Source organism: Panthera leo, chromosome A1, assembly GCF_018350215.1.
Source record: "Panthera leo isolate Ple1 chromosome A1, P.leo_Ple1_pat1.1, whole genome shotgun sequence".
NCBI lineage: Eukaryota > Metazoa > Chordata > Mammalia > Carnivora > Felidae > Panthera > Panthera leo.
In genome coordinates, this window is record NC_056679.1 from 31,270,991 (window position 1) to 31,415,169 (window position 144,179).

Here is a 144,179-nt window from a genome sequence, read left to right on the forward strand (position 1 = left end):
CAGAACATGGAGAAGTCTCGTGTGGCTTATTCAACTCTGTTTCCTGAAGAGTTTCAGAGACACAGCCAAGTTGAAGAGCTTTGGTTAAGTTTAAACATTAGGCCTAGAGATATCAATTTAGGAGTTACCATAGAGGTAAAGTTTGAAGCAGAGATTGTTAATACTGCCTACTTGCGTAGGGCAGAGGAGAGAAAAGCCAAGGAATAAACTCTGGTAAATATGTATATTTAGGTGATAGAAGAAATAAGGTCCTTAAAAAAATAGATACATAAACTCCTGGATCTAGTATCTTGAAGACCCCTTCCTACATGAAGACACTGTGTTCAGGAGAGACTAAGGATTTTGATTGATGGATGTGATGACAGAATTTGAACTCCAAATGAAGAAGAAAAAGGGAGCAACTGGAAATTTAGGAAGAGAATCAGAATATTGCAATAAAAAAAGGGTGAATGAGGAGCAGAAAAAATAAACACATACCTCTTTGTAGACATTTAATGATAAAGGAAGACAGATTATTCCAAGGCTTTTTTTTAAATATCCTGTTTAATTGTGAAATAGCAATAATTCCTATTTTTCTTTGATTGATAACATGAAATATCCTTAAAAGAAATTGAAAAAAATAAATGTTTTAATTATAAAACAATGCATTTAAAGTCAAATACTACCTCTGCATACTGCCTCCTACCTTGATGTTCAATATTTCAGTTAGTCAAACCATTATAACTAAATCAATGAGTAGGCTTCAGGAATTATTGATTGAAAAAAGAAGCTAGTAGAAAATGTAGTTACAAGTAAAAAGGCTATCAAGAATATATCTTAACTTTGACATATGTTCTATTATAAAATTATATAATTAGAGGAGTTTTCAAGGTAAATTTCAGAAAGTGTTTCAAAAATAATTCTGGAGGTTCCGGAAGATGGCGGCATAGGAGGATGCGGGGTTCACAGCGCGTCCTGCCGATCACTTAGATTCCACCTACACCTGCCTAAAGAACCCAGAAAACCGCCAGAGGATTAGCAGAAGGGAGTCTCCGGAGCCAAGCGCAGACTAGAGGCCCACGGAAGAGGGTAGGAAGGGCGGCGAGGCGGTGCGCGCTCCACGGACTGGCGGGAGGGAGCCGGGGCGGAGGGGCGGCTCGCCGGCCAAGCAGAGCCCCCGAGTCTGGCTGGCAAAAGCGGAGGGGCCGGACAGACTGTGTTCCGACAGCAAGCGCGACTTAGCGTCTGGGAGGTCATAAGTTAACAGCTCTGCTCGGAAAGCGGGAAGGCTGGAGGACAAAGGGAGGGAGAGCTGCTGAGCCCCCGACGGCAGAGCTCAGCTTGGCGGGGAACAAAGGCGCCAGCGCCATCTCCCCCGCCCATCCCCCAGCCAAAATCCCAAAGGGAACCAGTTCCTGCCAGGGAACTTGCTCGCTCCGCGCAAACACCCAACTCTGTGCTTCTGCGGAGCCAAACCTCCGGCAGCGGATCTGACTCCCTCCCGCTGCCACAGGGCTCCTCCTGAAGTGGATCACCTAAGGAGAAGCGAGCTAAGCCTGCCCCTCCAGCCCCCGTGCACCTTGCCTACCCACCCCAGCTAATACGCCAGATCCCCAGCAACACAAGCCTGGCAGTGTGCAAGTAGCCCAGACGGGACACGCCACCCCACAGTGAATCCCGCCCCTAGGAGAGGGGAAGAGAAGGCACACACCAGTCTGACTGTGGCCCCAGCAGTGGGCTGGGGGCAGACATCGGGTCGGACTGCGGCCCCGCCCACTAACTCCAGTTATACACCACAGCACAGGGGAAGTGCCCTGCAGGTCCTCACCACGCAAGGGACTCTCCAAAATGACCAAACGGAAGAATTCCCCTCAGAAGAATCTCCAGGAAATAACAATAGCTAATGAACTGATCAAAAAGGATTTAAATAATATAACAGAAAGTGAATTTAGAATAATAGTCATAAAATTAATCGCTGGGCTTGAAAACAGTATACAGGACAGCAGAGAATCTCTTGCCACAAAGATCGAGGGACTAAGGAACAGTCACGAGGAGCTGAAAAACGCTTTAAACGAAATGCAAAACAAAATGGAAACCACGATGGCTCGGCTTGAAGAGGCAGAGGAGAGAATAGGTGAACTAGAAGATAAAGTTATGGAGAAAGAGGAAGCTGAAAGAAAGAGAGATAAAAAAATCCAGGAGTATGAGGGGAAAATTAGAGAACTAAGTGATACACTAAAAAAAAATAATATACGCATAATTGGTATCCCAGAGGAGGAAGAGAGAGGGAAGGGTGCTGAAGGGGTACTTGAACAAATTATAGCTGAGAACTTCCCTGAACTGGGGAAGGAAAAAGGCATTGAAATCCAAGAGGCACAGAGAACTCCCTTCAGACGTAACTTGAATCGATCTTCTGCACGACATATCATAGTGAAACTGGCAAAATACAAGGATAAAGAGAAAATTCTGAAAGCAGCAAGGGATAAACGTGCCCTCACATATAAAGGGAGACCTATAAGACTCGTGACTGATCTCTCCTTTGAAACTTGGCAGGCCAGAAAGGCTTGGCACGATATCTACAGTGTGCTAAACAGAAAAAATATGCAGCCGAGAATCCTTTATCCAGCAAGTCTGTCATTTAGAATAGAAGGAGAGATAAAGGTCTTCCCAAACAAACAAAAACTGAAGGAATTTGTCACCACGAAACCAGCCCTACAAGAGATCCTAAGGGGGATCCTGTGAGACAAAGTACCAGAGACATCACTACAAGCATAAAACATACAGACATCACAATGACTCTACACCCATATCTTTCTATAATAACACTGAATGTAAATGGATTAAATGCGCCAACTAAAAGACATAGGGTATCAGAATGGATAAAAAAACAAGACCCATCTATTTGCTGTCTACAAGAGACTCATTTTAGATCTGAGGACACCTTTAGATTGAGAGTGAGGGGATGGAGAACTATTTATCATGCTCCTGGAAGCCAAAAGAAAGCTGGAGTAGCCATACTTATATCAGACAAACTAGACTTTAAATTAAAGGCTGTAACAAGAGATGAAGAGGGCATTATATAATAATCACAGGGTCTATCCACCAGGAAGAGCTATTATAAATGTCTGTGCGCCAAATACCCGAGCCCCCAGATATATAAAACAATTACTCATAAACATAAGCAACCTTATTGATAAGAATGTGGTCATTGCAGGGGACTTTAACACCCCACTTACAGAAATGGATAGATCATCTAGACACACAGTCAATAAAGAAACAAGGGCCCTGAATGATACATTGGATCAGATGGACTTGACAGATATATTTAGAACTCTGCATCCCAAAGCAACAGAATATACTTTCTTCTCGAGTGCACATGGAACATTCTCCAAGATAGATCATATACTGGGTCACAAAACAGCCCTTCATAAGTTTACAAGAATTGAAATTATACCATGCATACTTTCAGACCACAATGCTATGAAGCTTGAAATCAACCACAGGAAAAAGTCTGGAAAACCTCCAAAAGCATGGAGGTTAAAGAACACCCTACTAACGAATGAGTGGGTCAACCAGGCAATTAGAGAAGAAATTAAAATATATATGGAAACAAACGAAAATGAAAATACAACAATCCAAACGCTTTGGGATGCAGCGAAGGCAGTCCTGAGAGGAAAATACATTGCAATCCAGGCCTATCTCAAGAAACAAGAAAAATCCCAAATACAAAATCTAACAGCACACCTAAAGGAAATAGAAGCAGAACAGCAAAGGCAGCCTAAACCCAGCAGAAGAAGAGAAATAATAAAGATCAGAGCAGAAATAAACAATATAGAATCTAAAAAAACTGTAGAGCAGATCAACGAAACCAAGAGTTGGTTTTTTGAAAAAATAAACAAAATTGACAAACCTCTAGCCAGGCTTCTCAAAAAGAAAAGGGAGATGACCCAAATAGATAAAATCATGAATGACAATGGAATGATTACAACCAATCCCTCAGAGATACAAACAATTATCAGGGAATACTATGAAAAATTATATGCCAGCAAATTGGACAACCTGGAAGAAATGGACAAATTTCTAAACACCCACACTCTTCCAAAACTCAATCAGGAGGAAATAGAAAGCTTGAACAGACCCATAGCCAGCGAAGAAATTGAATCGGTTATCAAAAATCTCCCAACAAATAAGAGTCCAGGACCAGATGGCTTCCCAGGGGAGTTCTACCAGACATTTAAAGCAGAGATAATACCTATCCTTCTCAAGCTATTCCAAGAAATAGAAAGGGAAGGAAAACTTCCAGACTCATTCTATGAAGCCAGTATTACTTTGATTCCTAAACCAGACAGAGACCCAGTAAAAAAAGAGAACTACAGGCCAATATCCCTGATGAATATGGATGCAAAAATTCTTAATAAGATACTAGCAAATCGAATTCAACAGCATATAAAAAGAATTATTCACCATGATCAAGTGGGATTCATTCCTGGGATGCAGGGTTGGTTCAACATTCGCAAATCGATCAACGTGATACATCACATTAACAAAAAAAAAGAGAAGAACCATATGATCCTGTCAATCGATGCAGAAAAGGCCTTTGACAAAATCCAGCACGCTTTCTTAATAAAAACCCTTGAGAAAGTCGGGATAGAAGGAACATACTTAAAGATCATAAAGGCCATTTATGAAAAGCCCACAGCTAACATCATCCTCAACGGGGAAAAACTGAGAGCTTTTTCCCTGAGATCAGGAACACGACAGGGATGCCCACTGTCACTGCTGTTGTTTAATATAGTGCTGGAAGTTCTAGCATCAGCAATCAGACAACAAAAGGAAATCAAAGGCATCAAAATTGGCAAAGATGAAGTCAAGCTTTCGCTTTTTGCAGATGACATGATATTATACATGGAAAATCCGATAGACTCCACCAAAAGTCTGCTAGAACTGATACATGAATTCAGCAAAGTTGCAGGATACAAAATCAATGTGCAGAAATCAGTTGCATTCTTATACACTAACAATGAAGCAACAGAAAGACAAATGAAGAAACTGATCCCATTCACAATTGCACCAAGAAGCATAAAATACCTAGGAATAAATCTAACCAAAGATGTAAAAGATCTGTATGCTGAAAACTATAGAAAGCTTATGCAGGTAATTGAAGAAGATATAAAGAAATGGAAAGACATTCCCTGCTCATGGATTGGAAGAATAAATATTGTCAAAATGTCAATACTACCCAAAGCTATCTACACTTTCAATGCAATCCCAATCAAAATTGCACCAGCATTCTTCTCGAAACTAGAACAAGCAATCCTAAAATTCATATGGAACCACAAAAGGCCCCGAATAGCCAAAGTAATTTTGAAGAAGAAGACCAAAGCAGGAGGCATCACAATCCCAGACTTTAGCCTCTACTACAAAGCTGTCATCATCAAGACAGCATGGTATTGGCATAAAAACAGACACATAGACCAATGGAATAGAATAGAAACCCCAGAACTAGACCCACAAACGTATGGCCAACTCATCTTTGACAAAGCAGGAAAGAACATCCAATGGAAAAAAGACAGTCTCTTTAACAAATGGTGCTGGGAGAACTGGACAGCAACATGCAGAAGGTTGAAACTAGACCACTTTCTCACACCATTCACAAAAATAAACTCAAAATGGATAAAGGACCTGAATGTGAGACAGGAAACCATCAAAACCTTAGAGGAGAAAGCAGGAAAAGACCTCTCTGACCTCAGCCGTAGCAATCTCTTACTCGGCACATCCCCAAAGGCAAGGGAATTAAAAGCAAAAGTGAATTACTGGGACCTTATGAAGATAAAAAGCTTCTGCACAGCAAAGGAAACAACCAACAAAACTAAAAGGCAACCAACGGAATGGGAAAAGATATTTGCAAATGACACATCGGACAAAGGGCTAGTATCCAAAATCTATAAAGAGCTCATCAAACTCCACACCCGAAAAACAAATAACCCAGTGAAGAAATGGGCAGAAAACATGAATAGACACTTCTCTAAAGAAGACATCCGGATGGCCAACAGGCACATGAAAAGATGTTCAACGTCGCTCCTTATCAGGGAAATACAAATCAAAACCACACTCAGATACCACCTCACGCCAGTCAGAGTGGCCAAAATGAAGAAATCAGGAGACTATAGATGCTGGAGAGGATGTGGAGCAACGGGAACCCTCTTGCACTGTTGGTGGGAATGCAAATTGGTGCAGCCGCTCTGGAAAGCAGTGTGGAGGTTCCTCAGAAAATTAAAAATAGACCTACCCTATGACCCAGCAATAGCACTGCTAGGAATTTATCCAAGGGATACAGGAGTACTGATGCATAGGGGCACCTGTACCCCAATGTTTATAGCGGCACTCTCAACAATAGCCAAATTATGGAAAGAGCCTAAATGTCCATCAACTGATGAATGGATAAAGAAATTGTGGTTTATATACACAATGGAATACTACGTGGCAATGAGAAAAAATGAAATATGGCCTTTTGTAGCAACATGGATGGAACTGGAGAGTGTGATGCTAAGTGAAATAAGCCATACAGAGAAAGACAGATACCATATGGTTTCACTCTTATGTGGATCCTGAGAAACATAACAGAAACCCATGGGGGAGGGGAAGGAAAAAAAAAAAAAAAAAAAAAGAGGTTAGAGTGGGAGAGAGCCAAAGCATAAGAGACTGTTAAAAACTGAGAACAAACTGAGGGTTGATGGGGGGTGGGAGGGAGGGCAGGGTGGGAGGGAGGGCAGGGTGGGTGATGGGTATTGAGGAGGGCACCTTTTGGGATGAGCACTGGGTGTTGTATGGAAACCAATTTGACAGTAAATTTCATATATTAAAAAATAATAAAAAAAAAAAACAAAAAACTGTCTGGATAAAAAAGTAAATATTATTAATTTAAAAAAAAAATAAATAAAAATAATTCTGTAAGATATAACAAAGCATTTTCTAAATGCTTTAATAAGAATGATATTATTTTATAATATTTATGGAGATTATTCAAGTATTACATACTCTTCAAAAAAGTCCAATGTGCTCCCTCTCAAAGATAAGTGAAAAAAAAAAAACCTTGGATTTTATAATCCACACCAGGATGGAGTTTCTAATGATGTCCAGAATCTTTAGAATATGTACTGTATATTCATTACATACTAGACATGGTGCTGGGGGATTTCACAAGTATAGTCTTATTAAAGCTTCATAACAACCCAGTGACAAGTATTTGTATTTTCTGTGTGAGAAAGCCCCATTTAAATATTTGAGGTAGGACATAACCAGCAAGTGACCAAAAGGTTCAATCAGGGATGATGTCTCATAATTGACATCTTGTCTCATTCACTAACACATGCAAGTATTTGTTTATTTGTTTGATCCTCATTCAATAAATCATATACCATTCAATAAATGCTTATTAAGCATCAATTGTGTGCCAGTAGGCACTGTCATGTTAGGTTATGAAATATATTTTGGTAATTCTTTAAGCTGATCAATGTGCACCTCCTGATTCTACAACTTTACATGATTACTTTTCTTGGCTAGGAAGTACTGATCAAGATTAAGCATTGTACCCAAGGATGGCACTGTTCCTTTCAATTCAGCTTGACAAATAACTATGTGTCAAGCAGATTTTTTTAGGTGCAATGCTTATAGAGGTGAGAGAATGTAACATTGTCTCTGTTCTTTTGTGATTAAAGTCTAGTGGGGAACACGGATGATAAATAAGTAACTACTAGTGTGATGAGTGTTATGAAGGAAGAATTACAATGTGCAGTGGGAGAATCCGATCAGCCTCAAATGCTTTCCTACAGGAAACTTGACAACAAGAGGACAATGGGAAGAAAATTTTTATAGAGATAACTGGTTTCATTTTCAGGAGCAATATCTCTTGATTACTCTTTTAGGACATTAAATAGAAAAGCAATATTTTGCTATAGTTGTCACAACTGCTAAAATTTATTCCTCCAGTAATTCTACTTGTAACAAAATGCTGAGAACACAGAACACAGAATAGTCTCAAAAGAATATTCATTTCAGGTTAAGAAATTATCTATATGAGCTTACATGGCATCTAGTAGCTCACAGTGTAACTTCTAAATTATAATACTAAAATACAGTTTTAAAAAGGATTAGAAAAGCTAAAAGTAATCACAAAAACAAATACGAAACATACAAAATATGTTGATATAAATATATTTATATATATGTATAAATATAAAATCTATTGACATGTCTGGGAAGAATTGAAATTAACTTCAAGACCTATGGAGAGGTAGATATTACAGCCATGTTGGGATTGACAGTCAGGCCTGGGTATGCAAAGATAACAAGGGACTTGGTATGTAAACTTATAGAGTTTAGAATTTATGGGTGAGAGAGACATTAATATAAACCACTGTACTAATGAATGAAAAATTACAATCCCAAAAACACAATTATGTGGCCAAATTTGTGTTAAAATGTGCTGTGTGCATATTATAAATCTACACAAAATGAAATGAAAAAAATGCACAAAACTATTATGAAATGCATTTATGTAAAATTTGTGTAATTAGGAAATAAACGCACAAAAGTAGCACATAATACATAGTATAAAATTTTGGTTTTCTTTTTATGTACACATAGGCATATCACAAAGAATGAAAGCTAAAAAAGAACACATATACTATTTATGAGCGGCAGAATTATGATGATTTCTAGGTTCTTCTTTCTTTTCTGCATACTCCAAAATACCTGCCATAAGGATGCATTACACTTATTCCAAATTTAACAGAAACATTAAAGTAATATATATTAGTGAATTTGGGGGAAGAAGTTTTGCATGCAAAATGTTAAGGCATGATGGTTTAATTTGTTAACATGAAGGGCTTCTTTTTGTTGGCTGCTATTATGCAAGGCTATTGCAGTGCTGTCAATTTCTTTCTAATCTCTAGTTTTGGTATGCCTTTTTTATATTTCAATAAGGGTATTGTTAGTACATTATAAATGAAATAATACATTTAAGATGGCGAGCACGGGGGTGCCTGGGTGGCTCAGTCGGTTGAGCGTCCGACTTCGGCTCAGGTCATGATCTCACTGTTCGTGAGTTCCAGCCCTGCATCGGGCTCTGTGCTGACTGCTCAGAGCCTGGAGCCTGTTTCAGATTCTGTGTCTCCCTCTCTCTCTGACCCTCCTCCGTTCATGCTCTGTCTCTCCCTGTCTCAAAAATAAATAAAACGTTAAAAAAAAAAAAATTTAAGATGGCGAGCACAATTCTTGATGCACTGTAGTAGTAGGTAAATTTCTCTTCCATCTACTTTCATTTTATTTATTTGGTTATTTGAAAAGAAATTTTTGGGGTGCCTGGGTGGCTCAGTCAGTTGAGTGTCCAGCTCTTGATTTTAGCTCAGGTCATGATCTCAGAGTTGTGGGATCCAGCCCCTTGTCAGACTCTGCACTGGGCATAGAGCCTGCTTGAGATTCTCTGTCCCTCTCCCTCTACCACTCCCCCACTTGCACTCTTACACTCTAAAATGAAAAAATAATAATAATAATAATATAAATAAATAAAAACATAAATTTCCATTTTGGAATTAATTTTAGATTTATAGAAAAGTTGCAAAAATAGTACACAATTTCCAGTTTCCCAAATTTTTTAACTTTTTAAAAAATATTTATTTATTTATTTTGGGCGAAGAGTGCAAGTGGAGGAGGGGCAGAGTGATGGGGACAAAAGATCCAAAGTGGGATCTTCGTTGACAGACTTGACTGCTGGAGCGTAATACAGGGCTTCAACTCATGAACCGCATGTGAGATCATGACGTGAGCTGAAGTCGGATGCTCAATTGACTGAACCACCCGGGTGCCCTGCAGTTTCCCCATTATTAACATCAGGATATCATCTACCTTGGAGATAGCATGGCTCAGTTGGTTAAGCATCCAACTCTTGATTTTGGTTCAGGTCATGTTCTCACAGTTTGTGGGATCGAGCCCCCATAGGGCTCTGCACTGACAGAGCAGGGACTTCTTGGGATTCTGTCTCTCCCTGTCTCTCTACTCTCCCCACCCCAAATAAGTAAGTAAACTTAAAAAAAAAAAAAAGATATCAGCTACCTTCACTTTACTTATTCAATCCCTACAAACCCTTGTTATCTTCAAAGAAATATCTTCTTACAAATATTTGAAATTCTTGCATATGAAAACTAATCCTGGTAACATTTTTCAAAATGTAAAGAAATATGATTTTAAAGTGGAATGATAGGGGCACCTGGGTAGCTCAGTCAGTTAAGCATCTGACTTTGGCTGAGGGCATGATTTCACTGTTCATGAGTTCAAGCCCCACATCAGGCTTTCAGCTATCAGTGTAGAGCCAGCTTGGGGTCCTCTGTCTCCCTCTCTCTCTGTCCCTCCCCATTTGTAGTCTTTCTCTCAAAAGTAAAATAAACATTAAAACAAACAAAAAAACTCTTTCAAGTGGAATGATAAACTTTATATATGATTCAATCTATATAATGAAAATGAATAATTTCATATTGTGAAATGTTATATTTCAAAGAACAGGGAAAATTATATTGCTCATTTTCAACTAATGGCACTGAGACTCCTATCCTCTTTGCCAAATCCCACATACTATATGTTTGCCACTGTCTATATCATACCTTTCAGTAACAAGCTCAACACATATTGGATAGGAGCTTCTAAGATCCTGAGTTTTATCTCTGTGCATAGCTTATAATTCAAATATATAGTAATATATATATTTGCTACATATATATGTATATTTGTTACATATATATCTGTTACATTTCTAGAGGATAGATATTATACCATGCAGTATTTCTGACACATTTTTAAACCCAGGAAGATGCTGGATGAAGCTAATAGAAAGTTCTGATTTAAGCATGTGTAAAGAGATCTTAAATTTTATGTTGACTCATTTGTTAGTAACAACATTAAAATGTACAGAATGAAAGTCAATAGTTTAAAATTAGTCAATAAGCTATTTTTGCCTTAGTTTAGAAAAGTCTAGGAAAAAAGTTATCACAGTTGCAACCATTGCATGTGTTTTGCTTGTTAAAGAACTAAACAAAGTAAAGTTGTATTCATTCAAGCTTTCACTGGAATTTTTAGGCTTTGTAATCATTCTACAATGCAGAAAGCAGTCCTGATGGCATTGAATTAAGAATCCAATTTTGTTATTTTTGTTTGGGTATTTGTTTACAGATAATAGTATAATTATGGTCATAGAATTACATATCTGTAATGAATCATACAAACTATTCCAAGTCTTCACTTGAGAGAGACATAGAGTTGGGGGTGTTAAATGTTATGTAAGACCCTACTGTATACTCACATTTCATGCTCCACAACAGAATATCAGTAGAGCAGGCTTTTCACTAAATAGTATGTATATTTAAAATGCATGGAATCTGTATAATATCAAATTTATTGGAACAAAAAAGTAATCCATTTTCCTCCCTGTTCCTATTTTTCACTGAGCCAAAAACAAATGTAATCAGATTTTACTTTTTATACTTTTGTCAAATATTCTAAATACAGAATAGCATTTTTAAAACTTATAAATGCCATCAACAGTGGTTTTTCGATGGATTTTCTTCCTTCTCAATTCAAATGATTTAATTTTGTATATGCAACTTTATTTTCTGTCCAAATTCATTTTGAGTTGTTTCTTCATAGGCCCTCGTCTCCTCTGATCTGTTCATTTTAATTGGCCAAATAATCGCATCTCATTCAGCTTAGGTAATTTGTGGCTGGCCAATTACTAATATTTTACTTAAAATAATTTGAGTATTTTCAATATATTTGAGGTTTTAACTGAAACTGTATTCAATAAAAATGAACATTTTCTACAAAGTACTCATACCCTAGATAGTCCAAATTAATGACAGACTATTTCTAATTCTTGGGAAAAGTAACTGAAGTGAAAGCAAAGAATTGGTTTGTGGCCTAAGCATAAATTGTTCAGCTGAAACCTGGGTTGCTTTAGCATACTGTAAGTTGAGTTCACGGTGGATTGGGTTAAGCTGCCTTAAGTCTGGTCCTACTTTTTAAATTTGACTTAACATAATAAGAAGTAAATGTTTTCTGCTTTGTGCTTTTAACTTTGTAAGGATTGGAAAATATCAGTGAACTTGTAGGGGAAAGACTCACCAAGCATAGCAGATCCAGGCCTCTAGACAGAGAGGCTGGAGACATCTGTAATCTGCCTGGAGACTAAACAGAAGGAAAAATATTGTCCTTCCTCTGCTCATATAGGCCCTCACTGAAGGTTGAAGGAGCATCTCCTGTGCGCACTTGTATTTAACAGGCCTTGCCCTCGTACGGTCTGTTGCCAGGAATAACAATAAACAGTAGCTCATTACACAAGGTGCCATCTCATTACATGAGGAGCTACTCTGGCGTATTAAAAACAAAATACTGAAAGCCTAAAAGAAAACATGACTGAAACTAAATGCAAACAACTGTGCCTTTTATTTTAGATATATTGATCCTCTACAAAAGAGTGGCATACTTAATGAATATCCTTAATGATTTTACAGTGGGGCAAATTATCTATGAAAGGAACATGATTTAAAAAGACAGTATGATCTGGCACCCAATGAAATCCAATATTCTTGCAAGCAACACCAAGGTACTATGTTATAATTCTCAGGGAGCAAGAAAGCTACAAAATCAGGAAGGGAAATAAAATTACTTTGTTTTAGCCATAGTTTCAAAGTCGACTAAAATGCTTACAGGGTGCCATGAAAGTATTTCCCAAACCAGCCTAATCCTGTTCTTAGTAATTACTTCCTCCCTTTCAGGCAAAATACAGTTGACAGAAAACAGCAAACTATTTTTAGGGGATTTAACAGGAATGAAGTATCATATGCAAAGAAAATTTTCATTACTTTAAATCATAACCTTTTGACATTTTATTTTCTGGAACCTTTTTCAAATACTTAAGATATGATTGGGCTATAAAAGGTTAAGTTAGAAGGAAGACAAATCACTCAAATTCTTGAGATTGGGGTTCTGTGAATAGTCTACAGAGACTCAAAGAATTTGAAAGTGAGCAAAAAAAAATGAAAGTGAGCAGAGGGGCGCCTGGGTGGCTCAGTCGGTTAGGCGTCCAACTTCAGCTCAGGTCATGATCTCGCGGTTCGTGAGTTCAAGCCCCGCGTCGGGCTCTGTGCTGACAGCTCAGAGCCTGGAGCCTGTTTCAGATTCTTTGTCTCCTTCTCTCTCTCTGACCCTCCCCCGTTCATGCTCTGTCTCAAAAATAAATAAACGTTAAAAAAAAATTTAAAAATAAATAAATAAATAAATAAATAAATAAAAAGAAAGTGAGCAGAGCAGAAAAAAAGTCATGAATATATAGAAATGCTTGATACACATTAAAGAAAAAGACATTAAGTTTGGATAAAACAAAGTAAGGTTTTGGGTTTTACAAATAAAAATGTAGGAATTTCTGTTATGTAACAAAAGTTTAGTGTATTTCTGGACACAAGAGATCATGTGATTTGTATCCTTCCAGAGATGCAACTGGCCAAATAATTTTCTGCAGAGAAAAAATAAAAGACTATCACATACTTCTCTTGAAAGTCCTAATCTCTATTTTGACATTGTCTAGATTCTGCAAGAACACAGATTTAGACCACTTGCTATGGTCAAAGGACTTTCTAGCAGACCTCTATCAATCCCAGTGGAGGTATCAACCCTTCTTCCTATAGAATTACTGAATTATTCCTATTATAGAATTATTCCTGTAGAAATGTGAAGATGAAAGAAATTTTAGTATGAATGCAGTTCAGCCATTTCAGTTTACAATATAAGAAAACTAATACTCGGAAGAAAAAGAAACATTTCAATAGTGGAACTTATTTAACCTTTAAAGGAACATTATGGAATTTATATTATTACCCTATTGTCAAAAATATAATGTTCAAAGTGTTTAAAAAATTTTCCATGGGTCTCTCAGCCAGATGTCAATGCATTTCAAATTCAAACATTATAATGGATCATTTCATTCTCAATACCACAGCAATATGAGAAAATGTAGTGGGTGCAAGGTTAAACTCTCCTGATACATTTTCAGTAATTTTCAGAGCCTGTACAGGGGGATGTTTATTGCAGTAGATTAAAAAATATAATAGAAATAAATGATATATATTTATATATATCATAAAAGAAAAGAAAATAATGTATTTTGTTTGAATTTTCCTCCTATCCCTACCTCATCTCATACTCTTACCTTAGTGCAGAGATAGGGAAAAAAATTGCAAAAAGTTACCTCAGTCATAAAGAGTAAGATGTATTGTAATGGGATGTTTTTGATTACAAAGAACATCTGAGAGAGTTTTTAATTAAAATTCATTGTAATGACTAACGGAGCCATGGGAACAAGAGAGATTGTGAAGACAGGCAGTAAATTGGAGAAGGTGGTGTGGTTTACAAGAGAACTGTGCTCCTATTCAAGTTTTCCCTTTAACTTGCTCTATGACCCTAAATAGTTATGGAGGACCAACCCAATGCAATAACTAAGGATTTTTAGCTCTTGCATTTATGTCTTTGGGTAATCCTCTGCCTTTGGGGCCAGGCTGGGGGGGGGGGGGGGGGGAATCTGTGACTTGCTTCTAACTAACAGTATTTGCCAAAGGTGATGGGATGGATTTACACTGTATAAGACTTGGTTTTAACAGACTGAAACAAGAGACTCTTCTTGTGGCTCAGTAAACTAAGTGGCCATGTTGGAGAATCACATGTGGCAGAGAACCATGGACAGCCTCTAAGAACAGGGGAAAAAAAAAAGAAAAATAAAACAAAACAAAACAGTGTCCTAGAAATATAGCTATGAGGAAATGAATTCTATCAACAACTTGAATGAGCTTGGAAGGAGAATCTACTCCAGTATAGCTTCTTAAGGAGAAGGCAGGCTGTGACACCCTGAGCAGAACACCCAGCTATGCTATGCCTATAGTCCTGACCTATGAAGACTGTGATATACAAAACACATTCACGGTCATTTGTTATGCAGCAACAGAAAACTAACACAGGGGTTTACCCTAATTTCTTTAGGACTGAGTGGAAATACTGCATGCATTTTTAATACTTATTTTTTCTAAAATGTGTCTTGGTTGTAGGAGTCTAGAATTTAAAGGTTGTACTCTGAGAAGTCAATGCTCTCATTTAAGCAAGAAGATTGTGAGTCTGAAATAGAAATCCATGAAGGCATGTATGGTACAAGAACCAAAAAAGAAAGGGCTGAAGTTTAACTCTGTGTCACCTCCTATATGGGGTTCCTGATTTAATGACCTCTTTAAAGTAGTCTGAATATGGAGTTCCTGGGTGGTTCAGTTAGTTGAGCACCCAACTTCAGCTCAGGTCATGATCTTGCAGTCCGTGAGTTCAAGCCCCACGTCAGGCTCTGTGCTGACGGCTCAGAGCCTGGAGACTGCTTCAGATTCTGTATCTCCCTCTCTCTCTGACCCTTCCTTGCTCATACTCTGTCATTCTCACTCTCAAAAATGAATAAATGTTAACAAAAATTTTTAAAGTAGTCTGAACAGTTTCTCTTCTAGCCAATAGGCCGATTTCCTAAGCAGACACAACTATCCATTATCCCTGAACTTTGGGAAAGTGTCCCAGAGACCTCAGGGAGGTATGTCTGATTGCTCTGGTAGATGATCCTCCTAAAACTGACAGAATACTGCATCCTTAAATACAGAGTTAAATGCATTTAACCTTCCTCCACCAACATTAGATTCAATCTTCAAATTCTAGGATAACTAGCAGTGCTTGTAGATTTGTTCAGGTCTCCTTAATGCTATAAACCAAACACAACAATCACTGTACATCCGAAACCATAAGAGGAGACTGTATTCTGCTTTTACAAGGACTTCCTCCTACAAAGTACACAAAGCTGAAGTACATTTTTTTTTTTTTTAGGTCATAGAACAAAACCAGAACGTGCAGTTTTAATTAATTTAAAGAATTCTCGCTCTACGCTTACTATTTGGTCTATTGTTTAAAAAGATTGGAATAGGATGTGTTTTCCTACAATTAGGAATGATTCTTTTTCAAAAGCAAGGACTCATGAAATACCAGTTTGCTGCTTTATGGCTACCATTTTATATTTTTATTATTATATTTTAATAACATATATATCTTATTTGTATTTTTAATCTGGCACACTTATGATGCCTCAGCATCTCCCATGAAGAAAGTTGAGAAAACCAAACATTTTGTTGTTGAGAAACGTGAGCTACTATATACAATTTTCTGTTAAACTAACATGAGTGGGGCACCTCGGTGGCTTGGTCAGTTTAGTGCCTGAGTCTTGATCTCAGCTCAGGTCTTGATCTCAGTGTCATGACTTCAATCACCATGTTGGGCTCTGCACTGAGTGTGAGGTCTACTTAAAAACCACAATAGCAACATGAGTGAAACATAAGCACCTACTCGTTAGGAATTTCTTTACTTTCAAGTAAGTATGCTAATTTAATAAAGACCTCTCACTAGGTCATTAAATGTTATCTAAATATCTTCTCTGCTTTCTTGCCTTTTCTGTTCTGCCCTCTTTAATCTTGCCATTCTGCCTCCAAACATGCTGGGCCTGAGTTCTTATAAAATGCATGTAATTTAAACTTTGCTTCTCTTTAATAATCTCTGGGGATGTTGGAAAAAGCAAAGTTTTATACATATTAAAACTAAAATGTGAACTGCCAGTTTGGAATGTTGACAAGAGTTGGTAAAGTTATGTGAGGGTAGGAAATGGGTTTCCTTCCTGAAAGTTTAATTTGGTGGTATTTTCTGGAAGGTGCCTGGAGCACTTGTTAACATTCATAACATGCTAACAAGATTTATTTTCATAGAGAATATAAATTGGGCAGGAGAAAGCTTAGTGAATGAACAACAGACTGGTATGGAGAAACGCAGGAATGTGGTTCTACCTACTGCCCTTCCTTTTTCAAACATGCATGGACACCTTCATGCCTGAGCCCTTCATTTTCTCTCTTTCCTCTTTAGTTCTCTATTTCCCTTCCAGCCTCCATTTGTATTCCTTTTTCCCAAAGCCTTTTAGTGTATACTTCAACACTATCCAACACTGTACATTTCTGTCTATCCTAACAACACTAGTATCTTTTTTATTATTATTATTAATTCAACACATTTAAAATGATCATCATATACTATAGTTCCTTAACACTTAAAAATTCAGTGTCTTTATCAATCTGAATTATACTTTAAGCACAAATATTTCATCAAAATATATTTGTCATTTTATTTTTAGATATTTATTATATGAAGCATATGTGTATGGGTGTGTGGTAAGATTAAAAACAATCAGATCACCATTACTGGATATTTCATTTATAACTTTCACTTAATTGCAAAGTTAATATTGTAAACATGTCTAATATTTGTGTGCCATTTATTATTTTTACGTCATTGTGTTTTTATGAACGTTTCACCGGCTTTGTTCTTTGAGTTCAGAGTATTTGCAGAGCACTGGGTCACTGATCATTTCTGATCAAGTCAACAAGTATCCTCATCTTCTGAAATAGTCTCAAGAGCTGAGCAGTGAATTCAGATCTAAATCTCACTTTTATTTCCAGTTTTACCTTGTTGCTAGGAGTATTCAGCTTCATTTTCAGAAATTATATAAAAGAAAGCCAATTTCATGGAGAACTTTGCAGAACCATGACTATAACTCAAACATGAATTACAGATTTTATATATTTCTTATGGTCTCAGGAACACATTCACTTGTTCCTGAAATTCCTGTTTTATAGGGAGTTTTTAGGGGACACGGTTTATTTTCAGCTGCTTAAGAAACTAACACTGAAGATGCAGATACTTTATAATTGAGATACTTCTTGAGATTTGCACTTCAAAACATAGCCACACAAAATAAAGCACATTTTATAATCATTAACCACTTTTGAAATTGAGAATTCATTTTCTGGCAAGAGCTGTGTAATTTTTAAAAATCTATTATTTCTTCAAACCCAGGGCAGTTCAGCAAAGAGAAATAAGAATAGTTTTACAGTGCCATCTGTTTAATACACATGTTCAGTTTGAATCTAAATATCTGGCTTTCTGTAAACAATTGAACAAAGTTTCTTTTTATTCTTTGGAAAAAATTTTGTTCGTATCAATGTTGATATTTTCCATTCAATTTCAAAATAATACATCTTAACTGAAGAAACCATGACTTTTGTAACAGTAAAAAGAGCAAAATAATATTTATATTAATTCCCATTTCACAGAGGCCAGATCATGGACCCAGAGCCAGACTGCCTGGATTATAATCTCAACTCCACCCCTAGCCTCAGTTTGCTCATCAATAAAATGGAGTTGGTAACAGTGCATAAATAACAATGTTATTTTGAGAATGAGTACTGCACTCCCTGACATACCATAAAACCCAGCGAGTGTTACTAATACCATTATTATTAAAATCAAATTACTTTTTAATTGCATAACGTTTTGTGATAATTTTATGATGTCATTTTAATTTTTTTCACATGGAAGTGAAAAAAATACACTACATTATTTAGGCTTATTGATAAATATGGTAGTAATTAAAAATCTACAGATATACATCTAAGTTAAAGCAAAGTCAGTAAGTATTGGGGCACCTGGGTTGCTCAGTTGGTGACAGCTCAGAGTCTGAAGACTGTTTCCCATTCTGTGTCTCCCTCTCTCTCTGCCCCTCCTCTGCTTGTGGTCTCTCTCAAAAATAAACATTAAAAAAAATCAGTAAGTATCAGAATTTCCCATTTTTCCTTACACATATAAATACTTGTAGAGAACTTAAAGGTCCAGGCCTGTGTATCCCATAATGAAACAAGAGGCATTTATAACTCACTTTTTCTCCCACTAACAAAAGCAAATAAATACACATAAATGTGCATATCAACACAAATGTAAGTACAGATATTTCTCAGTCTGCACTGTATTTTAGTTTATTTTTCCTCCGCTGTCTTTTTCAGTATCCTTCATAAAGAGTATCTATTACAGCACACCCATTAGTTTATTTGTGCTAGCATTTATATGGGCTAGCATACTCAAGAGACTCTCAGAGTATCTTCAAAGGGTAAATGACAAGTATTTACTGGCTGTATTTATATGTCAATAAATGAATATCAGCCGTTAAATAATTTAAAAGAGGAAATTAGGAAAAAAGAATGTGGAAGAGAAGGTAACTATCATTCAAGGGTATGCTTTAGAAGTAAGGAATTATCTAGGGAATACAATGTTATTTATAACTTAAAGCACATGGGGCAATCATTTAAAAAACCAATATCTGAAAGGCATTAATCTATAATCATGCTAATACTTTACCATTCTTTGTTAAGAAATTACTGCAATGCTCCCCATATATGGTGATATCTAATGAGTCACTTCATACTTTACAATTATGAAAACACTTAATTTTAGTTTTAAATAGACTAAAGTACAAAAAGAAATATCATTGTATTAAATTTTGTATGTAAACTGTAACCTAGATTCTTGGAGCAAACAAAAAGATCTATGCTTTCGTCACTTAGTCTCTGTGCCTTAGTTTCATTATGTATAAAGAATCATATAAAATCATATTTAATGCCCTTTCCATTGCCAAACTTCCAGTTCTACATGTTATTTTAAAATAAGCAAGAATTATATATTTTTTATGATACCTAATATGTTCTTTTTGAAATTTAATGAAGAGATACTGGCTTTTTTTCCTACTACCGAGAGAGGGGTCCACACCCTCTTGTTCTGAGTTTCCCTCATAGCTTTCAGGGAAACTTTGACAATGTCCAGAGCCCTTGATGTCCTACAGATGAAGGAGGAGGAAGTCCTGAAATTTCTTGCAGCTGGAACCCTCTTAGATGGCACCAACCCTGACTTCCAAACACATCAGTACATCTACAAAAGGGCCGAGGCTTCTGGTGTTTACTGCTCCCAGCAGTGACCAATCAGCCTCTCCAGAGGCATCTTGGGCCTACCATCGCTCCGTATAACATACTCTACCCCACCCGTGTGGACCCAGCCATCCAGAGCAAACACAGGGAGCTCACCGGGCGAGCCTGAGGAGGCCGTGGCGGCCAGGAAGTTCTGCGCATGTGCAGGTCCTGGCTCCCGTGAAAGCTTACGGGAAGTCTCGCGTGATCTCTACCTCCAAAGAAATCCTGAAGAGCCTGACGAGGAAGAGCAGGTCGTTGCTGGAGAGGGTGTGAGCAAGCGGGAATTTCAGGCTGAATGCACAACCCCAGCTGCAGCGATCGCTATGACTCAGCGGGAGGTGGCGGTGGGGTCTGAAGGTGCACGTGGTGCCCGCAGCCAGCCGGCAGTTCCATGCTGAGGCCTGGTCTGTAGCTTCCACTACCAGGCCGGAGTTGGGGGCGAACTACTGACCGGTCTGAAGCTCTTCTTCCACAGACTCTAAACGCAAAGTGGACATAAGGTCGACGGAAAATAAACAGCTTGATAGAAAAGGAAAAAAAAATCTAGAATCTTCGCTCTAAAGAAGAGAAAATAGACGGTAATTCTCTGGATATAGGCTCTGTAGGGTATGCTGTCAGATTTTAAATTCTTATCTTCATAATCATGATTGTGAACAGCCTAAAGAAAGCGTGCAATACAGAATTCATTATTAATTGTAATATCTTGTAGAATATAATTAATCTAAATTGATCTGTGATGAAGTCCTGAAATATATTGAGGGGTGAAATCAAGTTTGTTTCTTTCAAAATTAATAAGACCTTATTGGATGGGAGAGCTTTGGAATAATTCTTTAAGAATACATTTGGGAAAGACTTCATCAAATTTCCCTGATTAAATTAGATTTGGACTTTAAAATCATGATTTGAAATCAGGAGCTTTCTGATGGATTTGAAAGAATTAAGATTAATGTATCTATGAAAAATGGAATAGTCCTGAAGACTCTGGAGGGAAGCAGGCTATTTAAGTATTTTTTCTGCTTTGTTGGAGTCCTCAAAATAAATATGGAAAAAAGCCAAACAATAAGAGGTGGAGGAGTTTCATTAGGATTAGGCACTGAAAGTTGTCAGCAGAGTCTGAAGTATCAGAATCTGTCCTTGCCAGAAAAATAATGACAAGAGCAGTTTAGACCTCTAAATAATCTACATATTTTGTGAAAAGAGAAGGGAATTAATATTAAAGTGAGTGTTTTGTGAGATTGTAGGGAAGATTCTGTAGCAAGTTAAAAATGAATTTGTCATAGGTAATAGGAAAGAGAAAAGAGATTTTGCGAAAGAAGGGGAAATAAAGGGTAAAGATATAACAAAAAAGTAAAGAAGATGTCAGGTGAGACATGCAAATATAGATAGAGGAAGCAATAAATTGACATAGAGTTTAAAAGAGAATCCACGGAAACAGAAGAGTGAAAAAATAAACCCCCATTATTTCAATGAAGGGCCAGAAAGTGGGCAAATAAAGGTGCTAAACTCTTGAACACATTAAAATAAATTTCCACCTTGTTTCTTATGGTAGTTTTGAGAATAATTTTCACTAGTTGTTCCTTAATCCCAGGCAGTAATTTCTAAATTCTGGCAGGTAAATGTTTAACAATCCAGTAAAGTCTCTGATATCAGATGGAGTTCTTAGCAAAATTGCAGGGTATGCTAAATGAGGATAATTAACAATTTACACTGAATTATAAGTAATCCTTTTGCTGACTGAAGGTGTTTGAGGAGACCAAGAACTGAAGACGTTTAACAAAGTAATGGGTGACTTCACCCAAGGCTCTGGCACAAATTCAAATTAAAGGAAACAAATAATACTCATGCCTGAGGTAGCTGAGCTTATGCTAAACTGTCAGCATATGTCTGCAAAAAACAAAATGGGAATGTAAATAAATAGATAACAAAATTTTGACATTAGACATTCACTTAATTTTTGATCAAAAAGAGTTTGTGAGTTCACTCTAATATACAACTTTGAACCCATGATATCAATTTTGTCACTAAAATGAGAGTTTTACTAAGTGAAATCTGTCTCCCTAAAAATATGCACTATTAAATTATTAGAAATATAAGCTTAATAGGATAATGAAAATTTCTCAGGTTTGTAGCATTTCTACTGTGTTCCATTTGGTGTTTATATCAGGAATAAAAATAAGCACTAGTATGTATTTTCAAGAAGGAAAATCCAAAATTATAACTAATAAAAATCATTAGTTGAATCAAATAGGAAATCAGTATTATATATGTATCAAATATGTTTTTATGTCTTAATGTCACTTTTTCAAAGATTTTATTTTTTAAGTAATCTCTACACCCAATGTAGGGCTCGACCTCATGACCTCGAGGTCAAGAGTCATAGGCTTCATCGACTGAGCGAGCCAGGCACCCTATATATCTTAATATTATATGAAGACTTTCTATTGATTAGGAAAGAATGCCTAGGCCAACATTTCAGTGATGATTTAGCATCATAATGTAGAAAGGCAAATACATGGTTTGGAATAAGACAGAGCTGGGTTCGAATGCCAATTCTATTAGTTACTTTCTAGGTTAAGTTTGAAAAATTATTTCCTTCCTCCGAGATAGGGTTCCCTGTTTCTAAAATGTTGTCAAATGCCTAATCATAAGAGTGTTTTGAAGATTGTATTAAATTAGGTAGTGAATGTAACAATCTAGTATCCCACTATGCATGGAATAACCATTAAAATGAAAAGTATGATCATTATGATTTCATGAATGAGTAACGCCAGCCGCATTCCAGTGTAATCTCACAACCTTCTTAGCCCCTCTTTTAAATATCCCAACAAGGAGGAAACATTTTCTTAGTGATCCTCAGGTCCCCCACTTGCACCCAGGCTCCACCAAAGTCTCTTGATGTCTGCCATTGCCTGAGGAACCCATGAAGTTCATCTCCAAAAACTTAGTCACACTTTGTATTGGTGATATTCATTTATTTGGCCAATTCTTGCAACTTCAAGGTTTCAGAAACCTACCCAATGTTGTCAGCTGCATCCCTTAATCTTTGCTTTCCATTTAGCACTTCTCTTTTCTGAGATACTGTTGTTTTATAGGAGGAAAGTAAGCCATAAACTCTGTCAAGTAAAAAGGAAGGGTTAGAAGGATTCTCACCCAGCACCCATATCAGTTACCCTTCTTCCATTATCTGACTAAAAGTAGTTTTATCTCTTATCCTCATTTTGGTTCATTTCATGAAAATCTGAATTGCTATAAAATTTGTTTTTGTGTGTGTGATAAATATGATTTGACACATATAATTCTTTATATCAAATTAACTATGCAAGTTACAGATAACCAAAGGAAATGGGAAAGATAAGAAGTTTGTGATGGCATTACAAAATCTGTATGAAATAAATGCAAATGTTGACAAAGTTAGACTTCCATGTACAATATTTGCTTTATCATGTTTCTCTTTAAGGTGTGTACCATCTTACTGTGTTCTGTTTTGTTGTACTCCTCTCTTCCACAGTGTCTGATAAAGTGAAGAGGTTTGTGTTTTATTGGAGCATGTGATTCTGCATACTTGTACTGAAGATGGCAGTGAATTTGTGGAAGCATATTGCAGATTACATGAGATTAACTACTTATTTCAACACACAGTGTCAGAATCCAACCTGTAACACATACAATACGAGTTAAATTCCAGAGGGAGATCAATGATGAAAGGTAAAAGCATTTTGGAATCATTAAGCAGACCAATTCTACAAGAGTGTTCCTAGAAGGGGTTGGGGAATATTTATTTTTATAAAGTTTCTACTTTTTAAAAGTTATTTTCTTATGCCTGATTAGGCACAATTATCTTGTCCTTTCCTAAACTCCAAAAACATTCCTATGTGTACAGTGTCATTAGCTGTTGATCATATGCTCTCCTGTGCTGGCACTTTACTCTCCTCTCACAATGTTAATTAACTTTTCAAGTTAGATTTAAAATTTTCTTAAGGCAGGGGCAATGTATTATATTAATTTATTCAATAAATAATCTTGATAAAGGAATAACTAGGGAATATTCAAATGATACTGAAGTAAAAGCACACAAAAATAAGGAAGTTCATCAAAAATCAAAACAAAAAAGCCATTAATACTGTTCTTTCAACTTATGCTCTATGAAGGTATCATGTTAAAGAATTTGAGCAAAGGGGAAGGTAGAAAGAGCATGATAATGGAGGCAGATATGACTCCACAAACCCTGGTTTTGTTGCTTGCTGATTGTGTAATAATAGGGTAATTACTCTTTTGGGTAATTATTAATTCTCTTACTGGTATGATATATAGACTACTAGCATAGTCTCATTTTTCCCCCCCACTGGGAACTTGGTAACAAAAATATGAATTAAATTTCTCTCTCAAAACCCATTGACTGTGTGTGAGCATATAGTAGATGGTAAATAAAAGCAAGTATTTTTTTCTACATGTTTACTTACTGCTCTGTAAGTCCTCATCATGGGGATGACTTAATGGGAAGAAATGATGCTTAAACAGATTTGGAACCTAGTAAAAATAAGAATTTCTGGATTAATTTGTTCATTTCCATAATAATGAGATATTAACTAAATCTATTTATTCAACCTAACTCACATTTTACTTATCAAGATGATGTTTGGTGTTTTAAGTGGTACAGGTAATTTTTGATTAACTAGAATCATTAAAGTCTACTGATTTTGAGTTTCACAACTCATTGACAGTATAGTTCATTAACTGCTTGTTCCATAGAAGATCTATAGTCAATGAAGCATAATCTCCTACACACATACTTAGAAAATTGTACCCACCAGGAAGTGAGTTCCAGAGGTCCCATCAGTATCATCCATTCAGGATTGGTCTTCTAATAGTCAGATCAAGAGAATTAATAGATTAAGCCATGGATCCTTGAAAATTCCATTAGCTAAGCAAACTTATTTTTAAATTGCTGCTGACAGTTTGAAAAAAAAAAATAATTGAATTTTAAACACGAAGATGAGTAAAATTGAGGAAATAATTATTATTTTAATTAATTATCTAATTGTGCATTATGAAAATGATGGTGTTGCTCTGTATAATTCTGTCATCTTTGTTATAATTCTATTTGAGGTATCCAATGTGTCTAAGTTGGATTACATCAGTTATGTGCAAACATCTTTTACCATTATTAAAGTTTATTTATTTATCTTGAGAGAGAGAGAGAGAGAGAGAGAGACAGCACAGGTGTGGGAGGGGCAGAGAGAGGGAGAGAGAGAGAGAATCCCAAGCAGGCTCTGCACTTTCAGCATGGAACCCAACGTAGGGCTTGAACTCACAAACCATGAGATCATGACCTGAACTGAAATCAAGAGTCAGATGCTTAACTGACTGAGCCACCTGGGCATCCCAACATCTTTTACCTTCATTAACACTTTCTTCTATTCAGCATCGTTTACTTCACCTCAGAGGAATGCCCCATTTCCTTTAGTAACTGTTCAAACAAATTCACTTTACTTTTAAGGTACTGAGAGTCTGACCTCAGCTCACCTCTTCAAGCTTCTCTCCTGACCTCATCTCTGAGTGCCAGTTCCCACAAGCCTTAAAAAATTCCTTCATTTCTTTACATGTGCTCTGTTATCTCTCTCCTTCAGGTTTTTCCATACTTCTGCTATGACATTCTTTCCCTCCAAAATTAACCTGGCTAACTTGTACTCATCACTCAAATGTCAGCTTAGACATAATTTTCTACACTAGGTGCTAACCCTTGCTTGACCCCATAATTCTGAGACAGATGTTGTTCTTATGAGCTCCCATAAAACACTGTTCTATGTCCACACTAGTGTGTCATTGCCTGTTTAATTGTCTGTACCCCACACCAGATGGTAGAACACCTTGTTCACCCTTGAATCCCCAGTTAACAGCACAATGCCTAGCACAATAGTAAAAAAAAAAAAAAAAAAAAAAAAAAAAAAAAAAAAATTGTCATAGAATGGATGAGTAAACTCACATAATTTTGGTTTGCTTATTTTACAGGGAGAGGAAAACCCTTGAATGGGAATGTGATTTTTAATTTTTAGTTCTACAAGACAATCTAAGAGCAAATAAGTATCACTTTATTGATTACACTTCTTACAAATGACTCAACTGTCCTTGTTTATATTGAACATCATTCCTAGGCTCAAAAATCATTCACAAGTAATAAAATAAGCAGAGACATAATTACAGCATAATGCTCAAATCTGATGAAGCTAGGAGATATTGGTAATTTAGACCTATGTGAAGTGCAAAAGCAGATTAGTGAGGCCTGCAGAGGATAACACAGATGAGAAACAAATTGTTTCACATTGTAGAAATTAAAATCTTAGAAATTGGAAGGGACAACTTTGGTGAAAGACAAGGGGGAGGTGGAGGGAGATGCTGAAAAGAGGAGGATTGTTTGAATGCTTTTTAATGGAGTGGATTGGGGGCCAGGTCCCCAATGACCCTTAATGTGACCTGGATACTCGCCCTTCATCTGCCACCAGTCTTAGGCAATGGGTTTGAGAACCTGAACCCGAAAAGTTTCAGAGCAGAGGTAAATAATTGGACAAGATAGAAGAACTGAAATCACAATGAATTATGTGGCCGCAACTCTCACAAGTACCCAAAATGCATGTAGGGTTCTTTCCTGCTCTCCTTATTTTCTTGCTTTTCTCCACACTCCCTCAACCTTGTCACAACAGAGTAGAGGATCCCTCTCTGGGGAAAGAGAATGGCTTTAAAAGATTGTCTTGCAGAAACTACAGTGTGGGGAGTGAGCCCCAAGGTAAAAACAGACAGTACAAATGATTTCACCACTTGACAAACTTGGTCCACCCATGGGGAATATTTGCAGGCAGTTTTTCAGGTATTTAATCTTACATATGACTTTCTTTAAACAACCTTCTAAAATAAAGGGGGAATAAAGCAAAAGAAGCCATGAGAGGCATTCAGCAGAGATAAATTTCAAAGAAAATTTGATCACCTATCAGAGAGATAAGACACTGCAATGTGAAACAAGGATATGCTATTAAAAGAAATAAAATAAGAAATTTCAATTGGTAATTATAATTATGGAAGCTGCAATTTTACAAAAATTCATTAGAGAGATTAGAAGTTAAAGTTGATCTTTCAAAGGATAAAAGAAAAGAAAAAGTTGAGAAATAAGGAGGGAAAGTTAGAAGATTGAAGAAAAAATGGCTACATCTGATTAATGAGTTCCAAAGAGCCCAGAAGGGAGGAGATTTCTAGTGAAATAGTATGAGGACCTTTATTAGAACTCAAGAGTATAAAATTCTGGATGGAAATGGCCTACCAAGTCCAAATACAATGGACTGAAAAGTAGATGCATCATTAACATAATTTTGAAATTTTAGATCACCAACATTCGATAGTCAATTCTAGAATTTTGCAGGGTAAAAATAAGGTCATGGTAAATATTCAAACATAGCATTAAATTACTCAAAAACATTGGGAATCAAGTTTGGAGCACTGGCTTCAAAAGTCTAAGATGAAATCATTTCTATCTTAAAACATTCAAATTACAAAAATCATAAGCCAAGGAAAAGAGTAAAATAAAAGTAATTTCAGACAACAAAACATCAAAATTTTATTCCTCACTCTCCCTTTCTTGGGAAGCTATTAGAAGATGTGCTTGACCAAAGCATGGAGACAAACCAGTAAATAGAAATGCAAGGGAGTTCCAAAATAACACAAAAGAGTGTAAAACTATAATAATAAATCAACAGATAATATAAAATATTATGAATGTTTATCAGCACATTGAAAATATTAATAAATAGGGAAATAAAAGCCAGCCCCTCTCCAAATAGTTTTTGTAAGAGTTGAAAACAGTAGGCTCACAGGACAAAACTAATTTTTGTGTGTATATGGAACAAGAGAAATGGATAGCTGGGCTAATGCTGTGTTGTGTTATAAATTTGTGCTTATAATATGTGCAAGTATTAATAAATATAAAGTAAAATATAAAAATTAATTATAAACAAAATATCCTTGTTATTTTCCATTGTGTTTTCAAAGGAGGCAGAAGTGATTGAATGATAGAATGTCTTCTAAGAAAACCACAAATCTATGCATGTAATTGGAGTCCCAAGTACTCCATGCCTTGAAAAAACAGCATATTAACAAATAATAAAAATTAAATTTGCCAGAATGCTTTTAACTGTGATGTAGTTATTGGCTGGTAAAGTTTATAAGCCTTCTTTAACTTACTAATAAAATCTCCTTTGAATCGAATAATGTACTTTTGATACAGAGATTCCCTTGAATTCTGGAAGATTTAAATCTGATTCAAATTTGAAAACACGTATTGAATGGATTTTAAACATAGCCAAACTAAATCTTGAATTTTCATCTGTTAATGGTACATAAAAATCTGAAGCTTTCACACTAATTCTAATGACTTAAGACAGGCTTATATTCAGAAGTCTCATTTTTACATAACTTATCTTGGTTAAAATTCTGGGATATTTCTGTTAATCCAGAGCAGAGTACAATGGAGAGAATTTAAAGATGTAAACAACACTTTAAACTAGGAAAACCAGTTATGTGTTCTAAACCAAGGCAAATTATATAAAATTTACCTCTTTGTCCTCTTCAGCTCCTTGAAGGGCATTTGTGCATTTGTAGTAAGGCACAAGGATCCCTTCTTTCACAGAAAATAACCATCCTATGATAGAATTATACCACATACATTTCAGGATGATTCCGTGTTTGAAATTGGAATGTAACAAAATCTAATAGGTTAAGGCAAATTCACTCAAACCAAAGGTATTTTGGACTTCCTCCATTGCATTAATTTGTATTATCAAAGAACAAGTTGAACCTATGTACTCTGTCCTGATTGAACCCTCCAACCCATTACTCTTTGCTCACTGAGTGAAGTATTTAATACTATAATAAGTGGCTTCTTGTATCTCAACATTACTTTAGAATGATGGCTGGTTTATTCAAGTGTGTGACAGAGACAAAAGATAGTTCTGAATGGCAATTGCTTTAATAAATAACTCAGATAAATAGATTTCATAGAAGCCACCCTACCTAGGACAATGGTTTTTGCTATTTTTTTTTCTCCAGCATAATACTTCTATAAACTCAGCTAGAGTAATTTCCATTTAATTAGCAATTATTACCAGTTAAGACACTTATATTTTAGGATTGTATGTGGACTTTAGAGAACTGCAAGTTGTTGTTGTTACTGAGTTGTTATTATAGCAGAAGAAACAGACAAATTAATGACAATTCATAATGTATGGTAATGGTAATAATGATTTTATTATATCAAATATATGACAAACTCACCCTCCCAGCTTCATTATTTGAAAAGAATGTCCATGAAGATGTTGGTATACCATGCTAAGGAGTTTGTATCTTATCCTTTCGTCTTGTCAGGAGCAAGTGCAATGGAAAGGGTTAGGATTTGAGTTTATGCTCTAATTGTCTCTCAACTATCTGTTTTCCCCTTATTTCCTTTATTAATAGAATTTCCCTGTCCTTTTATCTGGGCTAACAGCTGAAAAGACTATAGAGGACAATATTTCCTTCTTCCTTCACACAGATATACCTCTAAAATTAAATTCTTGACAATGGAATATGAGCAAAAAAGTGACGTGTGCAAGTTCTAAATCATGGCCTAAAAAAACCAGTTGTTAACCTCTACTCCCTTTCTTCCTTCCTGAGGACCTGAATGTTACTCTGGTCATGATCAGCCAGCTATAATCGTGTATGAGGGCTACACATGAGAGAAAAGTAGAGCAAGAAGACAGAGGGACTCTGCATCTGTGGAAAATTTTTGGAGAAGCAGCCTAATTCTTTCTGAACCATTCACCAACCCCTGAACTGTTATGGTGAGAAAGATCTTAATATATTTTTTCTTTAAATTACTGTATTTGGTAGTCTATTAGTTGTAGAAATTTAGTTTCCATCCTGTGCAATAGGAAGAAAAATGGTACCTGGTAATTAGGTGATTTTATAATAAAATCCTAAAGTATATGGCATCAGTTTAATAATCTTAAGCTGAACAGCAAGGATATAGATGCCACAGTCTAGAAGGTTTTAATTCTGGTTAGTAGTGAAAAACACTAAAGCATTCTATAACAATTTGGAAAGCAGATCATATTTCTATATAATCTACAGCTCTGGAAGTGGTTAGAAAATGTTAAAATATTCTTGGGTTTTTTGTTTGTTTTGTTTTGTTTTAGTCTTATAATGATTAGCAAGATATCATCATAAAATAATCAGACTAAAGCAGAAATGGCAATGGATATAGTTCTTCAATGGAAGATTCTGCCATGGCCTGCACTGTAAAGTGACTGGGAGTTTAATCATTAGAGGTTTTGTGGTGTTGGGATGATCAACTACTTTTCAACTGCAAACACCGGGGTTTATCAATGTGACCTCAAGCTTGTCTCACATCTTCTATTTAAGTGTCCCTTGCTACGCAATAGGAATTAACTCTGTAGTAAATATAAGATTCAGGAAGTTCCAGTTTTACAGAGCATCTTGTTTCAAGGGGCATCAAGGGAATCCTAAATAGCCTGAAAGAGAGTGGGATGTTCTGAACACAGAGGTATAAAGCTTAGGAAATATGTGTAGATGAAGTATTTGGCTAAGGGCACTTGCATATAGAACTAACTGGAAGCATACATCTAGAAGCCTAAAAGATGGAAGTATGTTGCCAAAGAAACTATAATTCTGGCCTGAAAAAGTCTATGTCTTTTCAACCCCTCCCACCCAAAAAAAGTTGGGGACACCAAATCTGTACCAGGACAAAGTTGGGCAGGCCTGGGCAGGGCATATTCTCCAATGGCAACTATAGAGATGGAGTGACAACTCACTGTCCAAGCAGCGACAACTCAGGTTGCAGATGGTCTTAGGAGCTGCCAGAGAATGATTCCTCACAATGTCTGCCAAGCAGAATTTGATAACTACTAGAGAACAGTGACTGTTATGTGTTCCTCATTCTTTCAGTTTTCTGAGTAAAGGATTTAATGCAATTACTCTGCTCATACTCCACCATTGTAAATTAGGCATAATAGGAAGTAGATAAACCCATTTGTTGAAGTAAAGGATGCCATAATTTTAAGGAGCCACATCTAGGCCTGATGGAGTGGACTATTCCTCATCTAGAGATCGTGGATGGACCTTGAGCTGAATGGCAAACATGGATAGGATGTTGGGATGTCTTCCTGGAATGTGTGTGTATGTGTATGTGTGTGTGTTTGTTGAGGATATGCTTAATATATGAGAAGAAAGGTGCTTTTATGTTTATAGGAATTGACTGAGGGAGAATTTTCCTTTTGAAATAAAATACTCGTCAACTAGAGATTACATTCCGGTGTGGACATGTGAGTACATTCTGGTCAATGGCAGGTGAAGGGAAGGTATGTGTACCCACTATAGGTCATGTCTGAAAAGGAAGCTGCTAACTCTTATTCTCTTTTTCTCCCTTCCTGAAATCAGAAATATACACAGTGGTGTGAATGAAATGACCTTCTAATGGATGGTGAACATCACATAGAAAGGTCCTGACTGGCTAGATTACTCTGTACTACCCTGTTTCTTGAGAGAACAGTGAATTTTTATCTTATCCAAATTGCTGTGATTTCAGATCTTCTTAACAGTAGCCTCTTTTACTAATCCCAGAGATGATAAATATGAGATTTACAGTTTAAGATGCTACCGCTGGCTGTGGACTGGATGACAGACTGGAAAGAGATAGAGAATCCAATTAGATGTCTAGAAATAGCCCTTGTGAGAAATGATGGTATAAAAATATAACACAATGACAACAGCAATGAAGATGAAGAGAGTGCTTTGACAGATATTGGAGAAGTAAAAGTGACCAGACATTTTTAACTAATTAAAGATGGAAGTTGAGAGATTAGAGTAAGTTTTAGATGAGTTCAAAAATTTTCAGTAAATGCCTACCATATGCCAGACACTTGGTTATTTTCTGTGTGCAAAAATAAATAAATAAATAAATAATAAAAAAATAAAAATAAATGTAAAAAGCTTCATTGAAGACATTCATAATTTTGTTTACAAGATAAGAACAAACACATATACACATGAAAAAAATTAAGGCAGTATCTGTTTAATTACAAGAGTCAAAGATAGTCTAGAAAGGTTATAAGCTTTCAGCAGAGAAACTCATTATAGGAGGAGAATTCATAAAGAATGTTCAACTTAAGCTATTCCTAAAATGATGAATCATATTAATATAGAAAAGAGAATAGATGGGAAAGAGAGGCTAGCTGTGTTATTAGTGGTTAATATTAGCTATTCCAAAAGTTCCAATTTGAAAATTTATATTTAATTTGTCATAGATAATTGCCCATTTTTTAATCCATCAGCTTTTGTTTTGAATAGTTTGATAAAGTTAAAGAAAATACTGTTATTCTAATTAATACATACACACATTCCATCTCTAAGTATCCAGATTTCCATATTTTATCAAGTGTATAGGTTAAAAAGTAAATTATTTAATAGATGTGATGGGTTTAGGTTTAAGATTTAGCATGATATTTACCATCATCAAAGATTTCTAAAGGCAAAACTGTTATGTTTCCTTTATTCTAATTTAATCAGGATCTTGAAATCTTAATTACATTGTATTTTAAACACGTGATAATGTATACCATTTACTGAATGCTTATTATGTTGCAGGTCCTGTTTAAATGACTTCATGTGTATTCACTCACTTAATGGAGAAACATAGAAGGAAGGAAAGTAGGAAGGAAGGAGGAAAGGGAGGAAAGGAAGGAGGGAGGAATGGAGGGAGGGAGATCAGTAAAAGTGTATTTCATAACACTAAGTGTTTTTTTTTTCAATTTTGTAAAAGTTGAGGATGACTGTTATTCTTTGTATTCTATAAGCAATTACACAATTGACATTGCTGAAATGTACATTCTGAGATGCTGCTAAGAGAGGAACATATTTATTGTGTTCAGTAACATTTTTTAATCACCTTTCCCATTGCTGACTGCTTCCTCTTAAGTTCCTCCTACAGTTTGCAGATGATCTGTCTCTTGGTCTCTTTATAATCCCCCTCCCGAACTCTACAGCTCCATCTGTAATTTTTTTTTTTTAATTTTTTTTAAGTTTATTTATTTTTGAGACAGAGAGAGACAGAGCATGAACGGGGGAGGGTCAGAGAGAGAGGGAGACACAGAATCGGAAGCAGGCTCCAGGCTCTGAGCCATCAGCCCAGAGCCTGATGCAGGGCTTGAACTCACGGACCGCAAGATCGTGACTTGAGCTGAAGTCGGACGCCCAACTGACTGAGCCACCCAGGCGCCCCCTCCATCTGTAATTTATCTGTATTCACCTTCTACTTCTCCCTCTGTCTACTTTTCTATTTTTCTCTCTCCTGCCAGTTATGCTCTGCCCATACAAATATAAAATCTTTCTATATCTCCACTTCTCTAATTCAACCATTTCCCCCTTGGTGCTACCCCTCCCCCGGCCTATAATTTACTATACCAAATGCCAGGGTAAGCATCGGAAAGCAAATCTGACAGTGTTAGCATATACTTCAGAGGATTTGCAGAAAGGAAAAAAAGGCCAGTGAACATTTAGGAGTTAAATTTTGCATTTATTCCTCTCACAATTATAAGAGTGCTATGCAAAACTTCTGGAAATAAAACTCTTTTTATACCTTGAGGATTCAGTGTCCAGGGCATTCATAACATTAAAATAGTCTGACTATAGAAAGTTGTTAATAAATCCCTGAAGGTATATTCCATATTCTGGGAAACTGAGCACATACAATAGCAAGCAGTGTAATTCTATCTGGTTCCAGTAATTGCACCAATTTGTTTGAAAGATAGAAATGTGCCCTTTACTTTAAGAAAAACGAAATTGAACATCCATATCCAGTGCCTGTAGCCAATTGACTTTGTTCATGAGAAATTCTTTGCAAAATGTGATATTGCCCAAAGTATCAGCACTGTCCACTTTGCTTTTGTAAATGCTCATTTTTTAAGTTTTTTTTCAGTTGAATTCCTTCCTCATTTGTTAATTTAGCAGACAGACATTTATGGCACCCCAAGATGTCCTATGCACTTTATCTGTTTCTAGGAATACAATAAGAATTAGCAATGGCTCTTACATCAGTGAATTTACAGTCTACATGTATGTAAATATATAAGGATCACAACATGTAACAGAAGCCTTAGTAGAAATATACATACCTAAAGAAGATCCATTTTAGGAATAAGTATAGAGAACAGGGCATCTGGATGGCTCAGTGAGTTGAGTGTCTGACTCTTTATTTTGCTTCAGGTCATGATCTCAGCATTGCAGTTTCACACTGAGTGTGGATCTTGTTTAAGATTCTCTTTCTCCATATCTTTGCCTCCCCCTCAAAAAAATTTTTTTAAAGGAGTAAGTATAGGGGACCCAATGGAGAATTCCATGACCTGCTCTGTAACAATTCTAGCTCAAGAAAAGCTAAGACTCAAAGGCAGTTTCTTAAATTACTTCATTTGGCAAAGTTGAACCCAAAAAAATCTTTGATACAATCCATATAAATTTTTAATACTGAAATAGAAAGTAGTTTTAAAAGGCAAGGGAAGAATTAAGCCAAAAATGTAGAAGAAAAGTATTCAAAAGTTTAAGTAAGAGACATCTCATCTCTTTTTTAAAGTTTTTTTTTTTAACTTACTTATTTTGAGAGAGAGAGAGAGAGAGAGAGAGAGAGAAAGAGCACAAGTGGGGGAGGGGCATAAAGAGGGAGAGAGAGAGAATCCCAAGCAGACCCTGAACTGTCAGCAAAGAGCCTGATGTGGGGCTTGAAGTAATGAACCATGAGATCATGACCTGAGCCGAAATCAAGTGTTGGATGCTTAACCAACTGAAACACCAGGCACCCCAAGATGTCTCATCTCTTATCACCAAACAAAAAGGTGTCCTCAAATTCTGCAGTCTTTTCCAACCTTTGACTTTGTGAAGCCTTTCCTCCAAACTGTAAAAATGTTGCCTTTTCCTAGATAACTCTTCTTGAAATGCCTGTTCTATCATTCACTTTCTTTGTTGGCTCTTGCTGAGACTACTTTTCCATGCCTGTCATTAAATATAGTATCATAGTCTGATGATAGTATCTATACCCATCCTTTTAAATACTATCTTTATGACTTTGGAATCTACCAGTTGCTTCCTACCTCCTACCTGGGAAATAGACCAACCCCTTACTTTTTTTTTTTTTTTTTTTTTTTTTTTTTAAGAGAGGAAAGAGAGTGTGCTCATACATGAGCATGTGTGCATGCATATACCATACACACATGCACATGAGCAAGTGAGGGGTAGAGGGAGAGGGAGAGAGAATCTGAAGCAGGCTCCACACCCAGCATGGAGACCAACGTGGGGTGCATGGGGCTCCATCCCACCACTGTGAAATCATGACCTGAGCCAAAATCAAGAGTCAGATGTCTTAATCTACTGAACCACCCAGGCACCGCCCCCCAGCCCTTACTTTTAAACATTTTACGTATGTCTCCAATAGGATATTCATAAGGCATGTCCCTATCAACCTGTTAAAAAAGAAATCCAATTTCTCCTTGCTTCTATATGTTTCATAAAGGGTTTCTTTAATAAATCTTTGATAACAACCAAATTTGTTTCCCCTCACTACAGTATATTGCATATTCCTCTGTCTTCCTTTCTCCCTAACACCAGCATTGTATAATCCAACATTGCCCTGCCTCTAATGTACTCCTTTCCTCTTGTGTGCACTCTGGTCTTAGCCTATCAATTTGTCCATGATCACTTATCCTCCAGATCCTCCCAGATGGTATTGTTAGACTGGTCTTACCACGCCACAATGCAGATTGCATGACTCTCATATTTAAAAGAATTTAAAGACTCCTCATAGACTGTAAAATTAAATTAAATTTATTCCTATAAGTGTTGTGTTTAAACATCTTTTTCATGATGCATATTGAAACACTTTTCTTTTTTTGAGTCCTGTGATGCCACATATTCTTGTTTTTTTCTACTGAATGTGTACACATTCTCTTTTTATTTTCTTCACACACTCTCTCCAGATTATCCCCATTATTCTCATGACATTTAAGTTATCCATATGCTAAGAGTTCCAAATGTATATCTCTAGCCTGATTCCTCTAGAAAGCACACATTTAACTGCCTACTTGTTATTTTTATTTCAATGTCTTACCAACATTTCAGAACTAACTTCTCCAAAGAGAGCATTTTTTTTTACCTCTGAAATCTGTGTTCCTCCCCAGGTATTTCTTATCATAATAAATAACACCACTTTCCCACTTGCTGACATCAGAAATCCATATTTATTATTTGTTTTATTCTTCGATTTCATCCCCAAATGCAACTCATCAGCAGATTTATATTCGTATCTTCTGTCATCAATTCACTTTAGATCATCACCTGTTCTTGCTTGAAATATGACATCCTTCTAACTCTATGTTTTCATTCTTGTCACCTTCCACATTCTTCACAAGGCATCCAGAGGAATCATATTTGGATAGTGTCAACCTCTATTTATAATCCATTAATAGCTTCTATTGTGCATGGAGTAAAAATCAAATTTCTCAACATAATTTTTAGCCCTGCGTGATCTCGGTCCTGCTTACCTCTTTGGCCTCATCTCATGCTGTTCTCACCTACTGTCCTAATCCCCTCTTTCACCAGATCCCAGATCTGGCGAAACATTTGCATATATTTGCCTGTGCATGGTGTTCCATTTTACCCATTCTAAAATAAGGCCTTCTCTTCGTTCAGCTCTTATCATAAATATCTCATTATCAGAGAAATCTTTCCTGAAAAGGTAAATAAGATAGTCAACCTTTTCTTAGTATCTATTTTAGATGCCAGTTGGTTCCCTTGGCACCCTTTATCACAGTTTATAATTATTTAATATATTTATGTATTTATTTGCTTTTCTATTTCCCTACTCCATGTAAGCTCCCTGAGAACATATAGTTGGTCATCCTGGAAGTCTAGGCCTGGAAGCTAACATGGTACATGGCACAACATGGTACATATTCAGAAACACCTGAATAAATAGATGAAAAACTCTATGTATCATCTCCCTTGTCTACTTGATATTTTTCATCATATCTAAACATATTTTACTTCTAGTTTATTGGTTTTACTCTTCCTGTTTCCTTTGAAGTCCCATTATACTTTCAAAGCACCAAACTAATGGGGCTTTCTTGAAATGCCACTGTCCTTTCCCTAAAGCGCCAATTAACCAATTGTTTATAAAAGGAAATCTTTCAACAAATGGAATATAATTTATTTCTCTGTGAAATCTCATAACACTTGAGGAAAGGGATCTTTTCGTAAGGAATTCTCATAATACATTACTATGGGTATAGGAATTGTGTCTGACAAATGTTATATCCTTTTATCCCATATCAGAATGCTATATTGTTCAACACTTGCTGAAGAGGAGTTTCTGGTATATATATGAAAACATTTGTATTTTAAAAGTCTAGCTTATAATAGGTAACTATTAACCTGTTAACGTGTTATGTTGACTTTGGGTTAGGCTTAGGGCACATTTGAGACACTTAAGCTTTAATATTCTTGGTTTTATTTAGAAGTATCAAAAGAAAACATGAATAATTATTTCTTACATTTTTTATGAGTATGTATAAAACTTCTTAAGTTTTTTTATGAGTATGTATAAAAACATAATTTATAGTTATTAGAGAATCTAAACCAAAAAAAACCTGCTCCTGCAAGATTCCTGGGGTTAAAACCATGTTAATTTCAAGTGCCATTGAGTATCTATAGAGCAGTGTTATGTTTGTGTGGATTGTATCTTTTTAAGGGACTGGAATTAGAAATGAATCCAGAATACATAGCCATCAATAAGTAACTCCTCAGTTGCTTCCTTCATTTACTGCAATCCAGTATAACACAAACCTTGAAAGTGGTAAGGATCCTAATTTGAGGTTAACTTAAACATTTTTATTTTTTTAAACATAGGCATTATTAGAATTGGTTTTCCTGGAATTTTTTCTGTGATGTAAACATGCTTATATTGTCTTCTAAAAAGCGAGGCAATCCTAAAACCTTCAAATACAGAGATTGGGTGGATTTAATTTATGAAATAGTGTAGTGCTTCATAACCCAGATCTAGTTACAACACTTTCTTCTATACATGAAAATCTGTTTTGGGGTGCCTTGGTGGCTCAGTTGGTTAAGCATTCAACTTCGGCTCAGGTCATGATCTCACGGTCCATAGGTTCAAGCCCCGCCTTGGGCTCTATGCTGACAGCTCGGAGCCTGGAGCCTGCTTCAGATTCTGTGTCTCCCTCCCTCTCTGCCCCTCCCCATTCATGCTCTGTCTCTCTGTCTCTCTCAAAGATAACAAATAAACGTTAACAATTTTTTTTAAAAATCTGTTTTGGAAATAGAGCTAAGAAATCTTTGCAATATAAATCATTTTTTAACTCAGATCTACATGTGTCATTAGTTGGAGGGAACATATTTTTAGCTCTTTGTACATAAAAAACATTATAGGCAACTATCATGGTTAAACTAAAATTTTTAGTTTGCCATAAGTCAAAGAAGAGTGACCATTTTTTTATGAGCTAATATTTGGCAATGTTTGCTTATGAAACAAGACATCTTAAAAGAACCCATCCTATGATCTCAGAATGCAGAATATGTTTCTTCTTCGTCCAAGGCTAATAACTAAAACCCTCCATTACATAAGGTAAAATAAATCCATGGTTCAACAATTTGATCCAAACATCTGGGTGAAGTCTTAGCTTTCTCTAATTTGCAAGTCTACTATTTGATTTAATTGCATGTTACTTTATCTTATTCTGTTTGCTCATTAGGACTTTCTTTTTTTTTTTGGATGCATGCAGTGATTACTAATTATATGTAACCTGTTGACTTCTAGTCTTTTAAATTCTTTATTAGTATTATTTTCTTGTGATTTATTTTTTGTCTTTATTAATTTTCTTTTACCCCTTATGATTTTTTGTGAGTTTTGCTTATAAGCATCACTAGAAAACCTACATAATTATGCTTCTCATGTTTTTCATGGATGTACTTAAAAGCATAATCTAGAGTCATTCTAGAGAGCATATACTGAAGGAAATACAGCAAATATGTTGCTTTTGTATTGTAACAATTGGGCAAAGTAATTGTTTCTCTACCTCTGTTTCTTCTACAAATGTGTTTTAAGTATCAGAATCTATATCTGTCTGTCTAGGACACACCTGTGGTTGGAGACTAAGTGAGAAATCAATTGCTGAAGAAGTCCAAATATTCAGCAGGAAAGATGAAACTCTAATATTTGAAAGAGTCCAGAAGACAAGTAGCTTTTCTTATATTTTTATTGATTTAATAGTTCTGATATTATCATTTTTATGATATCCTTATATTTGTTTAAGGCTTCAATACTCTTTGGTAAATTTGTTTTCAGGAATTTATCAATATCGCTATTTTATAACATAGCAGCTTTGTGTGCCTTTACAATATTCCCAACACTCTTCACTTCATTTTGGTCAAGGCTGCTAAAACATCAGATATATTGCTTTTCTAAAGCGATCTGTCTTCCATCTACAGTTTTCAGAATTAGTTTATTAATCCAGTGCAAGAGAGAGATGGCTTCCTGCAAGAGGAATGTGCAGTGGTAGAACATCTGCTGGGGGGTTAGGCAGGGGCCTGAGATTTGTGACTGTCTCAGGATGACTGCACGAGGGGGCAGGAGCGGGGGCGGGGGGAGCAACATCTTGCCCCCGCCCCCATTGCTAATCTGCTGACTGTAGATCAGGGGTCTGGGCGACCGGAATGCAGAGAGGTGATTCACGCGTGTGGGAACTAATAGTTTTCACTGCATTTACGGGATCTGGAATTTAAAACCAGGTCATTATATATTGTACAGAACCCTAAATGTTTTGATTTTACAGAAGGAAGGCAGACTGAAATATATAAAAGCACAACATTTGAATGTAGTTTTCAATTCCATTTAAATTCCTCATTGGCAAAAGACCCTCAGTTTACTAATTTGTAAAATGTGTATAATAACATTTTTCCACATGGCTGTTGGTAATAAATGAAGTGATAATAATTAACTGCTTGGCATTAATAAAGCACAGAGAAGGCTCTTATGAAAGGGACTCCCATTATTGTTTTGATGTGGAGAGAATAACCTTGGATACTACCGCGGTAGGGATGTACCTTGTTTTTTATTTTTTTTCTTTCCTGTAGGCTATTGTACTAAGAAGAGTCTCATATGGTAGACTATTTACTAAAGAGGCTGGTAAGATGTTATTTTTTACTTTACTTTTCTTCTGAATATTCCACATGTGGGAATAATAGCAAAATGCAGACAAATAGGCATTGGGTCTTTGTCTACTTTGGATTTTCTATCAGTTAGTGTCAAAATAAGAAATAGATGGCACACCAGAAAGAGGAATGTTACATACAAAGAAACCACATAGGATAGTGCCATAATCTGAGGCTAAAAGCAGTGTGGCTATTAGCACCTAGAGTCCCGAAGAAATGAGGGAAGGGACCCTAACTGGAGACATCATCTTGTAGAGATTCCTGGCTTGTAGAAGGGAGGAAAAATTAAAGTACACTAATGTCTACAATACAATCCAGCTATGGTTCTCGTTGGTATTTACCCAAATGAGTTGAAAATTTATGTCCACACAAAAATCTGTTCGTGGAATTTTATAGCAGCTTTAATTCATAATTACGAAACTTGGAAGCCATCAGGATGTTTTTCAATAGGTGGATGGATAAATAAACCGTAGCCCATCCACAAATGGAGTATTATTCAGTGCTAAAAAGATTAGCTATTAAGCCATGAGAATACATGAAGAAAACTTACATGCGAATTACTAAGTGAAAGAAGCCAACCTGCACAAGCTAAATCCTATGATTTCAACTATAAGATGTTCTGGAAAAGGCAAAACTGGGGTGACAATAAAAAGATCCATGGTTGTCAAGGGTCAGGGAAAAGGAAGCGATGAATAAGCAGCACTTGGAGAATTTTTAGGGCAGTGAAACTATTGTGTATGATACTATAATAGTAGATCTATGTCATTATACACCTGTCCAAAGCCATAGAGTGTACAACCCCCTAAGATGAACTGTGAATTTTAGGTGATAATAATCTGTCAATGTAAGTTTATAGATTGTAACAAATGCACTACTGTGGTGCAGGGTGTTGATAGTGGGGGAGGCTACTCATTTGCGGGCAGGAGGTTTATGGGAACTCCCTTGTACTTTCTACTTAGTTTTGTTGTGAACCTAAAATTGCTCTAAAAATACAATCTGCTTTTAAAAAGTACACTAATCTGGGGCACCTGGGTGGCTAGGTTGGTTAGGTGTCTGACTTCGGCTCAGGTCATGGTCTCTCAGTCCATGATTTCAAGCTCCACATTGGGCTCTGTGTTGACAGCTCAGAGCCTGGAGCCTGCTTTGGATTCTGTGTCCCCTCTCTCTTTCTGTCCCTTCCCTACTCATGTTCTGTCTTGCTCTGTCTCTCAAAAATAAATGTTAAAAAAACATTAAAATGTACACTAATCTTACTCTGCTTGATCACTCTGACTTCTTGCCTAGGGGTAAAACAACCATAAGCAATTAGGGTACATGCACCTTGTTAATACAGTCTATGCAGTCCAGCCAATCAGTTCAGAGGGTAGGAGGAGAAGGAAGGAGAATAAATAAATCTGGAGGCATAAATGGAAGGTATCTAGCACAGACTTCTTATGAATGTTGCGACTATTAACAAAATTTCCTGACAGTGTTTTCATAACAACATTCCTCATTATCAGTAAGTCAGAGCACTGCATTCAAGTTTGTTGGTAAAACTCAATATGTGTTGAGTGGCCTTGACAACACTGACTAAAGAAAAAAAAATCCCGTAGAAAATACCATTGGATTTTATATGCATTATATTCAAATCTAGCACAGAATTATAATAAAAATATTAATACATATTATAAAGAAGGTATAGTTCTAATAAATATTGGGATGACTCTTAATGTTTGTTTGAAATCGGATGTTCAAGAGAAGAGCACAAATAAAATAAAGCCTAGTAATAGAGGCTAAAGATGAACTTATCATTCTTCTTTTTTTTAATGTTTATTTATTTTTGAGAGAGAGCACTAGCAGGGGAGGGGCAGAGAGAGAAGAAGCAGCGTATCTGAAGTGGGCTCCATGCTGACAGCAGAGAGCCCAATGAGGGGCTCAAACTTGTAAACTGTGAGATCATGACATGAACCAATGTTGGATGCTTAATTGACTGAGCCACCCAGGCACCCCTGAATTTATCGTTCTTAAAGTAATGTATAAGAGTGACTAGAAAACTGGATGTGATGGGTACACCAGGGCATGAAGCACAGCTGTGACAATTTCTCACTAGATAATTCAGATAACACGTTTTTTATCTAAAAAAAAAATGAGAGGAATAATAATATCTACCTCAGAGGTATTATGGAATAATTTAAGTTAGATAATATGTATAATATATTTAACACACTACAATGGTCATAGAAATCCTTCAATAAATTTTGACCACAATAGTATTACTAAAATTACTATTAATATCAACATCATTAGATTTTTTTTTAATAAATTTATTGCACTGTTGGATTTTCTAAATGTTCATGCATTTCAGCATTAGAACATGGGTGAAACAGTTGTAAAGAGTCCTATTTTATCTTTTGAGTATATTATTTAGTAGATAGCTTATGTGAAGAGCACATTTTGTGTCTTTTAAAGATAGTATTGGCCAGTCTGTACCTAGGGAAAGCTGATCTTTATTATCTGTTTTATCACATGCAAGGGAAGCATTGCTACTAAAATCTTTATATTGCTGCCAGTGTACTGGCACTGCAGTAAGAGAAGCAAAGAAAGAGCTTAATCGAAGGTCATTTACTCAAATCATATTTGCTGTGTGGAATTTATTGCTAAAGAGAAAACCAAAGACAAATATAGAATTTGACATTTGAGAACCAGTATCAAAGCATGAAGTGTAGAAGACCTATAGCTTTGAGATTCAAAACTATATGGAATTTTAATAGTAGCCATCAAAATACTTTATTTCAATATATAAACATTTTGATTAATATTACTTTTCTGATCACAACACCATTTTGCAATAACAGCCTTGAACATTGCATAGATTCTCAGAGTCAAGTTTTATTATAATTAATAACAAAGAAAAATCATGAAAGATTCATGATGCAAGTAGTAGGTATTTAATTTAACACCCTTCTTAAATAACAATGTGGGGAATATAAACAATTGTCATTCATTCAGACTTTCTCTGGGATACTTAAGGCCTCATGGATGTGTGCGTTACAGGGATACACACACTTATTTTTTATTGAAGCTGCTTTTAGAGGAAAACAGCAAAGTGAGAAAATTGTTATATCAGTAGCGGTGGTTTTTTTTTTTTAAAGAATAGGAGGTACCTATTGGAGGCAAAGAGCCAAATATGGAATGTTCTTTGTGCCATACTTTTCCTCTAGGACCAAATAGAAGGGGTATTTACCAAACTTGTTAACTTGATGTTAAGTGGACTGATATATCCTATTATTTAAACTAGAATATAAGAAATCCGCTGCATTTAAGTGTGGTGTGTTCCAGATTCTGAACAAAAGAAAAATCCATGAATTATACGCATGGATATACAGAGAAATTCTAATTAGTGAATAAACAAGTGGGAGGGGCATTCTCATAAGTGACAGAAAAAATGATATTCTGTCATCTGTGGATTAAAATGACAACATCATTCCCTGAAGTTTTGACAGTGATATAAGGATATTGAGAAAATATGAAATCTTAAATTGTGAAACTGAACATGGGAAGAAACACCTGCAAGCTCATGATTCTTTTGTGGGAGTAGGAAAATGAAATGGACGTGGGAAATACTGGGGTAATTACAGGGACAAAACCAGCTAAGATTGTTTCAAACATTTTATGTCAGTTCTCACATTTTATTACATTTGTGGATTTTATGAAATATTTTATTGTTGTAGCGATTTTAGAATTTAACTCAGCCTTGGAATAATGAAGGGATATGCCAGATTCACAGATCCATGCAGCATAATATTATATAAAGCATTTTAAATTGGGGGGGAAAGGAGAGTAGTTCCAGAAATCCTTAAATGTCCAAATTTTTCATCAAGTCATAGACGAAGGACATCAATTTATCTTTAGTGTTAATGATTTGGTTTTGGGGAAATAAATATGCCACAGGATGTTAATTTTAGTGAATTTACTAAGCATAGATCATGATACAAGAAAAAGATGGATTCATTTTACAGTATAAAAAAAACACTTCAGGAAAATATAACTACAGAATTAGGTCTATTTGCTAAGTATGCCATTGGATAAAAAGAATATTTCAGAGAAGACAGCTCCTAGTTGTTGCTTTTGGTTTTTGTTTTCTCTCTCCCTTTTTAGAGATATGCTGAGCAGAAACCTTTCTCTTGGGGAGCATTTTGCTTACTCCAGTGAAAATGAAGGCATGCCTGTTTAGCCCAGGAGGGGATACCACAAGCCACAGTAAAAACGTACCGCATTGATACTAAAGTCCTATGCTCTATCTAAACAGGGAAGACTCTACATGGATAAGATGTTGACTGGAAGTCATAAGTCAATGATTAAAAAAATTAGAATGTGTAAATCCATCAAGTAACCTGTTTTTGTTTTTCTGAAGGAGATTTTGACTAAAATCACCATTGAGAGCACATTTATTTTCTTTTCTTCTTAAACTTTATTTTGAGAGAGAGAAAGTGTGAGTTGAGGGTGGAGCAGAGAGAGAGAAAGAGAGAGAGAGAGAAGGAGAGAGGGAATCCCAAGCAGGCTCCATGCTGTCAGCACAGAGCCCAACACAGGACTCAACCTCAGGACCTGTGAAATCATGATCTGAGCCAAAATCAAAAGTCTGAGGCTTAATCAGACAAAGCCACCCAGGTGCCGCAGAGCACATTTATCAAGCTAAGTATTTTTTACATGATTTTGTGTTTTTAAAATGTAGTGAAAATTGTCGTCAATTCAAATAGTACCTATTTTTGCATAGAAATCCTGAAACAAAAGACAATTGTCTAGATTCTTGTTGGATTAGGTTGGAGTTGGAGTGGAATTGATTCAGCTGGGAACATCAACAAAGCTGGGAACTCCCCAGTTCCCATACTGAGACTACCTTAATGTCCTTCCATTTTCTATTAATCTTGTACTTGTGACACATTTGTTACCTGACCTGTAGAGGTGCTAATCAAGAAAAACACCCCAAGATAAATTCATAAAAAATAAGGAATAATAAGATATTTCTTTCATTGTAAAGAATACCTAAAGATTAGTTCTGAAATTGGTGGTGGCGAGGATTGGGTGAGATGGGTAACAGGGATTAAGGAGTGCACTTGTGATGAGCACCAAGTGTTGTATGGAAGATTTGAATCACTACTTTGTACACCTGAAACTAACATTACACTGTATGTTAACTAACTGGAATTTATATTTAAGAAAGAGAGAAAGAGAGAGGGAAGGAGGGAGGAAGAAAGAAAGGAAGGAAAGAAAGAAAGAAAGAAAGAAAGAAAGAAAGAAAGAAAGAAAGAAAGAAAGAAAGAAGGAAGGTTTATACACAGTGTAGTTGCCATGAGTTAAGTATATGGCTATTTAAAAAAAGAAAAAAGAAAAACGATTAGTTCTGAACTTTGCATGAACTGTTATTCCTATAGCCAGAAAATGCCAGAAAGTTTTAGATGGAATAGCATATCAGAGATAAGCTAGTTTTAAAATGTTTTTAAGAAATGGTACATTATCTATCAAATCCTGAAAGTAAAAAAGTTTAACGGACCCTAGGATTGGGCTGAGATGGAGAGGTTAAAGACAGCAATCAAGTAGAAGGAACAATCAAGGCTTCCCTTATGCTCTTTTTCTTTCCCTGTAAGTTGTTTCCAGGAAAGGGCACAGGGAGAAAATGCTCCCAGTATCGAATCCTGATGTATAATTTATCAAATCCACAGGGTAACTCAGTCAAAGATTTTTATGTTTTTTCCTTTATGCAAGATTGCACTGTACATTTTGTTTAGTCTCTTAAACGGATAGGAAGAACTGAAGGCAAAAATGTTATATTGAATTTTCACTTAAAGTCACCAGATGCCCAAGGTTTTCAATTAGTTGAATTTTCATTTTGTAGTATAGCGTTCCATCCTGAAGTTTAATCTTTATCCTGTGCTTCCTCTGGCATTGTTCTTCAAGTAGTCAGCATTATTTTAAATTATTTCCTTTCTTATTATAAGTTACACTTTAGTAAAATCAATCAAAAGAGTAAATTGTTTTCTTTCCATCTACTTGCATTAATGAGATAAAAAAAGAAACGAAAGGAAGAATTCATAATTGCTGTGTTTAGATAAATAACATTCAGTATAATTGGAAAATAAAAGAAAAAAATTCTAGCCAAAAGTAGTCTGAAGTGGGGAACAATATCACTTCTTGAAGCAAAAAGTAGGTTCTGCAACAATTGATATGATGTTTTTTAAAAAGAATCTATTAATCATGTTGAGGGAGCAGTAGAGAAAAATTCTCCAAGACAATACAAGGGAGTTTGAATTTTGCCTGAAGGATGGTCTCTTTGGGAAGACTTACCTGCATATACTATGAAGCAGACCAGAAGATGATATTGTATTTTTTTCTTAGTAGGTCGTGGCTAGAAGTAAGACATGAAATACAAACTAGCAAAACGTCATCTTGTTTTTATTAGACAGTATGTGTGAATTGACACAAATCAGAATTTATACAGATTATTAATGCATCTAGTTACACAGGTGTAGTATTTAATTATTACAATGTGGCAGACATTGAAATAAATGTGGAAATAAAAGCATGCAAAGGTTTATTTTTTTAATTTTTAATATTTATTTGAGAGAGAGAGAGAGAAAATGAACGGGGAGGGGCAGAGAGAGAGAGGCACAGAATCTGAATCAGGCTTCAGGCTCTGAGCTGTCAGCACAGAGCCTAACGCTGGGCTCAAACCCATGAACTGTGAGACATGACCTAAGCCAAAATCAGATGTTTAACCTACTAAACCACCCAGGTGCCCCTTAAAATTTTTTTTAGGTTTATTTACCTACTTTGAGAGAGACCAAGATAGCAAGAGCAGGGGAGGGACAGAGCAACAGAGGGAAAGAGAATCTCAGTCAGGCTCTGTGCTGCAGAATCAGGGTTTGAACTCATGAAACTGTGACATCATGACCTGAGCTGAAACCCAGAGTCAATTGCTTGCCCAACTGAGCCACTCAGGTGCCCCCAAAAAAGGTTTTTCTTGGGAGAAGATAGTAGCATTGGTCTTTCATAGATATATGTTCAGAAGAGGAGATAATATTTTACATAAGCTTGATTGCCTTATTACCTAAATGCATACTTTATTTTCTTGTATTTGTCTATGTAGTAACTAAAACAAACATTTGTAATTAGTGGTACCATCTGACACATTGAAGTTAAGATTGGCAATAGTAGCTGCAACTATTACAGGATAAAGTCCCATAAATGAAATAAAAGATGTTATTATATATGTGTGGGACTTTTAAAGACACTGGAATAAAATACTAAAAAGTAATTGCAATTTCAAATGTTTGCAAATAGGAAGTTTGGGAGTTTTGGCTAAGTAGGAATGTGCTTGAAAAGAAAGGGAATCCTAGAGAATTAAGACAAAAGTGAGACTATAAACGTAGATAACCTTTTGGATAGCAAGCAAAGATGTCTGAGTGAAATTGATTTGCATGGATAGCGACTGGATTTGCAACTTCCTCCATCTCTTACTGAATGTGGGGTTCTACTGAATAAGGCAGTTAGTTAGCAGGAAGCGATCCATGGTTCTCTACCTGTAGAGGAAAGTATTAAGCGTAAAATATTTGATAGATTCTTTAACACTCCCTGACTTAGTCAAATAGAGTTAATGAAAATTCAGGGGACTCTGACCTGGAAATAGGTTTTTCAGGAGCAAAAAACCTATCTGGGACAGTCATTTGGCTATTTTGGAGAAAGAGATGTGGGCCTGCTTCATCTCCTCATCTCTACTTTGCATGTTTGGTAGATCTGTCATGATTGTGGAATGTAACAAGGTATGAAGGTGCAACCATTAATGCAGATTTTTTTTTTTTTTTTAGTGAAAGGAAAAGGAAAGTGTATATAATAAGAAATAAACTGACATATTCCAGCATATGGTAATGTAAGATCTATAGGACAGATTTTGAGCAAGTTGGTTAGCACATGGGATCCTTTCAAATAGCAGAGGATTACCTGAAGACCCTTAAAATATTTTGAAGTTGTTAATTTATTAGCTTCCCAGTAGACTCCATAGTCATCCTATGTTCATAAAATTTTGAAACAACTGGATTCAGGTTTAACTGTTACTATACTATTATTATACTTTAACTAGTCATGCCATTTAACATTTCTGAATATCTTCATTAGATTAGTATAATTTTCTGCCTACTTTAACTACTGTAGGAATTAAATAAAATTATGCAATTAACTTTGAAAAATATAAAAATGTTACATAGTAATGATTAATTTTCCTAAAATGTTATAAGTATTTTTGTTAACATTTTAACCTGTTCCTCCTTTACAAACAAGGGTATACCAATGAGTATTTAAGGAAAAAAAATACATCTTATTGATATACGTGTGTATATGACATTGTATTTCTTAAGTCTAAAATATTAGCGAATCTACAATCTGGATGTGTTGGGTAGATTACAGATGAGAAAGCAATATGTTTATAACTTTCTTCAAAGATATATTTTGTAATTTATCTTTGTTTATGCATGTAGCTTTACTTAATATTTTTAATAACTTTCTATTTTTAAATAGTTTTAGTATTATAGGAAAGCTACAAAGATAATACAGACAGTTCCTATGTTAGGGTTCTCCAAAGAAACAAAAGCAGTAAGAGGTGTGTGTGTGTGTGTGTGTGTGTGTGTGTGTGTGTGTATGTATTACTATTACATATTTTTCAAAACCAACATACTAACATAGGTATATTATTATTAACTAAATTTCACACTTTATTTGAATCTTGCCATTTTTTCCACGGATGCTTTTTTTATTATTCTAGGATCCAATCTAGGATGCTGCATTTCATTTAGAGTTAATTTATTTTAATTTTGTAGCGTATTTAATTGTATGATTATGCTACAATTTGTTTATTCTTATACAAATGGCAATTATTTCCAAGTTTCACTCTTACAAATATAACTATTTTTTATGAAATAAGATAAAATCCATTATGTGTATTCATAAAGCAACCCTACTCTTTCTCCCATTGTCTCTCAATCTGTCCTATAGAAAAAAAAGAATCTGACTTGCTCCATAGCATTTTGTCTAATTCCTAGTCTTAACACCAGTTTCCTTTTCTTTTTTTCCATCTTTATTCAGGTATAATTGACCAATACAAATATAAGATATTTAAAGTGTACAAGATGATTTGATATACATATACCTTGTGAAAGGAGTCCCCCACTGAGTTAGTTAACATATACTTCACCTCACATGTTCCTTTTTTTTAATGAACATTTAAGTTCTACTTTCTTAGAAAATTTCCAATATACATACAGTCTTACCAGTCTCCCTTTAATAACTAAAATGTATGATACAATATGATCATAAAATCCTTGAATATTATTCAAATTAAATAGACAGCTTTTCCTCCATCTGGGGTGAGCTTCAGACTTGGAAGTGTGCTGTGAAGCATGGGCATGGTGAGGAGATGTCATTACAAGTGGATTTTTATTCTTGGAGATTGGCATGGTGATGGGAGTTCAGGATAAAGATATGTTAAGAAAAATTGTTCTAAACTTGGAAATAGGGCTAAAAGGTGGGCTGTATGTCATTTAAGGTCATATGTGGACATTGTTTAATGGACCTATCTAAGGATTATCCAGAGAAATATATACTTTAACTCACTTTAAACAAAGTCCCAGACTTAGTGACATTACATGTTTACTTGTGTATTTTTGTCCAAGAAAGATGCAGATACTCTTTCTATTAAAAAAGATAACCCTAGAAATTATGATTTGTTGTTTGATAAGAAATCAGCAAGTTTTGTAAGTAACCAAGCAATCTTATTTTAGTATTCATTGTCTATAAACCTCAACTTCTCAAATGCTCTTTGAATCATCATAATGGTTTCCTCTTCAATTACATTTTCCCTAATACATGTTCCTTTTGTGTTTATTTGAGTTATATGTTTAAACTTTTTGAAAATCAAACTTTAACAGACAAAAGGACCCTGCTTTGTTTGTGGCTCAGTATATAATCTGGCTTCTGCTTCCCTCTGGGTGTTGCAGATGTGTAGTTGCTAGTTGCTCTTTTTTAGGTGTGTGCTTTTTTTTTTTTTTTTTTTTTTTTTTTTTTTTGTATTTTTAGAGATTCTCTTGTGGCAAGCTCTGACTGATGCTACTTGGCAAATGATGTCTGTCATCTGGAAGGCTGTTTTTCACTCCTTTCTTCATATACAACTCTTTTCGTGGAATCCCACTGCCTTTGAAAATTTGAGTGACCCAAAATGCATCATTACACAACCATTTGTAAAGTACAGAGTGTTTTGAATGCAGCCAGTTAGGAAGACTATTCCAACCACATCTTTCTTCTTTACCCTTTCCTAAATGGTAACCAGACATAAGAATCTATTGCTCCCAAACCTGAGAGAGTACTTGTTTAGCTCTCTAAGTGATTGGCTTGAAATCTCCTCACCTAGCTTGAGATAAGAGAAAGCATCCCTTTCACTTCCTCTCTCTCTTTCCCCATGAGAACTTGTATCAGCATCTTTCTCTTTCTCTTTCTCTGAAGAAATCTTCTCTGTCTCTTCAACATCCACTCATTTATAAGTGTTATCACCTTTACTTCTTCCATATTTCGTTGGCTGTCCTTGGCATTTGTACAGTTTGTACTGATGCCTGCATAGTTTCAAATTATCTAGTCTAGTACTATGAAATTTGTTTGATATTCTGAGTGAGAATCTATAAATTTATAATTTTGGATAATTGTAATCTTCATAATTTTAAATAATATCATTCATGAACATGGTATGTTTTTCCAGTTTTTAAAATCTTTTATTTGCTTTAGCATAATTTTATTTATAAAAGCCTTATACATCATTTAGTAGCTTGGTTTGTTTGTACCTTGTCGTTTTAGGTTTTTAGGAGATATTTAAAATATTTTAATTTTTTAAATTATGATTGTAAATTGTTCTGACTTTTGAATATTGATTTTATACCAAACAACCTTGCTGTTCACTATTTTATTTCTAATGATTTCTAGATTCTCTAAGGTTTATCTGTCCTATTTAATTAATGACAATTTTGTTTTATTTTTCTAATTTTATATCAGTTATTTCAATTCCTGTATTTATTGAAATTGGCCAGGTTCTGTTATCCTTCCTAACCACATACACAGTCTGTGAAATTAAATAGAAATTATAGCGAGGATAATTCTATTCATGATTTTATTGAAAATATATCTAAAGTAAGTATAAATGTGATGCCGGGTTTAGATTTGTGTGTATGGGCCATTCCCTTAATTAGTTAAAAAACATTTTTAGCCTATTATGTAGATAAGAAGTTTTTATTTGATTACAAATGGATTTTAATAGGTTTTTTTTTTTTCTGAATATAGTGGTATAATTATAAACTATTCCCTTATATCTTTCAATTCACTAAATTAATGACTGTTTTAATATTTTAAAACCTTGAATTCTTTCAGTAGAGCTTTCTTGATGATCATATGCATAAATACATTGGTAAATAAACATGAACAAAATGTGAACATATTTGTAGATAATAATGTACAAAATATTCTATATAATGTGGAATCTACTTTTATTCAAACACTTGTTATGACATAGGTTGAGTACTCAATATTTGGATTTAAACTTGAATATTATGTATTAGCAGCTTAGGTCCTTTTCCTGAATGCTTCCAAAAAGGATGAAATTGGTTTTGTTTTTTTTCTTTATGTGAATATTATGGTAATTAGATTCAGATAAATTATAAATATGCAATTTAGTTATATTATGGAAGCAAGATTTTATGAATTATTGTTATCCATGAAATGTGCTCTCAGAATAAGCTTTGACCAAATCCTAAATGCAGCAGTGTATGCTACGACAGCAAAACCAATACAAAACATCATTGCTACCCACACATTATCTAAAACATAAGGCTTGAATATAATCCATAAAATTGTAAGATAGTTTCCTTTGTTATGCTTATTTACATGGATTTTAACAGAAGTGTAATGGCTTTACTCATAATTTTTCTTTGAAAATCTCTAAATATGTAGCATAGAATCTACAATGGAAAAGATGGTAAAGGCTATGACAAGAGCAGAGCAGAAAAGATTTTCAATTCAAAATTTCAATAATTATTTAAAAATATGTTCAACCTCTTTATTAATCAGAGAAAAGCGAATCAGTGATAACAATTTCATTGGTCATATTGGCAAATAAATTAAAGATTAATAACATCCAAGCTGGTGAGGGTAATCAAAACAGGCACTCCCATACATTGCTGATTGGAATAACAGCAACCTTTTGGGAAACTAACCTGGCAGAATTTAAAATTGAAATATACATTCCATTAAACTCAACATTCTCACTTTGAAATAAAAATACGAAAGAAAAACGCCATCATACAAAGATTTCCTGCAGAATTCCTTGAAGTGATAAAAAAAAATAAAAGCATCTTAAATACCCACCAATAGGGAAATGACTAAAAAACTTATGGCATATTTATAAATATTTGATATTATACAGTCATTAAGAAAAAATAAATCTCTGTATAAATATAATGTTCTACTAAAGAAGCAAGAAGCAAAGTTATGTTTGTGTATGTAGGTTTCCCTCTGCTTACATGGACAAACAAAATTACTTGGAAAGATGTGCTTTATACAGGTAATAATTTTTCCTTGTGGAGTGAGCAAGGGGAATGGAGAGATGAGAATGAGTGCTGAATTTTATTATGTACTTCTTTGTGTCATCTATTCCAATGAGCATCTTATGCTTTTGTAGCTTGAAAGGACAATCCAGTAGAGCATAATTCTGGATTTTGACTGAAATATGCACACAGCTTACAAATATTATAGTCTACAGGCTTAGTTTCTTGTGGAAAAGAAAGAAAATTTTTCTCTTACGTTTCGCAATTAATTGAGTATCAATCCAATAGCTGATATTGAGCTACCAAGTTTTATGAAATCTTCAAAATTGCTAGGGAACCTTCAGAGGCAAATAATCCTTCCTTTAAGGGCATTTTAGCTATTTGGATGAGAGTTAACAGATTGTAGCTGTTGGAACATTGTGATCTAGTCTGAGTGATAAAGTGAAGCACCATAGTTCATGGCAATAAATGCCACCTGCAGTGACTTTATCAGTCAACTAATATTAAGAACATATTCGAGGGCACAGTATCATTTCTCAGTACTTGACATACTGACACAAAATATTTTCTAATGTTTATTAGCACCATATCACTTGATAAAAAAGGTGGTTTTGTTGGTTTCAGAAGTGCTTTTTCCCAACAACTGCTGCCTTTGACAATGTAGAACTTGAGATTTTGTAAAAGTATAAAACCTTTAACTTGAGTTGTATGCATTTACTGTATATTCCGTAAGTATTTGCGGTCTTATAATTTAATGTAGTGTGAGGTATATGCATTAAAACATGATTTTATTGTTTCAAAAAAAGATATAAATCAGAATATTTAAAATATACTAATTGCATAAAACTGACCATCCTGATTAGGTGTTAATAGTATCTATATTGTCACTGCTTAATAACATTCCAGATTGTTCAGTACTGAGAGGAAATATGTACAATCTTCATTAAATTAAAATAAATCCCATAGGACAAAAATAACAAATACTTTGAAAAAAGGTGTTATCAAACCTATCTGTGTGTTCAAAAGCTTGAATGTAAATACATGGTGGTAATGATATCTTGAAAGACTTTTGGATCCTCATCCAATTTGAATATTGACTTTAGAAAGTGCTTGCTTCCCAAAGTCCCTGTGCATAGGCTGACTTTTTACACCACACTTCTCTTATTACTAATTAACTCCTGTAATGTAACTTGTTAAATGTATGTTTTGCTAGGTTATAGCAGCTCTTCGTATAACATTTCTCTCAGGGCTTCTGATTCCTTCCTATTCCTTTACCTATTATTTCTCTTATACCTCTAGCTCTCTTCATTAACATTTGCAGCACAGCTAGCGTGAACCTCTATCATTGGCTGACCATGTTCATTCTAATATGCTCTTGTGCCAGAGATAAAGATTTTACCCTACGATTTTCATTAATATAAATAATTTTTATTTACTTCCACCATTTTACCCTATTTTTCTATTCTGTCAGTTGCATAATGAGTTTTGATTGTATTCCAGTTTCTTTGATTATTCGTATGTTCCCTACTTTTCCTGGAGAATATATAACTTATATACTCTTCTTTATTTGTATTTGCATACTTGTATTTTGTGAAATATGCTTACATAATAACTAATTTTATAGTTGGTGAGTATAAACCAAGTGCAGAGCACAAGAAAATACTTAAATATATATTTGTGTTCAATTAATTGACTCCATTCTAGAATGACAGTTCAAATAAAGGGGAAGCCCTTAGTTAACAAAAATGTTAATATCCGTTTTCAGGTTTAAAATGAAAAAGTGAAGAGTCCTAAAATATATATATGTACTGTGGTTGATCTCCCTAGAAGCTGTTGCCTGAGATTAGACCATAATTTATTTGGCATTATTTTTAAGATATCCTAATTGATACACCAATTATTATTTATATATTAGATGAAACTCTACAAATAAAAGCCTAAAACTATTCTAGCAAGTCCATTAGGAATCTGTTTTCCTTTTCTAGTTATAAGATATATGCATTTCAGTTTAATCAATTTACAAATGCAGTTCTGAGGCTACAAAAATAAAATACAGCCTCTAGTCATTGCTCCTCAAAGAAAGAACCCCTCAGGGCAAACTGTCAGTTTACCCTGCAGTGGAAAAAAAAAGTTTCAGAAGCATCAGCCTCCAAGTAATAAGCACATAAGAAACTATAATGTAAAACCCATATCAGAGAATTATCTTGATTTGTGTGAGTAGCACAGATAGTATTACCTTAGGGGATCTGAAGTACGATTGAAACAGAAAATGCAAAGTCTCAAATAGTGCCTCACAATAGTTTGCAACAAAGAAGCCTCGCTCAAGAGGGTCATAAACTGACTTTAATGGGAATCAGTAATTCATCTATTGCATGTTGAAACATCTAATTGTTGTTTATGTTGATGTAATTGCCATGGTGAAAGAGGGGGAAAAAAGCCGAAACCACATTTTCAGAATATTAGACTTTTCAGAATTTAGAGTGTCTTATTAAATTAAAGATGAATAATAAATCGGTTTGACTGGCTACTAAATCACTTTTTAAAATTTTGCATGATAAAATATGCTTTGTATTAAGAGACAACAGAAAGAAAGAAAGAACAATGGCAAACGATGAATGGTGCTCTCTGGAAGGCTGATTACCACTGATAGGTCTCTCTTTATCTTCTCTGATTTTCTTATTCATAATTTAGGCTCATTTAAAAACACTTGGTGTTATGTTATTGAATCAAAATTATGACTGTCCAAACCAGATTGCATGGATGGGAAGGAGAATAGGGAATGTGACAATAGAACATCAGCAAATTCCTTTTCTACATCATAGTCAAAAACTCTCATTAAATGTGAACTTCAATATAATAACTAGATGAAGCCTACTGTAAGGATGGAAACCAGGAAAGGATGATATCCACAACAAAATTAATGTTTATACAATTGGATTTATACTCGATGATAAAAAGTAAAACTCCCTCAGAGAGAAGTTCAGAACACAAAATCCTATTGTGAAGTTTCAAGAAACTTAAGACAACATGCCTTAAAAAAAAAAAAAAATCACATGACACAAAATGTTTAGTTTGTAGCCCCAGTGATTATACATGAGTTATGATGATCTTTCCTCAAGTAACAAAGCATGGAATTAAATAGGACAAAGTATGTAATGAGTACAAGAAAAAAATTAAAATAAGAAGACTTGAATAAATTATTCTGTCTTTAAAGAAAAAATAATCTAAATATATATATATACCTCGTAGAATTATATAATTCATTAAACTTTTGACATTAATAGATATGTAAAGTAACATATAGACATATAAAATGACTTACATAGCTAGATAAAATGTTTTATAAAAAGTTTTGGATATAAATAGAGGATACAGTTTTTCCACAAATCAATAAATTAGACTGCCATTACATTCCAAATTAATATGGAAACAGTATTTAAATACCACATTTCTTGAGTTGCATTGCAATAAACTAGTATTCAATAGTGAACACTTAATTATAAATTTTTTAATGTTTATTCATTTTTGAGAGAGAGAGAGACAAGAGCACAAACGGGAGGGGACAGAGAGAGAGAGGGAGACACAGAATCCGAAGCAGGCTCCAGGCTCCAGCTGTCAGCACCAAGCCCTATGCTGGGCTCGAACTCATGAACCGTGAGACCATGACCTGAGCCAAAGTCAGACACGTAATCAACCAAGGCACCCAGATGCCCCTATAGTGAACAATTAATTATAAATCACCAAAAGTTACTGAGCAGTATGTGTAGCTGAGTAGATTAGTAGCCATGGAAAATTCAAAATATTTTAATATATTTTCATCAAATAAACTTCAAAACTTTCTGACTTTCTTTTTAGTTAGATCTAACTCTTAAAGAACAAATAATTTCCATCCATATATAGCTTGAAAATATTGTAAAAGCAAGTTAATTTTATGATAGGTTTAAAATTCTAATATTGCTGGGGGTGTTGTATGGAAACCAATTTGACAGTAAATTTCATATATTAAAAAATAAAAAAGAAAAAAAAAAAAAAGAAAAAAAAATAAATAAAACTAAAAAAAAAATAAAAAAAAATAAAAATAAAATAAAATTCTAATATTAGTGGAGAGCAAAAAAAAAGACGGAAACTAACATCGGTCTTTTTTGTCTGCAGATTTTGAGGCCAGGGCAGTGGGGGGCCACTGCAGCTTGAATACTCCTCCCATTAGGGAAATGCCCCTGGCTGCTATGTGGAGGATAATAGGAGTACAAGGTTGTTGTGTGTGGAGCATGAGGAAGCTATTGAAGTCATAGTGTCTGGGAACAAGATGGTGTCAGTAGAAGTCATAAATTGTGGTTGGGTACTTGATATATTTTGAAGACAAAACTAATTTTCTTCTTTGAATGATTGGCTATGGAGAGTCAGAAACATAAGCAGCAAATGGCTTTCCTTGTTTTATAAAATAATATCTAAGACCTCACTTGCCTGGCCCAACTCAGCTCCTCTTCTCCTGGCTCGGCATATAACAACCCAACTTCACTCACTTTTCACTTCCAAGGGTGTACTCTTACATTATTCCCCCAATGAGGGTTTTTACCCTATTTCTCAAATGTTTGTCTTCATTTCTCGTTCTGGCTGTTTTTGTTGTTGTGATTGTTGTTAAATCACTGTAGGTCTCAGCTTAGATGTGCTATCAAATAATGACTTCCCAGAGCATCATATTAGAGTACACTCCCCACTTACTCTTCTTCAACTTTTACCAAAATCATTATTGCAGCATATTTTTTTATTCCTTCACAATGCTTTAAATTTTGGGGTCATTTGTTTCTAGATTTGATTTCTTACCTTATTTTGGCTGTCTCACCGAATTTCAGTAAGTTCCATGAAGGCAGGAACTAATTGTGAATTAAATCTAGTGCATATTGGGTACCTGCTAAGGGCTTGGCCTATATTGGCCCTCAGAAAACATGTAAATAAATGAATAAACCCAAACAAAATTGGACAAACTGAACATCTATTCTTAATTAATAAAAAAAAGTTAATTAGTAATAGAGTACTACATTACTGTAAGTGATAGAGAACCTTTAGCTAGGGAAAGTTTTTTTTTTTTTTTTTTTTTTTTTTTTTTTTTTTATTTATTTTTGGGACAGAGAGAGACAGAGCATGAACGGGGGAGGGGCAGAGAGAGAGGGAGACACAGAATCGGAAACAGGCTCCAGGCTCCGAGCCATCAGCCCAGAGCCTGACGCGGGGCTCGAACTCACAGACCGCGAGATCGTGACCTGGCTGAAGTCGGACGCTTAACCGACTGCGCCACCCAGGCGCCCCTTAGCTAGGGAAAGTTTTTAAAAATATGAATAAATGGAAAGAATCAGCATGCCACTAATTGAGAAAACACTTTTTTTATAAAGAGTTCAATTCTTTCCCAGTTATTTAATAAATCAAGACAAAATCAATTCAAGCTCACCATGGGATATTTTCACCCCAAACTTGACAAATGATTCTGAGGTTAATGTGAAAAATAAATGAACAAGAATTTATATCAGATAATCAGAAAAAAGTATCATCAAGAGGCTTGCCAGAGAATAAAATATAGTACAAAAACATAATAATTAAAGTGTGACCTACTGGAAAAAACAATAAAAATAAATAGACCATATTAGATGCATGTATATAATAGACAAAGGAAACTAAAATTTCTAGCAAATTTTTAGTGAAAAGTTCCTGGATTAATGGTTCACCTAAGTGAAAATGAATGTAGTTGGATACCTACTTATACCAAATACTAAAGGAAATTCTGAATGGATCTGAGAGTGAAATATGAAATGACTCAATCATTCAGTAAATCAAATGAGGTTATTAATATGATTTGTTGGTGGGAAGAACCTTCTGTGCTCAAGAAAGGAAATTATGGGGCGCCCGGGTGGCTCAGCCGGTTAAGCGTCCAGCTTCGGCTCAGGTCATGATCTCATGGTCCCTGAGTTCAAGCCCCGCGTCGGGCTCTGTGCTGACAGGTCAGAGCCTGGAGCCTGCTTCGGATTCTGTGTCTCCCTCTCTCTCTGCCCCTCCCCTGCTCATGCTCTACCTCTCTCTGTCTCAAAAATAAATAAAAACATTAAAAGAAAATTATGTACACACATACTATATATACATAAATATATATTTGTAGTCAAATATATTTTAATTTCACTATTGGAACATTTGTGAGTCAGGGTTATGTATAATATGCAAACAAGACAGTAAGCAATATAAATACATATGACAAAGGATTAATTTAAAAAAATGTTTAGTTTTTGAGAGACAGAGAGAGACATACACAGAGTATGAGCTGGGGAGGAGCAGAGAGAGAGGGAGACACAGAATCAGAAGCAGGCTCCAGGCTCTGAGCTGTCAGCACAAAGCCTGACGCCAGGCTTGAACTCACAAACTGCGAGATCATCACCTAAGCTGAAGTCGGACACCCAACCAACTGAGCCACCCAGGCGCCCTGACAAAGGATTAATTTTTAAAGGATATGAATTTCTTTTAATTTGAAGAAGACAAACTCCTCAAAATAAAGATGGATAGGTAACATGTATAAATGATTCAGAAAATTAGGTTTAATTGTCAAATGTCTACACTGAAAGCACAATACTTAACTAATAAGTAATAAATTAAAGGGAGATATTTCTTTCATACAAAAGGATAAAATCAAAGATAATGAAATTATACCATTAATGAGAAGATATCAAATTATTCTTTGTAATTACTGACATATAACCAAGCTCTCTTCATATCTGAACTACGACTGTATTGAAAATGAGTCACTGGGGCGCCTGGGTGGCTCAGTCGGTTAAGCGTCGACTTCGGCTCAGGTCATGATCTCGCGGTCTGTGAGTTCGAGCCCCGCATCGGGCTCTGGGCTGATGGCCCAGAGCCTGGAGCCTGCTTCCGATTCTGTGTCTCCCTCTCTCTCTGCCCCTACCCCGTTCATGCTCTGTCTCTCTCTCTGTCTCAAAAATAAATAAACGTTAAAAAAAAAAAATTAAAAAAAAAAAGAAAAAAAGAAAATGAGTCACTGAGTGTTAAAGAAACATTTCTTAGGCTACTTAGTAAGGAGAAACATTAATAAGTAGAAACAAAGTTCTTTTAATAACACAACCAAGTTCTTAAGCACTGTTTTATAATTTTATAATGTTTATAATTTTTCCCTGAGAACTCTATTATAATACACCAAAATATTAAACACACTTATATCGAGAGAAGAAATAATAATTGTTGAAAGATGGGCATGTATTTCATTATGTCTATAAAAATTTTAGGATGCAATTTTTGTATTTATTATTATCTAAACATTATAAATATAATTGCCTTGAGAATAAAAAGTAGATCTTCCCATGTATGGTCTCTACTATGAGTATCTTTAATGGTAGAAATACAGGTTTTTAATTTTTGATCCTTTACAATGTTATTATTTAAACATTTTTCCATAATGAGCATATAATACTTTAAGACATATTTAAAGAAAACTGATACATTTGAAATTTTATGTTTAAATTTGCATTTGTAGAAGAATGTGTAGGAGTCACTAAATTTATGAGTACCACGTGCCACAGCCTAAGATAACTTCTGTACAGGTTTAAATTTTCAGGAGCTATTTAAATAATTTTGGCTGCACCACAGGCACAAGAGAAGGGCGAGGAGTAGCAGCAAGAGCTTCACAAAAGTATTTATTGACCTTTACAAGAGCAGAGACACCATCAGGTGAGTGGAGATCTGGCAGCTTCTAAGCATTTGCATCCCTGAGAATTACACCAAGATTGTGAGGGTTCATTATGATGATTTTGACAGCTGTGTGAACTGCAGGAATCTCTTCATCACCCCACCTTTCATGTTTTAGCCTCATTCTTCTCTTGACTCTTCTATACATCTTTAAGCTTGGCATTTGAAACTTTGAACTGGTAAAGCTTATTTTGTTTTTCCAACCTTATATCTTATGACTGCAGAAAAAGAAACTGCTGTGAGAAAAATAATCTATGATGCCCCAAATGTTCTATAAAAACTTTGCCTTTTCTCCTCTTGCTCCTGAAATTCTAACAGTTTTTCAGTCAAAGTGTAATCCTATTTGTTCGTTATTTCCTTCTGATTTCGATAACCTTCATTTATTTGCCATTCTAAAATGAGTATAATGTAATCCACTATATAAAATATTTAATACAAGACTCAGGAAGGTTGAAAATATTGTGGAAATATTGTGAAAACTTGTGAAACAAGTGAAACTTGTGAAAATATTCTTTTAAATATGCTGGCAAATCTCACATTCAATGCACATAATAGCAAAAACAGGCAAATGAAATATATAGGCACTAATTACTGTTATACTCTTATGCCTCCTTGATTTCTGTTTATGTCTTTTCAATCACATTTCTCAGGAATGGTCTTTACCTGCTGCCATACACTTCTTATATGCACACTCAATGGGTTACTCCAAACTAGATCAATTTATTTCCCTCACTCTAATTACAGTCCTGAAAAAAGTTAAGAGGAGACAGCTTTTCTAAACTTTCCATTTTATGATGTGTCAGTAGAACTGAATACAGTTGGCTACTCCTTCCTTCTTTAAACTCATTCTTTCTTTGGACTTGGTGATACTTCTTTTATTATGGTTATTTGCTGCCACATTCAAAGGATAATTGTCTTCTCCACAACCTCTAAGGTTGATCCTTATCAACCTGGATTCTCTCACAAGGGAGTGTCTTCAAAACACACAACTATGGTTTTCACCTAGAGGTCAAAGATTTGCAATTTTATCTTCAGCTGAGATTTCTTCCGGGAGCTCAACATTTGTATTTCCACTGTTCTCTTGATCTCACCACTTTAATGCTTCAAAATCTCCCCAAACTAACAAGCCAAGAATTGAAATAATGATCGTCCTCATTTCTCCCCCAGAGCCATTTCTCTTCCAGTGTATCCTGTCATAATAAATGATGGCAGATGCTCTCATGTGAGCCAGAAAGCAAAGGGTTGTCCGTGAGGACAACTTTTCCTTCTTTTCCACATGTCTGTAAGCAACGCTGTCCTGCTAAGGTTTTCTTCTGATTGTATGTGGAATTCATTTTTCCCATCCCTAATATTATGTCCAAACCTGTTACTCTTGCTCATGCCCTATTGCAATAGCCTTCAGTTATTTGGTTGCTTCTATTCTAGCCTCAGCTACTGTACTCTTCTCTCTTAGATATAATGCTGTTTTCACAATGTCTTCTCCAGTCAGACCTGGTAATGATAGTTGTGCAGGTTGTGTTTTGAACAACTTTATAGGGAATCCTTCACTCATTATTCTGGTTTACATAACTGTTTGACAACTTTCCAGCAGGTGTCAGCAAAATGTTCTTGAGAAAGGGCCCCTTTTCCTAATTTATACAAAATCACCCTTTGGGCTAGTAGCCGCATGTGTGTCCCTCACTCTCTTGCTTAAAGCCGTTCAATTTCTCTTCATTTATTGAGGATTAGGTGTAACATACTAAACATGCATGCAGTGGAAAGTTTCACACATGACCCTACCTTTCTCTCCTACTTTAATTTGTACCACACTCTCTTCATTCTCTTCAGCTCAGTCATCTTGGCTTTTTCCAACTCCATGAAACATTACCTGCTCTGCGGTCACCTTACTTTTTCCCCTGTGCTTTCTGCTCATGGAGTGCTCTTCCCTCTCCCTTCACCTAGTTTACTTGTAATCTTTCCATCTCAGCTCTACTTTCAGTTCCCCAGGAGAATATTCTCCCATCTTCTATTTAGGTCAGATTTCTCTGTTATGTCCTCTGATTGATCCATGAAACTCCCTGCTCATAATATTTAGCACAGTTAAGGAAATTTCAAAATTTTGTATGGCTTTTTGATTAACATAATACATTCCTTTATAAACTGGAACATTCATAAGGGTTAGTGACCGTGTCAGTTTTGTACAATACTGTATCCCTAATTCTACCCAGTTCCTTAACCCAAGTAGTTTGGGCCTCAATAAATATGAAAAGAAGGAAGGAAGGATCGAAGGAAGGAAAGGATCAAAGAATGGAGGAAAGAAGGAAGGAAGAGTCTACAATGCCTACCAACTATTGTTGGCATGACCAATGTAGATGGATAATTAATTGTGTGGAAGGTTTTATTAGAAGTTTTCTGGTAATAATGGCATTATTTAGAGGATGGATATTTATGTAAAACTTTAGAGTATAAAGAACATAAATATGTAAAGGTTTCAATTTAATGGAGTTTACAAAGTAATTTTATGTTAAAAATATGAAAAATAATTGAGAATTCCTCACACAGGTACGAAATTGAAACTTTTCAATTATACATAATGTACTTCAAAGTTTTTTTTTTTTTAAACATGTTATTGACAGTAGACTGGTTTTAACTACTTAACACATTAAATATGTTTCACACATTTTCCATTGAGTATACCTATTTTTTTTTTACATAAAGTTTCCTAAGAAGACTTTCATTAAAATTTTACACTTCGGTAACTGGAACATTAATAACAGCTGAAGATATCTTTTCATTATCCATTTTGGTTTCATAAAATTAGTAAGAATGTTATATTTGAATAATACTCAGTTTGGTAGATGCTAATGAAATAAGAATTCAACCTGTCTATGACTTCATTTTTCATTATTATGATTAAGTAATGTGTTAAAAATAAATGTTACTCAAATTCATTATATAAGGTGATTTCCCTTTAGATTTAAAACCTGCAAAATTAGAAAGATGGAACAAATTTAGTTAAGGATTAATAGGATTTTTGTTGGCCAACAAAATGGATGGTACATTCGTTCAGTCTTCCAATTGTTCAATAAATGTATATAAAATACATCTCTTTATATATTTATATATAGATATAGTCTGTGACATGTCATAGACTGGGTTATTTAGCACTAATTGAGACATAATGTCTGCGGTCACATAGCTTACAGTTTCATGAAAGAGACATGAAAGACTGCCATAAGCAAGACAAAGGGCCGAAAACGTGAGATAACTCCGTCTTAATATCCTTGGGAGTCTAAGTTACCTGTTAGAACCTAGAAAACCTTCAATGTCCTGGGATGATTTGTTTGTTTGGGGGGAGCATGCAATTGCTGAGTAAAAGAACCTTCATAGAAAAAGGAGATAAATAGAAAAAGTTGATAAACAAATCTTAGTTCAAGGTGAGGGTAAATAAAAGACTTGAGAAAAATGTAAACACTATATTCACATTTAAATACAGAAAGCAAAAGTCATATTTCTAAGCTAAATTCTCTTAAATGAAAATCTTCTTAAGTGAAGTAGAAATCAGAAAGTAGACACTAGGGCTGAGATTCTCAGTAATCCAGAATATTTGTAACATTCCATTTAAAAATAAATGTGTCATTCCCTGAATACTGCTTCATGGTGATCAGAATTTATACTAGCAGGACTTAGTAGCGGGTTAGCAATAGGTTTTCTTTAGAGCCAGCAAGAAAAATTAAGCCACTCTTGAGAAAAGGATCCTCAAAGAATATAGAAAGTAATGGTTGCTTTAAAAGGGAGTAAAAGGCAGCTTTGGCAAAGGAATAAGAAAGTATGTGTTCCCACCTTGGGGCTGAGAAGTCGCCCTTGGGTCTACTGGTATATAAATCCACAAGATTAGGAAATGCAAAGACAAATAGCTCCCTGAAGGCTATAAGGTTATAGAGAGTTGAAGGCTACAGCCAAGCTAAGAACTATTGATGAATGATTAGCAAGCCTCTTGCAAAAGATACACTAATTGACAGATAAGGAGAGAAATGGTTAATTTTTTTTTTTTTTTGACAGAATGGCATCTGATGAGCCAGTGAGCACAAAAACAAGATAAAGGTCAATAAAATTGCAGTGCAATCCACCAATCATACAAATGTCAGATTTGGAAGACCAATGTTGTAACTTTAAATTAAGTGCCAAAGAAAACTCTGAAATCAGCATACTTGAGTGTGATCTGTAAACTGACATAAATGTAATGCATGGATCTTAAATTATTTCAAGAGTTAATATATTTTGAAGATGTGTTATGCATATTATAAGTCATAAAAATAATCTTGAAACCCTGAAAGGTTTTATTTTAAAAAAAGCTAATCAAGTGAAAATTTTAGAAATCCCACAGAAGACCATATACTAAAATTAACTAACATAGCATTTATATGCTATATAATAGCATATATTTTAATTTGATAACACCATTTAGGGTTAAATTCAATGAGTTGAGTTTCAATGAAGGAGGTTGAGTTTTAGGGGGACTTGAAAGATTATGGCTAGAACTGTATTTGGAGATAGACACATGCATACACCTTATTCTGCAGTACTACATCAACATGACTTTTAGCTAAAAACAAGATACTCCACAAAAAGAAAATATTGCTTCCTCTTAAATAGTCAAAAAAGAAATCACACACACAAAAAACAGCCCAAATCAACTGCCAAGATCTTATACTTAGAAAATGCAAAAACCACTTTCCTTTTGTTAGAAAAAAAAGTCACTCTAACACATGTTCCCTTTAGAAGAGTCTCTTTGTTATGTGATTCTTACTGTCAACCTGTTGAAAAAATGAAATAGTGTATTTTCTGTTCTCCGATTGCATCATTCATTGGTTTGGGATTTTTTCAAGATGTGGAAGATAGTAGGGCATCATTTAAGTAATCACCTTTCTCAGACATGTTTATTGATGTCCTTTGATTTGTATTAATAGCATCCAAATTGAAACTTTATTCATCATGAAACAAACATCAACACAAACCTTTGCTACAGACCTGGTGTCTGATGTCCCTGAGTGGACCCAAATGCCTCCAACCTTTGTACTCAGCACACTGTATCTGCTCATTCCCTAAAGCAAAGGGGTTCTCTTGACCTCTAATTTATACCCCACAGCCAACATGTATGGGGTCTTTACACCTGTGTTTGCCTTTTCAAGCTCTCTCACTTGAGAGCACAAAATTTTCCAAAGAGCTTCAAGAACTGGTTGGGTATTACTTCTACCAAAGCACATTTTCTAAAACTTTTCAACAGGTGACTACCTTTGCTATATTTAAGACTTGTATACTTTTATATATCTTTCACCAAGTGATACCTTTGGATGCTCTGATCTGGAAGACCATTCCCAAAAGAAACCAGTCAATCCCACAACTAGGTTGATTTATCTCAGATTCAGCCTTAATCTTCCTCAGATTATTCTATTTCCATACTATTTTGCCTCACAGGCAAGGACACACAGGACACAATAATATGTGTCTAGGATTCAAAAACACTTGGGCCACGTTTGCATATTGAGTCTTTGTCTTGTAGTATTGTCTAATTTGTCTGTTTACAAATATGTTATGTCTCTACCATGGGCTTCTCTAGGGTAGAGATATCTTTATCCCTTAGTATCCACATGATGTAAGAGACAATGCAGTGAGTATTTAATAAACTATTAAAAAGATGAATGTCTGAAGTTGCACAGTAATGAAAATAACTTGGAAGAAATAAAATTAACTCTTTGTTATAAAAGTATTTAGGTAACTAGACCTATTATATCTTCGAGTAATTACTGGTTTTTGAAGGGAAATACATGTATCAAAGAGTTGTCCTTTTTCTTTCAGAGAATAGTTGTTTTTTCTTTTTATTAAATCATTAATACATGTTTGTTTCGTTTCATAACTCAGAGGAAAAAACTATCAGAATTTTATTTCTATATATTCAGTCATTCTCTTTGCATGTTATATACATATATATATATTCTGCATATTCTAATTTGTAATCTGATTTTTAACATAAAAATAAAATCTGTGTTTTTCCCTGTGTCAGTATTTCCACAATGTAATTTGTAACCTTTGCTTTCAAGTATTCTATATTTTATTTCACCAATAATTAACTAATCCCATATTCATGTATTTTTAGATTTCTTAATCCTTCCACTTTTGTGAATAGTGCATTGATGAATGCCGCATAACACAAGCTTTGTCCAGAGCCTTATTCTCTTATGATAAATAGCTCTAAATGTATTGGTGGGTAAATCATAGGCATTTAAAAAAACCTTAACACATATTACTAAATATATAAATATGCTATCAATTTTAAAATCTGTAACAGTAGTTTTTATATCTTGCTTTCTGTCTTTCCCTCATCTACTTGTGCTGAGATATGTACATTTAAATTGACCAATTCTTCAGATTATTGCCCACTATGATCAGTCATCAATTATAATTTGCTTTGTTTTAATTATTCTTCTTTCCCCTCTATCCAGACTCCCCTGTCATATATCCCTCCCTTACACAGATATGGTTTTGAATGTGTTTGATGTATGTCCTTAGATATACGCACCTCTAAAATATATCATGTTCCTTTGTCTTTGTATGTATTTTTGATTTACAGAAATGAGGTCTTGCTATGAAGCTCATTATTTTTTTAATCCAGTACTCTCAACAATATGTTCTATGAGATCTACTGGTACGTCTGAGAGTACCTTTAAATTCATGCTTTTAACACTGCATCCTTTACATTTGATTCTCTAGTTCCCTTAATGATAGGAGGCTAGGTTGTCTCCAACCCCTTTGACCGGAAAGAGTGATGCAATAACTGTGCAAATACACTTTTTACAGACCAGTACAAATATGTTTTTAGGACAGATACCCATAATAGGGTAGTCATAGGTTTTAGTTAACTTGAATAGGTATAGTCATAGGTATAGTTAACTTGAATAATTACACAGTTCCTTCTAGATAGATGATTGTCTAAGTATGCCTCACTCATTTATTTTATTTTATTTTTTTATTTTAGAGAGAGAGTGCACAAGTTGGGGAAAGGGGGAAAAAGAGCAAAAGAAAGAATCTTAAGCAGGCTCCACAGTCAGCACAGAGCCCAACATGGTTCTATCCTATGACCCTGGGATCAAGAGTGAGCTAAAATCAGGAGTGAGATGCTTAACTGACTGAGCCACCCAGGCGCCCCACTATGCTTCACTCCTCACTGCAAGATAGTCATAGTTCTTTTTCCCCCATCCTTATCAAAACTTGTTATCTGACCTTCCCTTCCTTGCCAAGTCTGTGTCCATAAAGTGGTATCCTATTGCCTTCTTATTTGCATTACTTTAATTATTAGTGGGGATGAGCACTTCTTTATAAATGTGTTAGTAATCTGATCTTCAGTGTCTGCTGACTCTTACAGCCTGACGGCAGAGCATCTTGCATGGCAGCCTGGTCCTGTTACACAGCCTTGTCTTGTACTGGGTCCCAATCAAAACGAGCAGACTTTCAGGCCACTTGCTAACTGGCTCAGAATATAACACCCAAATGAGGAATATGTTTCCTCCAATATTCAAAGAGGCCTACTAGCCACTGCCTCTTTTTTTTCTTATAGAAGGGGAACAGATGCAGCAACTTATGCTTCACCTTAGAAGAGATCTCACAATGCCCCACACCGCAGGCCTCCGGGAAATTTTACGAAGGTGAGAGTCCCCTGAATTTTTGTGGAATTTATTTCTCACCTTTTAACATGCAAATGTTATAAGTATAAGTCTAGAGTAGTTGCTGCTTCTTGCTCATTATGCCTAATCAGCATAGTATCATCAATACAACAGACTGGTATAATATCTTGGGAACGGGAAAAACAATCAGACTCCCTACAGACTAAATTATTACACAGGCCTGGAGATACCCTTGAGGGAGGACAATGGCGGTATATTGCTGGCCTTGCTACCAAAGAGCAAACTGCTTCTTGTGCTCTTCAGCACCATACATCAAGGAAAACACATTCGCCAGATCAATGGCTTCATACCAGGTACCAGGGGATGTGTTAATTTGCTGAAGCAATGAAGTCACATCTGGAATAGCAGCTGCAATTGGAGTCACCATTTGGTTAATTTTATAAAACTCCACTGTCATTCTACAGGATCCATCTGTTTTCTGCACAGGACAAATAAAGTAATTGGAATAGGGATATGGTGGGTATCAGCACCTCTTCATCTTTCAAGTCCTCAATGGTGGCATTAACTTCTGAAACACTTCCATAAATGTGATATAGCTTTGGTTTACTATTTATCCCCCCAAAAAAGCAGTTCTAGTGGTTCCCACATGGCGCTACCACAGCAGTCCTCACTTTGCAGGTAAAGGGGCCAATGTGTGGATTCTGGCAGTTGTTAAGTAAGTTCATTCCAATTATACATTCTGGAACTTGAGAAATAACCATAGGATGGGCTTGAGGATCCAGTGGACCCAGCGTAAGAGGAAACTGAGTTAAAACTCCATTCATCACTTGATCTCCATAAACTTTACTCTGAATAATCAACCACAATGACATGGATCTCCTGGAATTAGTATCACTTCAGAGCCCATGTCCAGTAATTCTCAGAAAAATCTGGATATCCTTTTCCCCAGTTTGTAGTAAACCTACGAGAAGGCTGGGAGAAAGATGAAGGGTATCCATTTTGAGCAGGGTAGCTGGATTCTTTCTCAAAGGAAGCTGGCCTTCTCTTCATTTAAGTAGTTCTGGGTCTATAAACTGGTTCACATCTGGGTATTGTTTGAGGGAACATCGTTCTCTATTTCAGTGATTCAGTTTACTCAGTTTAGACTTTTTCCATTACATTTTGTTAAGCAAGAATTTTATAGACTCCTTATCTCTCAATTATTCTGGTTACTGCTTTGACTTCACTGTCCATTCTGGTAACCAGACCCACCTTGTCTCTGGTGATTGAGTTCTGCCCCTGGTCCCCTGCCACCCTGGCGTCAGTCATCCCCATTTCATATAAGGATCACTGTTCACTGGCAGTCAGATCCCACTGTAATTTCTGGCCTACAGAAAAGAGATAGCAAAAAGCTCTTCAAAGGTGCTGGGGCTCACTTCACAAATTATTTCTCAAAGTAACATGAAAGACATCAAGGTGTCAGTAGGGCCACACTCCTTCTGGTGGCTTTAGGGGATCATCCATTCCTTCCTCTTATAGCTTTCCTTGGCTCATGGCCACATCTCTCTTCAATCCATGTTTATATCACTTTCTCTTCTATGCATCTGTGTAAAATATCTCCCTCTGCCTCTCTCTCACTTGTAAGCTCCTATGCCAGTCAGTTTCACCATTTTGCTTAAAGCATGGCATTGTCGTTTTGCCTTAGTATTTGGTAAGAAATGTTATCCATCTGTATTGTCTTTTCTTCTCATAAATAATATCTCATTTTCTGTTATATTCTTAATTGACTGTTGATGGTATAGAAAAACACAGATGGCTTTGTAAGTTAGTCTTGCATATAGACTATTTGCTAAATTTTCTCATAGTTCTATAAATGTCTCTTGATCTAGTTGAATTTTCCATGTAGATAATCATATCATCTGCAAATAACAGCACTTTGACTTTTTATACCAATCCTTATAACTATTATATCTTATTAAAAAGATAATTTTGCTGACTATAAGTTTTAATCCTATGTTTATTAGTAATGGCAATAGTAAGAATTCTTACCTTGTTTCAGATGTCATGGGAAATATTTCTAGCAGGTTTCCATTAAGAATCATGTTAGAAAAGGGGCTCCTGGGTGGCTTAGTCAGTTAAACATCTGACCTCGGCTCAGGTCATGGTCTCACAGTCCGTGAGTTTGAGTCCTACATCCTGCTCTGTGCTGACAGCTCAGAGCCTGGAGCCTGCTTCAGATTCTGTGTCTCCCTGTCTCTCTGTCCCTCCCCACCTCATGCTCTGTCTCTCTCGCTCTCAAAAATAAATAAACATAAACAAATTTTTTTTTAAATCATGTAGACAAACACATAGAAGCAGAGAGTATGATGGTAGTTAGTAAGGGCTGGACAGAGGGGAAAATGAAATGTAGATCAAAAGATACAATGTTTCAGTTTTACAAGATAAATAAATTCTGGAGATCTGTACAAAATAGGGCCTACGGTTAATAATACTATATTACACATATTTAAAAATTTGTAAAAGAAGTAGATCTTATGTTAAATGCTCTTCCCACAAAAGGAAAAGAAAAAAATCACGTTTGTTATTAATTTTTAATTTACACACTAGTTCAAGTTAAAAAAGTTTCTCTGTTCCTTTTTTTTTTTGGTTTCAAGCATATTAATCACATTATTATATTTGTATATAGATTTTCTTTTTATTATGTGATTGGCATATTTCTTTGTGAGAGGTGAATTTAAAACTATAATGGTTTGTTCTTTTTCCCTCTCCAACTTTTTAGTTGTGTATTTATAAAATTGGGGGCTATATATTAACAATTTAAAGTTGTTGTAACTTCTTTTTTTTTAATTTGTTTTAACATTTATTCATTTGTGAGAGACAGAGAGAGAGCAAGAGTGCAGGAGAGGCAGAGACGGAGAGGGAAACAGAATCTGAAGCAGGCTCCAGGCTCTGAGCTGTCAGCACAGAGCCCGATGCAGGGCTCAAACTCACGAACCGAATCATGAGATCATGACCTGGGCTGAAGTCGGTCGCTCAACCAACTGAGCCACCCAGGCGCCCCATAAAGTTGTAATTTCTGAATCCATTTTCTATTTACATGTATTTAAAGTATTACTACTTGTGATACTTTTAATTTAAATAATGTATCATTTGATATTAAAATTTCTATATTGAGTTATTTGGGGGCTTATATTTACCTGTTGTGTCTATAACAATTTAGTTTCAGAATTTCGTATCCTTTTTGGTTCAGTGAATTGTTTACAGACAACATATTGCTCGATTTTCTTCCCCTATGTAATATCTCTTCTGATTGATGGGGTCATTCCATGTAGTGGGCTGATTGATGGCCCACAAAAAGAGATTTTTTAGATTCATACCTAGGACTTGTGAATATTATTGTACATGGCAAAGATGTGATTAAGTTAAGGCTATTAAAAAGAGGTGCTTATCCTGGATTATCCAAGCAGGCCATGAATGAAATTTATAAATTATTAAATTGTTTTGTGTCTGTTTACTCATATCCCTAATAGGAAAATTAGTGCCTAACTAGTCTTCCTCACAGCTTCTTGGTTGTGACAGTTAAGTGGTTAACTGGCCCCAAGCCATTTGTCTGCACCCCAACATGTCTCCACTTCCTCACCTAACCTTAGCTTAGGATCTTGAAAAACATAGGCTTACATATTAGATATAGAAATACTGATTACAGAAAGAAAAATCTTTAAATCTGAGGATAATTTATATGACAATTCAGTCATGAAATACAAGAAAAAACTGGGGTAAATATGGAATGCATATATAAATACAATATGGTAAAATAGATATAGTAAAAGTAGTCAAAGTATAAAACACAGTATAAACATAGTAATCTAAGCAAAGTAATATGAAATAAATGTACATGATAAATTATCCATTACAATTACTTATGGTATTTCATAGAAGAAAAAGATTTGTTATAAACGCAAAAAGTAGCCGTAAACCTCATTAACCAACATAGAATATGGCAACTTTATCAAAAATTATTAATAATATACTCTACATGTAACCACCACCAATTTCAGAAATGCCTTGGAGTAATTGTAGATAACAATTGTAAGTGTATTATTGAATTTTTTTAAAAATAAAATTATGATATGGCACTTGGATGAAGAGTAAAAATTAAAACCTACATGGTTGAGAAGTGATAGAAAATTTTTTATTCTTGTTGGCTTTATTTCTTCTCAGTTATACAGAGCAGTATAATTAAATAATAAAAACTATTAAAAGTACATTTTATGGTGCCATAAAATTTATGCATTTCTTGGAATTTGAAATAATTAAACATATGTAGAGTACATGTTTTATCTCTAAGTAGATGAAAGCTTCATGAAAATATAAGAGCTAAATTAATTGAAAACTGTTAAATTTAAATTAAAAATGTTTAATATGTCATAAAGGGATGGGAACATATGCCCACATTTATACAAGTCTGTGGAGTTCAAATCATAGTGAGATCTTTTTTTTTTTTTTTTTTTTTTTTTTCAACGTTTATTTTATTTTTGGGACAGAGAGAGACAGAGCATGAACGGGGAGGGACAGAGAGAGAGGGAGACACAGAATCGGAAACAGGCTCCAGGCTCTGAGCCATCAGCCCAGAGCCTGACGCGGGGCTCGAACTCACGGACCGTGAGATCGTGACCTGGCTGAAGTCGGACGCTTAACCGACTGTGCCACCCAGGCGCCCCCATAGTGAGATCTTAAAATGGCACACTTAAACATAATTTGGTAAGTATTCATAGATTTTTTTTATGTATATAGAAGTTTCAAATTTATAAACATAGGTAAAACTAGCCAGAAAAATTATTACTAGGAATGCATTTGCAGAAAGTACTACTACAAATAAATAAATATACATATAAAGGTTTTATGTTCTTGGCAAATTTCGGTCTAAGCCATATGTAGCTAAAGCCATGTACATATTACTAAACATCCACCATATTCACTACTTTTTGAAACTTGCTAACACTTCTTCATTAAAATGGCTGTGTACTGTTATATTTTTTTTTTGCTTATTAATATAGTCAATATTTAAAATAACCCTGTAAAGTATCATCCACATTTTACAAATGAGGAAACGGTGAGAAAGAATTTAAGTAACAAATCCAAATTCACACAAGTAGAAACGGTTTTAGCCCAGATTCAAACCTTGGTACTTTGGTAATTTGGTCCTAGAATGAACACTTTTCATCATTTTGTGACATGGCTTTTGCAGATTTTTAACAATTAGAGTCAGGTCTCCAGGAAAATGTTGATAGAGACAAAGTTTGCAGTCCACACACTCAGCATTTCTATCAAACTCCTCTGCTCCCATAACTCTAAGTTGCTCTGAGGTTGCTGCCCTTTGTAATTACTCCCAGGGTAATAATTACTAAGAGAAGTATCACAGATTGCTACATTTGTATTTTAATAATCATGCTAGAGGTGTACCAATGGATTCAAAGAAATAGATCTGAAATTGTTAAATTTGAAATAACAGGCAAGTCAATAGTGATGATGGAGTCAGGGGCTGGGCAGGTACATGACCGTAAGCAGGAGATCTTATTAATTTCCCATGAAATGCACCATAGTACTATTTAATTTTTTTACCTATTTATATTATTAGGCTAGCCTTAAAAGTATAATGTTCTTGCATATTTTATGAATCCGGGTTCTTCAGAGAAACAAATCTAATAGTCTAGTCCAAGGATAGGAGAAGGCTGATGTCCCAGTTCAATCAGGCAGGAGGGCAAGGAGGGGGTAAATCCTTCATCCACTTTTTGTCCTCTTCAGGCCATCATTGGATTAGATGATGCCCACTATTTGGGGGAGGATAATTTACTGAGTCTACCAATCATAATCATAAATCATCACCAATCATAATAGAAATACCCTCACAGACACATCCAGAAATAATGTTTAATTTGGACACACTGTGGCCTAGTCACATAGACAAATAAAATTAACTCTCATAAGTCCACCCCCTTGTCAACCTGGAACTCATATGAATCCCCTTAAACCATACTTTTTTCCAAATAAATAAAATAACAAGGTTATAATTCTGCCTACCACATTCCAACTATCCAGTGTTAACCAACAGTGAAATAACCCCTTCCCTAGAAGAGGAGGTAAATCCTTGAGTGATGTTTACTGAATTTGATATTCCTTAAGTTAAATCATGCAATGTAAAATTAACAGCAATTAATTGCAATGATAGAAAGTTAAGGGGCACCTGGGTGGCTCAGTCGGTTGGGCGTCCGACTTCAGCTCAGGTCACGATCTCACAGTCATGAGTTCCAGCCCCGTGTCAGGCTCTGTGCTGACAGCTCAGAGCCTGGAGCCTGCATCAGATTCTGTGTCTCCCTCTCTCTCTGCCCCTCCCCTGCTCATGCTCTCTCTCTCTGTCTCAAAAATAAATAAAAAACATTAAAAAAAATTTTTAAAAAAGTCAGTACATCTCATGTATCCCATGTCACATAATAAAAAACTAAGAGAGAAGGAAAACACTAATCTTTAGTGGTCACGTGCTCAGAGCTGGTGTTGACAACTACCTTCTTCCACTACACACTCTGTATTCCCTTTGACTTCAACAAGCACCTCAGCAAGTCTTGGTTCTTCACCCGGTATGGTGACCCAAACTTTCATTCCTGAAGAATCTGAGCCATTTAGAAGTATTGCCTTGGATTGAGTTGCTATAACTTTCCAATGAGCTTAATTGCAGGGCGTGGTAATACTAAGAGATGCCCTAAGGAATCTCTTGTATTCCAAATATTCTCTTCCCTACCTCCGCTGGGGAGTAGTAGTACAATTTTTCTTGGTAGTCAGAATCAGTCACCCCAGTGAGCACTGCAACTTCCTTCTTTGCCTGTTGATTCAGAGGCGTGAGAAACTCAAACTGGCTGTGTGGCAGTCTTAACTTTTAGTTGAACAGAATCATTGTGTCTCCTAGTAGAAGAATTCCTCCCTCTGGGACTAAGGATTTGGGGCCAGCAGAACATAAATTCATAGGGAAAGCAATGTTGCTGCTTCAGGATGGGGGAGTGGAACATAGACCAACGAATTCCATGAGCTCTGTGGCAGCACATACTGTGTGGTGAAGGGACTTCTCATGGTAATGTGGTGGCCCATGCTTAAGCATTCAGTCTCTTCTAAGGCCAGTAGAAGGCAAAGGCTGTTCCTCAAAAGGAGAATAGTTTTTTGCTGAGGATGACAGGGCTTTGTTTCAAAATCCTAAAGTCCTATGCTGCAGTGCACTTAAAACAGTTTGCCAAAAGTTTCAAAAACATGACTATCTGCAACTGACTTTTTTTTTCAATATATGAAATTTATTGTCAAATTGGTTTCCATACAACACCCAGTGCTCATCCCAAAAGGTGCCCTCCTCAATACCCATCACCCACCCTCCCCTCCCTCCCACCCCCCATCAACCCTCAGTTTGTTCTCAGTTTTTAAGAGTCTCTTATGCTTTGGCTCTCTCCCACTCTAACCTCTTTTTTTTTTTTTTCCTTCCCCTCCCCCATGGGTTTCTGTTAAGTTTCTCAGGATCCACATAAGAGTGAAACCATATGGTATCTGTCTTTCTCTGTATGGCTTATTTCACTTAGCATCACACTCTACAGTTCCATCCACGTTGCTACAAAGGGCAATAGTTCGTTCTTTCTCATTGCCATGTAGTACTCCATTGTGTACATAAACCACAATTTCTTTATCCATTCAAAAGTTGATGGACATTTAGGCTCTTTTAAAGCACCATGAGTGTGTTGGATCTTATGGGCTAAGCTACAGAAAATCTTGTTTTGTTGCAGTGCCTTCTCTTTGTGGGCCCCCTTCAAATCTAGCAGATGTTCAGGTCCTTAGTAAATGGGCCAGGGTAACACACCCAAATGAGGAATATGTTGCCTCCAAAATGTAGAGATCCTATTTGGTTATAGGAGGGACCAGGTCCAACAACTTATCCTTCATTTTAGAAGATATATGTCAATATGACCCATACCACAGGGCTCCTGAGGTGAAAGTTCTCTGAACTTTTGTTGGATTTACTTCTCACCCTTTGATATGCAAATATATCACTACAAAGTCTAGCATAGTTACTACTTCTCTCTCACTAAGCCCAGTCAGCAAGGTAATGGACCAGGGTGACATCCTGTGGAAGAGCAAGGTGATGAGAATCCTTGCCGACTAAAGTATGACAAAGGGCTAGTGATTTGATCTAACCCCAAGGTAAGACAGTGAAGGTATATTGCTGGCCTTGTCAGCTAAAAACAAACTGCTTCTGGCAGACCTTATAGACAGCGTGGAGAAAAAGGCACTTTTCAGATCAATAACTGCATAGTATGTACCAGGGGATGTGGTAATTTGCTTAAGCAATTAAACCACATCTGTATAGAAGCTGCAATTTGAGTCTCCACCTGGTTTAGTTTACAATAATCCAATGCCAATCTCCAAAATCCATCTGTCTTCTACACAAGCCAGTTAGGAGAGTTGAATGAGGAGATGGTGGGAATCACCTCACATGCATCTTTCAACTCCTTGATGGTGGCAGTATTCTCAGCAATGGCCCCAAGACTATCGTATTACTTTTGTGGAGGCTGAGAATTCCTATAATCTTCTGTCTGCAAACTGGAGGTCCAAGAAAGCCAATAGTGTAATTCTCGAACAAAGGCCTGAGGACTATGGCAACCAAGGCTATTAATCCAAGTCCAGGAGCAGAAGATTAATGTCCCAGGCAGGGAGGAAGGAATCATGCCCACCCACACTGGGGAAACATTACTGAGTTCACCTGTTTGAATGTTAATCTCATCCAGAAACACCCTCACGGACACAGTCAGAAATAATCTTTTAATCTGTGCACCTGTGACCCAGTCACACCCACACACAAAAATAACTATCACAATATTTCCATGGCTATATAAATGCATAATTTAATTAGTTTCCCCAGAATTTGAGGGGAAAATATATTTAACATGTCTAAAGTGACTATACACCCTTGAGGTCGAACTATACTGGGACGTTACTTGAAATGGCCAAGTGTCATTTTGCATTTGCCCATAAAATTATATTTCTTAAGATTCTTGTTTAAATTCAGCATTTGAATGTGCTACCCTCACCCTTGAAATGAGCTATACTCTGACTAATGGAGACACAGTAGCTGTCACACAGACAGACTTCTTAAATGAGGCTCATGTACCCTCGAGTTTGAACAGTTCCAGTGTGTACAACCAAAGGCTTGTGACCTTTGCTATTGGGAAGAAAAAAAAAAAAAGATGTCTGTTGACTCTTGGGCTCATTATTTCACACATACAGCCAGTTGGATTAAGTTTCCTAGAATGGAAATACCAGTTTCCAACACAAAGTGATTTTTTTTTCGGTTGCAAAAAGGTGCTATTTCTCTTTCTCTGAGAGCCATTTTTTTACTTCTGTATAATAAACTTGAGAACTACAATGTATCTGCAGAAATAGGAATAGATGATTCAGCTTATCAAATAATATTTTTCTATAACTTCCATATCAGGCAGTAATGAGGGAAATCAGTACCCCCGTAAAAATAATTTTAATTCACTTACTCTAACATAAAAAATATCTCTATAAAAATACTGCGACTCTCTTTTCAAATGTACATATATATATATGTGTGTGTGTGTGTGTGTGTGTGTGTGTGTGTGTGTATTACATTTTATCTTTTTTCTGGTAACTCATTATTTTTAAAATATATATTTTAAAATGTATATTTTCTGTTTCTCTTTGTTTACAAAATGCATATTTTATTGATTCCCAAATGAATATTACAATTTTTTTTCATGTAGGAATCATAGAGCCTACTTCCCCTGTGGATCTCAAAACATTTTCTGAAATATTTGAGGGGAGATGTTTCATCCTAGACTATACTCATGTAGAAGAGAGAACCTGTAAATCACATTTAAGAACTGATGATAAAAAGTCATACACTTGATCGTAGAGATACCCTTAATTTCCTTCTGCATGCAGATTGAAAAAAAAGGCAAAAGTCACATATCAAAAAATAAATCCTAGTGTGTGGTATTATTTCCAAAATAGTGTCTGCTTGAACAGAGGTATCCAGCTTTCTTATTCCAAGATGTATGTTAAAATACCAAAAGTATTTTTCCCAGTAAAGAAGAAAAATCCCATTTCAGCCATAGAAACAGAAGAAAAGTTTGTCTCACACCCAACACCTTTAGACTAGAAATGAAAATGATACCATATTGAAACCAAAAAAACAAAACAACAACAACAAAAAAAACACTGAGAGAGGAACTCACTCTCCTCTCACAGGTCCCAGTGAGAAATCATAGGAAATTAGGGGAGAAAAGAAGAGATTTATGGGCAACTTCAGAAACAGTTCTTTTGGAGGTTTACATTCTGTGTGGTGGCGATGACATTCAGGAACCTGGTAGATTTTTGTCTGGAGCTCCTTCTTGATGCAGTGGCCTTACTTGTATTAACAAAATCAGGAAGGAGCCTGGACGTAGCCAAAAGTGAAGAGGCTAGGACAGAGGACAGCAGAATATTTAACATTTCCTGTCTTTGTCACTTCACCAAGCAGAAATAAAGATTTTTGTGCCATTTGGAAAGCTCATGGCCCTAAACCATTCTACTCAATGTTTAATTTACAACAAATAAACCATTCAGCTTAATGCTTATGTCTACATTTCTCAGAACAATTAGGTAGAAAGTGGCAGGACAGGAGAAATACGCATTCATTGTGTCAATGAGTGAGAATCAGGTCTGAGAAATGTGTTCTTTGTTTAAATATGAGTAAGTAAAAAGACTGGGTGGGGGGGGCACCTGGGTGGCTCAGTCAGTTGAGCGTCCGACTTCAGCTCAGGTCACGATATCATGGACCATGAGTTCGAGCCCCGCGTCGGGCTCTGGGCTGATGGCTCAGAGTCTGGAGCCTGCTTCCGGTTCTGTGTCTCCCTCTCTCTCTGCCCCTCCCCCGTTCATGCTCTGTCTCTCCCTGTCTCAAAAATAAACGTTAAAAAAAAAAAATTAAAAAAAGACTGGGTAAAGGGAAAGTGGAACCAGTGAATCATGAGAGAATAGTGTCAATGAAGCTAAGGAAAATCGTTGAAGAAGAAAATTCTTGCAAAGAGTTGGCAACTGATTCAGATGCTGGGAAGGATTTAGGACTAAAAACATTTGTGCATTTAGGGGATTCAGATCCTCGGTGCATTTATTCAGGGTGATTTTAGAGGTGTGATGGGAGCAAGAGCTAGGGTAGAGAGGATTGCAGGGATAGTAGAAGGTGTGTGGAAGGTTGAAAAATGCCTCCCTCCAATGATGTCCTGAGTTTAGAGATTCCTACCATTTGGAAATGTACTGTTTCGTTAAAAGAGAATAGCTCACAATGTGTACATATCATCATGTCGTACACTTTAAATATCTTAAAATTTTGTTTATCAATTATGCCTCAATAAAGCAGTAGAAAAAGAGGAATAACTGTTGGGTGAGCAGAAATATGTGTATTTATGAATACTCGACTGCATATATGCATATAATTATGTATGAAAATAAATGCATATATAAAAATTGAAATTGTTTTAATGGACCAGTATTTCCTTAAATGTGCTTTAGTAAAAAAAAAAAAAATGTTTTTTTCACCTATGCTTTAGAATAACAACCGACAAAGAATAAAAGTAATCTGTTCAGTTATATATAGTCACAAAAATGAAACTAAAGCTACCAAACCCCTCTTCTACTTACTTCTCATGGTGTAAGGCTCTCAATTAGTGGAAAATCCACCATATGCTTATATCCTTCATTTGAGCTTAACTCCTATTGTGTCAAATTTATAAAATAAATTTAATTTAAAATTTACAGACCATATGTTGAGTTAAACTTGAAATCTCCTAGGACGCCTACAATAAGATAAATATTCAAATTGGTGAAGTAAATTTCCACAGCATAACCCCTACTTCTCCTTATTGCATACCCGACCATTTTTATCCAAGCCGCAGTGCATAAAATAGACATCGTATCATCCTAGGCCTGCCAATCATATTGCTCTAATTGTTGCAGAAAACTTAATGTGAATTTACCTCTGCTAAAATTGCTCCTCCACAAAGAGTTTCTCAAAGTACTTTATCAAGATTCTGTGGTGTAGAACTTCACGATGTAAAATGAAATTCTAAAATAGAGTCACTTCCTGAAGAAGCACAGCTTTCAGCCTCATTGAAGTTATAGTTGAGAGAAGAAAGCAAAAGAAATAATTATCTTGCATGAATGAGCAGATTTCTCTTATTTCTCAAACTGTATTGGCGACCTCGGTTTGCCCACGTTTGGATGGAAATGAGCTGGGTCCTTTCTTGCAGGAAAGAGTTGGGAAAATAATAAACAAACAACTGAGAGGGTAGAGAGGAAGAGAGGTGGACATAAAGAAAAAAAACACATTGTTCAAAAACATCTTAAAACGATCTGATACCTTTATCTGGTGAAAATAATATATTTCCTTGAATATAGAAGCTGTTGCAGTTACTAAGAGAACACACTTAACATTGTTTTTGAAAGGGTCCAGAAAGTATCTGTATAAGGTCTTTCTTTAGCAAATCCAAGCTACAGGCAAACTGGCCTGTCACTTGAGTTTTATGTACTGGAAGTTTCTGGAATATATGGATATTACAGAACCTCTGACAAGTCTCAATATGGTAATCACAGTGCAGATGTCTCAGTCTTTGGAATAGGGCCACGTCCTTCTCAGGAGATGATATTCCATGCTTGAAAAGCAGCTCTGTGCTTACTATGGGGCCTTGACAGAGCATGAACGCCAGACCATGGGCAACTATGTGATGATGGCATCCAAACAGCCCATCGTGATCCTGGTACTATCTGATTTCGTACATTGAAAACAGGGGCGCCTGGGTGGCTCAGCCGGTTGAGCATCCAACTTCTGCTTGGGTCACAATCTCGCTGTCCGTGGGTTCGAGCCCCGTGTCTGGCTCTGTTCTGACAGCTCAGAGCCTGGAGCCTCTTTCGGATTCTGTGTCACCCTCTTTCTCTGCCCCCCCCCCCCACTCATGCTCTGTGTCTCTCTCTCTGTCAATAATAAATAAAAAAGAAACACAAAACACAAAAAACAAGAATGAGAGCACCAACCTTTTATTTATTAATTTATTTTTGCTAAAAAGATAATCAGTGTTTTCCACTGATTATTTGTATATACCCTCATTCTGCCTGTTTTCCCCCTGTTTCTATCATGTAAAAGAGTATACCGACGTCAGCCAGTATTTCAGTTTAGGTTTTGGGTAGGATTGTGATTACACTGACACCAACCAGGTATAATGTAACTAATATAAGACAAAGGAATGTGTATCCTGAGGGGCAAAAGTAAGAACTATGCTTAGGTATTCTTATTTTCCATTCCAGATCCACTCTCCATTGCTCTCCACTACTCTCTTTGCTCCTGGAAGTGTCCTTCTATCTATAGATCCAAATGAGTTCCCTTACCTTTTAACCAGATGGATTCAGAACTCAGCTATAGCTGCACTCTCTGAGTTCAGAGCTGTGGTGGTCACAGATTTGCATGGCTGCTCCTTCTGGAATGTTCCAGCAGGCCAAGTCTTTCCCTTAACCCTGCCTGCATACATGTGAAAGCTCCTTCCTTAAACTCTCCTTAATTACCTTTTGAGGGTACCATCTGTTTTTTGATGGTCTCTAACAGAAGCAGCTGTTTTGATGCAGCTGTAACAAAATGGTTGGTAAAAAAAAAAAAAATGTAAAGGAACTGTTCTTATGAATTACATCAGATAGAAACTGCACATCCCTAAACTTCACAGTATCTCCCAGCCTTGCCCTATTTCTTACACCCTGCTTCTTCTCAAACTCTTTGCCAGCATCTCTCCACACCATATGTAATCAAAGATTCTCATTGCATCCTTGGTCCAGTAGTTCTGAGTTAGAGACATATTAACTTGTAGTTAGGGGAGACTCAGGAATGGAGTGAAGATGTCTATTATGTATATGACAAGGCAATTAAAAAAAAGTATAAAATTCTTAATTTTTCAAGGTCTGAACAGAATAATTGCAAGGCAAAATTGTCGCTGTGCCAAAACAGTAACGTCCAAATGTCATGTGCTATACTTAGAAGTGTTTAGTCTATTAATATCCAGGAACATGAATAGGTGGACTGACTTCTATTACACATACTATAAAATCAACAACAGGAAAGTTCTAGCCTTTAATTATGAAATGTAAGCTTCTAGAGGAGAGTAGGATTGTGAAAGGGTCTTATTTGATGAGAATACATTTTCTTCATGGACTTTTGTTGGCATGCAAATCCACCATAACACCTTGATGGTATTAGAAATGCCTTTATTTACTTTTCAATGTTTATTTGATCCTGACTGCTTAAAAATTCATAAGCACTCAGTCAAGCATATGCAAGAAAAAAAAAAACAAGTTTAGAATAGGTGAATAAACACAGAGCATGTGAACTTTTAGAAAGCTGAAGATGTGTTGAATTTAGATCAAGTCTATTTTTGTAAAAGTTTATAACTATTTGCCAGCTTCTTTAAAAGCAAATACAAGAAAACATGCATTTTCCATATTTATTATTAAACTTCACCTGTACCTTTCAGGTGAATTTATCATTTTTGTTTCTGACGGGTGTTATCTGTAGAGACATGATTTGATTGTGTGCTTTTTAAACTGACAACTGGTGGGCTGAAAGTTAGGGCTTGATGATACAGAAGATCTTGCACCAAAGCTCTGAGTACCAACCTGACTTTTGTTTCTTTATATACTTTCTCTTTTACCATACAATTCCAGTTTTGAAGCATACAGCACTAACACCATTATAGGCATTTCTGCTTTCTTGGAATCTTTTTGTTAGAGTATTTGAGGCAAATTTTTTTTCCATACATCCCATTAAACTCAATTCATGTTTCTGTGTTCGGTTGAAATTGGACCTCAATTGATTCTAAATAACAGTGAAATGGAGAGCTGATCTCCATCCACCATTTTAAACCTAATCTTTTTAATGCTGTCTTTGATCTCCTTTTGATCTTAATTTTTTTTTTAGAGTTACGCATTTGTAAACCATTTTCCTCAGTTGCTTGATTTGACATATTTATAAATCTAAAAAATAAATGTTGCAATAGAGAAATAATTGCCAATAGCTTAACTTTTTTCTCCTTGAAGTTGCCATGTTTTTCTTCCCTCAATCCAAACTCACCCTCTTAGGCTCACACAAGTGCACATATGGGCTCTCTCTGTCTCTCTCTTTCTCTGTCTCTCTCTTTCTCCTTCCCTCCCTTCCTCCTTCCCTCCCTTCCTCCTTCCTGCCCCGCTCTCATTCAATCTTATTCTTACTCCTTCTGTTACTTCAGTAAAATTTCACTTGTATGGGGAACAAAATAAAAATAGTGATTGAGTCTGATGCAAAAATGAGACATGTATTTCAGATACCTGGATTACACTCCCTGCACCATAGTGTTCCAGTTCAAATTACTAAACTGATATTCATGTATAATTCAATACATGTCTAAAATAGGTTGAGTAAGGGGCACCTGCGTGGCTCAGTCAGGTAAGCCTCTGAGTCTTGATTTCGGCTCAGGTCATGATCTTATGGTTTGTGGGATCAAGCCCCACATTGGGTTCCGTGATGAGCATGGAGCCTGCAGCCTGCTTGGGATTCTCCCTCCCTTTTGCTCTGCCCCTCCCCTGCTCATACTTACGTGCTTTCTTGCTGTCTTTAAAAAATAAATAAATAAAATTAAAAAAATAGGGGCGCCTGGGTGGCTCAGTCGGTTGAGCATCCGACTTCAGCTCAGGTCATGATCTCACGGTTCGTGAGTTCGAGCCCCGCGTCAGGCTCTGGGCTGATGGCTCAGAGCCTGGAGCCTGCTTCCGATTCTGTGTCTCCCTCTCTCTCTGCCCCTCCCCCATTCATGCTCTGTCTCTCTCTGTCTCAAAAATAAATAAACATTAAAAATAAAATAAAATAAAATAAAATAAGTTGAATAAAAACTATTTGCAAATTCCTCTTTTCCTCTTACTGCAGTGGTTCTAGTTTGAAGACTAGTCCTATAGAGTTAATTGCGAATTTTACTTAGGACCCATCTTTTTGAGGAATTTTTACCTGTGATTAATTTTTTATGTAAATGTTGGCTCAACATATAGGAGCCCTTCAATAAAATTATATGTTTATATATATAATTATATTCAAACCAATATTAATTATAGCACATAATATATGCATAATAATGTATGTATCTATTATAAATGAATTATGGATTAAGCACATCATCATATCTCTAGTGATCTCACAATGAAAATTCATTTTTATTATTAAATAATTTTAGCCACATACAAGTTAACCAGCAGTGTGGCTTCTAATAATTGACAATTCTCTTAACTTATCAGAGTTTCCTTATTTGTCAACAAGGAACAATGTGTCTGGCCCTGTGAATTTATTTTCTGAATTTAAATACAAAATTTATGTGGCCAATTTTTGCAAAATGTCTGCACAGCTAACCGCAAAATTAAGTGGTGGTGGTGGTGATGGTGGTGATGACGGTGATGGCAGCAGCATTTGTTGTAATTTTTTCTCTTTGTCTTTCCAGAAGTTCCCCAAGGTAATTTAGATCTAAAGAGATGGATGTTTCTTTTGCTGCTATAATAAATGACCACAAACTTACTGGCTTAAAACCATTCGATTTTATTATCTTTAAGCTCTGAATGTTAGAAACCCAAACTGGGTCTTAACTGGACTAAAATCAAGGTGTTGTCAGGATCATGTTCCTTCTGGAGGCTCAAGGGGAGAATCTGTCCCTTTGCCTTTTCCAGACCTTAAAGGTCACATGCATTGCTTTGCTCATTTCCCTATGCTCTATTTTTAGGCCAACGCACCTGTGTACCTGTGTGCCTCTGTGCCTTTTTTCCAGATTCATACTTTCCTCTGATTCTCTCTTTTGCTTTCCTCTTCCACTCTTAAGGGTTCTGATTACATTGAGTACACATGAATAATCCGGAATAATGTCTGATTTCCGGATCTTTTACTTAATCACATCCGCAAAGGCCCTTTGCCATGTGAGGTAATATTTTCATAGGTTTCAGGGATTATGAATGGGTGTTTTTGAGTGATTATTCTGCCTGTTCCAAAACCTCTCCCATCTTTCAAAACTTCAATTGAATCTTACCCTGTCTTTTCTCTCAAAGATGTTTTTATGTTTTGCCTGATAGGTCTATTTTGCTTATATATTCAACAAGTTTATAAATTCTAGATACTTACCTTTTCCAGTTACAAGTGTTTAAATGTATGTTCCTAGTTTAAAACAGATCTTTCAATTATCTTCCCTGACAGGAGATCATGAAGTCATTCTCCTGTATTTTCTTGTATTTTAAACTTTTGCCTTCAGTATTTAAGTTTTTGCTTATCACTCAAACCTTACAAAGACAAGATAAATACTACAAAATATCTCTCTAATCATACTGCCAGAGGAATCTTAGGCTTCAGGCTTGCATACAAATTTATTTTGTGGGAGATAATGAAATGAAGATCCCTGATTGGAAATGAATCTAGAGATTCCACTTTTGTCTTTTCATAGGGGAGCATACAGAACTCCATGCTACAAGTGTGTTCAGTGAGTCAGGTGGTCTGAATGAGTAACAGGTGCAGAGACTCTGTCAAGGTAGCCATCAGCACACAGGTTAGCATGGCATGTGAATAGAGGAGTTCATCCAAGACAAATCCGTAGGGAGGCTGAGAAGGAGCAATCAAGGAAGGGGATAGGAGAAGAACCAGAAGAGCTTCACATTCAGAAAGCTAAGGATATTTGGGGTTTCAATGAGGAGGTTATGGTTTACAATATTAAACACTCCCTGGATAACAAATGAAAATTCAGAATTCATTGCAACAAAAATTCAGTAATCATCTTTCTGAAAGCTTGTTCAGTGGAAGACTAAGACATGAGATAGATATTGCCATGATCTGAACAATAAATGGAAAAAGAGGGAGCAGATATAGGGATTTGGATGTCTTTTTCAAGAATCTTGGCAATGCCAGGGAATAGAGAGGGAAATAAAACTAGAGAAGGCTTGAAGTATAAGAACAAATAGAAAAGACATGAGGATTTCTCAAAAAACACAAGTAGATAAAGAGAGAACTTATGGGGACAAATAGGATAATGTCTAATAACCAATGAAATTCTTGAGGTAGCATTTATGAGATCCAGAGAACAAGTGGAGGAGTTAGCTTCAGTCAAATGAGACATTTACTATCATCACGAGAGAAAGAAGTTATAATTCATCATCACTTTTGCAGATGGGGTGTCAGGAATTTGAAGGAGTTCTTATCTGAGTGTTTTCATATTTCTACGAAGTGGGAGACAAGATTTTCTGCTGAGAATGAGTGGGAAGGTATTAGGGTAGGGCATTTGAGGAGGTAAGAAATGGTTTGATTAGATATTATGGAAAATGGAGAAAAACCTTATCAGAACACAGAATTGGTGAGCAGGGTAAATGGTCCTATTGAGCTCAGAGAACATTAATTTATAGAGGCAATTTTCTGAGGATTTTGTGATTTTCTCCAGTTGAATTCAACTGCCCAGGTATAGGAACAAAGAAATCAGTCTGTTGGATTGCTTCAGCTTTGGTTTGTTAGGTGGGTTCAAAAATGGAAATTGAAAATGGAATTGAAAATATTAACAAAGACGTGGCTGAAGAAATTGATCAAACTTCGTAGGCTTAAAAGGAAGAAAGTAAAGCTGACATAGAAATAAGACCTTATATATGATTGATTGTACATCACAGAAGTGAGTCCAAATTAGCCTGATTAAATAAAAAGATTACTTTTTTTGGACGCACTCACTCACCTTGGTCTACTTTGGGAACATTAGAAGATTAATAAGCACTAAAGTTACATATACACCTTTTCTATCAATGTCTTTGATTTATGTAATCATGTTCTTTCTAATGTCCTTCTGATGAGACAGTATTTTGTCCACATTTAAAAAAAGCAACATGACATATTTTCTAAACTATTAGCTCCTTTTTCATGGAACACTAATCAATGTTATATTGTCCCTAGGTCTTCCTTCTTGAGCAGGCTTCCTGTGTGACATTTTTAATCTGGTGTTTCAAGCTCATGTAACCAAGAATACATATTAAAGGATAATATAATTTTAGAAAATCATTACCCCTTTGATCCACAAAGCCTTATAACTTTAAATCAGATTAATGTCACTTTTGACATTTCTTTGTGAGATCAAATGTATTTTGGTCATTTATTCTGGTTCAGTATATATTCTCGCTCTTCTATAAACCTCGTCCCTTGCTGAATTTTAGTTGATTAAGGTAGTGATTCAGAACTCACTGGAAGACACAGGTAAGTGTTGGAGGCTTCACATAAGATCCTTAAATTGGCTTGCACAGCACTGGGAAGCTTGCTAGGACAGGACTCAGCTTAATGCACTGCCGAGAAACTCAGGATGCAAGAACAGAGGATTTTACCAACATTGCCCTTCAAAGTCCTTATCAAAGATGTTCCTTACTACTTCTTAGGACTGTGCTTTTACTGTTGTACACAAAACACCTTCAGGTTGTGATCCACCCTTCTGATTATTGTGATTTTATTATATACAAACCGAAACAATTGTGATTTTATTTGCATGCTCTTGCACAGATCCCCGCCACCAGTATAAACAGAGAAACCTAATGAACACTGTATAATTTACTCAGGGGTTGAAAATATCCTCTCGCTCACATTTTGTATCTTCATCCTTCTTACAGATTATGAAATATTCAGTATTTTTATCCTGAGACACATTGCTCTTAACATATTTGGCACAGAAGGTTATCTTTAAAATCCCCTCTAAATCTCCCAAATTAATGTTCTGTGTAGTGAGCACCTGCCAGCTTTGATACAGTTATGGGATTAGACATTTTTGAATGATTTTTGACTCTGAAGGTTGTTTGCATGCTGTTACCAAATCTGGCTGTGTTTCAGCACCAGTATCTTCTGTTTCATAAAGGATTTGCTGTGAACCTAATAAATGTTTTCATCTAATTTTATAATTATCATACCTAGGAAGTGCCTTTATTAGAGCTTGGCACTTTCCTGCATATAAATTGCTGCCCCTGTAATTGACTTTAACCAAGTGAGTACTAATCCGCAGTATTTCCTTGGAGGTGGGCTTGGTGGCTGGGGAGGCTCTGTATTATACCTCTTTTTCTCTGATAAAATAAATAAAAGTTTATTTAAAGTCTCTGTATCAAATTAGATGCCATAATAAGACAAACTTAATTCAACATCCATATGCTGTAACAGGCTCCAATAGTATTATTAAATAGGGAACTAAAACTGTTCAGAAAGAAAAATGTCAAGAAATAAACACTAAGCCTAAAGACAGCAATGCATTGTGTGTAACTTGCATATCACCCTTCAGAGACACTCAGGATGATGTATCCGTGTGGCTCATTGATCTTGTTTTGTTTCTTAAACTAAGTGAAAAAAATGTATTTTCTTTTTGAGACAAATTTTATCTCAAATAATTTGTATAAATTTGTTTCATGAGTTTCTGGATCCTCTTGTAACATGGAAGAATTGTTCATCTGAAGATGAGCGCTCTCACAATCGATCTGCATAATATCTTCTTAATAAACATTGAATAAATTTAGATGAATATGTATGTTTTATGATAAGAAAAGAAAAAAAACATTTAGCTCCTTGAAAAAAAAGCTAACATTAAAATATATCTAAATAGAAATTGAGAATGAACGTTAAAATTTTGTTTGTATATTCTATTTCTTATATCTCTAAAAAATATATTCAAGAATGTTCTCAACTCCTTTATCAAAGCAGATGGCTACATCAGAGAGATGTCTCTCTCACATCTCTATTTAACAGAGTGGGACTAATTTCCCACAATTTTCCTTCAGCAAGATTCCCATTATCTTTAACCCATGGCAACAAGATTTTAGGTTTGATTTTTAAACTACGGATACTGAGCTCTCCTCAAAATTGGTGCCTGCAATTGAAAGTACTATGCATTGAGTAGTAAAATGAGTGATTCAGATTTAATAAAACCAATGTCTTAAGCTCAAGTAGAGTATTGCTTAATGGCTGAGGCACATAAGTGAACTGGCAATTGCTTTACAATATATAATTGCAATACAATATATAATTTAGTGTAATGGGGGTAAATAATGTGATGCTATTAGAGTATAAGAGACTTTTAACCCAAGGTACAGTGATCAGGGGCAAATTACTGAGGAGGTAAAGCCTTTGCTGAATTCTGTAGTAAGAGACCAGGTGAGTGGGAGCCAATTCAGACAGACAAAACATACAGAATCATCTAAAGACAAGAAAGATCAGCTTTGTGCAAGAAGGTAGTTAGTAAATAGTTTTACCTTTCATTGAGATAGAAATCAATACACTGTAGCATGAAAAGTGTGAATTTCTTTAAAGTGTTTTAGCTTGTAAACATTTAGAATGTAGAATCATCCAGCTTCAAATCTCATGATGCTACATCTGAACTAGAAAAAGGAATGGCAGAAAAGCTATACTTGGTACCAACATGCCTATTTAAATTAATAAAATGTACATGTGTTGTTAACTTTTCCATCACACGAATTTCTTCCCTATTCTTTATGGAATAGTTATCTCAATCTGTATGTATTTTGCGCGTGCTATTTCCTAGAAAACTATCCCCCCTTCTGAAGTTGTATATGCACATAAAATTTTCTTTTAGACTCAAGCCTAGTTCTAATTCATCCATTAATGAGTCTTCCTGTCTTACAGGTGAGAGCTTTGTTTCCTTTCTCTCTCTTCTGTTTCTCTCTTGCCAAGCGAAAGAGGACATCATTTGCTTTCATGCTACCACCACATGGGTATCATGCTAGGCACAGATGATACCGAGGAGAAAACTAAAAAACCTTCCTCTCCCAGATGGTCCCTTCTAGCCATGAGGTGTGCAGTGAGGAGTATATCCAAGTCGCTGGAGAGGTTTCCAAAATACTCATGCTTGAAGCCCGAGGCCTGGGAATGTCTGTGAAGAAATAGGTTGGAAATTTGAGTTAAAAAATCTTCCAGTTATGTTAATTTATGCTTCTTTACTTAAGCCCTTCTGCATTTTGAGAGCCACTGATTCTGAGCTGCAGAAACGTTTGGAGAGCTGTGCGTCAAGGGTCATAAACTTAGATGGTAAATAAGAAGGAGAAATGACAATTTGGAGTAAACACTCAAAGGTCATAATCTAACATTTATTTTTGGATCAAAGTGTAGTAGGCAGTCATTAGAAGTCTGCAAAGAAAGAGGCAACATGAATAACCATTTTAGGTATGTGGTATAAAATGTGGTAAGCAAAGGGAAAGCTGTAGTTTTGAGAACTTATTATAAGACAGAGATAGACCTCACTCGGGGGAAATGCTATCAATTTGGGAACTATAAAGTGGCATAGTAGGTATATAAAAATAGCATGAACAGCATGAGATGAATTTGTTTTCCAAAAAGTTTTTAATTGGAATTTCACTTCTTTCGTTTATATGCTGTGTGACCATGGACAAATTACTTTGTCACTCTGAGCCTGCTTTTTAATATAGTAAACATATTAGATATAAATATACTTCATAATGTTTGGTCAGTATTAAAATCAGATCATGCATATTCAAGAAATAAGAGGAGTTTTTTTAATGTTTATTTTGGAGAGAGAGAGAGAATACAAACAGGGGAGGGGCAGAGAGAGAGGGGGACAGAGGATCCAAAGTGGGCTCTTTGCTGACAGCAGAGAGCCTGATGTGGGGCTTAAACTCAAGAACTGTGAGATCATGATCTGAGCTGAAGTTGGATGCTTAACTAACTGAGCCACCCAAGCGCCCCAAGAAATGGGAGTTTTTATTATTACATTATTTTCAGTATCCTGTGAAAAATGGCAACAGGGCCATACTAAGAATATTGTACAGTAGAAAAGTTATAAAGGGTATGCATTATTTTGCACAACTTAAAATCTCCCTGTGGAGGGGCATCTGGGTGGCTCAGTCGGTTAAGCATCCAATTCTTGATTTCCACTCAGGTCATGGTCTCACGGTTTGTGAGTTCAAGCCCCACATCAGGCTCTGTGCTGATAGTGTGGAGCCTGCTTGGGATTCTCTCTTTCCCTCTCTCTCTGCCCTCCTCTCTCTCTTTCTCTCTCTTTCTCTTTCTCTCTCTCTCTGTCTCTCTCTCAAAATTAAATAAACTTAAAAATTTTTTTTTAATTTAAAAATAGTATTAAAAAAATCTCCATGTGGAGACTCCATACAGATAAACCGTCTAATCCTATTTTTAAAATAAGTTGAAATATTTGGCACTGGAAGATCTCACTGCTATCACCAAGGCCATACTTTAAACATTCAATATCTGTATAACTTACAGCAATTTGAAAAGGGGGCATTTTCCCTTTTCCATTGGGGAGAACATTGAGGTGCAGAGAGATGAAGCATTTTGCATATGGCCACACAACTACTAAGTTGGGAGTCTAGGATGTGAACCAAAAACCACCTGCCTTCACAGCCCATCCCTTTCCACTATGATCCATGCCTGAAATAACTGGAGTTAAGTGTTAATTTCTCCTGTCTACTCTGTTCCCAAGTTTTAGCCCTTACTGTCTTTCACATTCACTATTACAAAACACTTTCTAACCAGTCTCCACACCTCTAGTTTTCTCTCCATTTGCTTCTTTCTATACCTATTTATTGAGTAACTACTACATGCCTGGCACTAGTCTAGGTACTGGGAATGCATAAGCTGCTCTGTCTCTTTTTTCTTGGGACAGCCAGTCTAGTGGAGGAAACACAGCAAATACATAAACAAATGTAGAGTACATGGATGTATAGTATATAGTCTAGGGTGGTAAAAGTGGTAAATACAAATTGAGCAGGGTAGGAGGATTGAAAGTTGAATGAAAGTTACCATGGAGTGGTTATTTATAATAAAGTTAAAGGGAATTAGAGCAGACACTTGAGGGAAATGAGGGAGTGAGACATGCATAAATCTGAGAGATGGTGTTGCTTGGAACAGGAATAGCAGGGCAGAGTATAAGTGTGCTCTCTGTGTTAAAAGAGTAGTGTGGGTGGAGCAGAATTTTTGAGAGAAAGAGAGACAGTGAAAAAGAGAACAGGTGACAAAGATCAGTAGATAGTATAGATTAGACCTAGACCCTTAAAGGTCAGAATAAGGATTTTGGTCTACTCTGAGTTGAGAAGCCACTGCAAAGTAGTAATCAGAAAAATGACACGATGCAGCCTCTATTTTAGAAAAAAAAAATCACCCAATCTACTCTGGTTTTTATATGAAATGCTGCTGGTTACCTTTCCAAGATACAGCATCACTCAGGCTTCTTTCTTACTTGTAACCCAGCAGTGTCTCACCCTCACAGCCCACTGGATTCAGCTTCTGCTTAGGAGGGACAACCATGGTGGTGGTGGCAGTGGTTGTAGTGGTCATCATAATACTTTTTGCTCCATGTTCCCTAGCCCTGTTGATCTCTTGATCTACAGAGTATTTGATCTTTCACAATGTAATTCTTCTAGAGAATCCTCTATTTATTTGTGAGGGAATATCCATTTTCATGTCAACGGACATTGATTGTTCTTCTACACAACGGTTTTGGAAATCCTGTTCTGCAGAATTAAGATAAAACTCTTGCCATTCAAGCCCTTTTTATTCCTACCACATTTTGGTTTTCTCTTTGTGAGTGGACTTTTCTTTATCCATATCCCATAGTTAAGTTCTTTCAGTTCTTCAAATCTTGTTCAAATTCTACTCTCTCTAGGAAGCCTTGCTTGATTTTTCTTTGTGAAAATAATTGTTTTTTCTTGTGATCTTCCATGATACCAATTCTTACTTTTTTTTTTAACTAAGTACCCTACATGGGCATTGAACTCATGACCCTGAGATCAAGAGTTGCATGCTCTACTGACTGAGCTGGCTATGTGCCTCTCATACCTTTTTTATGCCACTTAGCATTGACTATATTCTATGCTGTACATGATTATCCATATCCTATTTCTAATGCAAAGATCCATGGAAGAAGGCTCTCTGCCTAATCCACCTTTGTACCTAACGTAGTATCTTAAATTCAACAGGAAATTGATGAATATGTTAACAGTCGGTTAATTCTTAATATGATCATATCTATTCTGATTGTATGTATCATTTATTTCCATGATTCAATTGTAACCTCTTTTAAATAAGAACCTACATTTTTCCCTTTAATATGCTCTCTATGTGCTCCATATGGACATCTGTTACTTTCCCTCAAGTCTTCAAAACTTTATCGATTGAACGGTCAATTAATCCTCCAGGATGGAGAAATTTGCCAGTGGGTCAAAAGATTTAAATCATCCCTAGAGCTCCATTCTGAAAGAGAGATTTTGTAGTTTCAAAATGTTTGTGGAACGCCGTGTGCACCGAGGATAGAGAGCGAGATAGTGAGGGCAGGTTCAAAGCCATTCTCCAGTGGCTCTCTAAAAAGCTAAGATGCCACAATTGGGGTCAGAAACCTTAATCTTTGCTATCAGAGTTTTTATTGCTCTGGCGTGTGTTGATACACTCCAGAGGGAACTGTCATCTTATCTTGCTTATTCCACAGGTTGGGAAACAGGCTTGTAGAGAGTATGTTGAAGTAAGAGAAAGAGGTGAAATGAAATCTTCATTTGATTCAGTCTTAGAATATGATATGAAGGTCTAATATCTGGATTATTAATTTAAAGGGCTATAGGTAAGTTTCAGAAGAAATCAATTAAATATGATACATAAATTTATTTTTGGCTTTGATAGTCTTATGTTTACTTGTTACATAAATTAATAGTATGCAGCTGTGAGTCTCATTACAAAGTAATGTTTTCATAAAACATTACATCAAACAATAAGAAAAAAACCCCTACAATTCCATAATGAAGCTTCTGCCAACCTGAAAATAAACACAGGAAGAGGATATGGAAAATGTTAATTCATGGTTTAGATAGACTGCCCCCCCAGTCACTTTATGTTCAAATATTATCTTACTATCCCAGTCGTACATTATTAAATATTATTATTTGCTCCTCTATTGCAGTACATCTCCACCTGACTCCTTAAGACTTGTCTGAGATTCCCCTGAAGGGACACTAAATGATTCACTGTCAGGTTTCCCACATCCTAGAGAGAGTCAAAAATTAGGATAGGAGGCAGATGTAAATTTAGGAAAGAATAAGGGATTTGAGAGTTCCATCTAGGTCACAGGTAGAAGAGCACAGATGAGATAAGAACATTTATTCAGAGCTGTATAAAGCAGTGAGGATGATACAAGGTATGGTCCAAGTGGTAAAATTATAATAATAGATCCTAGTAATGTTGATCTGCCAAAATATTATAAGTACTGTATTTTTTTCTCCTTTAGAAACATTTGAGTTTTTACAATTCCAATAAGAGAGAAATAAGAGTTGGTGAAAATTTGAGTAGCACAACTTAGTTCTTTTATCATCTAATAGAGGTGTCAATGATTCTTTGAAGCAGAAAGGAAGGATAGAATGCATTTAATTTAATGGAAGTAAAATTAGCAAGGAAAAATTTTATTCATGTTATACTAGAAAAGAGATTGGCTGGGACTTAGAAAATAATAGGAGTATTAAAATATTTTCTAAGGGAATGAAGGCAACAATCTTTTTGAATACTTAACCTTTGGGCTTATTTATCTGATCTAGAATGAGGCTTCATCTTGAACTTGTTCCTCCTAAACTGGTGGTCTTTTTCACTTAAATTGCTGTTCTCCAGTTATCTATAATTCATTAAACTCTTGCTTTGTAAATATTAACTAACCTTTTTAAAAAGCTCTAGAAAACAGAAATAATTCTTCCTTATAATAAAATTCATTGGCTGCTGTATTTTTTTAAAATTTATTCATACTGCTGTCTTTCAGCTTTAAAAAATATTAAATAAATACATAAATAAAGTGCCGGCATATCTCAGGGTAAAGTGGGAAGAATAAAAGACAACAGAATGCCCTGCTTTTTCGTGTCTCTTGTATGAAATGCAAATTTGTCCCATTTATCCTTGTAATTTTAGAAAACTAAATGTTACTTTGGTATGCCCCACTGAAACTTTTTATAAAATAGCTTTCTTCTTAATATTATGGTTTAGAGATTTACATCTGATTCTAGAAAGGCAGAATGATATTCATCCTGCACTTCTCTCTTTAAGATTTAGCGTACTCCTAATTTAAAAGGAGACTGAAATAAAGTAGAAAAAGGTAGTGGTCTTTATGAAAATTTTTCTAACTTTGCAATTATTCGATAGTGTGTATTCCTTTTTAAATAATTTCTGTAATTTTGAAATAAAAATATTAAAACAAGTTAAAATGATGCATTAATGGAAATTATTTTTTGTCAGTAATATAAACACACTCTTTACACTAAGTTAGAAGGTTTTTTTTATCCGGTAAGATGGGCACCTTGTTGTCTGCAGCAGTAACGATTGTGTGGCCTTGAAATAAATTAATGGTAACTGCAGAGCATGACAGTCTGGAAGAGGGTATATTGCTGGTGTTGGACATGAGTCCTGGGCTCTGCTGGAGAAGCTTAGATTAGAAGCATTTCTCCAGAAGCACGAGAATGCAGACTGGAAGGATTCAAGTGTTCATACCTCGTTCTGGTTTAATGTGAATGCTTTTTTATGAGTTGATGGAACTGTATACTAAGCATTGAAATTTCCTGAAACATAAAGGTGCTAGGCCAGTTATCAGATGTTGTGCCTATGGAAGATCAAATGGATATAGAAGATAAACGTAAGCCAGCCAATAACAGGTACATACTTAATGATTAAGCTTCTCTGTATGCAAAGCCCTGTACAGGGTACTGGGATAACCACAGATACAGAGACCATTTTCCCTGCCCTTAGAAAGCTTTAAAATTGTTGAGAGATAACACCTACACTCATAAAAGCATCAACACCCAAAACAGTGTGCCTAACAAAGATGTACTTAAAAGATTTTTGCATATAAGCAGTCTTGAACAATATAACATACAATAACATCTTGTGAAGTAAACGGGATGTCAAGTGTGATTCCAAACACTTAGAATTTTCACTTTAAATTCCTTTTTGTGTGTATGGAATAAAACAGAAACTGCCCTCTAGTTTTTAACATTTCATCATTTTTTTTTTGTGCTGTACTTCATCATTATCAATTTGTTTTCCTTTCAATTTTACTAATGCTTCTCTGATTTTCAAGTCCCTAAAGGAAACATGAGTAGATGATTATGCTGTTTGGAACACTTCAACAGTGACAGGGTAACCAATGGCTTGAAAGAGTTAATTAATCGTGTTCTCTGATGTGCCTTTTGATTTCTAAAGTGTTTTGGATATGATTATTTCCCACCATGTGATTTCATTTATTTAGGAAATAATTATTTAGGAAAAAAGACTTCCAAACCTATCATATCATGGAATCTTTTCAAAAACCTATCATGTCCTCTGTGAAAATTGTATGCAGAAATTCCTTCACTTGTATCCAGAAATAAGGACAGGGTTAGGATTTGAGTACTGGAATAGAATAGAATGAGATAATTGGAAATGTAACTCTCTTACTCCTCTCTCTCACATCTTGTATGTCAAGGGACAGTGATATTCTGTCCCTTGCCATACAAGAGCTTTTAAATGATCTTATAATAGATCATTTTAATTTCTCTCTCTCTCTTTCTGTATCCACCACGATGACATTTGGTGTTTTATGTGGTTCAATTTCAAACAACCTCAATATAGGGAAAAGGCTAAAAGAAGAGCATGTTATTGGAGAAGCATGGGTGGTCTTAATGCTTTCATTTGCTGACTTTTAGGGACCACTAAATTCTATTGAAAAGCTTTTACGATGAGGGGTGCTTTGGGCAGTATGTTTTTTTTGAGGGGCATAGCAAATTTAAGTATAAAATTAAGTATAGATCAAGTGTTAGGCCAACAAGGGATCTATTCTCTGCTCTTTTTTCTTGCAGTCAAGTCTTCAATTCTGTGTTTGCCAAGTGTAAACCTAGAGAGACAACACTGGGCCAGAATATCAATTATCATTTGTAGTTAGTATGAATTTAAAAGGGAGTCAAGAAAATCAGACTCTTTAGAGTTTACAATGTAAGTTTAGACTAAAACAATTGTACTCACCATCATCCACTTTATTAAATGTGTTAGAACACAATTAACTTTCAAATTCTTCAACATTTTAAATGTTTATTCAGAAGGTAAAAATAGTATGAATCATAAAGATTTATTTTACTTTGAAGGCAGAATGTTTGGCTTTATTATTATTATTATTATTATTATTATTATTATTATTTTACTGTTTATTTAAACTCCAGTTAGTTAACAGTGTGATGTTAGTTTCACGTGTACAATATAGTGATTCAACACTTCCATAAGACATTTGGTGCTCCCTCAGCAAGTGCACTCCCTAATCCCCGTCACCTATCCCGCCCCCCCCCCCACCTCCGGACCCTCCCCTCTGGTAACCATCAGTGTGTTCTCTATAGTTTAGAGTCAGCTTCTTGGTTTGCCTCTCTCTCTCTCTCTCTCTCTCTCTCTCTCTCTCTTTCTTTTTCCCCTTTGCTGGTTTGTTTTGTTTCTTGAATTCCACATATAGTGAGATCATATGGTATTTGATTGGCTTTAAATACCAGCTATTCCATGTTCTGTGATCTCAGGCAGTTGCCTAAATGTCAGTGATTCAACTCTGTGACTGAAAAAAAAAAAATTGGAGCGAATCATCATCATCATCATCATCATCATCTATCTCACACTTTCCTCTGAAGATTTAATTAATGTGTGTGTGTGTGCACGTGTATGTGTGTGTGCATGCATATGTGTGTGTATATGTTTCAGGGAGGGTGAGAATGGGAAAAAGAGAATTTATGAGAATACATACACAGAATGATCTATAAGTTTCATTGAAACTGTAAAAAAGCACTGATTATAATGCAAATTAAATATCACACAACTGGCTTTGTCAATCATCCTCCAAAGGAGGTTATTCTGGTCATTTTAGTAATCTAATAATGTAATCTCTCATCCTATAAATTTATAAGAATTTTTATTCTTCTAGCAATATGTTGGAGGACCATTATATTAGATTTATATGGATATATACATAAACATGTACTATTATTCTTTTTCCAAAAAGGAAATGTTTTTTTGGCATAAGCCCATATTTGATATCTATATGAATATCTATATTTCAGTGTCTACATACATATTTTTTCTATTGCTGGATGGATAACAAATTACTACATGTTTCGTAGCTTAAACCTATCGTATCATCACACAACATCTGTAGATCAGGAGTCTGGGCGAGGCTCAAATGGCCCTCTGGTCTTGTTAGAATTCAAGGTGCTGATGGGGCTAGGGTTTCATGTGACACTCAAGATCATCTTCCAAGCTCATGTGCTGTTTAGCAGAACTTAGTCCTTGCTGATGGATATCTTATGATGGCTTTTTTTCTTCAAAACTGTCAGGAGAGTCTGCATTCTGATCTCTTCACCTGATTGGGTCAGGCCCACCAAGGATAATTTTTTGATTGCCTTAAAGTCAATTAGTCAGACATTACTCATATCCACAAAGATATCCACTCATATCCTATAACCTTTTCAATTTGATGTATCATAAGCGTGACACTGATAGCCCATTATCTTTGCTATATTCTATTGGTTAAAAGTAATTGAAAGTTTCTATCTATACTCAGGAAAGGAGATTATACAAGGGCATGGATTATTGGAGGTTATCTTAGAATTCTGTCTACCACAGCTTTTCTACCATCTGGATTAGTGTATTTGAACTTCTTGTTGCTTCGCTGGTTATTGAGTTTGTCACTCTGTTCTGATCCAACTTTTTTTTTCTTTCTCAATTTCAATAGGTTTTTTTGAATAAACTCATAATATTATATAAGTAAAAATACAGTTACAACATGCATGCACCACTGTTAAATGTTAAGCAAGGCTCAGCTGTGTCTGCTTTACGTGTGCTTACCATGGAGTAAAAGTTGTGCAATAACACGTAAAAGTACAGCCCATTGAATTGTGTCACTCATATTGGATAATTTTAACAATGATTGTAAATTTTTGGTGCTTTTTGTCTGACTTTTCTGCTAAATAATGAAATCAGTTGTTCGGTATTAGTGATTTAATTACTTAGAAGCAAGCATGTGTTACTATTTTCTCAAGCATCTAGACCAGTTTAATTGAAAAATATATTCAGTTTTCAATGAGTGCTGATAAAAAAAATACCATTGGAAACTACTTATCTCTATGAATCAGCTTTCTCAAAACTGCAATTCAAACAAGATATAGAAATGACTGATATATCAGCAACAATAGTCCGTGAACCCTGTGTGGCCCTATGTGGCCATTATTCTCTAGTTGTATTATTCATTATAAGGATTAAAAATATAACCTTAAAAATAAACATATGGTCATAAGATTCTGCATTTATCTATTGCAGAGGCAGTGGTTGAGGTGAATCTTTTGAATGAGATTTCACTTGATTAAAGGGTCTATTGCTTTAAAAAAAAAAGTTTGAAAGCCACAGAATAGTTTGATAGTATTAGAAAGACAGGACCTATAGTTAGTAAATACATCTAGGGAACTCAGGGGCCTCATCAAACAATAATCAAATTCAAATATTTCTTTGATGGGACTTATGAAGCTATTTTATAATCTAACCACATCCGCCCCATTTGATAAAAGGACTATTGACACCATCTATTCCAGCTAAGGGCTTGCTTTCCCAAGTAAGATCCCATTCATGTTCATGCTCTCCTACAGCAATGTAGGATAACCTATCTTGTGCGGCTGAGTAAGCCATAGATCTAAATAAGTAACTCTCCTACCACCAAGATCTGACTATATGCATTTTATCAGGCAAGATCAAGCTTTGAACCATCATTTATAGTTTCTAGTTAACTAAAGGATGCATAAGGTTCATGATACGATTTTCCAAACCCAATAGATTCCTTCGTATATGCTTCCTTAGTGACAAAGACTCCTCTCCTGGAATGGAGCTGGGAAAGCATCTACAGCTAAACATCCTAAAGTGTTAGGTTTCTTAATGTGATTGTGCTTTCAGTCTTACTGAGGTTTAATTGAAGTACAATAGATCAAACACATTTAGAGAGTACGATTTGCTCAGTCTTAACCTATATGCACACCACAATCAGGAAAATGAACATCTCTAGCAGCCTCAAAAGTTTTCTTGTAACCTTTACAGTCCCTCAACCCACTACCCTACAGAACTGCTGCTCTACTTTCTTTCATTATAAATGTTAATGATTAACATTTCCGTACATTTCTACAAATGAATCATGCTGTATACGCTCTTTTTGTGCCTGGCTTCTTTCACTCAGCTACTTATTTTAAGATTCCTCCACGTTGTGGTGTACATCAATAGTTCATTCCTCCTTATTGCTGAGTGGTATTCCATGGAATGGATGTAAAATAGATCTTAATACATATTTTTAGGCTATATCTTAGAAATATTTTATGTAAACATCCATAAATCTACCTGATTATTTTGTAATGGCTCCACAGTATTAAATAGCACGAAGGTACCATTAAAATCATATGGTGCTACAATAAACTTATTAGTACACAAATCTTTTTTGCATGTGAATACTTCCGTAGAATAAATCTCGGTAAGTGGAAGGCCTATCTCAAATGATATATCCAATTGAATTCAGATAGATATTGTAATATGACTTCCAGGGGCCCCCCCGGGTGGCTCAGTCGGTTAAGCCTCCCACTCTTGATTTTGGTTCAGGTCATGATCTCACGGTTCTGAGTTTGAGGCCCGGATCGGGCTCCATGCTGACAGTGCAGGGCCTGGTTGGGATTTTCTCCTTCTCTTTGCCCCTCCCCCTCCCCCAAAAATAAACAAGTAAACTTAAAAAAAAAGATATTGTAATATGACCTCCAAAAAACATCAGCAATATGCATTATAACCAATTTTGCATTGGTATTGTGTACTCTTGCCTCTAAAGAGATAACAGCCAGAGTCCTAATAGTCATGCAAATGCATTCATGACACTGTAGGGCACAGGATCAAACAAAATGCAATCCAAAGAATGAGGCAGGGGAGTGTTTTTATTCTTTTGAAAAGATTGAAATCGAAACTCTAATGAAATACAATGGAATTTTAGCACTATGATGATCAATATCAGTTATGTTTATAAAAATGTACTAAGTACATTATGTTTATAAAATGTTTATAAAATATCAAAAGTTTATTAAAATGTACTAAAGTACTAAGAAGTTCTCAAGTATCCTCTGAATATTCAAAGGCATTTAATAACAGTTTAACTTGTTAAAACAAGTTAAACAATATTAAAATATTCAGTGCATTTAAAATGTTTTAAAAATTCTTTTGGAAACCACATACAATTGGATTCATTTAAATTACTTGGGTTAGCCAAACTTCTTTACTTATTTGTCCATCTAGTGAAATAATTGTTTTTGACACATTCTTAATAGTTCTTCCTATGTGTTTTTTATTATGCCTTCTCTCTCTCTCTCTGTCTCTCTCTGCCTCTCTGTCTCTCTGTCTCTCCCTCTCTCTCACGTTAGGACCATGAGGAAGTACCCTGCTTTGTGGATAAGTTTTCTAAGACTTGTGTTCTGTTTAGAGTAGTCCAACAGGCTTGACAGTGTTCCACTCCCCCTTTGATAACAAAATGACGAACTAATTAAAAGTACAGAATAAAAAAGGCATTCACTCCTTATATTGCTTTTTTCTGTTGGTACAGGAAATATGTGGTTTTCCCAGTGCACTATTCTCAGTAGCATTTGGGTGGGTCAGCAATCAGTGGTCTTTGTTTTGTGGTTTTTCACAGCAATACATTATATGGAGAGATAGACTCAGTTCTAATTCCTTACCCTTTCTCCAAGTTTTATAACTAAATAACCTTTTTAAATAAAATATTGCAACAGTCCTGCATTTTGAGGATGAAAGTGCTGTTTTCTAAAAGGTCAATTCAATCTGGGAAATGTTTTCGGTTTAGACAATACATTATACACTGTAGAAACCCATGGCAATTTTCAGCACCACTAACAACGGGAAGTAAATTTCAGTCATTCACAGTAAGATGGCAATGTGGTGACATTTGAAGCCTGGACGTGGGCTCTTACATTCATTGTAGGTGACTGACTGCTGTGTGGCAGAGGCCTTTTCCGACTGCAGATGAATTCTAGATATAAATGAAAAAGATGATCAGAACGATTTACAAAATGAGTGAGACCCCATCATCTGAGTGACAATATTCTTCTTTTACAGCAGGCACGGATTAAAATACATCAAATTAATAAATCCCTAGGAAACCAATAATCTCACATTTGCTGAACAATTGTATCTTCTGGTAGTTATTATCTTTGAATTACAGTGAGCCACTATCTTTGTTTCATTTTCCAGATATATGTCCTTGTCCATCAAAAACTATGACAGTTGTGCTACACAGTCAAGCAATAAATTTATGAAACATCTCTCTGAAGTGCATGCTTGTTTCATAATCCTGATTCCATATCTTTATTTACTTCAAAATATATGGAACTGTCAGCATGAGGGTCAGAAGATTACAGCACTTTCTTTGTTTCTTTGCTAGTGTTTTTATTTAACTTGAAAAATAAGCTGCAGCACCAAGGGAGCGATGAAATAAAGGATATATAGACTCACAATGGCATAAGAATGGTAAACATAGAACTACAGATAAACCGTAAGAAAGATCTTTGTATCAAATCATAAAAAAAAAAAAAAATGTTTACTTCAGTAACTCACACAGGTAACCCATACAGGTAACTCACACACCATCTTTATTGAAACCTGTAGAATACATGAAATGATACCCAAGAGCTTTAACATAAACAGAAAAAGTTTCTCATCTTTCTGAAAATGTCTCATAGTGCCTGGCTTTTGACCTTAAGACATCGTGTACTGTGAGTATGATTCTCTTTTATAGTTAGTGATGGCCTAATTTAACATTTAATCTACCTGCGCTTAAAAACAGCAAACCTCGTGGGGTAGCACATTGCTTTAAAAGGCATGGAAAAGTTATAAATAAGTAAGTTGGCAATTGTAAATTCAAGAGAAACACCTTATGAAGCCAACAAAACAGGCATACAAATGGGCATCAACAGCACATTTTTACTATAGAGTGCTCTGATTTGGAACTGCTTACCATTTTAGAGTTCAAAATATCCTTCAGCTTAATGCCATCAATTAAGAAAGCATATCTTTTTTTAAATTTCCTTCATATATATGATATTGCATGAATTAAATATGTTGAAATCAATTTAATTACATGATAAATTCTAGGGATGATCAAAACATATCAAATCTACATTTCTATGATTAATTTCTATAAATATTTGATGGGGTGGGGGGACCAGGGTATATTTGTTGTTTTCTGTTACTTGATTTAAAATACTGCTGTCATTATCCATATTTTAGAAATATGCAACTATGGCTTCTGATTTTTCATTTCAAATATAAATCTGTATAATATTTTTACCAATCTTTTATTCGTCTATACAATTTTCAAAAAATACTGGCTTTCAAAATTTGTCAAGGATTTCTATAACAAGAGTAAGTACATTAAATATCCTTCAGACTCCTCTCATAATGTATCAGCATTTCCCTAGGACCAAAGAGAGTTATTCAATTTCTTGGAGCCTTGGTTTGTAAAGAATCTGGTTCACAACCTTATTATCTGGCTTCACCACTTACATTATGTTCCACATCTTTGGGGAAGTTCTGTTGGGCATTCAATACACTTAGAGGTGAGTATAATTTTCATTCACAAGCAAAGCACAAATATGAAATGCCTTGAGGCTCTTTGTTCTCCACAGTTAGAACTAAGTAAAGTGTTCAGAGAGTCTTATGGGACTTTCAGGTCAAAGCTTCACTGATAATATTTTCTGAGCAAAATGCAATTGGTTCAGGAGCACTTACCACTGCTCCTAATTAATCATGACCTTTTGCTCCATTTTTACTAATCAGTTATATTATTCTCCATAGGTTAGTCCTACCATTTGAACATTTCTAGTATGCAATGGTCTGAATGTTTGTGTCCTCCCAAAATTTATATGTTAAAACCTAATGTCCAAGGGGCGCCACAGTGGCTTGGTGGGTTAAAAGTCCGACTCTTGGTTTCAGCTCAGGTCATGATCTCACGGTTCATGAGATCAAGCCCAGCAGTCAGGCTCTGTGCTAACAATGTGGAGCCTGCTTGGGATTCTCTGTCTCCCTCCCTACACCCCTCCCTGCTCTCTCTCTCTCAAAATAAATAAATGAATTTAAAAAACAAAAAAAACAACAACTGATGCCCACAGTGAGGATATCAGGAGCTGGAGCCTTTGGGAGGTGATTAGATCTTAAGGAAATGGGATTAGTATCCTTATTTAAAAGGCCCAAGGAAAGTCCCTTGCCCCTTCTACTACGTGAGAACACAAGGAAAAGTCTGTAACCTGGAAGGGACCCCTCACCAGGCAATACTGGTGCTCTGAGCTTAGACTTTCAACTTCCAAAACTGTGGGACATAAATTTATGCTATTGATAAGCTACCCTGTTGTTATTTTGGTGTAGCAGCCTGAACAGACTAAGACAGTTGGATAACTAACTAGCATTTAAGGCTTAATGAAATGCAAAGAGAGCTAATGACTCTTATTTCCCCTCTTCTAGTCCCTCTGCTCTTTCTGTAGATTGAATTTATCATGCCACCCTTCAATTTAAAACTCTCCAGCCGATCTTCATCATACTTAAAATAAAACCCAAAGTGTTATTGGTGAAGAGTATCTCTCTCACCTCTCTCCCGGCCTCTCATTCACTGTACTCCACCCTGGCTTTTCTGTGCTTAAACACATGGAGTGGTCTCACCTTTCAGGACATTTGTAATTGTTCTTTTTAGAGCAGCTACTCAAGTCACCCTCTCTCACATTACATTTTATCTTTTATTAGCATATATCTGTACTTAGCACTATGTCTTTAAAAATTTTTTTAGTGTTTATTTATTTTTGAGAGAGAGAGAGAGAGAGAGAGAGAGAGAGAGAGAGTGCAAGCAGGGAAGGGTCAGAGAGAGCAGGGAGACACAGAATCCAAAGCAGGCTCCAGGCTCTGAGCTGTCAGCACAGAGTCCAAGATGGGGCTCAAACTCACGAACTGAACCGTGAGATCATGATCTGAGCCCGAAGTCATACGCTCCACAGACTGATCCACCCAGGAGCCCCAGTACTGTGTCTTAATAGATTATTTAAAAGACATATGAACTTCTTGAAATCAGCAGTTTGGTCTGTTACACTCTAAGTTGCTTTTCTAATACTTAGAAGATGGTGAGTAAATATTTGTTTACTGAATGATTAATTCACAAAATTCATCTTGGGGCCATTTGGGAAAAGAATTTTCCCAAATTTGTCTTCGAAAGCATTTGTCTTCGAAAGCATTGCCCATGTTCCATTTTAGGAAACTAGTAGATTCAAGGGAAAGCCTATGGAATTGAGGAATGTACTATGTTGGCAAAGTTGCATGTACATCTCTATGGAAAAACTACTTTGTAGTAAGAGGAGCTAAAAGTGTTAAATTGTTAATTCCTTTCTCAAAATGTTATTACTGCTTGCAGTGATGAACTTGAGTTTTTAAAATAATAAACAAAGTAAAATATCTTGTTCAATGGAAAATAAGTGTTTTAAGAAATAAGTTAAATTAAGCAAAGAGGAAAAACGCCTTTATGTCTTCCATCTGAGCTAAAGAATGTATTGATACTTGTAACTTCTAGAAACTATTATTTTTAAATTTCTGATATTCTCAACAACATGATTAATTATACAATCTTAAGTTAAAGCTGCATAAACACCTATTTAAAACTTGTTTGTTTTTAATAAGTAAAAATATTGCTACTGAAGGAGATATTTTCAAAGGAAAAATAAAATTATTACGTAAACAAGGGTGTGCCTTTGCTCTTGGCACTCACGCAGTAAGGAGTTAGAGATTGCTCCCCAAAGTTAAAAGAGTTTTATTAAAGACAGTACAGGGCCACCTGCGTGGCTCAGTGAGCTAAGTGTGACTTCAGCTCAGGTCATGATCTCATGTTCCACAAGTTTGAGCCCCGTGTCAGGCTCTGTGCTGACCACTCAGAGCTTGGAGCCTGCTTCAGATTCTGTGTCTCCCTCTCTCTATGCCCCTCCCCTGCTCATGCTCTGTCTCTCTCTCTCTCGCTCAAAAATAAATAAAAATATTTAAAAAAAATTTTTTCCCACAAGGTGGGAGAGCAGACAGCCCCAGAGGGTTCTTTCCTTTTATATGAGCAGGGTCTTATGTCACAGACAGAGTGGTCTCTAATGGAGGCTACTTCCAATCATTTGGGGGCACTCCTCCTACAGGTGGGGAGGGAGAGTTTTTGGCTCTACAAAGTTTATACCAGAACCATCATTGCCACCTTCCTCCATGGAGGGTGGGTAATAACCCCCATGCAAATCCATTACAATGAGTCTAGGGGTTACCCTCGGGCAAGAGGTGAAAGAGGAGACGGTGTACTCTGCCACTGTGCTCTTGGTCTGTCAGCCCTCATGTCTTGGAAGCCACAAGGATGTTGTGCTCTCAGGATTCTAAGGTGATACCCATTTATCACCATCCTTGCCTCCAGCTTATGTCTAATTTAGTGCCTACTCTACCCTTCCCCCTTCCAGGACATGGGACTCTGTAATTTTTCAGGTCAAGGGATGAAGTTTCCTCAGAACATTTCTTCCACTGCTCATATCTAGCATCTATCTAACAAACATATTATATACTAGATAAAATATGTTGTTGACTTTTTGTGCCTAAAATCCTCTTGTCCATCTTTCTAATAACTTCATTATGAATCTCTTTTGAAATGTAGCTGTCTCACTTATCATAGTCTATCTGCATGAAATTTTCGATGTAGCTCTAGAGCAAATCTTGTTATACTGAGACTTTTAAAAGATGGGTAATGTGATGAGAATGTCTAATCTGTATTTATAACACTGTATGTATAATACCATATATGCATTGCATTTAGGTGGTAGTCTATCACATATTAAACAGTGTTATGTAGGTAAATAATATGTATAAATCCTTTCTACATAGAAAAATAATTGAACTGAAAACACATTAATCTCTGTACTGAAATGAAGCAAGTATTTCATTTCAACATAAATAAAATCATACTTAAAGTTCCAGCTAGATGAATTTGAAGTGCTGAGTATGTTCAATTCAAAAAATTATCTGTATTTGAGCCTAAAGCATTTTCAGTAGATCCCATATTGGACAAAACTCTGTAATCTTTATACCAGTGCTTCTTGGTATTTTGTTCATTTGAAAGGACGTGACATATATTGATAGTACCAATCAAATTGTCACCGTTGACTAAATAACTAAATTCAATAGTGTTTTTGTTGTTAAAGAAGATTTCTGCTAACACATTATTATTTAGTAGCCATACAAGAAGCATTAATCATAACCTATATTATTTCTCAGTGTCAGCTCAGAATCTGTTCCTGTTATTAAATAATCCAGACATTTTCCTTTACCCAGCGAAACCTTACTCTGATCTTACCCTAAGCCTCACGTCACTTTCTGAATTTACTGCTTTTTGCTTCAAGGACTCTGTGACAATGAACTAGTGAGGGGCTTCAATTGTCCATTATAGAAACTGACATCAACCTCTACTCACCAGCTATCAGTTGTATTTTATTAGACAAGTTGAGTACCAACTATTTGGTCTTTCATCTATCTTGACCCCAGTAATACCATGATCTATTAGCCACTGCCGCAGATCTGTGTGGATGTAGACACTGATTGTCATTGTGGCTTTAATGCCTATTATAGCAATCATGGATCCTTTGTCTCTGATAGTTAAGTGATAGGGATGCTAAGGTGTTTTTGTTTTTGCTTTCTACCCTCTACTATAGGTAACTCCAGGTTACCAAGGTCAGTTACCACTGTGCTTCTCAAAAATGCCAGGTCCTCCAATCCCTCCATTAGTATACTCGATACCGGATTTCTCCAGGGATATATTCTGAATCCTCACAAGAGAACGTATTCATATGGTGCCTATTCAAATGGGATCTTTCATAAAAAATCAATTCTGATATGCTTTATTTTTTAACATAAGCTCTATGCCCAACATGGAGCTTGAACTCATGACCCCGAGATCAAGAGTTGCATGCTCTACCAACTGAGCCAGCCAGGCACCCTCAATTCTAATATTCTTATATTTTTTAGACTTCCTGTACACCTTATAATTTGCCAAAAATATCTGGATCTCTCTCCCAGTTCACCATGGTTCATTGCCCCTCCGAGGTTTCAGAGAGCCATTCAAAAATACATTAAGACCAATTTAGGTCTCCATGCCAGACCTCTAGATTCTGAATCCTGTTTACATGCTCCCACATTCATAAAACTTCTATCAGGCCTTAAATTCTTTGTCTCGTGGTGCAACGGCTTCGTGATCCAATCCCAAATATATTTACAGGGTTACTGATGATACATTTTGGTTAGGTCCTGAAATTCCTTCAACATGTGGGCTCTTTCTCTCAGAGCTCTGATTCTGCAAAGACCTTACCCTTGTCATGAAACCAGAAACACTAAGGGTAGAAATGTAGAATCTGAGCAGAACAAAAAATCTCCAGTGAGGTCATGCCTTTGGGAGAAGAGAGGTCACTCAAGGTGAAGTGTTCTTCCTGGCTTGAGAGGTTCAGATGATTTAAAGAGCACATGAGTTTTGGGCTCAGCCAGTCAAACAGTCCTATATGAAGGATCGAAATCTCCTGGATCTACTTTTTTCCCCCTCCATTAGAGCCCTGACTTAGACATTGGAGGTTTTTCAAGGCTATATATTAAGTTTCTTTTGAGGCTCTTTGTAGCTTTGTAAATAATGGGTTCAGTTTTAAGCAGTTTGGCCTGTGCCTGCAAGAAATGAGGCAATTTGGAAGTGTCTCCTTCCAAATTGCCCTTTTTCACAGAATATCTTACCTTAGTAGTTGGCTTTCCTGACCATCATATTCTAATGCAGTCATAAGCATAGAGCACAGTTTATAAATGCCACTGTCTCCATATCATTTAATCACCACGGTTACCTTTCATGATGCTTCCTCTGTCACCTGCAAGCCATCGTAATTAACCTCAGGCAAAAGCACAGTAATTATGATGTCACTGCATGTCAAAGCTTATCACAACCTCACTGACCACCAGCAATTAAGTCCTCATTGCCACTGCATTGGTGGACAATCCAGCTTCGATATTGTACTATGTCCACTCCTATCATGAGTGCCAAGTAGAGTCTGTCATTATCATAAATAGAGAAGCCTGAGAATGGCAGGCACAGGGTGAGAGCATCATGTGAGGCACTGTGAGTTTGTGCTTTTATAAAGTTTATTAGAACCCTTACATTTGGGAAACAAGTGCAGTTGAGGCAGAAAGAATATGAAGTGGTGCAAAAGGGGTGCCTGATTCAGTTATTATTTCAAAAATATCTTACGAATGTATTTAAAGAGACATGATAATAATATGAGGGATTTTTCATCTTATAATGTCAAGCGAGGAAAAGCAGATGTGAAATCTTACATATGCTTAATATATATTGAAAATACTAACTGCTATTTTTGTTTCTACCCAAATGACCTCATTGTACCTTCACTATCAAAACCATTTCTTGAGCTTATTCTCTCATTGAATTAAAAGCATGCAATATCTCAAAAGATAACATAAAATAGTCTTTACAGATATAGCAGGGTCACATTTTTTTGAAAGCTGTGATTTTTGAATTGATACCATGAGTATTTTAAAAATGAAAGTAGCTAAACCCTGAAGGAAGCCAAATGTAGATTTTGTGCAATTAATAGTAAATAATGGAAAAACTCAAATTCCTCATTTCAGACTTGATCAACTTCTGGGCTGGAGAAGAAGGAGCCTTAAAGTGGTAGAAAGAAGTAAAGACATGAAACTGGGCCAAGAAGATAGATAGCTAGAAACACCAGAATTATTCCATAAAGAAGATATGTATCCCCAATGAAGTGGCCAAAATTTTAAGTTTTGTAATCAGAAAGTAGAAGGTAGCTAGCTATTCAGGCTGAAACTCTCAGGGGCAGCATACCTGAGGCTATTGTCTGTATGTAGCATGCACCATCTGAAGTTAAAAGAGGGCATCAATTACTAGCAATGTCTCCATATTACCTCCATATTACCGTCTTACCTTCCAACAAGGAAGAATACAGTGGACAAGGCTTACTAGAGTACCACTTTGTATGTATCTGGGGCCATCTTATGGAAAGTCTCTTGAACTGGGATCGAGAAGCAATGAGTTGTTTTTCCTATTCAGTTTAAAATGGAATGGGTATGATGTACTATATTATAAAATTCATAGAATCTCTCTCCCCTGGTGAAACAAGACCTAACACGGAATGGGTTATATCTTAATAGTTTTCCAGAAAGAATATGGACACCCTCCCTAGTTCTCACCAGACCAATAGTTTGGAAGGCCAAGGGAAGTTAGATGCTAGCCTATTGAAAAAGAAATTGACTTGTCTTACCCAAAAGGGACCAAGTATCAGCCTGAAATAACTATATAAGCTTTCTGTCATCAGGCAGAATAGAGGCTAGAGTTAGAAGTGAAAGTCTGTTAGAAAGAAATAAAAAATATGTATATACAATTATTTCACACTTGAGTTCCCATGAATGTAAAATTCATATTTGCTACATTTGGTAAGATGTCAACTATGGAAAAACATGCATATTAAGATATAGGAGAAACTACAATTGAAATCAAGAGGTTGCATTTATATTCCAAATTTCCTAGTGCAAATACGTTCATCTTATTATCAGAGGAATGCTTTGTAAAGAACTTTGAATATGATTTTATTTTTTTTCTTTGAAATGTTAGAATGCCTGAGGAATTCAACATGGTTATAAGACTTTGTGTTAGTTATTTTGGTGCTCCATAAAAAATCTTAACATTTGAGGGCACAAGTAAGTTTAACTTTACACAATTTCAGGACATAAAAATCATGTAAAATTTACCAAGCAAGGCCATAGAAGTCCCCACTGGCATGATGGATTTTTATAATGATATAATCTTTAATGAATTATACTCCCATTTAACAAAATTTTAATAAGGAATTTCTTTTGCTTGCGTTGTTATTAATTCTCCCATCTGAATTGCCTTGGGCATGTCTGCCATAAAATTGTTCAACATAATATTTCTTTCTGTGTCAATCATATAGTACATGTAAATCTCCCAACCATGAATAAAACAAACTTCATTTTCTTCAAAACACATACCTAGCTTTCAGAAAAATATTTGGGTTGAAAATTAAGATGTGCTGAAAGAAAACTATGACTCATGTTTAATGGACTAATAGAATTCTGACCACAAATGCATTACCTTATAGTACTTTCTGCCACTTTTAGAAAGGAAGATAGATGGAATCTACACTACACTTTTCGCATTAACTCTCCTTTTTGATCATGCATGTGTTAGCTTTAATTTAGCTCAGACTTCTATGAAAGCATTTGTATAGTTTCCATTTGCACCAATCACTAAAATAGACCACAGAAGACTGTAAAAGCCCTGCCAATAACAAAAGTGATGATGGAAGAGAAATTTAGGAATCATTTGTAATCATCTATTTTCTGAGTCCTAAACTCAGGGAATTTATTATTCCCTGTCCAAAGTTCATAATAGACAGAAACAAAACCAACGAATCACATAAGCAGCAATTAGTACAAGTTGATTGTGTACACACCAAAATGACAGTTGGCAGACTGGGAGCATGCAAACCAAAACATGGTTGAGGCTCACAGGTATATTGTTATAAGGCAGCTTTTATAGTGTGAAGGCAGTGAGAGTTTATTTTTTCCAGCAATTGGTTACAATATTAGAATTTTCTAAATTGAAAGGGAATTGGTTAGTGGTTACTTCATATCAATTTTGGGGGACTATTTAAGTTACAAACGCTTATGTTTCAGAGGCATAAGCAAGAAGAGACCCAGGTCAAGTTAACTTCATTTGTCTTGCAAAATAAGCTAAATTAAGCTTCACTTGTCTGACTAACTGGTTTTGTCTGCTTAGGAAATGTTTAAGTGTGCTCTTCGTTTGTATTTAATTTTAACAATTTTCCCCTTTTGGTCAAGTTCTCAGTAGGCTGAGTGCATGATCAACCGGTAGCATTGTTCTCAGTTGCCATACTTGATGTGGTCAGGCTGAAGACTGACATATTAGCTGTTTCCATCTGATCAGTCGGAGGCCCAGGCTGGAGGGCCATGTAGTCACCGTCTTCATCATTTGTGTAGTTAATGCGGACTTCATGCAGTTGCCTGGTCCTTATGGATAGATACCATCTGGTGTGGAAGTGGCTACCGACAGGCATTTAAAACCCTCGAGTACACAAAGCACTGGAGAGGTTAATACAATGAGTATAAGGAGAGCACTCGCCAAGGATTAAAAAAATTTCCCAGACCAGAGATTATCAGGAGCCAAGGCTAAACAAAATGAACCAGTCTTTGGAAGAGGTATCACTTATCTGATGAAAAATTTTTCTCTGGTCTTTAAGGTCCTTTAGATTTTGAGTAACAATTCCTGATTTGTCAACATAGAAACATTTTTCACCAATTATGGCACAGGTATCTCTTTGTTGAGCAGTAAGGATATCAAGGACTCTCCTGTGTCACAGTACCACTGAAGATAAACCATTTCTTTGAGTGTGTACTGCTTGAAGAGTATTGAGGGTATCATTAAAGTTTTTTTTCGATAGTTAAAAAAATAATAATAGGCGTTTTTTTTTCTAATTCATTAACTCCTAAATGAAGAAAAAGCCTTCTGACAAACGTAGGGAGACCAGAGCTTTTTTGAATACCAGGATTTGGAAGCTCATGAGACTCTCACTTGTGAGGAGTCACTGTAGGTACAAGTAATCCAAAATTTAGAATCTAGCCAGCATTCAAGGAGTCATCTCTTAGTCATCTGGTGTGCAAGATAATCTAAACTACAGGGTCCATTTGGGTAGGAGAACTTTGGATATCTTACTCCCAAGGGTCAATAACCCAGTATTGTTGGGTTTTTTTTGGGTTTTTTTTTTTTTTTTTTTTTTGGTTTCTCGGTTCTGTTTGTTTGTGTTTTGTTTCTTTTGTTTTTGTTTTTTAATAAACCCGTATTGTCAAGAGAGAGGGTTAGGGTGGATCCCATGACCCACCAATCCAGGAAAGGTAGACATCATGGTTATTCTTTGTCATGTAGGCATCAGCACACTCCCCTTTTAAGTAGCTGTGGTTTAAATGTGAACTGGGACAAAATTAAAAAACAGCATTTCTATCAATTTGGTTAATCAGTCCATGTATCATATTGTTGATAAGTGATTGTTGTTTTTTTTTTTTCTAAACGTACCCTGAATATTGGTCTCTCCAGTAATTGAAACTGTTATTTACTTTATATATTAGAGGCATTATGGAGACATTCTATTTACCTACTGTTTTTTTTTTTTTTTCACTGAACCAGTGTACAGCTTCAGTAATTTCTTAGACAGTTTAATTAAATGTTTTATCATTATCTAACTGTAAATCTGTGTCATTATATATAGGAATCTGGTCTCCTTTATCTGAGTCAAACCAAAGGGTTTGATTACAGAGTGAGTCTGGAACATGCCCCAAATCAGGTTCAGTACCATTAAGGTTCTCTACAGGGACAGGTTACCAGCAATGAAGTTGACAGTGGTTATTGTCCATGCCTTGACCTCTAAGGCTTCTTTCCAATACCAGATTAGTCAGCCATAAAGTTGAATGGCCAGGAGAAGTACAACAGGCCTTTCCAGAAAGCCATATTCCTGAATTAGTCATCCAAACATGTTTAGGAGCTGGCTATAATATTAATTGGGAGTCTTCTTGAACATTTAAATGACCAACTATCATTTTGACTGGTAAAAAAGCTATTCATTGAATGGTGGACTTCAGTGAGTGTTCAGTCTAGGTGTAAAGAATTCTTAACGAAAAGAGAAACATAAGTTTAAACATTTTGAGTTACTTGGCATAACGATAATAACACAATAATTTTTATAAAATTCAGTCCTAGAAATGAAAGAAGAATTCTGCAGAATCTTGTTCCATGATCTTAGGCAGATGCTGTCTGAATTGTGCTATTGTTTGATTCAGGGGAAAACTTTTTTTTTTTTTTTTAATGTCAAGTCACCTGTGAGGTGGCAAGTCCAGTGTCCAAGGAAGCTCTGTTTAATTGAGAGACATGGACAAGGTCATATGACCCCTGTAATTTAACTTCTGTGTGACAAGTAAAAAACAAACAAAAACACCTGGTAGGGCCCTTCCCATCAAGGCTCAAGTGCTATTTTTCACTGATGTCTTTTCCAGAGCAGCTAGTCTCCAGGTTCCAGTGTGCAGGGTATAAAGTCCCCAACAGGTGGAGGATCTCTGAAAGCCTCCTTGACCTGTTGAAAATAAACTTTTGAATATTGTATTAGTGCTTTACAGTATTGGGTCATATCAGAATTCACAAAGGCAGGTTATGTAGGGGGTTCTGTCGTCAATGGCAAGGGTCACCCAGTGATGATTTCATACAGTGTCAGTGCATGTTTCCCAAAAGGTGTTGACCTTAAAGTCATAAGGGGTAACAGGAGCATTTTAGGCCATGATAATTCAGTGTTTTCAGTCAATTTTGCTAATTTCAGTTTCAAAATACCGTTAGTATGTTCAGCTTTCCCTGAAGACTGAAGATGACAGGGACAATGTTAGTGCCACAATGTCTGAATAACCCTGTTGAACTGTTTTATGTCTTGTTCAGTAACGTGAGTTCATTGAACACTTGAAATTTTGCCTGGAGTTCCCCATAGTGGGAAAACATTTTCTAATAATTTCTTTGCTACAGTAGCAGCATCAGCTTTCTGACAGGGAAAGCTTCTATCCATCTAGAAAACAGACACACCATTACAAGTACATGCCGATATCTTCTATTAGGAGGCAACTGAATGAATTCCAATGGCAAATGTTCAAATGGTTCTGATGGTAAGAGAGCAACCCCTGGAGTTGCTTTCATACTTTTATTTGTGGTTTGTAGCTGATAGGTTAAACGTTGATTATAAACCTGTTGTGCCAGTTTAAAACAATCATCTCACGAATATTTTTATAATTTGAGTCATATTGTTAATTCCATGGTGGGTTGTCTTGTGAAATGCTCATAAGAGTGGCAATTCGAGAGATTCAGGAAGCAACAGACAGCCATTTGGCCTTTTTTTTTTTTTTTTTTTTTCATTCTGCATCCTTCTTGGTGCCATTTTGTTTTTCAATATCTGACACAATTTTTCATCTGTTATACAAGTTGTCAGAAGGAACCTGATTTGATCTATCTTATGAAGTTCAGTTAAATTTTTTAATGTTTATTTTTGAGAGAGAGAGAAAGAGACAAAGACAAAGCAAGGACAGAGGAGGGACAGAGGAGGGGCAGAGGGAGATGCAGAATCCCAAGCACGTTCCAGGCTCTGAGCTGTCAGCACAGAACCTGACACGGGGCTCAAACCCATGAACCATGAGATCATGACCTGAGCCAAAGTCGAATGCTTAACCAACTGAGCCACCCAGGAACCCCTTATGAAGTTCAGTTAAATTACAGAATTTTGACGCATCAAGAATTTCTTGAATAGCAGCCTTCTCATGAAAGTCATCCATAGCATTTCCCTGATATTCGGGGTCTGACCAGTGGGTACGAGCCTCAGTTTTAATTGTAGCATTTTGTGAAGGTAATAGCAGTGCACAGAGGAGATCAGCAACCTGAGATTCGTTTTTTTTTTAGAGGTGTGCCACTTGGTGTTTAAAATCCTTTCTGTTTCCAGAGTGTACCAACGTCACAGACCACGCTGAAAGCATACCTGCTGTCAGTGTAAATACTTGGAGCTTTGCCTTTTGCTAATTCACATGCTCGAGTGATGGCAAATAATTCTGCAGGCTGAGCTGTGTTAAATTTTCTCATAATTCACATTTAGTAGTTACAGCACGTGCAGCTTGATATTTCCCTTCAGAATTTTTGGCATAAGAGCCATCAATATAGATTACTAAACCTGGATTGGCTAATGGAGTTTCTTGTAAATCTAATCTAGGAGTCAGATTTTGAGAGACCAATTCAACATCTCCTAATTTAGAAAGTAGATCTCTTCCCAGGGGATTTATAAGAGCAGTGTCGCGTAAAAGAAAGGCAAGGTTTTCCGAGAAAGGACTAAGGCGAACAGTTATGGGCTCTGATAAAGGTATCTTTTGAACTTGATTGGATGGTCCCACCACTGAAACATCTGTATTACCCCCAGGAAGCTCTTGATATATGGTGGTGGGGTTTAAAGTGGAAAGACTCACTCCAGGATCGACTGGCACAATAGAGATTTCTCCACTGATTTCAAGTTCCAGCCTCATTCTCTTTCCTGTCTTGGCTATTCCAAAATTTTATCATTCTCCTTATGTTTTCCTTTCCAACTCTTAGCCAACAACAATGTTTTCTTCATAGAGATATTGAAATTTCTGAAAAAGTAATTTTCTGTGTCCTTATTTTCAGGCAACCAATAAAAATAATGACAAAATCCTTAATTTTCCTCTAGTTTCATCAATATTTTCCTTCTTCTGTTCCTGGCCCTTCTGTCCAGGCTCTAGTTTCCTTCTCTTCTTGCCACAATTGTGATTTTCTTCATGAATTAAATCCTCTTTTTCTTGCATTTAATGTATAGTCCCCTCCAAATTGGATATCTCTCAAAATTTTGCAGAAAAAAATGTAAAGCTACCACTCCTTATTTTCAGATAGCTTTCTAGTTACTGCCCCAACTCTCTTCCTCTTGTTCAATCAATGTACTTGATAAGTATAGAGTATGCTTGCTATAAACTTCTCTTTATCCATGAAGAAGCCCATCTGCTGCTTATTAAACTACACAGCCAGTTCTCCACCCTCAAACATGTTATATTTTTGTAATTTACTCATATTGTCATCTCTGCTTAAAATGCTCTCACTTGTCTTCTCAGCCTGGCTAATTTCTTGGTAACCTAACTATTCATCCTACAAATACTTATTTGGCATGTCTTATGGACATTCTTCTACTTTCCAGACCTGTCCTTTTTGTGTGCTGTCCTTATGACACTCATTAAGAAGTTAACAGCACCTAGAACATATATGAGGTTGATAAATATTTTTAAATGAATGGATGGAAATGCAATTCTAATACAAACTCTGGGTATCAGTGAAAACTTTTTGGGACACGTGATGTCTAAACAGACTTGAGGACTGAATAGGAATTCATAGGTGTAAGGAATAGTTTGGGCAGAAAAAGTTTTGGAGTAAAAGCATGTTTGTGGGGCCTGGAAAAAAAGAATGATAACAATGATGTGTTCATGAAATTGAAAGACCAGTGAAACTAAAGGGGGGAAAAAGGTGATACTGGATAAAGCCAGTCATCAACAGCTGTTTAAAAGAAACACAAATAATAGCTGTCCTTGATGGCATGTTGGGAGTGAAAAGAGGCATGAATCAAATGGGTTTGAGGACAGAGCAATGATTCATACAGTTTTGAACATGCTCAGTTTGTGGGAGATATGCCTTAGAGATGTGGAAGAGGCGATTGGAACTACAGACCTACAGCATTAAAAAGATGCCTGAGCTATTGATCTCAATTTGGAACCATAGGCTTATGTTAGGGGGAAAGAAGTTTCCAGTAATGAGATCAAGGGTGGTGCATAAGTGTCATGCATAGGAGAGAAGAGGAGGAAGAGGAGAAATCCTTCTGGTTTTTCAAAACCCGTTTTCCTAATGGAAGGATAAGCAGCCTTAGAGAGAGTATTCAATTTTTTACTCTTATCCAGATAGTACTCAAGAGCCATTTGTAGTTATTGAGTCATGCAGAAAGATAATGCTGGACTGAAGTTAGAACTTTCAAACACCTTATCATTATCATAATTATAATTATTATTAATAATCTTTATATTTCCTACTCTAACTTCTTCATATCACAATCAAGAGTTTTTCAAGCTTTGTATTTTTACCATCAGTCATGAAGAAGCCAAATAACTAAGAGATCGGTGAGCCAGCTGGATCAGCTCCATGGTTTTTGAAGTTGTTCAGCAAAATATTTGACTCAAATATCATTTATCAAAGGAATTTTCCCCTATAATCCCTGAGGATAAATAGATATCCCTCCATAGGCACCATTATTATTCTCTGCTGGCCATTGTCGTAGTATTTGTTACTCTTCATTCTAATTACTTCTCACTGATGTTGGATCCTCCCAGACTCTGTGAAGGCAAGAGCTTTGGTTTTCTCCCTAGCATCCAGCCAAGCTTCAGGCACTAATTAATTTTAGCTTTTTATGTCCTGCATATCCTCAATGCAAATAGAATCAGCCATCACCATCCATATTTATTTATTTGCCCTCTGTATCTTTGCCCTTTAGATCTTATATTTAATTTTTTATCCAGTGCCATCACTTCCCAAGACTTCAAGAATTTGGTTTTCCATGTAATTCTTGGGTTCTTTGATTTCTTAAGCATATACTTTTATTTATTGGTTAAAATAAGTCATTTCAGGAAAAAAAAAAGACAAAATATTTTTTTATGAAAAGGTGACATAGTATCAGGATGAAGGAGAATGGTAAGAAGGAGGAAAAACCCAGTGGCAGAAGGGATAGTTTCCCTCCTCAGTTTTGCGGGAGGGTACAAATCTAGTGGGCAGAAGCAAATCTCTCCTGCAATTTTAGGGACATATTCCAATAGGAGGAAGACACCAGTGGAAGGCAGAACGTACACAGAGGAGCTGGGATGGAGAGTATAAAGCAGCAGGAGAGAGTCACTTGGGAACAGTAGAGGGCCCCAAGGTCCAAAAGATCTTAACTGAAGGAAGCCAGGTAACTCGAGTTTCTCTGCCACAGAAAGAATGGATTTGAGGAGCTTTTCGAGAAGCCAGTGGCAGAAGGAGAAATTTGAGATGTAGGCGCTGTAGACCAAACACCTCTGTGTTGAGTCCCAACACCAACACCTACCAGATTGTGACATTAGGAAATGACTCTCTTGAAACCTCAGCTGAAGTTTACTGAGGTGATCCTTTTATTTTGTAATGAATAATGTTTGTATTAAGTGTGGCTACTATTAGCATCATTAATATGATTACTAACATTTACATGATGGCAAAAGAGAGCTTTCTGTTTCCTTTCTTTTTTTTCAGCCACCAAGATTAGAATCATAAAATAATTTCAAATTCCATTTGCTAATAATAGAGAGAAGTAATGATATTCTGCTGAACTGTGTTTCCATGGAATTTTCACAGTGGAGAGTCCTGTGTTGGTGTCAGTACAATCATCACCAGGAGCTAGGAAGAGGTCATTTCTGACAGGTAACTGAGATTGCAAGGACACTACCTTCACCCTGCACCCCAAATGCCCTTGTTAATATGCACAAGGTCTGCACACACTTTTGTAGTGGCCACATTACATTAGCGGCATCTTGAGGACTTATTTTTCCTGCTGTAGAGGCACAAGTAACTAATCATACATGATTTTCAGTTTATTTTTCTTGTTTTTTACTTCCTCGTCAGCAAACATCATTTTATTCTGTTTGTTGATGGCGACTTCTCCAAATTTTTGAAGTTATTTTGATGTCTAATATGGTACTGTCTTCTGAGGTGTTACCCATTTCACACAACTTGATCTAATCAGCACTTTGTAAAGCATATGTTTTTTATGAACTCTTGTTACAACAAAGAACAAAGTGAGAACACTGAAAAAGGTTTCTGAATATCAGACAGATCTATAATCAAAAATAAAATTCTGCAACACTGTTTCAAAAATATATTAGTTTCTTTAGTGAAACATTAAACACTCTTGTGGCATTGTGAGATATCTACTTTTGTCCAAGCAAAACAGTATATAGTCAAGTAAACACCTAGATTCAGCTGTAAATATTTTAATGGTTGATTCAAAGTAGTTATCATCATTTAAAAATCCAACATTTAATAATTTTTATCTACACATGTATGTCGATACATAAACACATACACAAACACATAGAAAAGATATGCATATATTTTCAATTCAACATTTAGAGTACGTATGTGTGTGCGTATGTGTTTTACTCTAGCCTTTAAGTATCTCCAAAAGCTAAAATGCTCATCTTCATATCCTCTTCCTATCTCTCTTTGACTTAAAAGACAGAAAAAAAATTAAAAATACAGAGGCAGAAAAATATAAGAAAGCAACCCTACCAACTTTGGACTCAAAGTTACCTTCCTTTTAATATTGGCTTTGGCACTTAGCTGAATGGCCTTTTTCAAATTACTTAACCTCTCTTATCTTCAGTTTTCTCATCTGCATGTGGGGATAGTAATACCTTTCTCATGGGGTTGTCTGAAAAATTAATTAGATAGTCTATCCACAGTGCCTGCCACATAATAGGTACTTACGACATGGAAACTATAATTATCATTGGAAAAAAGGCTTCTGGAGAATTTGCATAAGCATGCCATTTGGCAACAATACAATTTCATGGTCTTGTAAAACTTATCACAACATTTATCAGTTAAAACAAAAACAAAGTCAAACCTAGTCAGTCAATTTCCTGATGTAACTCTTTATTCAAAATTAAGAAAATAGAGGACAAGTCTACAGTTCGAATACAATATTTTTTTGCTTTACTTTTTCCCCATAAATAATGATCATTATTTTGATTACATACACATACAGTAGGTTATTGTTGTTATGGCATGATTTCAGATTAAAAATGCTTCCTGCCCAAAAAGATTTTCTTCTACTTAAAATTTTCATCCATTATATCATTGTTTGGGACTAAGCATTACTTCAGATGAAATTTAGAATGTAAAATACATCTTGAAAAGCTAGAATCCTGGCTGGGATCCACAATAATGTATGCGTAGAATTAGCTGAATAGATTATTTGTAAATGTTTCCTAGGCAGACAAATCATGGTGAGGGGGTAAAGACTATTTTTATTGTTGGGGGAGGGGATAATGGAGGAGGAATTGATATTCGCAATCAATAACCACACTGAGAGAGGGTGGTTAACTTAACTATATGTTCCAAAATGATGGATTAGCCAACTGGCCTAAGGAAAGTACTAACAATGCAGACTGTATCCTTCATCTCCGTGTACATAAAACCTCCAGATGACCCTACTAATTATAATGAGATACTGATAAGACGTACACAAATTTCCAATTACACCTATAAGCTAGGTCCATATATCATAATGACAGAACCAAAGATCAGGTACTTTTGGCCATGTAAAACTTAAAAACAAACATTTTGATGTAGAACATCAGATTTCAAAATATGAAGGTGAACTTTAATATAAAAAAGGCAGCAAATCCCATGTAAGAAGGTAAAACTATTGGCTTAATGGCCAACGAACTCAGCCCAAGTAGTTTATGAATAAATGTGGTTGGAATGCCCTCTCCTGATAAAGAATAGACAGATCATCTAGATCCTATAACCTTCGCAGATATGAGATGGCTATATTTTTAACTTGAATTCCTAGGATGAGGATAAATGGGTAAAGTTATTGTGCTTTGTCAGGACAGATCTGTAAAGACATAAGTAAGAATTAAAATGAGAATAACAGGGGCGCCTGGGTGGCTCAGTCCGTTAAGTGTCTGACTTCGGCTCAGGTCATGATCTCACGGTTTGTGGGTTCCAGCCCTGCGTCATGCTCTGTGCTGACAGCTCAGAGCCTGGAACCTGCTTCGGATTCTGTGTCTCCCTCGCTCTCTGCCCCTCCCCCACTGAAGCTCTGTCTTTCTGTCTCAAAAATAAACATTTAAAAAAATAATAAAATAAAATGACAATAACAATCAGAATTAGAGTAAGAATGAAAGGATAAAATATCTAATTTAAATCCATGATGTTAGCTCTATTTAAAACTGATTTCAGTATCAAGTTCTGAATAGTATATAATCATATTTCTAGTTTGAATATAATTGAGTATTTAAGGTATCTAAAATGTTGATTGTTTAGTACTACTTAATGCCAATAAATTGTGCATTAAACAAAGTACAAAAACACAGTTGAGTAATTCACTCCTTATCAAAAAATCACTTGGAAATTAAAGAATGTATATTCAGTTATTGTAAATTACAATGTGACAAAGTTATTTGTGCAAGAACCTCAGTCCATTGAATTACTTCTTTAGGATAAATTATCAAATAGAGGTGTGATCAATATTGGGATTTTTGCTTTTTTTTGCTAAATCTCCAAAAATCATGTTTTCATGTATAATCTCCCAGCCACGTGTGGATTCATCCAATTTACATTCAACTCATTCATGACCTTTACTAGAGGTTTTTTTTTTTTAATCTTCTACATCTTGAAGCTTTTTTTTCATGTTCATTCATTTATTTTAAGAGAAAGAGAGAGTATGAACAGGGGAGGGGCAGAGAGAGAAGGAGAGAGAGAATCCCAAGCAGGCTTCAAGCTGTCATTACAGAACACAATGTGGGGCTCAATCTCATGAACTGAGAGATCATGACCTGAGCCAAAATCAAGAGCAAGCACTCCACTGACTGGGCCACCCAGGCATTCGTAAATCTTCTATGTGTAATCTTTACCTCTCTGCTGGACCCTTTTTCTGTTAATAGACATCCCTAAATCTTCCCATCTTAGAAATGAAATCCTTCTTGGACCATCTGTTTTTCCCTTTCAGACTTGGCAAATGTATTGTTCATTGTCTCTACTGCTTCACTTCCCTTAAAATCTCCATTCAGACCATTGCTATGCCATTGAAATATCCTAAATGCTCTACAACATTTTTATTGTGTTTGGTTTGACTTCTTAGTAACTGTTGGCTTCTCTTAATCACTTCTTTTTACTGGAAATGTTACCTTATTTGTGCTCTGTGATGTATTTTCTCCTGGTTTAAGAAGAAATGATTTAGGAGTGTTTTTCAAAAGTTCGAAAGCTCTATACCTTAAAATTAGTAGTTTGAGCTTCACTTACACATAAGTAATACCAATTATCTTGTCATTTGGAACATTAAGTACCCAACTGTTTATATGGGTGATTTACAAACGTATATGCTGAAATATTACAGTACCAATATTTCTCAACCTGTGTGCTGCAGAAAATGAATAATCCATCCTATATTAAATGATGTCTTATAAAGGACACTGTTATCAAATAAGTTTATGGAATGCTGAGTTAAACAAGTATAAGCAGGTTTCTTTTTCTTTAGGAGTGAACTGAGCCTTTAATATGCAAACACCCAATTTACTTTTCAGCTTCCCCCCCCCCCAAACTAATTTAAAAGTACAACCCTTATTGCAGGAAACTCATTGTAATTATCTAGTTAGCAATGACCCAGGAAACCAAGTTTTGCAAATGATGATCTAGAAGAAAGAAGAAATTATGTACATGTAAGCTCATATCCTAACCCAGCCTATTTTTCTGGCTTTATGATCTTTGGTAAATATATTTACTGCTTAAAGTTTCAAGTTAGTTATCTCTGAAGGAAGACTAATAAGGGATAGATTAAAAGACTATTGTGTGGGTTAAATGTGTTAATATAATGAGATTTGGATATTATTACAGTGCAAAAAAATTTAATTTCTTCTCAACATTCTATGAAATGGAAAATAATTGAAAATAGGGTTAACATTTGACAAATTTGATAAGAACATAAGTTAATTCTATACTTTTTTCTACCCTTTCTATTTCATTTATCCCTCACTCTATATATCTCCAGCCCACTCTAAGCACATCTATTCTTTTAAAAAAAAATAATATATAGTGGGGCACATGTGTATACTGTATTAGGCTCAGTCGGTTTCAGACTCTTGCTTTCATCTCAGGTCATGATCTCACAATTCATGAGTTTGAGCCCCTCATTGGACTCTGTGCTGTCACAGAGCCTGCTTGGGATTCTCTCTTTTCCTCTCTCTGCCCCTCCCTTGCTTGCTCAAATAAATAAACTTAAAACATTTTTTAAAAATATAATATATAGTATTTAATCTCAGGATGAATTTATAATGATGTATTCCCTTCTCTAGGATGATAAATTTAATTTTATTCAATTTATTAAAACATCTCTGTGTAATACTTGCATAGATAGACACTCTGGTGGACATCAAGGTAAGAAAAAAAATCATAAATGACGAGCCCTCACAAGTCTTAGGAATAATAAAAACATAAATTAAAAGATCAATTTCCTTTAAAAGAATAAGGAATAATGTTTAGGGGAGCAGAGCCCTTGAGATTCATTTTTCCTGGTTGTCTTAGTAAAGAATTATGGAGCAAATAGTAGAAAAAGAAGAAATGGAGAAATTAATAGACTGCCACCATTCTCAAATTCATGCAGTGTTGGCTCTGCTCACCCCCATTAACAAGGTAATCGCTTTCACAACTGCTTTTGTAACTGCAGAATTTCTTATTGAAAACAATCTTATCACTACATGTAAAAGGCAATGCTGATCCAATTAAAACAACAATGGGGTGCCTACAGCCAGGCCTACTTTCCTTCCCAGTTTGAAATATATGACCTAAAGAATAAAACTAAAACTCCAAAGTATTCAAGGTTCCTTCACAACCTTTCCACAGTCTACACCTTTAGGTTTATCTCCATCTTCTTTTAAAAAGAAGCTGTACTGAGGTATAAATGACATACAATAAACTGCACACATTTTAAGTATAACAATTGATGATTTTTGATTTATGTATGCACCTGCTCAGCTATTGTTATAATCAAAATAGGGAACATATCCATCACCCTCAAAAGTTTCCCTCTCCCTCTCTTTTTCCTCCACTTTTCTGTCTCTGATCACTGGCCCAATGTCAATCATTATAGATGCATTGACCTTTCCAGAATTTTATAAAACTGACATCATACACTTTGCTTGGGTTCTTTTACCAAACAATTTTAAGATTCATTGCTCTTCTTGTGTGCATCAAAAATTTGTTCTTGTGGAGTGCCTGGGTGGCTCAGTCGGTTAAGCATTGAACTCTCTTGATTTCAGCTCAGGTCGTGATCTCATGGTTCATGGGATCGAGCCCTGCATGAGACACTGTGTTGACAGCACAGAGCCTGATTGGATTTCTCTCTCTCTCTCTGCCCCTCCCCTGCTTACACATGTGCATGCTCTTTCTTTCTCTCTTTCTCTCAAAATAAATAAACATTTAAACAAAATTTGTTTCTTTGCTGAATAATATTCCATCATATGGATGTATCATATTTTGCCTCATTCATTTATTGATGGGCACTTGGGTTTCAAGTTAGGTTTTAGTTATTAACATAAACTTATAGGTACCTTTTGATTTAAAATAGATTTTTCCAGAATAACATACAATGGAATTATGTTTTCTAGTTTTTTTTTATTTAAAAATTTTTTAAAACCTTTATTTATTGTTGAGAGAGCATGAGCAGAGGAGGGGCAAAGAGAGAGGAAGACACAGAATCCGAAGCAGGCTCCAGTCTCTGAGCTGTCAGCACAGAGCCCACGCAGGGCTCAAACCCACAAACCGCAAGATCATGACCTGAGCCGAAGTCAGACACTTAACCGACTAAGCCACCCAGGTGCCCGTTTTCTATTTTTTGTACCTGTGGTTTATTCACTTGTTTATCTTTTTCTGCCTTTTTTTAAAACATACTTTTTAATCTCATTTTATTGCCTTTGTTGGTCTATCCATTATAATTCCCTGTTGTATTATTTTAGTAGTTGCTTTAAGACTTATAGTATACACACATACTTTATCACAATCCCCCTTCACATGATATTACACTCTTTCCTACATCAATCAATATATTTTTGCCCTCCCAACTATGGTGCTCTTATTGTCATGTATTTTATTTCAACATATATTATATAGTACCCAGTATATTATAGCCATTTATACTTTACACAGCTGGCTGTCTCAAGTAGATTTTAGTAATAAGGAAAAACTTCATTGGTGAATGTTGTTATAGTCTCCAGTGCTCTCTATTCCTTTGTGTCGATCTAGAACTGTGTCTGCTTAATTTTGCTTCTGTTTGAAGGACTTGCTGGTACATTCTTGTTGTGCAGGCATGCTAATTTTTTTCAGTTTTTGAATGTTTTAGAATGTCTATTTTTCTCCCCTGGGTAAAAATATATCCTTAGATTGACAGTTTTGTTTTGTTTTTTTAATTTTGTTTGTTAGTTTTTTTTTAACCTTTCCATACTTTAAACATGTTGCTCCACTATCTTCTAGCTCATAGTGTTTTTAATGAGAAATATGAAATATGTTCTCACCCTCATCTTTGTCCCTTTGTGTATAAATGTGTTTTTCCCCCCTCTCTGGCTGTTTTAAAGATTTTATATATATATATATATTATATATATATATATATATATTATATATATATATAATATATATATATAAGATTTTATATATATATATATTATATATATATATTATATATATATATTATATATATATAATTGCTGATTTAAAGCAATCTTATGATGTAACTGTATTTTTCTTCATGTATCTTGTGATCAGGATTCATACAGCTTCTTGAATCAGTGGTTTTATAGTTTTTATTAATTTGGTTTCTTTTCAGCCTTTATTTCTTAAAATGTATTTTCTGTTTGCCCTGATTCCTTTCAAGTGTGCTCCTTGAAGTTGTCCCACAGCTCACTAAAAGCTCTGTTTTATTTATTAACACATTTTTCCCTCTATGCTTTATTTTGGATAGGGTCTATTAATATGACCAGTTTCACTAGTTTTTCTTTCTGCTGTGTCAATTCAACTGCAAATTCTAGCCAGTATATTTTTCATTCCAGATAGTGTAGCTTTCAGACCTAGAATTTTAATTTGGAAGTTTTTATACCTTCCACATCACAACTGAACATATTCAGTCTTTCCTCCAGCTTCTAGAACATATGAAATAGTTACAATAACTGAGTTAATGTCCTTGTCTACTAGTCCTATCATCTATGTTGAAGGGTGCAGGATGAGACGCCCCAAAATGTGCCACTTTGACACAAAGATTACTTTGAGCTAAAAGTAAAACCCAGCAGATGTAGAGAAAGCTCTCTACCTCCCCTATAGCTGCCTAAATTTATGTTGGAAAGAAAAGCTGGTATAGGGAAGAGAGCTATTAACAGAGACTCCACTTTACCTAAGAAACTTACCTGCATAATAGGACAACCTTTGTTTTTCAAAAGATCGCCTTTCATCTTCCTTCCAATGGTTCATTCTCTTTGTATCCTCAGATCTTACCCCTCTCCTTAGCTCATAAATGCTTTTGTGTGGTAACTGTCTTTTGAATTTCACGTCTGTGTGGATTCCCATGCATACGTCTGTTAAATTTGATTTTCTCCTGTTAATCTGTCTCATATCAATTTAATTCTAAGTCCAGCTAGAAGGACCACAGGGCAGAGGAAGGTCTTCTTCCTTGTAATGTCAATTCTTCTTCTTCTTCTTTTTTAATTCAAGTTAGTTAATATGGTGTAGTATTGGTTTCAGAAGTAGAATTAAGTGATTCATCACTTACATATAACACTCAGTGCCCATCCCATCAAGTGCCCTCCTTAATGCCCATCACCCATTTAGCCCATCCCTCCACCCAATAGCCCTCCAGCAACTGTTTGTTCTCTACATTTAAGAGTCTCTTATGGTTTTCCTCTTCTTTTTCTTATTTTTTCCTTCCCTTCCCCTATGTTCATCTGTTTTGTTTTTTAAACTCCACATATGAGTGAAATCATATGGTATTTTTCTTTCTCTGACTGACTTATTTAGCTTAGCATAGTATACTCTGGTTCCATCCACATTGCTGCAAATGGCAAGATTTCAGTCTTTTTGATCACCAAGTCAATTCTGAGTCAGTATCAATTCACTGATTTTTTTTTCCTCATTATGGATAATAGTTGCCTTCTTTGCATGCCTTCTAAGTTCTGATTGGATGCTAGCAATATGGATTTTACTTTGTTTCTTTGTTTCCAAGTTACTTGGAAAAGTTTGATCCTTTTGAGTCTTTCTTTTAAGCTTTGTTACTTAAGAGAATGGGTTTTGGTCTAGGACCAATTTTCCTCACTGTTTAAGCAATATAAGTCTGATTACACATTGCCCTGAGAATTACAAGGTTTTCCATTCTGGCCAGAGGGAATAAACACTATTACACAGTCCTGTGTGAGTGCCAGAATTGTGATCTCTAATCCTTACAGTATTCTCCTTGCCTCCCTCCCTGCCCCCCCACCACCAACCTCAGACAATTTACTGTTATGCCTAGGGTGTTCAGTGCTGTGCTGAATCCTCAAAGGGAACTCTAAAGATCTCAGGATTTCTCTATGTATGAAGCTCTCTCCTTTGTGGTATTGCAGCCTCTTAGGTCTCACCAGACTGTCAGCTCCACCCTTGTATTCCTGGAACCAGTGGGGCTCTGCTTGGATTGCTCCTCCTGCCCTGTAGCAGGATTCTCGCGCAGAGAGATGGGACACCGAGGCTCTTCTTCCCAGGAAGCAGCTTTACTCGTTTGGCCCGGGGTCGCGGGCTAAGACCCCCCCAAAAGGCTGAGCCCCAAGCACAGTGGGGTGTAGCCTTTTATGCAATTTCTACCTCTTTGTTTCCCATGTATGGTGACACATATAGTCTAATTAGACACAGTCCAAGTTACAGAGTGGTGTCAGAGTTATGCATACGTGCATAGGAGTTGTTTGGGTCAGGTTGCACATCGCCTGCCTTTATTCTGAGAAGGCCTCCACCCATGCTTTAGGGAGGGACTCCACCACAGCACCACAGTCTGGGATTATAAATTGCAACATTGAATCTCACCACATTTGTTTCAGGTCTCTCAGGCATCGGTGTACTTTGTTGCCTTATGTTTAGCGCCATAAAAATAGTGGGTTTCTTTATATATTTTGTCCTTTCTTTTAGTTTTTTCAGGCTAAAGGATAATTTCTGTCCTTTAAAACTCATTTTTTTTTTCCCGGAAGTATAGGTCTCCCTTGCAGCTTAAAATCTGGTCAAAACAAATGTTTAGCCCACCAAGTACACCTTGTTCCTGCGTATACCCAATGCCCCTTGCCATCCCCTCTTACATGTCCTTGCTCCCTCTCCTTCTGATTAACACCAGCTGAATTTTTTTCAAACCACACTCCAATCCTCTGATTAGTTTTTCTAAATGCTCTCAGGCACAGTTATTCCTTTTTTTTCTCCCGCGCACACTGCGCTTTACCCATTACTTTATTGTAGCCCCAAGAAAAGTTTCATCATTATTTATTTAGAGTTTTTTTTCCCTGTTCATTCAGTTAAGCCATGTCCTACTTCCTTGTGTATTCAGAATATAGCACAATGTTTAGCTCATTAACAGAACCTAGTAAAATTTGTTGACTGAATCATACATCCAAAGCATTGTATCTGGAGGGGTTCCGGAAGATAGCGGCGTAGGAGGACGCGGGGCTCACAGCGCGTCCTGCCGATCACTTAGATTCCACCTACACCTGCCTAAAGAACCCAGAAAACCGCCAGAGGATTAGCAGAAGGGAGTCTCCGGAGCCAAGCGCAGACTAGAGGCCCACGGAAGAGGGTAGGAAGGGCGGCGAGGCGGTGCGCGCTCCACGGACTGGCGGGAGGGAGCCGGGGCGGAGGGGCGGCTCGCCGGCCAAGCAGAGCCCCCGAGTCTGGCTGGCAAAAGCGGAGGGGCCGGACAGACTGTGTTCCGACAGCAAGCGCGACTTAGCGTCTGGGAGGTCATAAGTTAACAGCTCTGCTCGGAAAGCGGGAAGGCTGGAGGACAAAGGGAGGGAGAGCTGCTGAGCCCCCGGACGGCAGAGCTCAGCTTGGCGGGGAACAAAGGCGCCAGCGCCATCTCCCCCGCCCATCCCCCAGCCAAAATCCCAAAGGGAACCAGTTCCTGCCAGAGAACTTGCTCGCTCCGCGCAAACACCCAACTCTGTGCTTCTGCGGAGCCAAACCTCCGGCAGCGGATCTGACTCCCTCCCGCTGCCACAGGGCTCCTCCTGAAGTGGATCACCTAAGGAGAAGCGAGCTAAGCCTGCCCCTCCAGCCCCCGTGCACCTTGCCTACCCACCCCAGCTAAGACGCCAGATCCCCAGCAACACAAGCCTGGCAGTGTGCAAGTAGCCCAGACGGGACACGCCACCCCACAGTGAATCCCGCCCCTAGGAGAGGGGAAGAGAAGGCACACACCAGTCTGACTGTGGCCCCAGCAGTGGGCTGGGGGCAGACATGGGGTCGGACTGCGGCCCCGCCCACTAACTCCAGTTATACACCACAGCACAGGGGAAGTGCACTGCAGGTCCTCACCACGCCAGGGACTCTCCAAAATGACCAAACGGAAGAATTCCCCTCAGAAGAATCTCCAGGAAATAACAACAGCTAATGAACTGATCAAAAAGGATTTAAATAATATAACAGAAAGTGAATTTAGAATAATAGTCATAAAATTAATCGCTGGGCTTGAAAACAGTATACAGGACAGCAGAGAATCTCTTGCCACAAAGATCGAGGGACTAAGGAACAGTCACGAGGAGTTGAAAAACGCTTTAAACGAATTGCAAAACAAAATGGAATCCACGATGGCTCGGCTTGAAGAGGCAGAGGAGAGAATAGGTGAACTAGAAGATAAAGTTATGGAGAAAGAGGAAGCTGAAAGAAAGAGAGATAAAAAAATCCAGGAGTATGAGGGGAAAATTAGAGAACTAAGTGATACACTAAAAAAAAATAATATACGCATAATTGGTATCCCAGAGGAGGAAGAGAGAGGGAAGGGTGCTGAAGGGGTACTTGAACAAATTATAGCTGAGAACTTCCCTGAACTGGGGAAGGAAAAAGGCATTGAAATCCAAGAGGCACAGAGAACTCCCTTCAGACGTAACTTGAATCGATCTTCTGCACGACATATCATAGTGAAACTGGCAAAATACAAGGATAAAGAGAAAATTCTGAAAGCAGCAAGGGATAAACGTGCCCTCACATATAAAGGGAGACCTATTAAACTCGTGACTGATCTCTCCTTTGAAACTTGGCAGGCCAGAAAGGCTTGGCACGATATCTACAGTGTGCTAAACAGAAAAAATATGCAGCCGAGAATCCTTTATCCAGCAAGTCTGTCATTTAGAATAGAAGGAGAGATAAAGGTCTTCCCAAACAAACAAAAACTGAAGGAATTTGTCACCACGAAACCAGCCCTACAAGAGATCCTAAGGGGGATCCTGTGAGACAAAGTACCAGAGACATCACTACAAGCATAAAACATACAGACATCACAATGACTCTAAACCCATATCTTTCTATAATAACACTGAATGTAAATGGATTAAATGCGCCAACTAAAAGACATAGGGTATCAGAATGGATAAAAAAACAAGACCCATCTATTTGCTGTCTACAAGAGACTCATTTTAGACCTGAGGACACCTTTAGATTGAGAGTGAGGGGATGGAGAACTATTTATCATGCTCCTGGAAGCCAAAAGAAAGCTGGAGTAGCCATACTTATATCAGACAAACTAGACTTTAAATTAAAGGCTGTAACAAGAGATGAAGAAGGGCATTATATAATAATCACAGGGTCTATCCACCAGGAAGAGCTAACTATTATAAATGTCTATGCGCCAAATACCCGAGCCCCCAGATATATAAAACAATTACTCATAAACATAAGCAACCTTATCGATAAGAATGTGGTCATTGCAGGGGACTTTAACACCCCACTTACAGAAATGGATAGATCATCTAGACACACAGTCAATAAAGAAACAAGGGCCCTGAATGATACATTGGATCAGATGGACTTGACAGATATATTTAGAACTCTGCATCCCAAAGCAACAGAATATACTTTCTTCTTGAGTGCACATGGAACATTCTCCAAGATAGATCATATACTGGGTCACAAAACAGCCCTTCATAAGTTTACAAGAATTGAAATTATAGCATGCATACTTTCAGACCACAATGCTATGAAGCTTGAAATCAACCACAGGAAAAAGTCTGGAAAACCTCCAAAAGCATGGAGGTTAAAGAACACCCTACTAACGAATGAGTGGGTCAACCAGGCAATTAGAGAAGAAATTAAAACATATATGGAAACAAACGAAAATGAAAATACAACAATCCAAACGCTTTGGGATGCAGCGAAGGCAGTCCTGAGAGGAAAATACATTGCAATCCAGGCCTATCTCAAGAAACAAGAAAAATCCCAAATACAAAATCTAACAGCACACCTAAAGGAAATAGAAGCAGAACAGCAAAGGCAGCCTAAACCCAGCAGAAGAAGAGAAATAATAAAGATCAGAGCAGAAATAAACAATATAGAATCTAAAAAAACTGTAGAGCAGATCAACGAAACCAAGAGTTGGTTTTTTGAAAAAATAAACAAAATTGACAAACCTCTAGCCAGGCTTCTCAAAAAGAAAAGGGAGATGACCCAAATAGATAAAATCATGAATGACAATGGAATGATTACAACCAATCCCTCAGAGATACAAACAATTATCAGGGAATACTATGAAAAATTATATGCCAGCAAATTGGACAACCTGGAAGAAATGGACAAATTTCTAAACACCCACACTCTTCCAAAACTCAATCAGGAGGAAATAGAAAGCTTGAACAGACCCATAGCCAGCGAAGAAATTGAATCGGTTATCAAAAATCTCCCAACAAATAAGAGTCCAGGACCAGATGGCTTCCCAGGGGAGTTCTACCAGACATTTAAAGCAGAGATAATACCTATCCTTCTCAAGCTATTCCAAGAAATAGAAAGGGAAGGAAAACTTCCAGACTCATTCTATGAAGCCAGTATTACTTTGATTCCTAAACCAGACAGAGACCCAGTAAAAAAAGAGAACTACAGGCCAATATCCCTGATGAATATGGATGCAAAAATTCTTAATAAGATACTAGCAAATCGAATTCAACAGCATATAAAAAGAATTATTCACCATGATCAAGTGGGATTCATTCCTGGGATGCAGGGCTGGTTCAACATTCGCAAATCGATCAACGTGATACATCACATTAACAAAAAAAAAGAGAAGAACCATATGATCCTGTCAATCGATGCAGAAAAGGCCTTTGACAAAATCCAGCACCCTTTCTTAATAAAAACCCTTGAGAAAGTCGGGATAGAAGGAACATACTTAAAGATCATAAAGGCCATTTGTGAAAAGCCCACAGCTAACATCATCCTCAACGGGGAAAAACTGAGAGCTTTTTCCCTGAGATCAGGAACACGACAGGGATGCCCACTGTCACTGCTGTTGTTTAATATAGTGCTGGAAGTTCTAGCATCAGCAATCAGACAACAAAAGGAAATCAAAGGCATCAAAATTGGCAAAGATGAAGTCAAACTTTCGCTCTTTGCAGATGACATGATATTATACATGGAAAATCCGATAGACTCCACCAAAAGTCTGCTAGAACTGATACATGAATTCAGCAAAGTTGCAGGATACAAAATCAATGTGCAGAAATCAGTTGCATTCTTATACACTAACAATGAAGCAACAGAAAGACAAATGAAGAAACTGATCCCATTCACAATTGCACCAAGAAGCATAAAATACCTAGGAATAAATCTAACCAAAGATGTAAAAGATCTGTATGCTGAAAACTATAGAAAGCTTATGCAGGTAATTGAAGAAGATATAAAGAAATGGAAAGACATTCCCTGCTCATGGATTGGAAGAATAAATATTGTCAAAATGTCAATACTACCCAAAGCTATCTACACTTTCAATGCAATCCCAATCAAAATTGCACCAGCATTCTTCTCGAAACTAGAACAAGCAATCCTAAAATTCATATGGAACCACAAAAGGCCCCGAATAGCCAAAGTAATTTTGAAGAAGAAGACCAAAGCAGGAGGCATCACAATCCCAGACTTTAGCCTCTACTACAAAGCTGTCATCATCAAGACAGCATGGTATTGGCATAAAAACAGACACATAGACCAATGGAATAGAATAGAAACCCCAGAACTAGACCCACAAACGTATGGCCAACTCATCTTTGACAAAGCAGGAAAGAACATCCAATGGAAAAAAGACAGTCTCTTTAACAAATGGTGTTGGGAGAACTGGACAGCAACATGCAGAAGGTTGAAACTAGACCACTTTCTCACACCATTCACAAAAATAAACTCAAAATGGATAAAGGACCTGAATGTGAGACAGGAAACCATCAAAACCTTAGAGGAGAAAGCAGGAAAAGACCTCTCTGACCTCAGCCGTAGCAATCTCTTACTCGGCACATCCCCAAAGGCAAGGGAATTAAAAGCAAAAGTGAATTACTGGGACCTTATGAAGATAAAAAGCTTCTGCACAGCAAAGGAAACAACCAACAAAACTAAAAGGCAACCAACGGAATGGGAAAAGATATTTGCAAATGACACATCGGACAAAGGGCTAGTATCCAAAATCTATAAAGAGCTCATCAAACTCCACACCCGAAAAACAAATAACCCAGTGAAGAAATGGGCAGAAAACATGAATAGACACTTCTCTAAAGAAGACATCCGGATGGCCAACAGGCACATGAAAAGATGTTCAACGTCGCTCCTTATCAGGGAAATACAAATCAAAACCACACTCAGATACCACCTCACGCCAGTCAGAGTGGCCAAAATGAAGAAATCAGGAGACTATAGATGCTGGAGAGGATGTGGAGCAACGGGAACCCTCTTGCACTGTTGGTGGGAATGCAAATTGGTGCAGCCGCTCTGGAAAGCAGTGTGGAGGTTCCTCAGAAAATTAAAAATAGACCTACCCTATGACCCAGCAATAGCACTGCTAGGAATTTATCCAAGGGATACAGGAGTACTGATGCATAGGGGCACCTGTACCCCAATGTTTATAGCGGCACTCTCAACAATAGCCAAATTATGGAAAGAGCCTAAATGTCCATCAACTGATGAATGGATAAAGAAATTGTGGTTTATATACACAATGGAATACTACGTGGCAATGAGAAAAAATGAAATATGGCCTTTTGTAGCAACATGGATGGAACTGGAGAGTGTGATGCTAAGTGAAATAAGCCATACAGAGAAAGACAGATACCATATGGTTTCACTCTTATGTGGATCCTGAGAAACATAACAGAAACCCATGGGGGAGGGGAAGGAAAAAAAAAAAAAAAGAGGTTAGAGTGGGAGAGAGCCAAAGCATTAGAGACTGTTAAAAACTGAGAACAAACTGAGGGTTGATGGGGGGTGGGAGGGAGGGCAGGGTGGGAGGGAGGGCAGGGTGGGTGATGGGTATTGAGGAGGGCACCTTTTGGGATGAGCACTGGGTGTTGTATGGAAACCAATTTGACAGTAAATTTCATATATTAAAAAATAAAAAAAAAAAACAAAAACAAAAAAAAACCAAAAACAAAAACAAAAAACAAAGCATTGTATCTTTCTCTGTAATCAGGAACACAAATAGCTGGCATAAAAAGAGGAAACTGAAGCAAGATGTGTACATTTTTCATGACTCCTTTAAGTTACAATTTGTTGTAAAATTTTCATTTGTTGGTAAATAGTAGTCAAATATATGTGCCGATTGTCTAGGAAAAATAATTGCTCACTTAGATTTTCTTTTTAAAAATTTTGTTCTATTTCCATATATTTTTTTGATTTCTGGTATAGAGAAAATTTGCATAATTTATACAACTACCAACATAATATATCCATCCTTATGATTTATTAAAGCTATCTCAAGCTGAAATATAAATGTACTATCGTGCTGTATCATACCATACACCATAAAATATTTGATTAATGATCAAAGAGGAAATGGAGAAATATGTTGGTTGTCAGATAAATAAAAGCAGTTTTTAAAAGCATGATATTCTAGTACCATGACAAAATAAAGGGGGAGGGAATATTCGATGAAGCTCTCACAAAGAAGTAAGAAATGTACCCTGGCCTATTACTCCAATTTCTCTGCTCAGTACTACAACACCAAGCTAACCATTTCACATTACTCAGATTATTACTCATGTTTAGCTATCTTCTGAACTAAAAGCTATCTGTAGGTATTTATTTTTAACCATTCTTTGGTTCTTTGATTTACATGTTTTCCCCAATATTTTCAAGTATAAAATAGAATCTTCTGGTCCTATATCTCTTTACTGCCCATTCATACTTAATATGTTTCTTTTGGTGTCTAAGAATCTGTTTCCCAAAGCACCATAGGCAATTCTGATGCAGCTAGTCTAGAAATAAGTGTCTGGAAACCTGCCTGAGGTTGATGTTTTGGGAGTAAGTATTGCAAAAGTCCATACAGCAACAATATTCTGGGAACTTACCCTCCAAGAAAAGTGACAATGCGTCTTGATATACTTGTTAGATCAAAATTAAGCTGTTGTTTATTCCTGCATGCTTCCTTACCTATGTGTCCATTACTGAATATTTGGTTCTGGATGGGGTTGACTGATGTTTGTAGTAATAGAGTATTTCAGTTTGAGGACTTCTGGGTAGGAGACAACAAGAGTATGTGAGGAAGGACATTTCATGCTTAGAGGTGATACCCTGTATAAGCTTTGAGTCACAATCATGGGTATACATCCAAGATTAGAAAAGAATGCATGCAACTAAAGCTTATACAATGTAATAATTTACTGATTTCACAGTGCCATAATCCCTCACTGGGATTCAGCCAGTTCTTGCCTACATGATTCGACGGCAAACATCTTCAATGAAGTAATAGAGTGGGCAGCTTTCAGGCTGGCAGATCTCTGGTTTTATCATAGACTGTTTTCTCTTCAAAGAAGTGTTTTCATCTCACATTGCTGAAAATCTCCATATTCTGGCCTTGTGATGCTTCCTGTCAATGTCTGTCATCAGTAAAATTTCAGATGGCAAGGCAGACTCTGCTATCTATACCTCACTAAAGTCCCCAAATGTTAGTCAAGTATATGTCAACTTGGATTCTCAACAACCCTTAGAGAGATTTTGGTCACAAGACTAGTTTCTAAAAAAGTAAAAATACCGAGTAAAATTTGCTGTCCTTCATGCTTCCTCCTGGCTGGAGTGTGGATATAGTAGCTGAAGCTCTAGTAGCTATTTTGTGCTTTACAGAATTTCACCATAGCAGAACAGTGAAACCAAAAGTTATAGTGAGTCAAGTTGCTTACAACTTTGTGAAACTCATATAAGCCCCTGATTGCTGATCTCTGACCATAGTATATGAAATAAGAAAATGTTATGTGTTTAGGCCATGGCTAACTTGGATTTACCTTCATACATAGCTGAACCTAATCCTGATACCTTGGAGTAACATATCACTTTGCCTTTTGTCAGTTCTTAGGTCTTTATAAGGAATGTGATAGTTTAGCATACAGACCCTGTCAAACAATTGGTGATTATTGTGTTGATTTTTGGCTATTACTATTACAACTACTGTTCTGTTACCATTACATAGATTGACCTCAGTCGCCTTCACTAATGCAATCATTCACATACATTCATATAGAGATTACTCTGCATTGCATTTCCAGGCAGAGATGTGCTGGGACAGGAGTAAAGCCTTAGGTAAACAAACAGGAAACAGAGATATGAGCTCAGCAAAAGTATTCTCAGAATACAGGGCTGGATGGAAATGGGTAATTATTCTCATTTGCTAAGAGAAAAACATGAAGTCCCCAGAAGGAAATGGAATAGTTGTAAGTCACAGAACTTTTCTGATACCTCACTGGATCCCTGATATTCCATTAATCCATCCTCCCAGGTTCAAAGCCATTTCCAGGCGTGGGTGCTGGTTTGGGGACTTCCAAGCCCTTGGATGACAAAGAGGCTACACCTGGAGGTGCTGGCTTTGGTATCCAGTTTTATAGAAGCTTTTTCCAGAATCCTATGCCCTTGAATGCAGTGAAGTGTCTAGCTAGTTTTTCGTTTACATCTGGAACATGATTATTGCTACAAATATGGCTAAAGAAGCAACATTCAACACTGCAGCAAGTATCATGTGACCCAAGATGCAGATGTTATAAGTCAATGCAAAGGGGAAAGACACTTGGAGGACCAGATCGTGTTTGTGTAAATAAGGCAGAGCTTTCAGTGACTTGTGACCACATGGAGATGCCTTGACAATAGCTGTGGTCTATATAACAATACTTCAACGGTGAAAAAAATTTCATGCTGGAAAGCAGAAGATACTTTTCTCGTACTTTCTCTGTCACTATGTTGAGATAGAACTTTAAAATTACTTAACATCTTCAGGCATTGCTGCCCTCATCTGTGTGTCAAATGTGTCACACTACATTATAACTAATGCCTATTTTTTCTCTAAAACTATATTTCTGGTACAGCGAGTTTAGATAAGGATTTAGTTTCTGCTTTTGTGTCTACATTGAAAAACAAAAAAACAAGTAGTTAATTCAGTACAAACAGCCAAATCTTGTATACACAGCCGGAATGGGATGTGCATTCCAGGAACAGGTTTTGATAGGCTGGGTACGGCTATCCCATATAATAAGATAGTTCAAGGCTTCAAATTTAAGCATCTCTGGTGGGAAGATCCAAGTATCACAAATCACATACATCTTGACCTTATGAGAGGAGGAGGTGGAGGTTGAAAAACAAACTAAAGTGGCTCTACAGGTCAGGAGGCATTACTAAGTCATTTTCTGCAATGGCCATCAGAAATTGCTAGGCAGAGTTCCTGTTGTACTTGAACAGAGCTCCCAGCATAATGTCTGGAGATTTAAAATGGAAATATACCAGTCATTATGAATGTATAACAGCTATGCTAAAATCACTAACAGCACATTTTTCTTGAGCTGTCCGTAGGAACAATCATCAACATTATTTTATTTGTCTTCAGAATCTCTGCCTTACTAAATTCTTATTATTAACTAGTAAAGTACTAACAATTTGAGTTAAATGCCGTAGGCAACTCAAAGTCATTTGTATCTATTGTATATCTCAATGACAGGGATGTCAACAACCTTGATTTGTTCCCTTAACCTATGGAGCAACAAGAACAATCTATTTGATTCACTTAAAGGCACTTGCAGATTTGTCCGTTCTTCAGCAAACTACAAGCAGCATGTAAGGTCTCCTCATTTATTCACAACTTTCTTTCGCATTGCATGAATGATCTCATTTAAAACCACAGAGAATCTATTGCTAGAATAGATACTAGAATAGGTGATTATTCTTAAAATACAGATTTTGGTCGCCAGCAGATTTAAAGTAAATGGTGTGCATGGGCAGGAGATTGATGACAAGATTTAGGTCATGAGTTTCTACATGTGAGTTTTAATATTTAGTGCAGAATTTTCTCTCTCCAGGTAAAAGTCTGTTGCTTTTGTAATCTTCATTTGTTTCTTTATTTTAGTTCTCCTCCATAGAGTGCAATGACATACCATCTTCTGTCTGGTTTCTCAAAATGAAAGTAGATTTATTTAGTCTTTTTCATTAGAATACTTCATGTTATTTATAGTTAATATTATCTTTAAGGTACAAAAGGATTTCTATCTTATTTTTGTTTTCTGGATTCAATTTTAGTGGGCTTTTCTTGAAATTCAGTCAGTAAATGCCTTGGGAATCCGAAGACAGTTGGGAGAAAATCAAAGAAATAGACATATTTTCTTTTCTCAAGCAAACTTTGCAAACTTATGGAGATCTATTTATCTACACAGGGATGTAGAATGATAGAATACATGCACACATACCTATAAATTCTCTGTAATATATATTATAACAACATCACAAATATACTGGCCAAAAGAGACATCGTGTTCCTCAAGATTTATATTTCAGAGTCCTGACTTCACCATTCACGAGCTGTATGAGCATGAGAGAGTCGTTATATTCCTCAGTTTCCCCCTCTGTAAATGGGGACTCTGTTGCTACTTACGGGATGATAGAATTGAATAAAATAGGAGTGAAACAGCTAATGTAGTGTTTGAATATAGTAACTCTTCTCTCAGTTACAATTATTATACATAATCTATATGTGAGATGAGAGCAACATGAGCTCAAAGTTAACACCAATTACTTTAGATTGGCCCTGGGAGAAATCAGGGAGGAAGCACATTCAGATTTTGATTCTCAGGCACTAGAATAGGGCACATCCTTTTTTGCCAAGTGACAAGAATGAAGAAGGAAAAATAAGCAAAAGTTGAATGAGGCATGGTATAAATTACTCCACCCACATCCTAAATACCCACCTAAGGCATATGCGACAGGCCCTGAAGTGACCACTCAAAAGAGCCCTCGGGGTTACCAGAACACACCAAACTTTAATCACATTTCCAAGATCTCCTGGCTCATCCAGGGGCTGTAGGGCTCAGATGCTAATGGCTTCACAATCCTCCTCTCTGACGGTTTGTTTCAAATATACATGTCTGCTAACACCTACCCTTCCCAGTAGCCTCTCTGGTAGAATGCCTCATGAGTCCTTTTCCTTCCTCCCATCTTGAGCCAGCTTGTTTTGCACGTGTTCATTGTGTGCTTCTGTAGCAACCTGATCTTTCCTATGACAGCACTTATTACCATGCACTGTGTTTTTCAACTTACATTTTGTTTCTCCAATAAACTGTAATCTCCTTGTAGCCAAGGATAATATTTTGTCATCATAGTGCATACCTAACACATAGTTAGTTCTTAATATTTGTGTAAAGAAATGGCGTCTCCACTTTCTCATCATTTAAGTTGGTATTACATTCCTCTGTGAATGCTAACATCCCTTAGTTTTAACATCCTAATAAGATACTAGTCACAGTCATAATAGTATCTTGAATTAATGTAGACATTCTTTTGGTTTTACTTTTCAAAAATGCAATCACAGCTAAAATCTGTGCTCCTGCAACATGGCTTATTATAATGAAAAGTAGAAAAAAATCTCTAGAAGATTTAAGAAGACTGGGGACACATTAGAAACTTTTAAATTACTTTCTGTCTCAGATTCTAAGAACATGTATTTTATTACTTTAACACTGCTGATATTTGAAGCTAATTCCACAGATATGGATGATATACATGACATCGTTTTCTGTATTATCTACTGAAAACACAAAATGTCCCTTGGTTTTCAGAAGCAGAATAAGGGAAATTACACTAATTATCCTAAAGGGTAAGTACTTGCTTCTCATTTATTGGGTTTGCTTCATGTTACATATGTTATATTTGGAATAAAGGCAAGAATCTTAACTTGGAGGCATGTCTGTGATTGATACAAAAATAGAAGTTCACATTACCCTTCAGAAAGTATTTAAATCTTGTGTATACAGAAAATTCTTCCCAGATCAAACAGAAAATATATACATTTTTTAAAAAGTTTATTTATTTTGCGAGGGAATGTCAGAGAGAAGAGAGAGAATCCCATGCAGGCCCGCACTGTCAGTGTGGAGCCCCATGCGGGGCTTGAACTCACGACCCTTGAGATCATGACCTGAGCCAAAGGTTGGATGCTTAACCGACTGAGCCCCCTAGGGGCCCCCAAACAAAATATTCTTACTCAGACATTATATCAAATGTTTACAAATAATATCAATGTGTTTATTTAAACTCTATGTTCTTTAAAGTATTTAAATATGTTACATTCCATATATGTCTCCCTATATATGTAATAAGTGTGTTCTAATATTGTGGAAATAATAGGAGGTGTCCAAAGAATTTTAAAGTGTATTTTTAATAATCCAGAGCAGCACTGTCCAAAAGAAATGTAATGGGAGCCATAAATAATTTTAAATTTTCTAGGAGTCACATTTTAAAAAGTAAAAATAATCAAGTGGAATAATACATTATCATTCCAAAAGTGAACAATAAAAATATTTATGTATATCATAAATTCATTTTTTCATACTAACTAGTTGAAATCCAGCGTGCATTTTATCCTTACAGTACATCTCAATTCAGACAAGCCTCATTTCAAGTGTTTAAAACTACATGTAGCTAGTGGCTACTATATTGGACCATGTAATTCTACAGTACAATGCTATATATATCAATATAGTAGCAGTGCACAACCTATTTTCCAAATATCTATCATGTATCTGTGTATATACTAAAGTATATGCAGTGGAAGCATTAAAAGTGACATTAAGAAACCATATTTTCAAAAGGAAGTGTTATCAGTGACATTGGAAATTTTAAGGTTTCCAAGTGGATTTTCTTTATAGAAACATCCAAGCTGAAGGAGAACACACTAATCTATTAAATATTGAAGTAATAATACTTATAATTATGGTTATAATATAACTTATGTTAAGATTTATAGTTTTGGCCCCTTACTACACCAGTATTTTCACAACATCATCAAACCTTTCTATAATATATGAAATTCACACTGGATGAACATGTGGAAAAATGGTATCCAGATACAACTATCATCTGTCATTCCACCGACTGGTTTGGTTGATATAATTATGTCTTCGGAAAAGCTGCCATTCTTTTCCTTTCTCATTGGCTCAGGAAAATAGTACTTGCTTAAGGGGAAGATATTTTACAGTTAAAATGGGAAGTATGTTTTTACTCAAAGATATAATACCAAATGTTTATGTAAAATAATAATGTGGGTTTTTTTACAGTGCGTTTTTTAAAGTATTTAAATATGTTACAAAATTCAGAAGAATTACTGGCTTCATATTGAAGACAGTGTTTATTCAAATGCCATAACACACACTGATAAATATGTAAACACTAAAATGATTTAAGTTATGTATTGAGAAGTACTGTCCAATTCAGTAGTCATTAGCCACATGTGCCTAATTTAGATGTAGCTAATGTGACTGATAACCTGATTTTTTATTTTAAGTAACTTGAATGCAATTTTCCCTAGCTTTATTGAGATATAGTTGACAAATAACACCGTGTAACTTTAAGGTATACAGTGTGAAGATTTAATACATACACATATCACAAAATTATGATCACAATATGGTTAGTTTATGCCTTTATCACCTCACATAATTAGCATTGTATTTATTTTTTTGTAGTGAGAACATTTAAGATCTACTCTCTTAGTAACTTTCAAATATAATACAGTATTATTAACTAGAGTCACCGTGCTATACATTACATCCCAGAACTATTCATCTTATAACAGGAAGTTTGTACCCTTTAACCAACATCTGCCCAATCCCCCAAACCCCTGCTCCCAGCAACCACCATTCTGTTTCTGTGAGTTCAGCTTTTTTAGATTCCACATACAGTACTTGTCTTTTTCTATTTGTCTGTTTGTCTATTTCTATTTGGTTTTTTGTTTTTTTGCTATTCAGTTTTAAGAGTACTTTATATACTTTGAATATTAACCCCCTTATTAGACAGATGTTTTGCAAAGATTTTTATTTAAATTTTAAAACTGATCCTCCACTCAGTTTGATTGTTGGAAACTTTTAAATATTTGAGGAACAACTTTAACATTTGAATCTACTTTGTCACCGTCGATTTTATGATATCTAAATACATATAAAGTATTTCCAATGAAAATTTCATGTACAAATTAAGTTGTGTTATAAGTGTAAAATGTACAGTTAGTACAGTACTAATTATTTATTGGCTCATTAATAATTTTTAAAAAAAATTTTAATGTTTATTTATTCTTGAGAGAGAGAGAGAGAACCAGAGCATGAACGGGGGAGGGGCAGAGAGAGAGAGAGGGACACACAGGATCCAAAGCAGACTCCAGGCTCCGAGCTGTCAGCACAGAGCCTGATGCGGGGCTTGAACCCACAGCTGTGAGATCATGACCTGAGACGAAGTCAGATGCTTAACTGACTGAGCCACCCAGGTGCCCCTCATTAATAATTTTTATATTGGTTACATTTTTTACTGATTACATGTTGACAATATCTTAGCTATATTGGATTAAATATAGTGTTATTAAAATTATTTTTTTCTGGTTTCTCTGTTTAATGTGGCTTCTAGGATAGTTAAAATTATATGTGACTCACATTATAGTTATGTTGGATAGCACTGGCATAGGGTTATCACCATCCTTTCCGTAGATACTCATTATCTTAACAAACTATGGTGGAGTTCATGAAGGGAAGGGTGGTTTCTCCA

General features: G+C 36.0%; 4 long non-coding RNA genes across 6 annotated transcripts in view; 2 read left to right on the plus strand and 2 right to left on the minus strand.

The window, feature by feature from the left end:
* The first annotated feature begins 20,177 nt into the window (after window positions 1-20,177).
* Window positions 20,178-66,267, plus strand: LOC122213196. 2 transcript variants are annotated; one of them, XR_006199450.1, is made up of 4 exons: window positions 20,178-20,540; window positions 23,443-23,639; window positions 29,628-29,794; window positions 64,631-66,267. It is a non-coding gene; the product is annotated as an uncharacterized LOC122213196 (long non-coding RNA). The 2 variants fall into 2 exon arrangements; XR_006199451.1 differs by having other exon boundaries at window positions 20,178-20,512.
* A 23,366-nt stretch (window positions 66,268-89,633) lies between these two features.
* LOC122199045 lies at window positions 89,634-109,310 on the minus strand. Its single transcript, XR_006193320.1, has 3 exons — window positions 109,214-109,310; window positions 102,364-102,422; window positions 89,634-90,242 (listed from the first exon to the last, which is right to left on the minus strand). It is a non-coding gene; the product is annotated as an uncharacterized LOC122199045 (long non-coding RNA).
* A 126-nt stretch (window positions 109,311-109,436) lies between these two features.
* Window positions 109,437-119,591, plus strand: LOC122213231. Its single transcript, XR_006199452.1, has 2 exons — window positions 109,437-109,589; window positions 119,476-119,591. It is a non-coding gene; the product is annotated as an uncharacterized LOC122213231 (long non-coding RNA).
* Window positions 119,592-139,407: 19,816 nt separating this feature from the next.
* Window positions 139,408-144,179, minus strand: part of LOC122213238 — a 22,781-nt gene continuing 18,009 nt past the window's right edge. For both annotated transcript variants that reach the window (XR_006199455.1, XR_006199453.1), the window contains one exon: window positions 139,408-139,551. This is a non-coding gene — a long non-coding RNA (uncharacterized LOC122213238). The remainder of the gene's footprint in view (window positions 139,552-144,179) is intronic.